The sequence below is a fragment of the Hevea brasiliensis genome, chromosome 8 (genome assembly GCF_030052815.1).
Source record: "Hevea brasiliensis isolate MT/VB/25A 57/8 chromosome 8, ASM3005281v1, whole genome shotgun sequence".
Classification (NCBI taxonomy): domain Eukaryota; kingdom Viridiplantae; phylum Streptophyta; class Magnoliopsida; order Malpighiales; family Euphorbiaceae; genus Hevea; species Hevea brasiliensis.
Genome location: NC_079500.1, coordinates 12,254,897 through 12,399,075, shown reverse-complemented (window position 1 = coordinate 12,399,075; position 144,179 = coordinate 12,254,897). Strand labels below are relative to the sequence as shown.

The window sequence follows — 144,179 nt, the reverse complement described above, 5'->3', positions numbered from 1 at the left end:
CTTTATCCTTTAAAAGAGAAAGTCATTTCTAGATTTTAATAATATTATTAGATATAAAAATATTTAAACATACATGATGTAAATATATATTATTAATTTAACACTGTAATCAAATAATATAAAATATCTTATAAAAATATTTTTTTTAAAAAAAATTTATGAAAAGTATGTTCTATCTAAAATTGAAGGGTAAATGTTTGATTTAGAAAAATAATATTTAGAAAAACATTTTTAAGAAAAATAATGTTTTAAAAAATAATATTTAGAAAAAACATTTTAAAGAGAGAAAAACATTTTTAAAAAAAATAATATTTAGAAAAATAAATTAATAAAAAATATATTTTTAATAAAAGAAATATTTTTGAGAAAAATGTTTTCACTTTTTTAAAAGAGAATTGTCATTTCTAGATTTTGATAATATTATTAGATATAAAAATATTTATATATACATGATATAAATATATATTATTAATTTAATATTATAATAAAATAATATAAAATACCTTATAATTTAAAAAAAAAAAAATTAATTTTCATGAAAAATATGTTCTATATATTAGAGTCTAAAATTGAAGGGTAAATGTTTTTTTTTATATATATATATAGAAAAGACAAAAAGTGTAAAAAAAAAAAAAAAGAAATGGAATTACTTGCAAAGTGGTGAGAGCATAGATGATTAACCAACAAGAATCATTTAATAAAACCATCATTCCCTTTAATATAAGATATTTAATTTTGAGATACCAAAGCAGCATGTAATTTTTCAAGAAAGCAATGTAAAATCAATAATATTTTAATACAAATAATATTGCCTTAAATAGAAATTAGAAACATTAATTTCTACTGTTCTTTATCTTATATTCCACCAAGTGTTCTGATTCTATTCTAATGATTTTGAATTCAAATTCCTTATTTTATTTTCCTCTCTTCACTTTCTAATTAAGTGTCTGTTTCGCATTAGGCTTAAAATATAAAATTAATTTTTTGAATAAAAATATCATTTTAAATACTGTTTTAATTTTTTGAATAAAAATATCATTTTAAATACGATTAAAAAAATAATTTAAAAAAATTATTTTATTAATTTAGTCTTTTTATAATTAAAATTTATCAAATTTAATTTTAAATTATTTTTTAATATTTTCTAATTAATATATTTAAAAAAATAATTTTTTCAACAATAATTTTAACTATAATACTAAATTGATCCTAAATCAGACTATATATATATATATATATATATATATATATATATATATATTAAAATAAAATTTAATGTTTCGTGAGATTTCAAATTCTAATTTCTGTATAAAAAAAAAAAAAAGTTTTGCAAGGAATAATTTGCTTTAGTGAATTGAATGTGTGTAAGGAATAGGTAAGTGGAACTGGATAAGGACAGCAACCCAACGAATCTAGACAGGTGTTTAAACCCCTTTCTGTTTTCAAAGTTGGAAAACTTATTCGAACCTTAACTTACACTATTGCTTTCCACCGCGTTTATCTTTTTTCATACTCTAATCCTCTATTTAAAAAAAAAAAAATTCTCTTTACTCATGGGATTACACCAAGAATTTATTTAATACAATTATTATATATATATATATATATAATAATTATATTCTGATTATTGATTATCATAGGACCGACATAAAATCTATCATAATTAATGATCATAATATAATTTAAAATTTTTTTATAAGTCAATATATTCATGCTGTCTTCCGATTAGAGTATTATTAAGCACATATTAAAATAAAGAATGCATTTAGTAAAATATTAAAAAATTAAGAATTAAATATTGCTACGATAAGTTTTAACACTTAAAAAAGATAATTATTAATCTAACTCTAAGGTTAATATTTAAACTCTAAAGAGAGAATAAATATTAATTAAGTTCAAAATTAGTCTAATCTTTTTAAATATCTGAAAAAAACATCAATAAGAAATTAAAAATTATAAGAGTAATAATTATTTATTATTAAATTTATACCAAACACTCTATATAATTTTTTCTCAAATGATCTTAACACATCTATTTTGTAATTTCAGGATAAATAATCATACTCTTAGACATTGTTGAAAGCTGATCGATAAGAAAATGAAACTCTAGTCCTTATTAATGGGACTAAACTTATTAGATACAATAAGATTCTTCAAATATGTATGTTTAATATATTTACATTATAATAAATCTAGATTTTAATAGCAAATTTAAAATATATTGTTAACAAGCATTGTCAGAAAGAATATAATGATATGCACCCTTAACATAAAATTTTAATAATATTTTCATACTAATTTATAGTGCTATTATATATGATATTATATATATTATTTATTATTATCTATATTACCTTAATGCTATTTATTATTTTAACATCATGTATAAAAATCATGTATATAAATATAAAAAAAAATTATGTACAAAAATAAATATTAAAAATTGTTATTAAAACTTAAATTTATTGTAATATCAATTTTTTTTCACTCGTTTTGTGCATAAATTTTTATCATTAATAGTGAAATGTGAAACCTTTAAGTTTAAATTGCTATAGTTTTAACGGTGATTCACTTTTATAATAATGATTCTCTTTTGTCACTAATCGTATATCTCTACCTACGTAACAAAAAAAAATTACTAAAAAATATCTCTAATTGATCAAAACGAGAAGGTAAAATTTAATACGATCTTATACATAGATGACCGTGTGAATCGAAAAGGACATATATTCTAGTTCATCCAAGTAACACAAAGTTTATATAGTTTATTCTTGACATATGTTTCTGAAGCTTTCACTTCCTTTCTACACAATATATTCCCTCTTAACTTTATATATGCATATATGGTGCCTAAACCCTTAAGTCCCATAGTCAATCAACTCTTTCTGGTGCTGTGTTTTGTTATTTTCCTCAGAATATGAACGATCCCAAGTATGGTTATCCGTATCCTCCTCCAGGTTTATACTTCTTTCTTCGTCATTAATCATAGATCACGCACAGTAATTAGTTTTACCTAATAATGGCTTGTATTATGCTAATTAATAAATACCCTGCAGGTGCTTATCAAGGGCCTCCTCCAGTGATGGCTCCTCCTCAGTATTATGCAGCTCCTCCACCCCAACCACAGAGAGAAGTAGGATTTCTTGAGGGATGGTACGCAGTAATTCTTCAAGATTTTTAGCTCTTCCATGCCTTACTGCATACATAGTGGTCCTGAACAAGATCTAATCTTTTAAAAAAAGATTGTTTAATATTTTTCTTGATGGGTTGCTTGCTTGATATGCAGCCTTGCAGCTTTATGTTGCTGTTGTCTCTTGGACGAGTGTTGCTGTGATCCCTCAGTTGTATTTGTTACCTAATGCATGCCTCTTATCGTTTGATTTACTGCAGAAAGTCTCACATCAGCTGATCACCAGTTTTTATTAGTAATTTTTTTGTTTTTTAAATGAACAAAGTTGTATTTTGTTTGATTCAATAAAATTGTATCTGTTGTTAGAAATCCATTGATGCTTTTTCTTGTTTTAGTGATGAAATTTCCCTCTTTATTGATCAGAATTCAGAACAGCCATTTTGTTCTGTATTTGGATAATATTTCTTATACTGCAATCTGATAGACTTCTGCTGCATCACAATCTGACAGTGAACAAGAGTGCAATTCAAGCAATTTAATATGCTTCTGATAAAAAGTGACTGATGAAATTCTTTTTAAGAGGACCATTGTAATTTATTGCTTCTTCCTTCCCATTTCAATATTTTTTAAGATTTTTATAAAAAATTAAGAAAATAATTGGATAGCATTATTTCAATACAAATAATATTAATAATTGATTAAAATATTCTTATATTATCATTAGAATACAGAAAAGTATTAAAAAATGATAAATGTATTGAGAAAAATAATAGATAAAGGCAAAGTTAAAAAAAATAATAATTAATAATTTTTTAATTTCTAAAATAACAAATAAAATGCGATAATTTTTTTTTTAAATCATCTGCTATAATGAGACAGAAAGAGTAAAAAAAAAAAAACAATGTTATTGATATATAAATATAAGTTTTTTGTTTCTTAATTTTGAAAATAAGAGGCAGTTGGGTTTTTTTTTATATATTTGAAAAAAATTAATTATTATTAAGTTATTTCATTTTTCATAAAAAATATTATATTCATTTGCCTACACACAAATGAAGGGACTTTTCCACTTTAGTTAAAGTTAAAACTTAAATATTTGAGGGGATTTTTTTTTTTGTAATAATTTTGTTTTACTCAAAGACATTCAATAATAAATGTTACACAACTTATCCAGTTGCTGTTTGTATAAATGTGTTGGCAACTATTATAATAAATTCTTAGGGCTTGTTTGGTATCAAAATATTCCACTTATTAATAAGTATATTTTTAAGGAAGTGTACTTTTAAATAAATTATTTCTTAAATAGTATAATATAAATAAATTTAATATATAAATTAATTTCTGTAACACCCCTATATGCATAGTTTGATATATTGTATTGTTCTGGTGATCGGTGTCGGTCCGGACAATTGAGAGGATTAGAACTATATTTAAGACACTTAGAAAAGCCTTGAATGTAAATAAATAGTAAGTACCAGATAGTGAATATAAATAAGAAAAACAAAGTATAAAAAGTTAAATGAGCCGATGGTCACAACGATGAGTGACCTTACCGAGAAGTAACTGCGAGGTCAGTCCCAACTCAAATTTGGAATGGGAAATTGTGACACGGTAATCCTAAGGACCATTGCAAACCTAGTGGAAAAGAGAAAATTACGAAAAAGAGCTGAGAAGCAGATCAAATAATTAGGTCAGGACTTCAAAAGAAATACTGGATTATTTACAAATCGGATCAAACAGGCGAGGGGCAAATTAGTCAATTCACCCTTAGAGGTGACTCCTGACCTAACTGTCCAATAAAATCAGAGAAATTAAAATTTTAGAATATAGAATTAAATTGAAGAAGTTATGGCAAAATAAAAGGAAAAAAATAGAATAAAGGAATTATGACATCACTAAGATGAGGTAAGCATGACTTAATAAATAAAAATCAACTTAATTGGATTTTTGACCAAGTCAAATTTAAGAGATAAATACATAAAATAACAAATAAAAGAAATTAATTTTGGTCTTCTCTTTGCTCAAGTTGCGCCCCATCTCATATCTCTCATCTCTTTCCACCATTAACACCCATCTCAAGCTTTTAAAAGCTTGATTTTATTCTCTAAATTCCCTAAAATTAGTGATTAAACCTTGCTCTTGCAACTTGAGAAGGAGAATTCAAAAAGAAATTTTGAAGAAAAGAGAAAGGATTTGAAGATTTGAAAAGTGCCAAGTGAGGTTAGTTTTTATTCTTCAATTTCTCTTTATCTTATGATTTAAATACTTGAGTGAAGTTGGAATTTGATGAAAAATTGAAATTAAATGACAAAAAAGTGGACCATATGGAATTCGGCCAGCCTTGTGAACTTGAGGAAATTGTGTGTTTCATGTTAATTAATCATGCAATTAAGTTCAATTGAGTATGTATGTGTGAATACCACACTTTGATTGCATGAATTGAGTAATTTAGATAATTAGGGTTCTTGACACTTAGGGTTTGGGGGAAAAATTATAGAAAATAGTCAATTGATGCAAATGACCTTAATTGAGGATAGAAATGGTCAATTGGGACCATTTGTGATGTGTTTGATTTGGTAGAAACTAAATGCAATTCGGATTTGTGAAGGGTCCCAATCTGGCAGTTTGACCTAGGTCCTTTTCAGGGATCAAAACTGAAATTTTACCAACCCAGTTGGTGTGAGGCTAATTGAGAATGACATTAGACACATAAAGACACAGTTTTTATTTAGAGACCATGCCCAAAAAATGACATTTAGATAGTGAACAATTAGGTCAAATCCGGATATTGTGTACTACCACTGTACAAAAATGACCAAATAAATAGTATTTATTCATTTGGCCATAACTTGGTCTAGACAAGTCCAAATGACCTGATTTTTGTGGCATTGGAATTGTATGACATAGCACTACAACTTTCATGAAGAATACCAACCCAAATTCTGCTCATAACCAAGTGAAATTGTCACCCAAAGTTAGTTGTCCAAAACTGCCAGAACCAATAAAGTGCCCAGAAATTCTGGGTAAAATCAATCCGGCCAGCCTTATTCAAATGGCCATATCTTGGCCTACAAAACTTTAAATGGAGTGATTCAAAAAGGGAATTAAAGATAAGACAATAAGGAACAACTTTGATGAAGGACACTTTGTCAAATTTCCATAGAAACTAGACCAATGGAACAGTGCAAAACAGGGCACCAAAATTGAAATTTTGAGTTTTATCTTAAGAGATCTAGAAATTAAAATGACAACTTAACCCAATAAATTAGGCACCCAAAATGTGGTATGTGGTTGTAATGAGAATTGGTATACCTATTTAGTATGGAAAAGTCAACATTTTGACCCAATGGTCAAATAAACAGTAACCACCATAATCAAGAGCACAAAGAACCCCATTTATGGGATTATATAAGTAAAGATTAAATGCAAAATTCAATTGCTAAAATTTTGGTTAAACATAATTTGGATAAATATTAAAATATCTTAATTGTGTGCTTCAGTGGAAAAATGGCCTTCCGAGGAAGGGAATCGACAAGAGTGAAATAAGGAAAGACTTAGCGATAGCTTAATTTTGCCATAAATGGTTTAAGTTGGCAATGAATGGTTTAGGTTTAGCTTTTTAAATTTTATTGTGCATCACTGAGAAAAATTTACTAAGCGATAGCTTAATTTTGCTATCGCAGATAAGAAAAAGGACATAGCAGTAGAGTGAGCTGCTACAGAAATAGAGAAGTACAGTTTGAAGATTTTTGTACGGGTATTTATTTATACCATTATAAATTTGACTTGTTGTAAATAATCTTTTGTTCATATGTATCTAAGTAGTTAGATGAGCAGTTGTACATTAAAATTTGTAATAATATTATTTTTTATTTTCCTTTTGTAAATTAAGACTTGTGTATGTAAATTTAATTTAATGCAATGTTTATGAGTTTGTTGAATTATTTTGAAAAAAATTTTGAGTTGTAAATTTTGAATTGAAATTTGGTTGAATTATATTGATTTGAGAATATATTGGCGGTTGGGGTTGAGAAATGAAATTATTGGGAGTGTTTTCACAGGCTTGAAGAACTGATTTTTCCCAATTATAGACGGCATTCTGCCAAAATTTTTATAAAATTTACGAAAATTTTAAATTGATTGAAAATTTGATATGTGGTTTAACTTTAAATAAAAGTTTTTAATTCCTACAAAAAATGCTCGTCACCTTCAAAAGAGATAAAATTGTTTTAAAATCCCTTGTAGTGTATTTAATGGGTTATCGGTAGGCGAAGTTTGGTAATTCATTAAGTATACTACGGGATCATATTATACTTTACAGAGGGGTAAGGTGTGACATGTTTTAGTGGTATCAAAGCTTGGTTTTGAAATGAATTTTGACTATGCATGTGAATATTTCCTTTAATAAGTACAACTGCTCAAGTGTCCTAAATTGATACATATGACATATTTACATCATGAATATGAACTAACGGAAGTCAACCTCCTTATGTTTGTTATCAGGGAGTAGAAAATTTCTGGAATCGGAATGGAAAATGGAGATCATTCCGCAGAATAGTCTATTGAGGCTGAGGTGCAAAGGGTAACCCCAGCACTCTAGAATGTGAGTGGGTCAACCACTCTAGCTCCTCCTCAAGCACCGCTGTTTCCTGCTCAGTTTGCACAGCAGATGGCTGCGCTGTTTCAACAAATGGCAGAAAACTTGCCAACACAAGCTCAGATGCAAGCCCTAGCAGCACAACCACAGCCCTCAGCTCGACAATATGAAAAATTAATGAAGTTTGGGGCTACTGAGTTTAAAGGAACTGTGGATCCACTAAAAGTAGAGTAGTGGTCAGAGAGAATGGAACGGGTTTTCAGAAAACTGCAATGTGCTGAAGAATTAAAATTTAAATATTTAGTTTCACTTTTGCAAGGGGATGCATATGAATGGTAGAAGACCATCCCCCATAGCCTGGTAGAGCCACCAGTCCTCACATGGGCAGACTTTTTGAGAGAGTTAAGGCAGAAATGGGTCCCCGATACCTGTGTAGATATGAAGCTGCAAGAGTTTTTAAGTCTGAAGCAAGGGGACAAAACTATAGCAGAGTATGAGTGGGATTTCTCCCAACTAAACCACTATGCCTGAAGCTTGGTCACCACCCCCAGAGACCGGTGCAAGAGGTTTGAGGCTGGGTTAAGGCCTACTTTGAGAATGCAAGTGGTTAATTTTTCTGAATTGATTTCACAAGCTTTGGAACTTGAAAGGATTAAGTTGGAAGGGTCAGTTAAAAAGAACACACAAGAGAAAGAGAAAGCAGAAAAAGCTACTGGTCAAGCTACAGAAAATAGTTCTGGGAAGAGGAAACATTTTGGAGGATCTAACTCATGCGAATCGGGTAGAGGTAGATCTTCTGGACAGAAATCACCCTGATCCGATTAACAAACTCAACAGACACCTAGAAATACGCTGTTGGATCGACTTTTTGAAACTTGTGGTAAACCACGTAGTGGGGTATGTTATAGAGCCATAGGAGCATGTTTTAATTATGGAGGGACTGGTCATTTTGCTAAGGATTGTATAAGTCCACGCCGTTCTGAATCATTTACTGCGTCAGAAGGATCAGTCCAAGTTTCTACCACATAGTGAGGTATGTTATAGAGCCATACGAGCATGTTTTAATTATGGAGGGATTGGTCATTTTGCTAAGGATTGTATAAGTCCACACCGTTCTGGATCATTTACTACGTCAGAAGGATCAGCCCAAGTTTTTATCCCAAAGAGTTCACCATCAGTTAGTAGAGGCAAAGGCAGAAGTAGGGGTAGTACACCTAGAAGTCAGAGTACTGTGAATCAGCCAGAACAAGGCGATGCTCCAGCTAGAGTATACACTATGCAGCAGAGGGAAGAGGATGAAACTTCTAACATTGTTGCTGGTACTTTCTTGATTTTTAAAGAAGATATATATATGTATTATTGACTCGGGGTCTACATACTTTTATGTTAGTGCCAGCATTGCTTGCTTTCTTGCTGTCCCTTGTATAAAAATAAATTTTGATATATTAGTGACTAATCTTTTTGTAATTAGTTTTGAAAGAGTTTGTTAGTGAAAGATATCTCCTAAAATATGATAAATTATTAAATATCGATAGATAAAAGAGTTGTGAAAGTAAAAAGTTAAACAGTTGGTTCAGATGTAACAAAGAAATGTTACGAAAATTAGCAAGATTGTTGACTAGAATGGTCAAAGGACCCATGATTAGATAAATAATTCTAATATGACCACAATGGTCATTCTATAAGGAAACATGAATTGAAATATTAGACAAAACGATAGTAAGAGAATATTAATGTTATACAAACAAATTAAACGTTGTATTAGATTGTTAAAAGTCTTACATAAACTTAAAGGAAAGAAGATTATACGATTATATAGAAAGGAGAAAAACTAAGTTCTCACTCCATAGGACCACACAAAGTCCTAGAAAGAGTGGATTCGTTAGCACACAGAATTGCTTACCTCTAAAAAGTGAAATGAATTTAAATTCAATGTATGATGGGGAAACTCATAAAGATCTTAGCACATGAGGTGAAGCAGCTGAGAAATAAATGTGTATATTTAGTTAAGGTGTTATGGACCATTATTCAGATTATGAAGCTACATGAAAATATATGAAAGACATGAGAAAACAAACGTATAACTATTTTAGGATGGATATTGGGAAAAATTTCAGGGACGAAATTTCTTTTTAAGGGGGGGGGGGGGGAGGAGGGGAGAATTGTAACACCCCTATATGCATAGCCTGGTATATTGCACTGTTCCGGTGACCGGTGTCGGTCCAGAAAATTAAAAGGATTAGAACTATATTTAAGACACCTAGAAAAGCCCTAAATAGAAATAAATAGTAAGTACCAGATAGTGAAGTATAAACAAGAAAAACAAAGTATAAAAAGTTAAATGAGCCGATGGTCACAGTGATGGATGACCTTACCAGAAAGTGACTGCGAGGTCAGTCCCAACTCAAATTTTGACTAGAAAATTGTGACACCGCAGTCCTAAGGACCATTATGAACCTAGTAGAAAAAAGAAAATCACGAAAAAGAGCTGAGAAGCATATCAAATAATTAGGTCAGGACTCTGAAAGAAATACAGGATTATTTGCAAACCGGATCAAACCGGCGAGGGACAAATTGTTCAATTCACCCCTAGAGGTGACTCCTGACCTAACTGTTCAATAAAATCAGAGAAATGAAAATTTTGGAATATAGAATTAAATTGAAGAAGTTATGGAAAAATAAAAGGAAAAAAATAGAATAAAGAAATTATGACATCACTAAGATGAGGTAAGCATGACTTAATAAATAAAAATCAGTTTAATTGGATTTTTGACCAAGTCAAATTTAAGAGATAAATACATAAAATAACAAATAAAAGAAATTAATTTTGGTCTTCTCTTTGCTCAAGTTGCCGCCCCATCTCATCTCTCTCATCTCTTTCCACCATTAACACTCATATCAAGCTTTTAAAAGCTTGATTTTATTCTCTAAATTCCCTAAAATTAGTGATTAAACCTTGCTCTTGCAACTTGAGAAGGAGAATTGAAGAAGAAATTTTGAAGAAAAGAGAAAGGATTTGAAGATTTGAAAAGTGCCAAGTGAGGTTAGTATTTATTCTTCAATTTCTCTTTATCTTATGATTTAAATACTTGAGTGAAGTTGGAATTTGATGAAAAGTTGAAATTAAATGACAAGAAAATGGACCATATGGAATTCGGCCAGCCTTGTGAACTTGAGGAAATGGTGTGTTTCATGTTAATTAATCATACAATTAAGTTCAATTGAGTATGTATGTGTGAATACCACACTTTGATTGCATGAATTGAGTAATTTAGATAATTAGGGTTCTTGGCACTTAGAGTTTGGGAGAAAAATTACAGAAAATGGTCAATTGATGCAAATGACCTTAATTGAGGTTAGAAATAGTCAATTGGGACCATTTTTTATGTGTTTGATTTGGTAGAAACTAAATGCAATTCGGATTTGTGAAGGGTCCCAATCTGGCAATTTGACCTAGGTCACTTTCAGGGGCTAAAACTGAAATTTTATCAACCCAATTGGTGTGAGGCCAATTGAAAATGAAATTAGACACATAAAGACACAATTTTCATTTAGAGACCATGCCCAGAAAATGACATTTAGATAGTGAACAATTAGGTCAAATCCTGATATTGTGCATTGCTACTGTACAAAAATGACTAAATAAACAGTGTTTATTCATTTAGCCATAACTTGGACTAGACAAATCCAAATGACCTGATTTTTATGGCATTGGAAATGTATGACATAGCACTACAACTTTCATGAAGAACACCAACCCAAATTCTGCCCATAACCAAGTGAAATTGTCACCCAAAATTAGTTGTCCAAAATTGCCAGAATCAATAAATGCCCAGAAATTCTGGATAACATCAATCCGGCCAGCTTTATTCAAATGGCCATATCTTGGCCTAAAAAACTCTAAATGGAGTGATTCAAAAAGGGAATCAAAGATAAGACAATAAGGAACAACTTTGATAAAGGACACTTAGTCAAATTTCCATTGAAACTAGACCAATGGAACAGTGTAAAACAGGGCACCAAAACTGAAAAATTTTGTTTTATCTTAGGAGACCTAGAAATTGAAATGGCAACCTAACCCAACAAATTAGGCACCCAAAATGTGGTATGTGGGTGTAATGAGAATTGGTATACCTATTTAGTGTGGAAAAGTCAATATGTTGACCCAATGGTCAAATGAATAGTAACTACCATAATCAAGAGCACAAAGAACCCCATTTATGGGATTATATAAGTGAAGTTTAAATGCAAATTTCAATTGCTAAAATTTTGGTTAAACATAATTTGGATAAATATTGAAATATCTTAATTGTGTGCTTCAGTAGAAAAAGGGCCTTCCAAGGAAGGGAATCAACAGGAGTGAAATAAGGAAATACTAATTGCGAGGTTTGTGCACAATAAACTTATTTAAGTATTTCTTATTAAAATTTGATTTAGTATGTAATATGAATAGTTTTAAATTGTTTTGGCTTTGAGAATTTTATTTGGAAATTATTGTATTGCCTACTTTGTAAATGAAAATTTTGAGATAAAATATGATTTGTGGTTTGTATGAAATATTTAAATGTTGTGATTTAAAATTGTTTTTGATTCGCACTTGGCATGACAGTCCCTTACTATATTCCTTCTCCACTTGTGGGGTTGAGTTTGATATTTGATTATATTCCTCCCTCTCTGGCTTGCCAGTCTAAGGTGAGTTTGGATGAGTACTCATTAGCTAGCTAGCCACCTCCCTCATTGATTTCGATTAGTAGGGTGAGTTTGCCTTGTCGTGGTGTACAACGCGGCATGTTTGGAAATTTTGTGTCATGGCCTAAGTTGTGTTATTGATTGGCAACACTGTGTTTATTAAATTGTTTGATCAAATTTGTGTTGTATTGAGCTTTGAAAATTATGAAATATTTAAATTATGATTTGTTATAAATGTGATTTGAAAATTGTGAAATATGATTGTGTTATGTTTAAATTATAATTTGGCAATGAATGGTTTAGGTTTAGCTTTTTAAATTTTATTGTGCACCACTGAGTAAAATTTACTCAGAAATAGCTTAATTTTGCTGTCACAGATAAGGAAAAGGATATAGCAGCAGAGTGAGCTGCTATAGAAATAGGGGAGTACAGTTTAAAGATTTTTGTATGAGTATTTATTTATACCATTGTAAATTTGACTTGATGTAAATAATCTTTTGTTCATATGTATCTAAGTAGTTAGATGAGCAGTTGTACATTAAAGTTTGTAATAATATTATTTTTGATTTTCCTTTTGTAAATTAAGACTTGTGTATGTGAATTTAATTTAATGCAATGTTTATGAGTTTGTTGAATTATTTTGAAAAAAAATTTGAATTGTAAATTTTGAATTGAAATTTGGTTGAATTGTATTGATTTGAGAATATATTGGCGGTTGGGGTTGAGAAATGAAATTATTGGGAGTGTTTTCACAGGTTTAAAGAACTGGTTTTTCCCAATTATAGATGACACTCTGCCGAAATTTTTATAAAATTTGTGAAAACTTTAAATTGATTAAAAATTTGATATGTGGTTTAACTTCAAATAAAAGTTTTTAATTCCTACAAAAAATGCTCGCCACCTTCAAAAGAGATAAAATTGTTTTAAAATCTCTTGTAGTGTATTTAATGGGTTATCGGTAGGTGAAGTTCGGTAATTCATTAAGTATACTATGAAATCATGTTATGCCTTACAGAGGGGTAAGATGTGACAACTTCTCAAACAATAATATGCTTTTAAATTGAAAAAGATAATATTATCCATAAAATAATTTAAAGCTAATAAATTAAAAAGATAAATCGATGAATTACATTATATTTAATTAAGAAAATGCAACTTACCAAGTCTCACTTAGGTAAGTTACTTCTCTTATATAAGAGAAATAGAATACCCTACTGCCCAGATGCAAATCAATCAAAACATTTTTTTTCGTGCTTTTTCATGAAGTTGTACTTCCTTAACCTATTTAGCTCAATTAAACAAGTCTAAATGAAAATAGGAGGCCTTTATATGGCTTTATTTGAGCCAGCTATCCATCAAAATAAAACATGGGTACATGTCAATTGGCAAGCAAAACTCCTACATTATATATGCTTTTCCTTTTTTTTTTTTTTAATTTGGGATGATTAAAAAAGAAAAATTATTATTTAGTCCTTATATTTTAATAAAATTAATTATTTTATTTTTATATTTTAAAAAATATACTATTTAGTCTTTATATTTTTATTTCCGTTAAACTAGTTAAACCCTGTTTGGCATTGAATTTCAAAACCTGAAACTACTTTTCTGAATAAAAGCATCATTTTAGATACTGTTAAGAAAAACAGTTTGAAAAAAACTGTTTTGTTATTTTAGTGTTCTTATGACTAAAACTGATCAAATTTAATTTTTAATTATTTTGTAACACTCTCTAACTAGTATATTTAAAAAAGTGATTTTCTCAACAACAGTTTCAATAGTAATGCCAAATAGGCCCTTAGTCTCTCATCAAATTTTTTATTGGTCAAAGGTTTAATGCTAGTTAAAATACTATTTAATTTCTCTATTTTAGTAAAACTAATTAGTTAATCTTTATAATTTGGTTCCATTAACTCTTTAGCCCCTCTTATTATTTTTTTAATACCTAAACTGTCTTGACCCTCTCACTCTTCTCTCTCGTCCTTTCTTATTTCTCTTCCCCATATTTCTTCTCCTTTACACCGCTACCATTTTCTTTTTCATTTTCTCTTTATTTTTTATCTTTTGATAGAAATTGGTACAAGCTATACACGTAAAAAAATTAACCAATTCCCCTACATCTTCGAGTAGTCAAGACAATAATTTAGAAAAATTATTTTCCAATAGATAAAACACAAAAATAAATCTCGAGAAATTAAATGAAAACACTTGAACAATTAAAAAAAATGTAAATTCATGTTTAGTCTTTACACAAATTTTCATTTTCATCTAAGGATATCTTTTTCAAAATGCAATAACTAACAAATTAATTTTACTAAAATAAAAAAATTAAATAGAAATATTTTTCAAAACACAGAATTAACTAATTAGTTTAATTAAAATATAGGGATTAAATAATAGTTTGACATGCATGAAATAATAGAAAACTTGACAGATAGACTTAATTATTGAAAAAAATAAAATATAAAGATAACATAATATATTTTTTAAAATATAAATACTAAATAATTAATTTAATTAAAACGTAAAGATTAAATAATAATTAAAAAAACAAACCCTCAAGAAGTAAGTCAACAAAAGCCAAGGTTTAAGCAAATGATGGTACATATATGCTTTTTTGTTTAAAAAAAAAAGTGAATATTGGTAAAAAAAAAAAAAAATCAAGGAATTCAATAAGCTTAGCTCTATAATACATTTTATCATTTGTAATATATATCAACTTGAGAACTGCTAGTGCTTTAGTAAGTGATTATTAATAATTTTAAATATACATTTTTTAATTTTAATATATAAAAATAATATAATATTTTAAAATTTTAATAATTATTTCAAATTTTATTTTTATTATTCTTACCTCTCAAACTTAAAATTTATCTATATATAATATAGATATAAATATATGTAATTAATTTATATTAATATATTGTTAATACCTTATAATAATAGCTATTTGTTATAGTATTAATAGGATAACTATTTAATAATTTATTTTACACATAATAGATAATACCACATAGTAATACTATAAAAGAGAATATCACATATTAGTTACGTGACAATACTATAAAAGAGAATACTACGTGTTATACTCTTGAAAATACCTATTAATTTATATATTTTATTTTAATTTTAATATATAAAAATAATATAATATTTAATTTTTTTTATTAATTATTTCAATTTTTATTTTTATTACTTTTATCTCTCAAACTTTTTAAGAAGATTTCATAATATAAATAATTAAAATCTATCTATATATATAGATATAAATATATATAATTAATTTATGTTAATATATTGTAGTTATCTTATAATAATAACTACTCATTATGGTATTAATAGGATAATTATTTAATAATTTATAATTATTTAATATCACATGTTAACTCTCTATCTATATGTATATATATAGTATGACTTTATTTAATAGTTAAAAATATATTATTCACTTAGCAAATTTAGATTTGAGTACTTTCTCTTACATTATTGTACTAAAAAAAATATATAGGGATGTAGTCTAATCAAATTTGGATTGGTCTTGGATAGTTTTGATTAGTTCTTATTAAGGTTAATTTTAGTATGGTTTAATGGCAGTTCTAATTAAAGTTTTTAAACAATTTGATTTGGCATTCAAAAGGAAATAAATCACTAAGTTAAACTATCGATTCTAATTCGATTTCAATTTAAGTTTGAAAGGAGTGGAGATCGAAATACCCTGGCTTAGTTTAATTATTAAAATTAAAAAAAAAATAATCATTAAAATTTTAAATAATAAAATAATAATTTTAAAATATTTTTAATATTTAAAATAATATTAAAAAAAAGACCTTCAATCTTAATTCCAAAAATACTCAACATCAATAACTATGCATATTCTCTTAGTATATACTCTTAAATAAAAAATTATTAATATGTACCTAATAATATATATATATATATATATATATATATTATTAGGTACATATTAATAATTTTTTATTTATTAATATATATAAGATTCATAATAATATAGCAAGTATACATCCATGAATATTCAAGAATTAATTGTGCATACAGGGATTGCAACAGGATGGGTTTTTCCAACTCAATCTGATTGAAACTCTAGCAAGATAAATTTGGGTATTATATAATCGAGTTTGGTATGAGTTCGGTTTTGAAGAATAGCATCCATGACGAATTCGGATCGGATTCTAATTTTACTTATTGAGTATCCATTACCTGTTATATAAATACTTAATTAAATATAAAATATATATTATTTATAATATTATTTATAAATTTTTGTATGTTTTATTTTATATATAAAATTTAAATATTTTATGAAATTATTAAAATTTTAAAATATAAATTATTAATAAAAATAATTTTATATAAATTATTAATTAAAATATATAAAATAAAAAAGTTTTAATTTTTTGAGTAAATAATTAAATTTGGGATGAAATCGGATAATTGAGAATAAATTATTGACAAAATGGAGTAAAAGTAGCCCTTTCATAATGGACTAATCAACATCTCTTTGCGTAACATGCCAAAAAAAGCTTCTTTTTTTTTTATTTCTAAAATTAATTTTTAATTACTTTAAATTTTTATAATTTAGAAATTCATAAAAGCAAAATTTTTATATGTAAATGTGTTAAATTTGAAATATTTGTGGTTTATATTTGTAAAAAAATTATTAATAATATTAAATAATGAGTTCCATTTTTTTAAATATAAATAAGTTTTTATATATTTATATTATGAGATTATTGATTTCTCAATTCACTTGTAAATTATAGCAATTATAGAGAATTATAAAAATAATTATGAGAAAAATATTTTTTAGGACTTGTTCACTTATGAAAAACTATAATAGATTTTTCAAAATAAAATAATTTTCTAAAAAATTAAAAAATAAAGTTTCTATCCATGTATGTTAGTTTTCTAAATAAAAAAGCAATTTTTCAAAATTTGAAAAACGTTTTTATATTTTTAATTATTTTTTAAATAAAAACAATGGCTTTTTTATAATTAAAATTGTATTACAATTTTTTATGGTTAAAATTGAATAATTATTTTAAAAAATATTTATTTAGAGTAATAAAAAAATAATTATATTATTATAAAATAAATAAATAATACACATTAAAAATTTAAAAATAAAATGAGTTTGTAAATATATTTTATAATAATTATTTTTAATTATGAAATTATAAAATATTTTTTAATTTTATTTTGAATTATATAATTACTTTTTTATTATTAACAAGTAAATGAGTTTTTTTTTTTATTTTACATAAAAAAATAAAAACAAATAGCTATTTTCCAGAAATGTATCTTCAGCAAGATTTCTGATTTAAGAACTTCTAAGCACCAAATAGCAAGCAATAATGAAGAAAGGCCCATTTAGAGAAGTACTTGGGCTGAACTTAAGAAGCTTCCAGAACCCATTACCAATGGACAATTCACCAATTCATGGAATTTTGAACCTGGTTAATATGTAAAACGCCCCTTGGCATTGTTATTGCATAAATTTGTCAAGTTTTATTTATAAAAATATTAAAATTATATTTTTTTTAATAATATATAAAATTATATTTTTATTTATAAAAATAATTTTAATTTTTCAAACTCAATATTAAATAAATATTAAATAAAATCTTGGCCTTGTAAAATGTTCTATTTAAGGATATTATAGCACCTCAATGGCTATAGGTGTTTTCCTTCTTGTTAAAATTAAAAATTAAATAATTTATTATGATTATTCGAATCAAACCGATTTAAAATAAGAATGAATCGAAATTTTTCTCAATTTAATTATTCATTTTAATTTTGAGAATAAGCTTACTACTTTGATAGAATTAAATAAAAAAGATGGTCTTTAAAAAATTTGGTTTAATTAAATTATTTTATTTAATTTAATAAAATAATCAAATCAAATTGAAAAATTAAAATAATGATAATTGATTAGCTAATGAAATAATTGAAAAAACAAAAAGCATAAAAATGGACAAATCGGCTGAGTTAGGAAAGGACAAATGAAATAGATTTTTTTATTTGCTCATCTTAATTAATATTTTGACCATTTTCATCTCATCTATTCGGTTCTAAATTATTATTATTATTATTATTATTATTATTATTATTATTATACACTTTTAAATGAATAATAATAACTTGAATTGAAATAGCCAACTAAGTTGGCCGTCCGTCTCATTAAAATCAACACTATAAATAAACCTAGTTTCTATCATTATTATTATTATTTTTATTTTTATTTTTATTTTTATTTTCCTATCTATAAAGAAAAATTAAGTTTTTTTTTGGTTTTTTTAAATTATGAAATAAAAGTAAAAATAAATTAAATAAAAGAATACAAAAAAATATTCTATTTTTCATTATGTATATATATTATAATGTATTTTTATTATTATACTTTTAGTATAAGGATATATTCGTAAATTAATGACAAGAGACAATCTTTCTAACTTCATTAAATGCCATAAAATTCATAGATTACTGCGAAATTGCTCTGTTGCTCCTCCTTATTATTTGGCTTTTATTGGCCATATGGTAAAAAAAAAATCTGTAAAATTTGTGATTTTTCTTTCAAATTTATTTATTTATTTATTATTATTATTATTATTATTATTATTATTATTATTATTATTATTATTATTATTATTATACTGATTGAATCAGTAACCTAAAACTAATTTTAGGTAAATTTTATCTGTAAAATCATAAATTTAAATTTTAAAATATCAAAATATTACATAGTCTCTCGAAATTTAATTAATTTTTTTAATTTATTTTCTACATGCAGAAGAAAACTAATAATAATAATAATAATAATAATAATAATAATAATAATAGTCAATTTAGAGGAGTGAGCTAAAATACACGTAAAGCCTGTAATGCAATTTCAATTGCTAAAAATAATTTCATTAAATTTTTTTAAATAATCACTTACTCGTTTAAAATGTTTTACAAAATTTTATTTTATATGATTTACTTTAATTGAGATTAAGTTTAAAATATCATAATTATTAACACGACTCTAATATAATTAAATTAAAATTAATTAATAATTCTTTCTTTATATAGTTGATAACATAAAATATATTTTTAAGAAATTATTTTTCTTTCTTAAACATTACTATTTTTATTGCCCAATGGCTGAATTCATTTTTAAATTGCATTAAAATTATATTTGAAATTTAGTTGGAGATGATTTTTTTTTTTAACACTTTATGAAATGGGCAATAAACTGTATAAATGGAGAAAAAAAAAATAAATATATATAGAACCAACTTAAATGAGAATTTGGATAATAATTTTATTTTTAATTAAAGTAGCTTTTATTTTATTGAATAAATAATTAAAATTGTTTATAAAAAATAAATAATTAAAATTTAATTTAATGTGAAATAAATGAATAAATAAAATAATCATAAAAAACAATTACTAATTTCTAAAAAGAGAAAGTTAAAAAAAAAAAATTGTCAAAAGGAACACAACAAAAATAAAAAATTTAAAAAACAGATTCAAAATAATTCAGGTTTACAGGCGGGAATTTTTCCCACCATTCTCGTGGTTAGAGAACCGTGAAAAGTAGAGTTTTACTGACGTTGCTTATGTGCCATAATCCCATTGGTTTAAACTATGCCAGAGTTGGCTGGCTGACTGTACCTTAGAATTTCTCCTTGTACACTCGCAATCACAAAAGCAAATTTTGGTATTCATATCTGTGAGGGCAAGGGTGATTTTGTAATTTCGACACCTCTGTTCAGCACTCTCCAATCATGTTCTATCTGGGAGTGCAATTACTAGAATACCCTCCATCTTCTACACGCGCTTTCGCAATCACCAATCACATGCGCGTAGCTTCCCGCTCACGCCGGACCAACCAGTTGGCTTTTGTCCACGTCATCGACGCCGTGGACCCCATCTCCACGAAACCCTAAATTCACGACAAATTCAACCCAAATTCGTTCTTGTCCCAAATCACAACCCCAACCCCAGCCCCAACATCACTTCTTTCCCTCCATCCAACGGTTACCAAATCGCCACGTATTTCCAACTCGACATCCTAACCGTCCATGCCAGATCACACGGTCAGCCTCACGGGCTGCAGATGAAGAAATCAAATTAATTTAACGGCTAAGATCTTGCCCGATCTTTCACCGGGCAGATCTCATCGCCTTTAAGAAGCGACCCTCGCCTCCCTATCTTCCTCGCTCTTACCAGTGAAATCTCCAAACCCTAACCCTTAGCGTGTACCTCTCAAATCGTTTTTATTTTTTTTCCTCATTTTTTGATTTCGTGGGTCAATATTTCAGTGGCGCGTGGTTTAAAAGAGGTTGCGCGTGGGACTACGCTCTGTCCGATTCATGATTTCTTGTTCATCTGAATTGCGAAGCCCTCGCCGGAGAACGGCCGGATTTCTACCGGACTATTCATGGCATCCGCAGTCTTAGCGAATCGTAACGAACCGAATTGGACTCAGCCACAGCCTAGAGGCGGTGCTAAATTCATGGGCAAAGTCCCTTTCTCTAACCCTACCCCCAAATTGTCCAAAAAACGACAATTTCAAGCGGCTCTGCCTGTCGTCAACTTCGATGGGCCACCAGCCTTAATGCAACCAGCTGCATCGGACGACGCGTCCTCGATAAACAGGAGGCCGGCGAGCGATTTCAACAGCGGTGGTTATGTGACGTTTAATATAGCGTCGTGTTCGAAGAAGGAACTGGTGGAGCTGAAGAATCGATTGGTTGCAGAGCTGGAACAGATCCGGCAGTTGAAGAATCGAATCGATTCCTCTGAGTTCCAGGTCAGATCTAGCTCCAATTTCCACAAGAAGAAACCAATCGCAACAAGCAACAGCAACAAGAAAATATTGGGGAACAAGCGGCCGTTTCCAGCAACAAATTTTGGATTTGGGGCCAAAGATATGAAGCGATCGGTTCATCCGGAGCATGGTCAATTGATGAAGAAATGTGCCCAGATTTTGACGAAATTGATGAAGCACAAGCATGCATATGTATTTAATGTGCCGGTGGACGTTGAGGGTATGAAACTTCATGATTATTATGATATAATCAAGAATCCTATGGATTTGGGTACCGTCAAATCTAAATTGGGGAAGAATCTGTACGATTTGCCCACGGATTTTGCTGTTGATGTGAGATTGACCTTCAACAATGCCATGAAGTACAATCCTAAAGGGCACGATGTGTATAATCTTGCCGAGCAGTTTCTCTCCAGGTTTGAGGAATGGTACCGACCCATTAGAGATAAAGTTGTTGAGGATGATCAGGATCAGGTGCATGAGCATGAGCATGAGCATGAGCATGAGCATGAGCATGATCAGGTTCAAGAAGTGCAAGCTAGTTCTTGGGATCACGTACCTAATCGAGGTGACATTGATAGGGTAAAGAAAGATCAGGAAAATATAATGCAAATTATGCCTAAATCTGACCCAATTGGGAAATCATTGCAACCAAGTGGGTCTAATCCTCATTCTACATCACAGTTGCCTGTGCGGACTCCTTCCCCAATGCGAGCTCCTCCAGTTAAGCCTGTTAAGCTACCAAAACCCAAGGCCAAAGATCCTAACAAGAGGGAGATGTCTCTTGAGGAGAAGCACAAATTGGGAATTGGGTTGCAGAGTTTGCCTCAAGAGAAGATGGAGCAAGTGGTGCAGATAATAAGGAAGAGAAATGGGCATTTGAGGCAGGAGGGAGATGAGATTGAGCTAGATATTGAAGCGGTTGACACAGAGACGCTATGGGAGCTTGATCGGTTTGTGACTAATTATAAAAAGATGGTTAGTAAGATAAAACGTCAAGCATTAATGGGTATCAACAATATGGCTACTGCTGCTAGCGAAGGCAATAAGGTATACCTTCTCTTGATTTCGGTTATTCTTGTTCATAATGTGGGCGTTACTTGTATTTATAGCATGTTCTAATTTGATATAGGAGGTACTTGGAAATGAGAGGATGGATGTTGGAGCTGAGGCAAAGAAGCCAAAGAAAGGGGATGCTGGTGATGAGGATGTGGACATTGGTGATGAGATGCCAATGAGCAATTTTCCTCCTGTGGAGATAGAGAAGGACAATGGGCATGCGAGTAGCAGTTCTAGCAGCTCTAGTAGTTCGAGTGATGAATCTTCCTCATCCAGCGGTATGATTTTAAATCCATTCTAATCAAATCTTGAAGGGTAATGTTGCGAAATTTTGCTGTCAGATATGCTAAATATGAGTTGGAAAAAAAAAATTGCAGATTCAGATTCAGGAAGCTCTTCAGGGAGTGATTCTGAGGATGCACATTCGTAGGACATTGAGATAGAAGGATGTGGGATTTTGCTTTGGAGCATTGCAGAGTAGGTTCTTGGATTGTCGTTAGACATGGAAATGGAAGAGGTACTGCATTTTGTTGTTGATTTAGGAAAAACCATATCTTGAATTTTGGCAAAATAGCCTGATGAGGCTTGGAAAAATGTTTTGTACAGGGGAGGGTTCTCGATTGTGGTGTTGTTTGTTGGTTGCAGTTTGGAAGAATTGATGGAAAATGGGTGATAGGGGGTTTTACAATGGCTGGAGGCTGCCTGCAACTTGGAAGTATTTTCTTTTTGTGTAAAAAGACTGATCAAATTTGTAGGTTAGAGGTAGGAAATGCAGTAAAAAGTTTAGGAGAACGGTAGGGCTTTAGAGGAAGAGGTAAGGTAGAGATGAATTACTCTGTACACATTACAACTCTTAATACAAGCTTTTTAGCTTCACTCAGCATTGCTTTTTCTTTGGTAGTGATTGGCTGATAAAAAAGTGCTAAAGCAAAGTGTATATATATAAATATAATCCGTACTCTCATTTCCAAATGTCAAGCAGTGCACAAGGACAGCAGAGAGGTGGTGGCCTTAAAAGTAATAAGACAGCACATTCTTGCCTTGGCAGAACAGTTTGGTCTTCGCATATGCATCATCATATTTAAAGGAAAGGACACTTTTCATGAAGTAATTTGTTGCTGGTGGGGAAAGAAGAAATTCCAGCTAGGTAATAGGCTTGAAGGTGAGGAGGAAAGGATAAAAAGACACAATACTGTTAAGCATGTGAAATTGGGGATTTGCCAGGCTTTATTTTGGTTGGTTGGAATGGGAAAGGAACATATTATGCCTCCTTGTGGAAAAAAAAGCCTGATTGCCTCATGTGACTTTTCATATATCTATGGAAAATGTGTAATTAAAGGGGGCTTGATACACATTGCCAGCGTATTATTCTCCATTAGCACAGACCAAGCTAGGTGTAACATTCCATGGCCACGATGACTTTTCTTCAAAGTGATTGTACACGTTGTTATACATGCTTATGCATAGGCACCTTTTATCTTTTAAAAAAGGAGGATTAAATTTGTATTTATTTTGAGGGGCCAAATATTCTTGTAGAGAGTCACTATCATTACAAGTCATCTAACTGGGGATAGTCTTCATGGGTATGAAAGGAAGCCAAAAACCATTTGAACTTTTTAAGGTTTGATACAAAGGGATGATGACTCAGAAATTCTTCAAATTCAAAGGACAAATATATATGTGGCTTGAACGCCATTGAATCAATTAGCGAAAGACATGAGTTGCCATGCCCACCACACCACAGAGTTAGTAAAACAAATCCCAATTCATGTTCACCTACTGGGTCCAAAAATGATTTCAAATGAGTGAGAAAGTTATAGGGAGTTAATTTTGGTAATTTGGTTCCCTAATAAAATTTAGTAATATGATTAGTGTTGGTTCACCTATCTAAATCACTAATTAAACAAAAAGTCTTTGGTGCAGTCGAAATTATTCGTTAGCAATTAAAGTTTTTAAGGGAAACTTGCTCCTATTTACACATTGGTAACTTTTACGGACGTTTCCTTGCATAGAGATGCTGGCGGGTTGCTTTCAAGATGCCCATGATATTTTTCTCATCCCATTTGACCCTCACCAACACAAATATCATCCAAAATACCCTTTAAAATTAATCATAATAATTTTTATCTGTGCAAGGAGCCGGCTAGCCGCATTCCCCAACAACTAATTATTGGATTACTTTGCTTTCTGCCTTGTTAAAAAAATGCACAGAGGCTGGCTCTCTAGAAGCTGTTGAAAAGTTAAATCTTGTGGATAAAACCCACTAATTGACTGTTGCTATCTGTCAAAACTTGCTTAGTGCTGATGTTGAGCGGTGAAGTGTTTCTCATTTCATTAAATTAAGCTTCTACTCATTTCTCTTGTGACTTCAATCTCTCTCTCTCTCTCCCACCTGCCTGCCAAATAAATATTCTTAAAGGCAGGCTCAAGTATCCTGTAGGATTCATAACCTATTCCATTTCTATACCATATCTGCCTGTAAAATTACTACTTTTAGAGGTTTACATGCACGGGCAGTAAATTAGACAAAAATGAATATCAAAATCCACCTGCAAGTTAGCATTATAGATTCTTAGGGTTGTCTGTAGTTTTCTTCAAATTAAGAAATAGCTCACCAAGTTGGGATTTACAGGAAACTTGGTTCTCTGGGGCCAAATCTTTAAGAAAAGAGACCTGATGATCTAGAACAAAAGGAAGAATAAAGAACAAATCAAAGACCCATCCTTGAAAAGAGAACTAATTCTCAAAATATTATTGATCTCATAAAATTATCATAGCAAATCTACCTAATAATAGAAAAACTTTATCCACAGAGTTTACAATGCTAAACAAATTAGGAATAGAAATCCTGATTCAACTCTACAATGCTAAACAAATTAGGAATAGAAATCCTAATTCAACTCTAATTAAGAATACTAAATAAGATATAGACATAATAATAATAATAAAATTCCTAAATAATAAAAAACTCTTTAAGTTTCCTAATTCTATAATAATTAAAATTCTTAAATAAAACTCTAAGCTTCATATACTGCATCACTTGGTAATGCCATGGGTTGACACAATCCGGAAGATCTTACCAGAAAACTTCTGCACTTCAGCTCACCTTGACTTGTTTTCTGGCATATTCATCACCAATTCCTTTACCAGATAACTGAGCTTGTGCAGATGGTTTTTCAAGATCTTTTTTGATGCATTGCGGCTGCTTTCATCGGTACCAGAAGAAACCATTGACTTCAATATTTCCATCACCAAATCAAGTGCATCAACTCGTCGAAACACAGACTTTGCACTACCACATTTCTCCAAAAGGAAGCTAAAGAGATGGTGCCCAATCCATGGCCTTCTTCGAAATATTTCTTTTAAAAATTCAGATTTTATTCGAGACCTTTTACGGTCAAAAAATCCCGTCAGCACCCCTTTAAAAATATCAACAACTCCCTGCAGTTCAGACTCAGAAAAATTTTTGGCATCAATGATTTTCAGAATCCAATGGGTTGAATTTTGGGCAAGGGAAACAATCATTTTATCACGGTTCCAGGAAGTAGACTGCTTCTTTAATGGAACTGCTGATTTCTTCCTGTTGAATGGTTTTGATGCCAACTTTAAGCTCTTTTCCAATAAAGATTCAAGGGTAGATAGTTGCGTAGCTTCACCCTTTGGAAAGTCCTTTGATTTAAATATTTTCTTTTGCAGAATTCCCCATATACGCTGTCCAAGCTGCTCATTGATTTCTGTAGTACGTGACTTAACAAGTGCAGATGTCAAGTCCGAGTACACTGTCAGAACTTGAGGCTTACCTGTAAAATGACCAAAAAAAAAAGCACAAAATCAAGATGTAGCCCAGACGCATTTACTTATTTGGTTGTTTGGCCAATTGGGAGGGTCAGGAAACCCTTCCAGAGGGGGGAAAAATAAAATAAAAATAAAAAATTTGACAATTGGAAAACAATGTACAAACAAAGAAGTCTTGCAACTTTGATTGGAATCTCACAAACACTCAAGGTATAAGGTGGAGGAATTTTCAATATGAATTCTCCGTCATATAAAGAACAATAAAGAGTCATACTAGTGCTTCTAATTCACAAACCATTCTCATTAATCCCCAAAAGACAACTGATCTCACCAAAAACAACAATTTACTTGCCTGGATTTTCGTGAAGGTAAATCTCAAGTAATGAAAGGAAATGAAGTTTGAACAAAACAAGCTGGGATTTGGCAGTTTCAATCCGAGCCTGATTCTTCCTCTCTTTGAAAATTTGGGCAAGGTAAATGTCCATTTGGAACATTGCATCATCATCCATCCCTCCATCAGAATCGTCAGAATCTATAGGTGATTCCTTGACAGTGTCGTCAGCTTCTACTACTCTCTCAAAATCATCTATCTGCTCTTCAATTTCGCCTGTCTCAGATTCATCAATTTCTTCATCTTCTTCAATACAAAGAAAATCTTCATCATCATCATCTTCACTATCTGGTTCCTGATGTCTGGCCGGTTTTAAAATCTTTCTTGATCACACGCAGCATCTGAAGAAGTCCATCATTTGTCACATTATCACAGAAACACTTGAAAACCTGATAGCATAGACAAAGCCAAGTTAAAATCATTAGGTTAATGATAATCACGAGTAAGAAAAATTAGTGACTGCAGAAAATTCTTAAGAAACTTCCATTGCTTCATCTAAATAGTTGACATTACAAATCCAGCAAAATATACAGAAAGCAGCTGACATTTGATCAGTGATTCAACAACTGCCAAAAATGAAATATCGAGTCATCAACACTCCCAAGTAATTATTTCAAACAATAACTTAAAATGCTGAATTTAGCAATAGCACTATAACTAATAAACAATGTATTAACATTGAGGGAAAATATAATTAAACAAGAACTCCACCTAATTAGAGCATTATAAATAACAAAGTACATGACTATGGAAGTACACAAAAATGTAAAGCCAAATTACATATGAGGAAACAACTCTTGTACAAAATACAAACCCAGAAACTAAACTTGCCATTATTGCACACACCTGTTCAATGGCAGATCGCATAGGAGCAGAAGACTGTGGCAACAATGAAAGTAATGTATCCACAAGAACATCCACTACCTCAGGAGTATCATCACTATCCAATTCATTTTCTCCTGAGGAATCAAGCAGATCAGAAACTGCAAAAGCTTTCTTACAACAGATAATAAGCTCAGACACAGCTTCTGATAATTCTCCTGGTCGAAGGAGCACTTGGAGAAGCAACTGAATCAGTAAATACTTCAATGCATGCAATCTATTTGCATCTGTGCTAAGCCCACAATTCCTTTCCTGGCAGCATTACAACAGATGAGCATTCTTCCACAACATTAAATAACATATAAAGTGACAGATGAGAAAATTTGAGAAAAGTAAATGGGTGGCATAACAAAAAAGATGTCACTTTTATGGAGGATTCAAAAACAATGGTTTGAACTCCAACACAAAAGAAACCCGCTTTCAAGCTCCCACAAATTCACAAGTTTAAAGCTATTGGTTTAGGACTCACCAACAAATGCACCCTACTAAGGCAAAGTTCACAAAAATAAACAATTTGTAAACACTGGTTTAGATACATTCTCACAATATATCACACAAATTTGAGTGTATTTAGATTCACCATGCATGTCAACATGAAATCAGACTAAATACATTACCAAATTAAAACAATATGAACTACCATTATGGCCAAAGGCAAGAAAGATCATACAAGAAATACCTCTCTGGACAGCCTTGTTTCCATTTCCTGCAATTTTTCAAATGCCTTTTCATCCTCATTACTCAAAGGCCAAAATAGAGAAACAGAAGGAATGTTGTGTAATGTGCTGAGGAACTGCATGAAGTAAGACCCAAGATCATTGGGCTCAAGGCCAATCGCCAAAGAATGTGAACCTCTATCTTTTGAGCACTTGCCAGCAAAAATTGGATCTGCTGAATACACATCTTGCAAGTGGCATTTGAGGAGGCTACTTTTGGCCACCTAAATTTCTCCTGTAAGTCAAAAGATGTAACTTCAGATCCAAGACATGCAAAGAACAGACCTTGCACAGTTAGAAACTTCAAAATTTCTTTTTGCACCCGAAACTTAGCTTCATGATCAAGCTTCAAATATTTCAAAATACTTGGGAGAGACTCCACAACCCAGATTTTAAAAAAATTCAGAATTTCCCATTGCACAATCCTTATAGTCTACTGAACCTATCTCTGAGTTGTCATCAGCTGTCTGGCTCTGATCCGAAGGTTCCTCTGAAGTGTGATCTTCATCCACAAACATGTTCATTAAATTCTGAATAAACAGCATAGAGCCTGCTTCTGTTTCGAACTCTGCCATTAAAGTTTTAACCATTTTTGTTCTTGTGATATTATCAAATTTTCCATTGCTATGTTTTTGTAAAGCCACTATGACAGCAACCCTTCTGACATCATCATTTCCAACCCAATCCGACAATTCTTTAAGAAAATGCTCTGCAACTTTATACAACCAAGAGTCTTTTGTTGAAAGTATATCCATTAGGCACTGAACAAGTTTGTGAGATAGAACAATTGGAACAAAAGATGCAGGTAGCCTGGGAAGAAGCAGAAGCAGAATATCAAATGCCAAGTGCTTACGATCATGAGATGAAAGAAGAAGTGATCCCTCAATGATAACCTCGCAAAAATTCTGAACATTCTTTAAAGTTCCTTCTTCAGAAGAGCTACGTATGCGACATTTTTTATGCTTCTTAAAAGAATTAGAAGCTGACACCGTCCCTTCAGCTTGCAAAACATCATCAGGCAAAAGAATATTTACCAGGACAGGCCACACAGTGTGAACTCGAGGCCGACAGAAAGTTGATTCTTGCCATTTTCCACAAACAGAAACATTTTAAGTCATACACTTCTATGAATTACTTTAATCAAACAGATGTATGTTTAATTATCACCTTCAAGCAATTAATGAGTGAGGACAAATGGTCTGATGAAAAAAGTCTGCTAGCGCTAAATGGATATGGCAAAATATTGCCGAATACCATGTTATCAACAGAAATTTTATCCCGAATTTTCAAGGCCAAAAGCAGTGCGTCAGGATATCCAACATCTATAGCTCTGTCAAACCACTCACAAAGACCAGGAGTCTCAAGTATGTGATTCAACAAGACATCAGTTGGCAACTGCAACCAAAAGACAACAGTAAAAGGATCAAGAGATAATGAAGCAATCGCCTTATATATCACCAATATGCACAATGCAGACAAAATTGAGAAATAAAGAATAACTTTGAAGCAAAAGAAACTCCAAACAACTTCGAAGAGGTGAATGCATGATAAAGATTAAAGAGTGGAAAGGGGAGAAAAAAAAAAAGTCAAACCTAAAGAACAAAGATCCTTACCATTGTTACTTTCTTGGTCTTTGGATAAAGTTTGGATCTTTATATTAATTGAAATATTATGTTCTTAACTTGAAGAGGAAGAAAAGGAACTTAACAATATAGTGCAGTAAGAAATGCAAGAAAAAGAACTGATTTTCTTTCCTTATTTAGAAAATTAATCTATCTTGTGCTTAGCAACATTAGCATGAATGAAGCCAAGAGCTCTAGCACTGATGTAAGCAGTATACTGACTATACAAACAGATGTTCGATACATAAGCACAGACCCAAATAGGTCAAAATAATAGCATATAGCAAAGTACAAGAAACCCATCTGTTTGAGGGAAAATACATTTCCATAGCTCAACTTCTACAAGATGCCCTTTTATTTCACCGGCCAAAATATTTAATGATGTTCCTTAAAAAAAAATGATCTTTTTTTCATATTTTCTTGAACATGGATAATTCAAGAGTTCCACAATTTTGGTAGGTTTTACTATTTTTAACTTTCTAGAAACCTAAAACAAGATGATCTTCCAATGTATTTTACAATTAAGCTTAAGACATCAGTACATCCTCCCAACATAATTGGAGAACATCAAATGGTCAATGTAATATAAGCTTAAGTGCCACTGCAACAATCGACTACTTTCCGTTTGAAATTAAATGAGACGAGGCATCATGCTTATTTTATATTCAGTGACATCTATTCAGCATATAACCAAATAAGAAACAGTTTTGCATAAATGTAGAATCAGTTTTCCTAATTTATCAGAATAGCATACCTTGTCAACCAAATCTAAAATAATCGCAATGGCAGGCTCCTGCAAATATCGCTTCTTTGATGCAAGGGAGATAAGAGCATTGACGAATTCCTTGATGAATGGAGTCTTTTGATCTGACATCCACTCTTGGTTTATTCTTCCTGATTGGGCAAGAGCACCATATGCAAACAAATGACCTAAAAGGCAGTCCTTTATTTCCTGCAATGTCACAGGGAAGTGGCTCAAGAAACTTCTTGTGGTGCAGATAGCAAACTAACAGGCTAGCATAGACAACATGATTCTTGCTCACCTGACCCTTCATTGATGAAGAAACCTCCAACAAATCAACTATTAGCTTCAGTAATGAGTGCAGTTTGATGCTAGGAATTGTGCTGACCAACACAGTCAAACCTAACGCAAATCCTTGTCTTGCACACTGGAAAAACAAAGCCAGAATATGCATTACATAAAAATTAGCCAATGATCACACTTCATAGATAGCCCATGTAAGTTTACTGCTACTATAAGATAAGAGTAAATTATCCAACTATCATAAATCTGGATAAACCTCGATGTCAGTGGTAGATTACTTATGAATATTCTAAAAAAATATAAAAGTAAGCATTCTGCATACGTGATAGCTAATATCCAGTTAAAGAATTTACAAAAAAGAATAAGTTTTTGATGCCCAGGAAATGAGAATGAGAGAACATGTACCGTATTCAATTTAAGAAGACAGAAGTGATATAAGTTAAATTTACAAGTGTATAGCATGTCTTCCAAGTGCAAATGAACAAGCACTGGTAACTGCACCATCATCACTGAATTCATGAAGACAGTGATAACCACATGCAACTTATGAAATTTTCTATGCAAGACAAAAACCAAAGCCAGCAGACAAGCTTCATTTATATACCAGACATGTGAAGATCAAAATGAACTATACTTGTCCAAGAGTCAATTCCAAAGGTGCATTAACTTGTCTGAACTTCAATAAAGATCTCACCATTCAATTTGAATATTGGCATTGAATTCATTTATATCTCAACCATAGGTAACTGTAACATCATCACTGAATTCATCCCATACAGAATTTCAGGCACATTCAATTTGAATATTGGCATCACATTTCCATTACCATATGTAAAGAAAACTTAATCCTAATTTAAATGATATTATGCATGCATAGCTTTGATTTAAATGAAATAAATAGAGACTATGCAATTCAACTAACCATTAAACCATACCTCCCTTGATGATGAAGCACCACGAATGAGCCTACGCACAGCATATTTCAAAGAAGGTGCACAATTATTCAAACCATCATTTTTTTCAGCTTCCAAAGTCAATCCACCTTCAATCAATTCCTTATTCTCAACCATCTCATATGCCTTCTGAACCGCCTGTAATTCTGTCACCAATCTTTCTACTGCAGCTTCTCTCACAGAAACATCTGCTGATGTCAAGTCTTTGAAAACGCCAATATGGAACTCAGGCAAACCACCAGTGGATGAACCCACCATCTGCCCCGTAGTTTCATTAACTTTTTAATCTACTTGCATTAGTCCAGGTTTTGATTCTTCATTTTCTAAAGCAAGGCGATGCCTTTCTTTTTCCAAGACCTTCCTTTCCTTCCTTTTTTCCATGGGCTTTATTGAACTAGGAACAGCAGAGGTGCCAGAACCAGCAAAAGCACCCCCATGTGCAGTTTCTACAACTTTTTCCTTAGCCTTCTTCAATTTTTTCTCAATAGGATTAGAAGCTACATTTTCAGTATTAGTATCTACCAAATTCTCTACTTCTACACAACCAGAACTCCTTTTCTTGCTTCCCATTTAAGCCATAAATCTCCTCTTTTCTTGCTGAAAATTTGTATGAAGCAACAACACAAGAAAGGGAATCACAACGGAAAAAAGGTGGAGAATGCAATCTTAGAAGGAAAAGCTAAAGTATATAACCTAATACGAAGAATCCGGTCTTGGCAAGCGGCAATCTAAAACCCTAGCAGAATTGACATTAGACAAGGACTGCTTATAGACAGAAGATGGAGAAGAAGCTTTGCCCTTGTTATCTCCTAACGAGTAATGACTACTGATCAGCTTTAAGTTACACATCAGAATAAAGCCCGACTTTTGCCCCGCAAAATTATTTATTATTTTATTTTTGTTATATAAATTGATATTATATTTTTATATTTTATATTTTATAATATAATGATAAAATTTATTATAAAATTTTTAATTAATTATAATTTCATTTTAAAGGATAATAAATAAATAAATTGATTATATAAAATATTTTTTAAATTAATCGAGATATACTAATACAAATGCAAATTTTAAATTTTATAAATAATTATTTATATATATTAATATAATTTTTATAAAATAATTCATAATTTTCTAATTTAATTAAAAAATAATTAATATTAGATATATATAATTAATAAAAGATAATATTTAATATAATTAAATTAATTTTTATATAAAAAATAAAAAAGAAGTGTGATAAATATCAATTTTTTAAATCTTTTCATTAAATGAGGTGACACATTCTTATAAAATTATTTTTAATATATATATATATATATATATATATATATATATATATATATTTTGCATTGTTATTTTATTATGTCGTGTAAAATTTTGTATTTATTAGAATTTTTTTTCCAATAATCATGCTAATGAAAATTATTTTGAATTTAATGAACAATATTTATATTTTAATTATTTATTTTTTTAATTGCACTTCAAAACAATATATTGAAATTTGCATTTTTATAAAAATAATTCAAATCTCATTACTTTTTTTTTTACTAGAGAATTAGGATAAAAAAAATTGAGGTAATAATAATAAAATAACTGAGTTCAATAAGATTAAATTAGGATTAAGTAGATGATCCAGTCAACTTTGACATTCAGTAAAAAATTTATCACATGTAACTCAAAATTAATGTATAAATGATTTTTAAAATTTAAAAAAAAAAGCCTAATGAAAAAACAACTTTATATTTTCCTACTTTTATCAAGGGAAATGAAAACAAACATATAGTCTTTTAAGTTCATTATTTAATTCATTTTAAAAATATATTATTTAATTTCTTATGAACTGGTTAGCCTTATCTATTATTTTAAAATAATTTTCTAATAATTAAATTAATTAAAAGAAAAAATAATTATTTATTTAGATTATAGAAATCATTAATAGATATATAATTGATAAATATAAAATTATGAAGATAATTATATTATTCAAATTATAATCCACCACAGAATAGAAAAGAGCCAAAAATGGAGATGCAGACCTTCAAAGGCACAATCAAACCACCCAAGAGGATTTTAATCTTGTTTTTGTGAAAACAATAAATACTATAATCTCAAGGGACTAAACAATTGAGTTCAGAAAATTTTGGTTACTGACATAACTAAAATGGGGTAACCCTCCTGCAGTTTTTAAATCAGTGACAAACAACGTCCTAGCAAATTCAACCTCCCACATTTAGATACAAAACCGCTAGAAACCTTATACACTAAAAGAGAATAAAATTTGATGTGGTTTTAGACCCCTTTCAAATGAAACTATCAAGGCTTCCAGTTAAACACTCACTTCTTCACCTCCTCATACTCGGCCTCGGAAGCCTGTTCGCCACCCTGAGAACCCCCAGATGCAGAATCCCCACCACTGCCCTTGGACATATGCTCTCCAATCTTTGACACGGCTTTGTTTGCAGAATCAAGTTTGGATTTGATCTCTTCAATATTATCTCCAGCCATTGCCTTCCTCAAGTCTGCAACAGCATCCTCAATCTCCTTTGCAACTTCAGCAGGAATCTTGTCCCTATAATCACCCAAACTTTTCTCTATGCTGTAGATTGTGGTGTCTGCACTATTTTTGATGTCAATCAAAGACTTTCTTTCCTGATCCTTCTGAGCAAATTGCTCAGCCTCCTTGACCATCTTCTCAATTTCATCCTCTGAAAGACCACCAGATGATCGGATGGTGATCTGTTGTTCTTTTCCAGTGGACTTGTCCTTGGCTGAAACAGTGACAATACCATTGGCATCAATATCAAAAGTCACCTCAATCTGAGGCATACCCCTTGGTGCTGGTGGAATACCCATAAGTTCAAACTCTCCCAATAGCTTGTTGTCAGATGCCATTTCACGCTCACCTTGGAGTACCTTGATACCAACCTGGGTCTGGTTATCAGCGGCTGTAGAGAAGACCTGCGATCAAAGAAGCACCAATTAGATACATAAACTACCGTATCACCACGTAGAACAAACTATGACGTCACTGCAATAGAAATAGTTAGTTTATAATTAATATATCCACCTCTAATCATCGACAAATGTACTGCTAGCACAGACAGGGTAAATTTAACGTTTTATCCCCATTTAAATAAAGTATTACATTAAGGTGAACACCTGTCAAATCTCAGCAGAACCAAAACATATAGGGAAAACCATGAGAGATTCTCAATATCTATTTGCACAAAAAGCCTACAGCCTTGAATTGTGTCACGCACCTCATTATGAAAAAGATTAAGTAACAATAAAATTTAGTGCAAAGCCTCACCTGACTCTTCTTAGTAGGAATTGTTGTGTTCCTGTTGATCAACCTTGTGAATATCCCACCAAGAGTCTCAATACCAAGGGATAGAGGAGTAACATCCAGGAGCAGCAACTCTTTGACATCTCCACGAAGAATACCACCTTGAATTGCAGCTCCCATAGCAACTGCTTCATCAGGATTTACTCCTTTGCTCGGGCTCTTTCCAAAGATCTCTGCTACAACTTCTTGAACCTTGGGCACACGAGTCATTCCTCCAACAAGGAGAACCTCATCAACATCTTTGGTGGATATGCCAGCATCCTTCAAACAGTTCTTGCATGGATTCCTGGTCCTTTCAATCAAGTGATTTACCAAACTTTCGAATTTGGATCTGGTTAGAGTAATGTTTAGATGCTTTGCACCAGATGCATCAGCTGTGATAAATGGCAAGTTGATTTCAGTCTGGGCTGTTGATGAGAGCTCTATCTTGGCCTTTTCTGCTGCTTCACGAAGCCTCTGCAGAGCCAGCCTGTCCTTTGTGAGATCAATGCCCTCAGTTCTCTTGAATTCACTCACTAAGAACTCCAGCAGAGCATTGTCAAAGTCCTCTCCTCCCAAGAATGTGTCACCATTTGTTGCTTTCACCTAAATGCAAGCATTCATTAGCTTGAATTCCAAACTAAATAAACTACAAAACATGCTACATAGTGAAACAGCACACACCTCAAAAACACCATTGGAGATCTCTAAAATTGAGACATCAAATGTTCCACCACCAAGGTCAAAAACTGCTATTAGACCCTCCTTGTTGTTCATACCATAAGAGAGCGCAGCAGCAGTAGGCTCATTAATGATTCTTTGCACATCAAGGCCAGAAATTCTCCCAGCATCCTTTGTTGCTTGTCTTTGAGCATCATTGAAATAGGCTGGTACAGTGACAACAGCTTTTGTAACTGTTTTTCCAAGGTAAGCCTCTGCAGTTTCTTTCATCTTGGTCAAAACAAAAGCACCAATTTGACTAGGGGAATACTGCTGCCCATTGGCCTCCACCCATGCATCTCCATTTGGTGCCCTAACTATCTTGTATGGAACCATTTTCATCTCTTTCTGGGTCTGTGGATCATCAAACTTTCTACCAATCAAACGCTTAGTTCCAAAAAGTGTGTTGGTAGGATTGGTCACAGCTTGTCGCTTTGCTGGAGTACCCACAAGTAGCTCTCCCTTCTGATTGAAGGCAACCACTGAAGGGGTGGTCCTAGATCCTTCAGAATTTTCAATGACTTTGGGATTCTGTACATGATATCAGAAACAATCAGAAAACAACACAGTAAAAGAAGAAACACCAAAAACAGAAGGATATTTAGTTCAGATATTATTCTTACCTTCCCCTCCATGACAGCAACACATGAATTAGTGGTACCCAAGTCGATACCAATAACATCATTGCCAGCCGGTTTTGCACTATATGGATGAGGAAATGTTCAGATTTCAGCAGGCACAAGATGTAAATTTCTGCATATACAAATTGAAAACATGTAGTCTACATTACCTGAAAGCTCTTGACAAACTTGCCCAATTATGACCCAGGTTAGAAGGGGACCATGATGGTTTCAAATTGCCAGTCAACTGAAAAATGGACAAAGTAATTGCAATTACTTGGCTGTATAAACGCAAACTTTCAGAATAAAGAACAACAATATACCACATGAAAAAATGTCATCACGTAAAAACTTCTTCCAAAATCGACCAGAGAATCAAAAGCCCTATTCTTCCAGAGCTTACTCAAAAATATATGACAGTAAGTACACCTAGCAAAAACTATAACTTCAGCAATTCAAATTGTCCACTTGTCAAAATATTCAAAGCCATGTTTCAGTTTGATATGGAAATGGATTGCAATTTACGGATTATAATTTTATTATCATGTTTGATGCGCAAGAAATTTAATTTTTTTTTTTTAAAAAATTTTGTTATATTTGTATTCCTCAAATTAAAATTGTAAATAACACTATTTTAAGTATAATATCTAAGACAACGGATAAGCTAGTTAAGCCTAGAAGAAGAAGAATCATCCCAACTTTTACCCCAAAGAGTACCCCAAACATAGATAAAACTTCATTTCAGAAATTGGTGTAGTTTCAATATTACCAATTTTCAATCCTATAGAACATCGATCCATGACGTGCAACTCCAAAGTGACCAAATCAAATCAACTTAACCCCAAATTCATGATACTTTCATAACATGCACCCAAAATAAGAAATAAGATTGCAGAAAATAAAACACTCAATTTAGCTCAACCATACATCAGAATCTTCACAACCTTCACAAACCAATAAGGAAAACAGGAGAATCAGAAAGAAAAATGTGAGAAGAGACGATCTACAGATGAAAGGAAAGAATTTGAAACGTACACATTTGTAAGCAGAAACAGGGGCAGAGGCAACATCACGACGTCGCAACGAACGGATAAGAGCAGCAGTGGCCATTGATGGATCTTAGAAGTGCAAAACGAGGGAGAAGAAGAGAGAAATGCGTTGGATTTTATTGGGGTGTTTTAGGGTTTAGGGTTTTACCGGGTCTGTTTTGTGAGGCGGAAATGAGGCTTTCTAGCTGTAAATAGAACATTCTAGACGACCTGAAACCCTAAATCTAACTTAAATCTTAATGGGTTTCAGAAAGCCCAAGGACCGATGATTCTATGAATGCAAGCTGCGCAGTTTTTAACCTAAAACGACGTAGGTTTTGTTAGTAACCGGTGTCCGATTTGGGAGTTGAACAAGTAGTCCTCTGGTCATGTGCTGCCACGTAGTCTGAAACATGGGGGCCTGCCGTCTGCCTCCCTTCTAGAGGTTGTGCTATTTTTTTTTTCCTTTTTTTAATTTTTTTTTTCTTGGAGAATAAGTTAATAAATACGTAGATGCTTCCAAATTTTTTAAATGGTCAACTTTTTGAAATAAAATTTCGGCTTTTTTTTTAATTCATAATCTGAAATATTTGTAATTTTGTTTATACTGATTTTCTGTTTTTAATTATTATGAACAAAAATAAATCTCTTCCATTATTTTAATGTGCAATTTATTAAGATTAGATCCAATTACAATACCATTATGATAGTCTTGTGATTAATTTAGTAAAATAATCTTATCTCACTCTGATTTGAATTTCTGTATAAATATAATAATTAAATATTATTTTTACTTAAGAGTGTAATAAAAAGTGATCGTGAATTGTCCGATAATTTACCTCATTAGATGTTATCTCGAGTTTAATAATAGATTTCTCCTTATGAGATTAAGTTAAATTAAACACATTAATTGATAACATCAGACTTTAATACTCTGTTTGGATATAGGGAAAAGGGAGAGGAAATAAAATAAACAAAAAAAATAAATTGGGATTGTTACTTTTCATTGTTTGAAAATGAACGGAAAATAAAAAAGGAGGAAGAATAAAAATTATTTTGCTCTTGTTATTTTCTCTCCAAATTAGAGAGAAAATAAAGTAATTAAAAGAAAAAAATTATATTTCAATTAATGAAATTAATATATACTCTTATTTTTTTATTTTAACTTTTTAAATAATTTACAAAACTAGGAGTAGAATAATCATTTAAAAGAAAAAATACTATTTTATTTTCCTTCTTATTTCTTTCTAAATATGAGAAAATAAATTTTATTTTCTTTCTCCTCACTATTTTTTTTTTCCATTTCAGATAAAGAGGGAGAAAATAAAAAATAAAAAATATTTTCCTTTTATTATTTTTCTTCCTCCCCCGTTATATATCCAAACATAGTACAAATTTAAGGAAGTTATAACCGTCATACTCGGAGAGTTTTCAACTAAATTAATGAAAAAATAATTAAATTAAATTTTTATAAATTTTTAGTTTTTAAAAATACTAATAATTAAAAATTAATTTTATTTAAAAAAAAATGGTATCTTTTTCTTAAGATAATAATTGGATAGGTATATATTGAGCGGCTGATTGAAAAGCAAGGTAGGCAAGGTACTACAAACCATTTGCAAAATGCAAGGCTGAGTGACGTTGCTAAGCTACTTTATTTTGAATCTAATTTTTCATTAATTTTAGGTATTATTTTCACACTGCAATAATCATAATAACTAATGAAGAAAAATAAAATTAAAAAAAAAAAAAAGACTTTGAGTGGTTTATACATAAATTAGTTTTTGGCTTGCATAATATGTCAATTTATTTACTTTGTTTCATGAAATAATTTTATAAAATAATATTTGTATTTTTATAAAATATAGTAAGAATATAATTATAATTTTTTTCCAATTTTATATTTACACTTTCATATTCTATGTTTTAATTGGGAAAGTAATATTTGCATTATCTTCTAATATGTTCATTAATTAAAATAGTTTGTTGAAATTAATAGTTTAAAAAATTGGTTAAACTAATAATTCATTTAAAGTTTTAAAACCTATCTATTTAATACATAAATCTTACATATTTATATTTTATATCTATAATAAATCAGTTCTAAGCAAGAATTTCCCGATCACTATGGATTTTTACCAAGATAAGCTTGAGAATGAATCACTACCAATATAAACATTCAAAGCTTAGAAATAGATAAATATAGTATAGATAAGTGATAATAAAATTGTCTCCAAAACTATAAGGTCTTGAATTTCCGAATGGAAGATAATTGTAAAAAATTAAAAAAAAAAAAAAGAATAAACCAATATTAGTTAATTTCCTAAAGCCTCAATCTTGATCCTTTACCATTAGGTTAAGATCTCATTACCAAATGGACAATAGAATTAATACTACCATTTAGATGATGAAATCATGATTAAAAAAGAAAAGAATGTACATTTATATATTCAGAAAGATAGATGTTACAACATGTACATTGTGTTCAATGGTTCCAAAAAAATCTGTAAATTACAACCCAGTTACAATACAAACAGAAGCCATTTAAAAACAGGCTCACCAATAATCTCAACCTCTTATACATACTGAACGTTTGGGTAAAGAATTGGAATTTCTAGGCAGGGGATCAATAATTTTATTGGTAATTGTATATATGTCAGAAGGCATAATTCATTCAAGAACCAGTCAGATCAAATTGGTTCAAGACTCACATGAGAAGTTTCTATAGTAACTTAAGGACAGAAGTTAATTCTGTAACTAGAGATAAATCGGGCAAATCAAACTGAACTGATTCGTGCAGTGTTCTTTTTTTCAAACTATTGTTGATTTACTTACTCAAATGCGAAGGTAACCGCTTCTTTCTTCACCGCCTCCATGGGTTTTGTAGAGAAATGACTTCCTGTTGAAGGACCAGCTTCTTTTTGTAGCCCACCTCCTCCTCCAAGAAGCTAATCGACCGTAAAGTAAAGGGAAAAGGAAACACATAAGCACGAGAATTAGCATTACCAGACAGAGCAACATGACATTACGGAAACCATCTTGCAATTCTGGGTCCTTTTGTCCTGTCCATGGAACTCCCCCAACATTCATGCCAAACACTGTCAAGAGAGTGCAGAGAGAGTGATTGATATTAGATGCTACTTGAAATCAACTTTTGAAGATTTTAACCAAACCAAAGATTATATAGATAAGAAGCATTTACCTCCAGTAATTATAGACAATGGAAGGAATACAATTGAAAGGAATGAAAGATAATACAGTTTCTTATTTATTTGCTCCGACTGCCAGCTATCCAGACCTGCCTGAATTGCTGTGACACGATTTGCAATAAACCCCACATTCTCTTTTAGCCTCCTCAGCCGTCCCATTAACTCATCTAGGGAGTTAATGTCTTTATTGGCAAACCATCTCTTTGAAGAGCATTTTTCTTTTACTCGAGGAAATACTTGCTCCCCTTGTGCAATCACCTAATTTCAGTTAAAATACAAGGTTTAAACACAACTATTTTAGTTTTATATTTGTTAGAGCCAAACATAATGACAAAACTTCCATCCACGTACATTCCTTAAAATGATAAAAGATCATTAAGGAGAAGAAAACGTCCAATATAAATAGGCAAAATGTTGTTGGCGAAGTTAAAGCGGGCTGATATGAAAACTGAAGTGCTTTAACTCAATGATGTAGAGACTCCTAAAAGAATTCGACATAATTGGTCAAAGGCTTCATGCTTTCTGCTGTTCTGTTTCTGGTCTTGAATTTGCATACTCACTAACCAACTCTTAATTATGGTTGATTACCAAGCAACTAAATTGAATAAATTTCTCTTCCAATATTTCTGTTCCAAATCAGGAATTAGATAAATTGGGTTGGAGAACCTACCTGCAGCAGACGCTGCAGATTAAGATGCATTTTGGGGAATCTTCTATCATCTAGCATTTGTTTCTTCAAAGCAAAACTACCTGCAACATATCACAAAAACAGTGCTTAGCTTCATTCCAAGAGTTAAAACAAAGCATGAAACTCCAAGCAGTGAGCAATGAACCAGTGAGAAAGAAGCAACCCTCTACAATTGCTAAAAGCATAAAACTGGCTCTGATCAAACTTTCTTGACAGTACCAAAAGGTTTACTTAATTCAGATATCAATCGGTATCCAGATGCTTACCTTAAAAGCATCAAACTGCCAACCTAAATATCCTTTAATTTAAATTTGTGTGTCATGATAGCTTAATAAGAATGTCTTCAGTTCAGATGCCATACTTATATTTTTAATAATTTGATACCAATTATAGTTCAAATAATCCCTCATCCGAAAATATATTTCAATCTACTACGCTGAGCTTAATATTACTCAGTGTTACAAGTATTTTGATGGAACACATTGCATCAGAATCAGACAACATAAAGTTGTGTATTATACTTGGAGACAAGAAACAATCATTCTGATTTGATTACCATTTGCAATATTTACACATCACAATGAATACATCAACAGAAGCTCAAAGAGCTTAACAATGGATATAATCCACATAGAAGCTTCATATGGGAACAACCATAGCCATATGTAACCATCCGAGAATAAACAAAACCAATTGCTCTTACAAAAAAAAAATACAGGTTTTCATTTCCCTGGTTGTGTAAATTAATGAAGTTCAAGAGATCAACAATTGCAGAGATTTAAATTTAAAAAAAAAAATGTCCCAATGATGAAGAGTTTCCACAATGCTGGACTTTTTTACACAAAGAGCTTATCGCTTTCTCAGTAGATTTTGCATTTGGAAAAGAATAATATGTTGTCCTACTAGATTCGTCTTTGAAATTAGACAGTGTCCATAAATATTTATCATTTTTCTTAATAAAAATTATCAGAAGAACCTGTTAAACTAAAGGATAACTTTTAATTGTAACATTTATCAAATTACCAACTGCAATATCTCAGATGATTCTTTATTTCAAGCGAGAAGATATGAAGCATAAAAGAACAATAAAAAAAATAAAAAATAAAATAAATTAACAATCCTTCAAGATCAATAAAATAATTACCAGTTTATTGTTCTTAGAAAATGAATGAATAATATGAGCATAAAAGAACCATGAACCCTACGGTTTTAACTAAAAACCACAAACCGTACACAGTTTAACTATCTTCATAACCACTAGTCCTCTAATCAGTAGCATAAGAAAGATAGAGCATAATACAGTACGAAAACTCGATTTTACCTTTGTCAAGTTCGATCTCCACAGCATCTAGCTCTATCTCAAGTTTAGTCACAACATCCTGAAGTTGATCTACATGTGTGTCAATAATGTGAACAACAAGGTTTGAGACAGCTCTTGGAACAGGATTATCAGCCTCCTCAGAGTGGTTCATTGTTAGTAAGAACTCAAGAACATGCTCCTTAATCACAATTCCACCCCCCTTCTTTTGCTCCCCTTCGTGGTGAGGGGGAGTCTCCACGCTAGGAATCTCCGAGAGTAGAGATTGACCCATTGGTGAGAAACCCAATCTTGGAACACGGCCTAATGACACAGTAATTACTGAATTCTCAGTAACTCTAGCAGCTAATCTAAATGTAAAATCGCTAGAAGGAGGACCAGCAGAATTAACTCTAAACACAAGTGCCCCATCAACATAATTACAAGAGGGTCCATTGCTAACTAGTGACAAGATGTCTTGGAGTTTCAAAGGAGGGCAAAGAACATCAATTAGGCATTGTGCAGATAGTGAAAGTTTCTGATTACTTTTTGGAAGTTCTACATGGTACCAACAGAATTCATTCCCCCTGCCTTCAGCAAGATCCCATTCTTTGTTGTAAAATTTTCCGAAACCATCAAATATATAGGCTCTTTGTCTCACCATGCCTGGAAAGCGGGATCGTCGAAAGGGGTTACGCATAAGAGGAATGTCCCCAGAGGGTTCTCTGTCCATCTCCTCAGCATCCCCACCTCCCATTGAAGATTCCCTAGCTAGATCCATTACTTTTACAGCCCAATCAACATGCAATCCTAAAAAAAACACATTCGCCAACCAACTCAGAAGGAGGAGTATAATACAACCAAATAAAACAGATGGTTTACCTCGTTGAAAAGGTTAAAAATTGGCAAGACAACGCCTGAAATAAGAAAACCCAGATCAAGAAATTAGCCAAAACCAGAAAAGATCATCCACAGAGACAAGATAATAAATACCCAGAATTCCTCTAATGGCATGCGTTGATAATAAAGACTGGCGGGTTAACGACCAGACAGGATTGAACTCTTGAAAGAAAATAAAAAATTGGCAAGGTTTGTTCAGAATATTTTAAAAAACAGAAATTGTCCGGAGGAAACGAAGATACAACGTGTTGGTCAATTTCTGAGAAACCTCCAAGAAAACATTTCCCCCACAAAAAATAATCTGCCAAAGGTTTTACTTACCCATAAGGGTGTAAAACAATGACATGTGCTTGAAGGTGTATGACAATAGGTAATATAATAAGATATCTTTAGATTCTGCCATGAAATTTGGAGGTGCAGGTGATAAGAGTTACAGCAGGCTACAGGATTGGTGTTTGTTTGCTGCAACAATTTAGGACTGCAGCTTAAAATAGGCACCTTTTTCTGATGGCGGATGCAATGAGAAGTCTTTTTTTGATTAGTAGTCAGGGGAATGCGAACGCTGTTTTTCTTCAAGTTTTCCCTCTATGATTTGAAATTTTATCCATAATTACTAAATTTCTATATAAAAATTTACGGTTTTCATGAAGAATATATATTTGGGATGTATAATTATAATCAATACAATATGATACTGTTCCAAAATTAACTTTTTAATTTTTATATTATCATTATTGATAAATATAAGATTTTAAAAAATTAAAATATTTTATAAAATAATATTACATAATATTTCAATGCATCAAACATATTTCACCTTCTCAATATAATAGACTAATTTCTATTGACGCTCATAAGAATATAATGAATTTAATTATTCTACCTAATGAAATTTGAGTTTCACATTAAGAATATGAATATTTTAAGACTAGAGATGGAAAATTTCTGCATATAATTGAAATGTTTCAATGAAACATCAACAATTATTTCTTAGTTAACAAAGAAAATTATTCTTGCCCCACATAGGACAAATCTCAAACCTTAAAAATGGTAGTACAAAATATAAAAATACAAAACAAAATTATATATTTATAGCTCAAATTATAAAATTATAGAACAATTACATTATTAAGATTTTAATATATGTCTTACATCACAACATTTTCTATTTTTCACATTAGAGAAAAAAATAATTTTTTTATTGCAGTACAAAATCTGATAATACAAAAAAAAAAATTAATGGGTATAAAAATATAAAATTATTATATAAATTAAAAACAAAAGTATTATGAACATTGAAAGTGTCTGATTATCCTTTTAAAAATTATCATAAGCTTCTTTTTTTTTTTTCAGAAATAGAAATTGGTTTTATTGATTAATATGGGCTTGTATAGCCCAATACAAAAAGAGCCCATGGCCCAAAAGCGAACCTAACTAACTAGTATGTTTATTTTATTTCAGCCCAATAAGAAAGCCTAAGGCTCGTTACAAACAAACCCTAACAGAGATGAATTTTCGTTCAAAACCAGAGACCCAAATGGCAAAATAAGGTAGCATTGTAAATCTCCAATCAACCTGAAGCACCGAACACGGCTGAGGTGTTTGAAACAAAGGGTTCCCGAGGAAAAACACCCTAAGGGAAATAGAGGGCCAAGTTAGGCATCCGAGTAGAGATCGAAATTCAAGGCCATGCATGGCAAAAATAAAGGATAGGGTAGTGCTCTGTCCATCTCACCCTCATTTTAGGTTTTGAGGGACCAGAAAGCTATTAAGGCAGTGCTATAAACATCCCCAAGGTACACTTCTCTATTAGAGAGCCAATAACATTAAAGGTGGAACTTCAACACCATAGCTCAATAAGCAAACACACACACACCAAACATACAATCAAAGAGAACCAAGAAGATCTTCCAAATACCGTCTCTAAAACAGCACTAGATTTGCAGCAATAAAATCCAAAACCTGACTTTTACAACACACCCTGAAAAGCGGGGAGGGAAGAATCCACTTCCAAGCGAAGGAGAAGTCCCATCTGCCTGTAAAGAGTTGACAGAGAAAGGGACAGTAAACCCTAAATATGAAAAAGAAACAAGAGAGAAACTCTATGTCTAAAATCCAGAGAGGAGGAGATTCTGACCACTGCGACCACAATTTGATATGGGTTGAATTTCAAATTTTCATCTCTCGTCATTAGATGTTGGAATTTACAAATAGGTGTTTGTGGGTGATAGGATTGGTGCCGCAGTATTAAATTCAAAGCTTATTGGAGTGAGCTATCATGTTCCTATATTTTTCAAATTTTATGTTCTGAAACATCTGGGGAGCAATGAAGAGGAAATTTTCCAGCTAGCAAAGCAAGGTTTTCTAAATAATTTTATGATAAAATGTCAAAAATTCTTGCAGTCATGATGCACCTCCTTATTGACTGGTTATAGTTAATATGAAATATTGTTTTCCCAGAAGCAAGTTGATTTTAAATAACTAACATGAATACGGGGAATTTTTTTTTTTTTTTTAATTTATGCGTTATCAAATAAAAACTTAACCTAAAAACTCATTAAATCATTAATTAATAAGTGGGAACAATTTTTTTTTTTAATATTTAAATCCTTTTAATTAGATGGCCAATTGATGCCTGCCTTGGCATTTCAATCCTTTTAAACAAAAACTTGACATTTTAATCCTTGTTGGGATATATAAAATGAAGATATTTTAATTAAGCCTTATCATCTCTGAAGCAATGGCTTCAGAATTTTAGAATATGTTTAGGGGTGTGCAAACGGTCGGTTCGGTTCCGAACTGAACCGAATCAATAAAACTGAAAATCTAATATCAAAAATTTTAAAATCCGAATCGAACTGATTGATAAGAGAAAATCGAACCGAATCGAACCGATAAATATCGGTTCGGTTAGATTTTAAACCGATCAAATCGAAATTTATAAAATTTCATATTTTTAATATTAAATCTAAATAATAAAAACATAAAAACAAAAAAAAATTAGAAATCAAAACTCAAAAATCTTAAGGTTCGGTTCAGTTTTCTTTGATTTCGGTTCGGTTCGATTCGGTTCGGTTCGGTTTTTTTATTTTTTTTATGAAAATAACCTAACCGAACCGATTATCTGAAATTATCAAAATTATAAACCGAACCAAACCGATCAAATTTTAAAACAGAACCGATTGAACCGAATTAATCGATTCGGTTTGATTTTTCAATTTAAACCGAAAATTACTCTCTCCTAAATATGTTTGCTACTACTGGTGAAATTACTATTAAAAGAATTTATTTTTTTTTAAATATATTAATTATGAAGTTTAAAAAATAATTTAAATTTAAATTTAATAAATTTCAATAATAATAATACAAAAATAATAAAATATTTTTTTAAATTATTTGTTAATGATATTTAAAATGATATTATCATTAAAATAATAATTTAACTCTCTAAAAATTATTTTATAATTTTAATATTTTTATAATTAAAATTTATTAAATTTAATTTTAAATTACACTTTTAATATTTTATAATTAATATATTTTAAAAAGTGATATTCTCTGCAGCTATTTCAGCAGTTAGGTTTTGGCAGAATAAAAAAACCCGGAAATCTTCGTGGAAGAAACAGAGCAACCCAATGCAAGAACCCAGCAGTAGTATAACTAGCATAAATTTAATAAAATTTATTTTTTTTTATATTTACTTAAATTCTAATATTTTGATTTTATTAAATTTATAATTTTTTTGAGCAATTAAATTAATAATTGATAACTATAATATTTTTATTTAATTATTTATTTTTAATATTTACATATCCAATTTAATTTTTTAATAAAATTACATTTTTATCACTTTCATAAATTAATAGTCATAAATTACAAATCAATAATCATTTTATGTAATTTATTTTTTAAAATTTGATCATTGAAATTCATAACATATAATCACAATACTCTCATTTAATACTTTATTTTTAATATTTAAATATCTAATTTAACTTTCTAATATAATTATAATTTTTTTATCACTTTTATAAAATAATAGCCATAAATTACAAATTAATATTCATTTAATGTACTTTATTATTTTATTTTTTAAAATTATAAATTTTACATAATTGATTAAAGAAAAAAGAATTAAAAAGCTTTGTTGTGATTAAAAAAAAAAAGTAAAGATTATTTATGAGATTTAGGTCATGTTCGACAATATTAACAATCCTAATAGTTATTAACTGTTTTAATAACCGTTAATAGTTAATTATTTATATAGTTATTAAAGTAAAAGTATTTAGTAAAAATAGTTGTTAGATTAACCATTTAATATAAAAATAGTTAAAATGCTCCCTCAACTTCTAAAAGTTATGAGGAATAATTTAAGTAAAAAAAATTATTTTTAAAGAAAAATAACTTTATTTTTTTTAAAAAAATCATTTTATTAACTTTAACAATATTATTAAAATGTGAAAATAGTTATATATATATAATATAAACACATATTATTAGTTTAACTTACAACAAACCAATAGAAAATACTTTAAAGAAAAATATTATTTAAAAAAATAATTTTAATAAAAAATATTTGTTAATATATAAATTATTTTCTCCTAAATAAATAAAATTTTAATAATTATTTATCATATTACCTGCAATTCATGAATTATTGTTTTTATAGTGCAATAAGGATGGTTTGGGCTAAGCTTAAAATAAGATCTAAGGCCTCAGATGCAAGACTCTAGCCCCAATACTTAAGTCCAAGTTGACTCAAAATTTAATTAGGTTAAAAAATTAACACTTGGCTGGTCCAATCCCTAAATAGGACCAAGTATAGGCAAGCCACAAAATGTCTGCTTTACATTATTGATTGAGCTGTTGTTTGTTTTATTATTTTTTTTAAATAATAATTTCATTAACCCTCATTATTTTCAATGATTTTCAAAAATATATAATATGAATTATTGCATACGTGCTTTTTCATAGAAGAAGCTAAAAGAAAATGGATACCCTATTAAATGGGGAAGAAAATTGCAACTAAAAATGGAAAATACAGCAAATGTTGACCATTTAGGTTTCACATGACTAGGGGAGAGCAGTTTTCAGTTTAAATCGAAAAATTAAATCGAACCGATTAATTCGGTTTAATCGATTTGGTTTTAAAATTTAATCAGTTCGATTCGATTTATAATTTTGATAATTTCAGTTAATCGATTCGGTTCGGTTATTTTCATAAAAAAAATCAAAAAAACAGAACCGAACCAAAATTATTAATATATATAGGAAATCAAAAAAAATCGAATCAAATTGAATCGAACCGAACCGAAATTAAAGAAAACCAAACCGAACCTTTAGATTTTTGAGTTTTGATTTCTAATTTTTTTGGTTTTTATGTTTTTATTATTTAGATTTAATGTTAAAAATATTAAATTTTATAAATTTTGGTTTGATCAGTTTAAAATCGAATCGAACCGATATTTATCGATTCGATTTAGTTCGATTTTCTCCTATTAATCGGTTCGATTTAATTTTTAAAATTTTTAATTTTTGATTTTCAATTTTATCAGTTCAGTTCGGTTCGGTTCAAACCGAACCGACCGTTTGCACACCCTACACATGATCCCTAGTTTAATGTAGGTCCCATGTCATTGGAGCGCGGCTGTTGACATTAATGAATCATGTCATTATGGGACGGTGGTCCAAACATCAGTTGGTGGTCATGACTGTAGGAAATACATGCCTTATTTTGTTGGGGCATACACTAATTACGACGAACAATGGGGCAGTTCAGAGGCAGAAAATGCTCATTCACCTCACAAGAATTCAGAGTTGGAGTGGAGACTTCTCCCCAAATGCAAGGCAGGACAAATTTTTCCGAAGGCTTATCTTTTTATTTTTTATTTTAATTTATTATCATATAATACAAATTTATTTATTAAAAATTAAATTATAAATTAAAAATATAAATTTTAAACATAATTTTAATATATATATATATATATATTAAAAAATTATAATTTTTAAATACATAAATATATAAAATAAATTACTTTTTAATAAAAACTAATAATATATTACTGTTCCATACAAGTTACGGAGATTGGAGACAGAGAGGCCTTCTCCAATATATTGTATATTGTATAAACACTAGTATATTAAAATTTTTTATTAATAATTTTATTTATTTTTCACTTTTTCTCTAAAATAGAGAAAAATAAACTGTAACACTTTTTATTATTTTTTATTCTTATTTTTTCATTTCTCGCAATTTTTTCTCACTCCAAAATAAAAGAAAAAAAAATTATTTTCTTTTACAACTTTTCTTTCTTTCCCATTCTCTTCCAATCCAAACATAGCATAAAGATGGAAGCCAGTGGAAAAAAGATGGGATGTAAAAAGGGACAAGATCACGTGATGATGATGATGGATGGAGACATAAATTAGAATCTTTTAGCGGTGGATTGGAATCTTCAAGAGCCATTGAATCTTATGCATTTTCTGTGTCTTCCGACTTCCGCCAACCACGTTCATCAAAGCAAATGAACATCCAACTCACTTCACAATTCGCATTAAATAATTTCTTTTTTTTTAATATTTTTTTGATATATAATATTATTCATCTAAAATTGAGTTACATAATTAATCTTCAATTAAAATATTTAATATATAAGTTAAAATATCAGTGCTCAATCGAAAGATCAAAAGGGGTGTGGTCGAGCGGTAGGGGCTCGTTCTCCCTTAAGCAACGTCCCGGGTTCGAACTCAGGGGTTGTGTATGTAGCGCTTTAAAATCTGAGGCCAGCCATCCTGCCCTTCGAGGCACCTGTAGTGAGAGATTAGTCTAGTGACGAAAATGTGTAAAGCGCGAGATCATCGCGAGAATGCATCTAAAAAAAAATAAAAAATAAATTGTGATCAAGACCTAAATCGAATAAAGTAAGATTTAGACTATTCAAATATAATAAATAAAGGTTTGAATAACTAAGACTAGGAAAAAAAAAAATAAAAAACTTGGACTAGTGGGACTGAACAAACACCAATGAATTATCAAAACTGGTATGGATGCTTGCTTGATGGACTGACCATCAACCCCATCAGGTATTAGCTGTACCAATTAATAATCAGAATAGATTCTTAGTTGGAAATCTTAAAATACCAGTTGAGTATCCAAAATTCTCATAAATAATTGAAGCAATTGTTTGGCCCTTAGTATATAAATATGAGAATTATATATTAATTAAGTATATTTATTTTGTTAAAATTACTATTAAATTTTTTTATTATCTAACATCCTTACTTCCAATCAAATTTCTAATTTAAGCGCTAGAGTGATGAACTAATAAGCCACCAACCTCACCTTTTTTTTTATTTTTCGGACTGAATTGGAATTATGATTGGACATCAGAGACTCATAGCAGCATTAATATAATTAATTTTAATTAAAATTTAAAATATTTAATTATTATAATATATAGTTAATAATTGATATTTATTTGTCAATAAATATAAAAGTAGAGATAAGTATTGATTTTAATACAGTGTTGATGAAATGGAGAGAGCCTAATTCCATTTTAAAACACATATCATGGGGATGTATTGTCAAAGCTATATATGACCATAACCTCTCAATGTTTGTTAGAAAAAAAAAAAAAAAATCCAGTCTATAATTCCTCCTTGAAAGTTATAGCAATCAGAAATTATAACCAAATTCCCAGGCTTGATAGCGAATGACTTTGCAAGTCAATAACATAGACTTTTTGGGTCTTTTCTTTATAATTTGGTTCACATTCTAATATGAGCTTATCAAAACCAAATCATTGAAGTTTATTAAGAAATAAAGTCACTGGTTTGCTGCTTTTCCACATTGTTTTAAGCCACTTGTTTTTAATCAAACTCACTTTTCTTCTTTATTTTATTATTATTATTATTTTTAGAGAATAGGAAGAAAGAGCAACGCAAGTTGTATCTTAGGTGTGAGGTACTAATTTGACCATTAGTTCAATAGTATTAAAATTAATTTTTTTAATTATTAATTATTATTAATTTAGTTGATAATATTTATCAATATTTTTAATAATCTTAAAATTCGTGTCTTACTATCCGTTACTCTCGGAATCTATTTAAATAGAGTGAGAAAATAATAAGTAAAGAAAGAGAATGATAAAGAGGAATATAATAAAATAAAATTTCTTATTTGAGAAAGTAAATTAATGAAAAAGGTCATTTAAGTCTGAAGCATAAAAAATTAAAATTTAAAAGGTAAAATAGAGTAAGGTTTAATCTCTTTTATCCTTATTCAAACAAATTTTTAGTAACAAATGATAAATTTTACTATAAATTTTAAAAAAATTAATGGTATGCACAGCTTCCCCCTCTAATTTTCTATGATAAAAATTGATCATCATTAAAATTATGATAATTTTAATAAAATTTTTATTTTTATATAAATTATATACACATTTAATTTACAATTAATATGAGATATCGATATCAAAATATCCCCTGTATTAATTAAGATAGAAGAAAATAAGGCTTCATAGAGTAGACTTGACGTGAATAAAATATTAATTAATTGCCTACCACATATATTGCAGGTCTTCGGCCAATTCTGACGGAGTTTACCCTTATCATGTTGCAATAACATGCAAGGGATGGCCCAGTCAATTCCCATTTTAATTAGAGATTATTTAATTACTTTTTTTTAAAGTTAATTTTGAGATGCATTAAAAATATTTTCAAATTGCTTCAAAATAAATGTAAAATAATTAAATAATCAAGTGTAATATTTATTTATTTTTTCTTATCGTGATTGGGAGTGTTAAATGTATACGATATTATTCTCTTCATCCACTTATATTAAGTTTTTCTAATTTTAATTTTTTATCTACTAAACACAGCAAGGGCCTATTCATTTGGGTAAAATTAGAGTAGTTTTCTAGATTTTTCTAAAAGAATTTAAAAAAAAAAAGTTTTGTATTTTTATGTGTTCATTTTTCAAATGTGAAATTAAAAAAACTATTTTTTTTCATTTTTTCAAAATTTAAGTAAAATTTTAAAAATAATTTTAATTGTTATTTTAAAACATATTTATTTACAGTGATAAAAAAATTAATTGTATTATTATAAAGTAAACAAATAATACTTATTAAAGAAGTTTAAAAATAAAATAAGTTTTTAATATATTTTACAATAATTTATTTTTTAATTATAACAAAGATATGTTCTTTTTTTTTATCTTAATAAATTAGAAAATCATTTTTTATTATTTGCAGTGAAAACTTTTATCATATTTTTTTCTTTTGTTTTACATAAAAAACGAAAAATGAAATTTTTTAGAAAATAAAAAAATAAAAACAGAAAATTATTTTTCATAAGTAAACAGGCCATAACTATTTTTACAATTTTTTGAAATAAATTTTATCACCTCCCCTTTTCCTCTTAATTAAGTGATCATGAAGAGTAATTTAGTTAAATTAAGTAATATTTTATTATAATTTAGGTGAATGAATGAAGAAAATTTCATTTCTTTAATTCAATAAAATAATAAAAGCATCCGTGAAAAACTATTGAATTTAAAGTACTTTTTTGGCATATAACATATTTTATATACCTTTGTTTAAATAATATTATCAAATTTCAATATTTAATTAAATAATATAATCAATTCAGCTCCTAAAAACACAAGTTCTCACAATAAAATGGAAAAAAAATATTATATAAAATGAAATAAATGAGAAAAAAATGAAAAGTCCATAAAAATGAGAAAATTAAATAAATTGAGTAAAATATTGTACTTTATACAACATGGTAGGTGATAGTTCTAATAGGATTTTCTTTTTCTTAAGATTGAAGAAATTTGAGAAGAGAAAAAGGTGGAGAAAAAAGACTAGAGTTTTACAAAATCTAATTCAAAGTACTGAGAAAATTCACTTACTAATTTAGGTAATATTTAGAATTAATATTTACATTAATTATCAAATAATATAAGAGTTTATATTTTATTGACCTCTTTATTTAATGAATAATTTGTAAATTTTACTGTAATTTTTTAATAAGATTAGTGATGTATTTGACTTTAGAATAAAGAACCTATTTTCATCTAAATTTTTTGTTAAAAAAAAATTAGAATATGAAACACATTTAATTAAATATGCAATTATATCTTATTCCAGGAAAAAAAAATATTAAAGTATAAATATTAATAGATTCATTGATTCATTATTTCTTTTTTTAATAAACAGAACACATGCACATATAATTTAGTGATAAAAAATATTATTATTAAAATCATGACAATTTAATGATATATTATAACGATTCATCATTGCATAGACATATTCTTCTAATACAATTATGAAGAACTTATTCTACATATAAAATAAATATTTTTTTTCCTTTTTTTTATCCCTCAGCGAAAAAGATCAGAGTACACTCACTTACACTTTGAACAGTTAAAATAGTTCTCATTCTATATTGATAAGAGATCAAATATTTTTGATAAGAGAAGATTTCATACAAAAATAGTCAAAAATCAAAAGATTAAAATCTCATTTTGATGTATATTAACAAGTATAGAAACTTCAGATTTTACCAATTGGGGTAAAATATAAAAAGTTTTTTAAATCTTTTACCATAAATATAGTCTTATTTATATTAAACAATTCAAACAACTGATAAAAAATTAACACGAATTTCTATTAGTTTTTGCTATACAGAATCTACTAAAAGTGATAAATATAAAACATACTTATGATAATATAGGCCTTACAGAGAAATAAAAGAGGTAATATTTTCTTAAAATGAAGTGCTTTTCCTTAACAATGTTTAATACCTCATAATTAAAATATTGGCTATAATCAATTATTGTAAAGTAAATAAATAAAATTGTCCATTTTTACCCTTTTTCTTAAAAATAATGAGAAATCATCGACTATTTTCTTCTCTTTCTCTTACCTGTTTTTATGATTAAATTAATTAATAATAATTTATTATAAAATTATTTCATTTTATTTATTAAGTTTATTAGTAAAATTATTATATATTTATTTATTTATTATTATTTTATTAATATATTAATTATATAATTAGTTTTTATTTTAATTAGTATATATATTATATTATTATTTTTAATAACAAAATTAAGATACCCATCTGCCCCCCTCCCCAAAGTTCTCTCTCTCTCATCCTCACCGGAAATGGCCATGAAACAGGACTTCGTGGGTCGCAAAAGAGAGCTGGAGTCGAAAGGAGCTAGTGACTGCCAGACTAACGCCTGTCCGGCGTCGGAAATGACTGGAACGAACCTCCAAGGTTTTGGTCACTTTTCTTCTCTCTCCCTGTGAAGATGTTGCTGCTGCCACCGCCGCCCGTTCTGCACCTCGTCCACCTCCGTTTGCATCGCCGAAACTTGCTGTATCTTTGGTCAGCGATGAACTGCCTTCGCCAAAATAATGGAGGGGAGAGGGAAAGCAACGGGAGAAGGGAAAAAGGGGAGAGGACCATGAGGAAAATGATCGAACCTGGAAGTATACACGTCTAGGTTCATTCACTTACTATTATTATTAGTTATAAATTAAATATTTAAAATAATTTTAAAAATTAAAATATAAATAATAATATAATCATATTAAAAATTTATTAGAACTCAAAATTATTTATTTTTAAAATTTCAAATTGTTGCACTCACTAATTATTTGAAATGTAACTGTCTTATATAAGCATAAATGAATAAATAATTTTGTTAATAAATTTAATTGAAAAATTATATAAAAAATAAAATAATTCATTAATTAATTGTCATAAGTTGAGAAAAAGAAAAAAAAAATAAACAAAATTATTTATTTAAGAGAATATTTTTAAATAAAATTAAAATTAAAATTTTTTATTTATATATTATTCAATTAATTATTAAATATATTTAAAATATTAAAAAATAGGGAGGTGAGGCTTATACTTTTAGAATACTAATCTCTTAGTATTATCTAAATCGAAGATTGAGAGTGACACAAAGATTCAGATTCTCTCAACGGTAACTAATTTGAATCCCTGATCTACTGGTAATTTATGATATTTTACAGAGTTGAGGGAGGGCAGTAAACGTTAACATGTAACTTTCTTAGTTGACTAGTAACAGTACTTCCGGATTCTCATCCTGGATTCCCACTAGAAAGTTGGAAGCCAAACTCCCCAAAAGCATGCAATAAAGGGACAAGCTATAGGCCTCCACCTCCTACCCTTCCTCCTCCTACTTCTCTCTCACCATGGGGACTCTAGAGGCACAAACAACATACCCCTCCACCACCACCACCACCACCACCGCTGTTAACAGCAACGGCACTAAACAATCAGACCCAGAAAAACCCATCAACGACGTTGAAGATGACGACGTTTCCCCCATTGAGGAGGTCAGGCTAACCGTTACCAACACGGACGACCCGACCCTTCCTGTATGGACCTTCAGGATGTGGTTCTTGGGTTTGCTATCATGTGGACTTCTCTCTTTCCTTAACCAATTCTTTTCTTACAGAACAGAGCCTCTTGTTATCACCCAAATCACCGTACAAGTTGCCACACTTCCTGTCGGCCGTTTCTTGGCTGCTGTGCTACCTACTACCAAGTTTCGGATACCTGGTTTCGGGTCAAGAACGGTTTCTTTGAACCCGGGGCCATTTAACATGAAAGAGCACGTACTCATCTCCATCTTTGCAAATGCTGGAAGTGCATTTGGAAATGGATCTGCTTATGCTGTTGCTATTGTTACTATAATCAAAGCATTTTACAAGAGGAAAATTTCAATCTTGGCTAGTTGGATTCTCATAGTTACAACACAGGTAAGTCTTTATTGTGGATTTATTATTAATGGTTGGTAGTTGCCCAATGAAAAAATTCTAGTTTTTCTTGATCCATTTCATAGCTGTAAGATGATATATCTATAAAGAGAATATGTGAAGCGAGTAATGTGAGGTTGGTGGATGGAAATGGCAGGTATTAGGATATGGGTGGGCGGGGCTGCTGAGGAAGTATGTGGTGGAGCCTGCTGAAATGTGGTGGCCTAGCACTCTGGTTCAGGTCTCCCTCTTCAGGTCTGCTCATTGCCTACTCAAACTATTAAAATTTTAAGTTTTTATAAATTCTTTTAGAGGATATAAAATTATTAGAGTTTAATTCTTCATGCTAATTATACATATATCACACATCATGATAATAAGAGTTTATTTCGAAACAATAGCTCTTTAAATATAGATATTAAAATTTTATTTAAAGTTAAAATTTCCTTATATTTTAATTATAAAGATTTCAAAATAATTATTTTTCTAATAATAGTTATTTATTTATTTTTAATTTCCCAACTATTGTGTGAAAGGTAGCCAAATAAAAATGGATATGACCAAGAATTATTGAAATATACATACAAGATATGCATGTAATAATGGCCATTTTCTTCCTTTTCTCATTTAAAGTTGTTTTTTTTTTTTTTTTTTATAACTTTATTTCCTCCACTTGAAGCCAGCCAGAATCTTTTTAATAATTAACCACCAATTCATTAACAACCAATAAAACAACTTATCACTATCTTTCCACCGCCATTCCTAAATCAAATTGTATTATTTTTTTTTATTTGATTTAATTTTATATTATGATTTGGATTTTTCGTTGGACTTAATATAACAGCTCAATCGGAATCCACTTTCTAGTTCCATGGAGGTGAAGCACTGTAACAAGCAATAAAAATAATGGCTAAAATCATGTGACATTTGCAGAAAGAACTTTCCAAAGTTATTAACTTTTGCTACTTTAACAGCTCATTAACACAAAGCTATATTCGTACTTTTAGTTGGTTGTTCTTGTTATGGACGAAAGGAAATTATTATTATTATTATTATTATTTAATAAAAAAAGGAAAAGAAAAACTGTTTAACTATAAGTCAATTTCAAATGTTCCTTTAAGTGAGGTAATTGGCTTTGTTGAAATCAAAATTCTTGGTAGATAAATTGTCTGCTTAGCTGACCTCATATGATGTGAAGATGATGGTAAATGGAAGATCAAGTCAATTTGGGCTATCTACTAATTTAATATATATATATAAAGGAAGTCACAATATTTTGCTGTGCACTGGGAGACTTGACTAATAATAGTGGCATACGTAGATAATTATACAAAAGTCGCTGATGAGGCCAGTCTAATTAGTATTCCTTCATCTTTAAAGTGTGGAGAGTGAAGAGATTTTAAATTTAAGTATCTTCATTTACTTATTTTAACATGATTCATCTTTATGTGAGAAAAGAAGATAGTTATTCCTATTGTGCTGTCCACTAATTATTACATGATAAAAAGAAAATTAAGAAGTCATTTTTGAGATTATAAAATCTTGAATTCAAATAGAGTCCAATCTAATTAACAGTGTAAGATCTAAAATTCCAGTCCTTCTAGATCAAAAAGAAAGAAACAAAGTCAATATTTTTGTATTCATATTCCAATTCCTTTGTCATGATTTTTGAAATTTTGGCCTTTATGAGGATATTCTACTGATTATAGGTTGAAATTTAGGAGCTCTCAGACTATAGAACTAAAAGAGTTCATGGCTTTAGCAAGAGAAAGATCAGAAAGTTGATGATTTCTTAACTTTTGGTGTGGGATAATCCTTATGTACTAAGCACTCAAGAAGTAGGCCAGAAAATAATAATATGATAATAAGGATTATGATGGTGATAGCCATCTGATTATCACAATAATCTTGCTGTGTTAAACACTTACTCCAGAAATTGGGAAGGTGCAGGCTGTTGAAATACCCTCATCAGGAGGTGGAGGAAGAAGAGTGGGGTTACGGTTCCTTCAATAACCTTTTTAATTTAATTTGGTATTATAATATGTCAGGCTAGTGCTTAGCACAAATTCTGGATAAAATTAAGTCAGATTATGAATACTAAACAATTACAAGTTTCTTTTCCCAAATATGCAATCTAATTTGCAGTATTTTGGAACAACTGATGTAGTCAGAAAATGGAAATGAGCTAATGTCATCATAAATTCTCTGGTATAATTCTGCAGGGCTCTGCATGAGAAAGATGAAAAAGATCAACGCATGACAAGGGCTAAGTTCTTCCTAATTGCACTAATTTGCAGCTTTTCCTGGTATGTAGTTCCAGGATACCTATTCACAACACTTACAAGCATCTCATGGCTCTGCTGGGTGTTTTCAAAGTCAGTAACAGCCCAGCAACTTGGCTCAGGCATGAGAGGCCTTGGACTTGGAGCTTTTAGTCTTGATTGGTCTGCTGTGGCATCTTTCTTGTTCAGCCCCCTCATTAGCCCTTTCTTTGCCATTGTCAATGTTTTCCTGGGTTATGTATTGATAATCTACATTGCCATTCCCATTGCTTACTGGGGACTAGACCTGTACAATGCACACAGATTTCCCATATTCTCTTCCCACTTGTTTACAGCCCAAGGCAAGAAGTATGATATAACAGCTATTGTTAATGACAAGTTTGAGCTAGATCTGCCAAAGTATGAGGAGCAAGGAAGAATTTATTTGAGCATGTTTTTTGCTCTTACTTATGGGTTTGGTTTTGCAACCATTGCGTCGACACTTACGCATGTGGCTTTGTTCTATGGAAGGTAATCTTTCACTCAAAGAAAGCTCTTAGACACCTTTTAGCTTCCTTCTATATTTTTAGTCAGCTGCATGATAGAGTCCTCTGTTACTATGAAATGCTAAAAGCAGAATATAAACTATACTCTACAGGGAGATATATGAGAGATATCGAGCTTCTTACAAGGGCAATGAGGATATCCATACCAGATTGATGAAAAGATACAAGGAAATACCTTCCTGGTGGTTTCACCTGTTGCTGGCTGTTACACTTGCAATTTCGCTTGTTCTCTGCATAGTCTTGAATGATGAGGTTCAGATGCCATGGTGGGGACTCATCTTTGCCAGCGCTATGGCTTTCTTCTTCACCCTTCCAATCAGCATCATAACTGCCACAACAAACCAGGTGAGTTCATTGAACTTTGCTTGCATTTACATATCTAAATCTGAAAAAAGATAAAATTCTCAACCGTTTAGCCACACTAATACGTCCCACCTCAAGAGAAGATGCTTTATAAAAGGTCAAATGGTAGTAAAGAAAATCATATTGAAAGCTTTGGTTCCATTATATAGTAGCCATGCTTTTCCCTGTTTCATCTTCTATGCAAATACGTTTTTTTTTCCCTTTCTTGCTAATGACCTTACACTTCATGTACAGACACCAGGGCTAAACATAATCACAGAGTATGTCATGGGTATCATATATCCAGGAAGACCAATAGCCAATGTCTGCTTCAAAACCTATGGTTATATGAGTATGGCTCAGGCTGTCTCTTTCCTTAATGATTTCAAGCTTGGACACTACATGAAGATCCCTCCAAGATCAATGTTCTTGGTTCAGGTATACTTTTTCTTCTAACCAATCTGCTACCTAAAGCACCTAGAAAATAAAAGAACAAAATATGAAGCACCCAGTTGAGGTTATGATTGCATAAAGTAATTCATAGAATGATCTATATTCCAAAATGCCATTCCATAATCATAGAATGACTGAACTTCAACATAGAATAACTATGGTGACAAAAGTGTGATTTTTACTGGATTGTAAAGACAAACCCTTGACTTCATCTTCTTTTGAATTTGTTCTTTTCTATTATTATCTGGGTACTTAAAACATTAATGTGGATATTTCATGCAAATTCAGCCATTCTGTTCTTAATTCCTATATTCTGAAACACTATGCCATAATCATAAACACTTTTCCCTTGCATCCACTCAACTTAGCACCTTAGAATTTGTAAGAACCCAAAGCTTTAACCAAATTTGCTTCACCACCACCACCCCCCACCCCGCCCCCCCACCTCCAACCCAAAAAAAAAAAAAATGTTGGCAAGGAAAATCATCTAACCTTTTGGGCATTCCAAATCATTTGGAGACGAGAATTTTATCATATGTTAAACAATTGTAAATTCTTTGTATCGTTTGGTTTTACACTACATTGCTTTGGTTCACAATAGCTGATCTTTTCTATTTCTATTTTTCTTTTCCATATGGGAATGCCTAGTTCATTGGAACAATGCTTGCTGGAACCATCAACCTTGCAGTGGCATGGTGGCTGCTAAACTCCATTAATAACATATGCCAGGACGATCTGCTTCCCCCTGACAGTCCTTGGACATGCCCAGGTGACAGAGTCTTCTTTGATGCATCTGTCATATGGGGTTTGGTTGGACCTAGACGGATTTTTGGAAGTCTTGGAAATTATCAAGCCATGAATTGGTTCTTCCTTGGAGGTGCAGTAGGACCAGTTATAGTTTGGCTATTACACAAGACATTCCCAAAGCAATCTTGGATTCCCCTAATCAACCTTCCAGTTCTTCTAGGATCAACTGGAATGATGCCTCCAGCAACAGCAGTAAACTACAATTCCTGGATCATAGTTGGAACAATATTTAATTTCTTCATCTTCCGCTACCGGAAGCAGTGGTGGCAAAGGTACAATTACATCCTTTCAGCGGCACTGGATGCAGGGGTGGCTTTCATGGCAGTGCTATTGTACTTTTCAGTGGGCATGGAAAACAGAACTTTAACTTGGTGGGGTACAGATGGCGAACATTGTGATTTAGCAACCTGTCCAACAGCCAAAGGCATAGAGGTTGATGGTTGTCCAGTGAACTAATCATATTGTTTCTTCTGTTGCATGTTTCTGTTATAAGTGTTGCATAGGATAGATTTCGCAGATAATACAAGAGTAGGATCAACAATGAACTACAAGGATGGAAAGATTATGGCAACTGGAGGCTTCATATGTAATATAATTTTTCCATAAATTCTGCTTCATATATGACTTCACTTCAAAGTAGTGAACAAAGTACGATCTACAGTGACTTCATATCTACAAAGCTTGTTAGAGAAATATGCAACACTAGAGCTACTCTTCTCAAGATCAACATGACATGTGACTTTCTCTGCGCACTCTAGGGAATTCTTGAAAGTGCTAATTTTCGGTGATCAAAGCCTGTTACCCTATAAATAAAAGACCATGATACCAAAGAGAACGTAACAACAATTGCATCATCATGGGAAAATTAGCATAGCAAACTTGCTCGCACAATGATTCTGTCATAATTAAAATCTTAATAACTTCTTACCCAATACGTGTTCTAATAGATTGCCGTGAAAAGCAAAGCGCGGACAAATCCCGGCAGACCAAGAAAATGAGGAAGGTAACTTCTCTCAAGTCTTTCAAAGGCCGAATCAAACTCACCAAATTGGTGGGTTGCAGAGCGACAAATGGTAGATAACTTCCCAGGCTTTTCTGATGAAGTCCAAATCAGTGCCAAATTCTATTGTCATCCCCAATAGATTAAACCCGATTATGTTTTCACAATCATTATCTATTAAGATAAATACCCTTCTCTCACTCTCTCTCTCTCTCTCTCTCTCTCTCTTTTTCTAAATAGAAAGAAACTGAAAATTTTCTTACATTGGTGTAAATTAAGGTGAAAATCATATCAGCAGCCTTAATTTTGATGGTAGAACCAATTTACAAGAAGAGACTAAAGGCAGTGAAAATGGATAATGTGCTTTGTGATATGGAGATCAATAGTGCATAAATGCAAGACATTGTCAGTGTTAGAAGAAAGAATACAAGTAATGAAGGAAAGAATTATGTATTTGTCTGTGTCTTATTTACAGAGATATTACATTTATTTATACATGAGAATGTGAGCTAATTTAGACAAGAATAATAACTATTGTAATTATGCTACACAAATCTCCTATACTCATGCTAATTACTGTAATTATGCTAACACCCCCCCTCAAACTCAAGGTGGTAGCACAGGTGCCAACTTGAGTTTGCTTAAGAGATCCTGAAAGCAAGCGGGAGAATGCGTTTTGGTGAATATATCAGCGGTTTGGCTGACAGAGGAGACAGAAATCAAACATATCGTGCCATGAGTAACATGATAACGTACAAAATGACAATCAATTTCGATGTATTTGGTACGCTCATGAAATACATCATTATGAGAAATCTGTATGACACTTCTATTATCGCAATGAAGCATTGTGGTAGAAGAATGAGTGACACCCAATTCAGTTAATAACCACCGTAACCAAAGTAATTCAGATGTAGCATCAGCAAGAACACGATATTCAGATTCTGTGCTAGAACGTGCGACAACAGTTTGCTTTTTGCTATGCCAAGAGATAAGAGAATTGCCCAAGAAGAAACAATAACTAGTTGTAGAGTGACGATTTGTCAGATCACCAGCCCAATCAGCATCAGAGTAGCCAGATAATACTAGGGAGGAGGTAGCAGAAAAGTGAAAACCATGAAAAAGAGTGTTTTTGATACAACGAAGGATTCGAAGTACTGCAGAGAAATGAGTTGAGCAAGGAGTAGACATAAACTGGCTGACCAGATGAACAACATATGAAATATCAGGTTGAGTAACTGTGAGATAAATAAGACTCCCAACAAGCTGTAGATATAAAGTAGGATCATCAAGAGGAGTGCCATCAAAAGGTGTAAGTTTGCAATTGAGCTCCAATGGGGTTGATACTGTTTTGCTATCAGTGATGCCTGCTCGAGAAAGTAAGTCGGATGCATACTTGGCTTGAGATAGATAATAGCCATCAGAATTTTGAGAAACTTCAAGACCCAAAAAATAGTTGAGAGAATCTAGGTCTTTCATTTCAAAATACTAATTGAGATAATATTGTAACTCTGAAATACCAGATGAATCTTCTCCTGTTATTATCATATCATCAACATAAACCAACAGAAGAACAATACCACTGTCAGTTTGGCGAGTGAATAATGCAGAATCATGTGGACTAGAGAGAAAACCAAGTTGAGCAAGAGTAGAACTAAATTTGGCAAACCAGGCCCTGGAAGCTTGTTTTAATCCATATAAGGCTCGCCAAAGTTTGCAAACCTTATGAGGAGAATGATAACCAGGAGGAGGATGCATATAAACCTCTTCTGTTAAATCACCATGAAGAAAAGCATTTTTGACATCCATCTGGAAAAGTTTCCATTTACGAACTGCAGCAATAGCTAAGAGACTGCGAATAGATGTTAATCGAGCCACTGGAGCAAAAGTTTCTTCATAGTCGATACCATACTCTTGAGTGTACCCTTTGGCTACTAAGCGAGCTTTGCAGCGTTCAATAGTTCCATCAGAATGGGTCTTGATTTTGTAAATCCATTTGCAACCAATAGGGGTCTTGTTTGGTGGAAGATCAACTAAATCCCAAGTATGAGTTTTCTCTAAAGCCTGAAGTTCGTCAGTCATAGCTTGCTGTCAAAGAGGGTCAGTACTTGCCTCACGATAAGAACGAGGCTCATGAAGGGTTACAATAGTAGAGTAACAGTGAAAATCAGAAAGGTAATGAGGGGTTTCTCTTACACGGGTAGAACGACGAAGAGTAGTGCTGGGAGGAGATGCAGGCGCAGGTACTGGATCAACAATTGGTGCAGATTCAACAGGGGCAGGTGTAGTTGGGCTAATATTGAGCACATCACAATCACCTGGATCAGGACTTGGAAACAGCTCTTTGGAGGAGTCAGTGAAAAATAGAGAGTCAGTATTAACAGAGTGATAAAATTTGAAAAGAGAAGAGAACATAGTATTATCCCAAAAGGTAACATGATGAGAGATGCGTAACTTATTAGAAACAGGATCCCAACAACGATACCCTTTGTGTTCATTGCCATAACCAAGAAAACAACATAGACGAGCACGGGGTTCTAATTTGATATGTTCATGAAGTTGTAAAAGAATAAAAGAAACACATCCAAAAGGTTTAAGGATGAAATAGTCAGGAGGTTCTCCAAACAACTTTTCAAAAGGAGATAAATTATGAAGAACCAAGGTAGGAAGACGGTTAATAATATAAACAGCATGAAGAGCTGCTTCTCCACAAAATTTTTCTGAACATGAGGCAGAAAGAAGAAGAGTGCGTACAGAATCAAGAATATGGCGATGCTTGCGTTCGGCTCGCCCATTCTGTTGAGAGGTGTGAGGACAAGAACGTTGAACAATGGTGCCTTGTGGACTAAGAAACTGAAGTAAAGAAGAATCTCGATATTCCATGGCATTGTTTGTTCGGAGAATTTTAATGTCACATGAGAACTGAGTTTTAATCATTTTTGCAAATGTGATATAAATTTGTAATAACTCAGATCGATGTTTCAAAAAATATATTCAAGTAAACCGAGAATAATTATCAATAAATATCACAAAATAACGAAAACCATTTATTGAAGAAATAGGAGAAGGACCCCAAATGTCAGAATGAATTAAACTAAAAGTTGTGTCTGAAGTAGCATTATTATGAGAAAAAGATAATGCAGGTTGTTTTACAAGCTGACAATTTAAACAATTAAATGACTCAAACTTAGTAGATCCTAATAATCCACGAGAAATTAAAGGTTGAATTTTACTGGCAGAAGCATGACCAAGACGAAGATGCCATTGATGAATGGAGGAATTAGGGATTGTAGCTGCAGATACAAATCTCTGAGGAAGATGTAAAGATGCAAGCTCAAATAATCGACCCACACTGCAACCCTTCCCAAGAATCTGTCCCGTTTGTGGATCCTGTACCTGGACATCATGGGAGAAAAAATAACATTTAGTCCTTTTTCACACAACTGACCAACAGAAATAAGATTGAGCGCTAAATTAGGGATATAATACGTGTCAGGGAGATGAAGATTTGAGGTAGACACATGACCAGTATGTGTGATGTTCATTTTAGTACCATTTGCAGTATGGATTGGTGGTAAAGAAGATACAGGTTTTGCAGAAGACAAGAATTTAAAATTAGTGGTCATATGATTACAACATACAGAGTCAAAAAGCCAATAAGAATTATCCAGAATGGCAGACATGGCAGCAGGAGAATTAGAAGAGATATCCTGTTTGAATAGTGCCTCAAGATCACTCATGGTGATGGCAGTAGAACCCTCAGTAGCAGCAACAACAATGACAGAGGAAGATCCAGGCTTTGAGACATTCTTGAATTTAGAATGCCCTCCTTTTGGTCTTGGAGGACGTGTAGGACAATGTTCAAGAATATGACCGTAACCATGACAATATCTGCATTCTATAGTAGGACAATATGCAAAATCATGACCAATTTGATTACAATTCTTACAGAGTTGATTGCCAGATTTCTGATGTGAGGATCGAGTAGTTGCAAGAGCAGTTTCAAATTGAGAAGTTTTATCCAAACTGAGACGAGTCTCTTAAAAAATAATCTCTTGAATAGCAGTATCCAATGATGGGAGTGGATTTCGATGTAGCAGGGACACTCGAACGGCCTCATATTTTGATCGAAGAGCCATTAGAACTTGAATGAGATGAAGATGATCTTCACTGATTTTGGCTTGAGATATTTGATTCCAAATGGGTTGGACCTGGGCAAGAAAATCATTCACAGATTGACCTGCTTCTTGTTTCAGATTATGAAGAGTAGTCCACAACTGATAATAATAGGCAAGTCCAGTGGTCTGATATCGATTAGCCAAAAAATCCCAGATTTCTTTTGCAGAGTCATAATTAGCAAATTTGATGTGGATGGACGAGATAGATGTATTGCGAAACCAGGTGATGATATGATGATTTTTACTATCCCAATCCTCAAGACAGTCAGCAAATTTTGCATCAGTTTCATCGTTATCTCTTGTCGGCGTGGTGATATCTCCGGTAACAATACGCCAAAGCTTGCGACCTATCAAAAAACTTTTTATTCCTTGAACCCAAAGATTATAGTTGGAACAAGTTAAAACTGTTGCAATATGTTTTGAAATATCAGATTTCTCCATTGATAACAAGATGAGGAGAAAAAAAAATATTATAATAACAGGAATGAAAGAATGAACCAGAACAGGTTGCAAGAGAGAAGAGAGACCCTATAAACTAGAAATAAAAGCTTTACGGCTCTGATATTATGTTAGAAGAAAGAATACAAGTAACGAAGGAAATCATTGTGTATTTGTCTGTGTCTTATTTACAGAGATATTACATTTATTTATACATGAGAATATGAGCTAATTTAGACAAGAATAATAATTGCTGTAATTATGCTACATAAATATCCTATAATCATGCGAATTACTATAATTATGCTATACAAATATCTTATAATCATGCTGATCACTGTAATTATGCTAACAGTCAATAATCGGGAAACCAATAAAGATGATTTCTTGAGAGACTATTATAGCTAATTCAGGCAGAAAATAGAGCACCTACTTTGGTCTTTGTGTTTTCAGGTCCACGGAATCCCATTCTAGCAATATCTTTACAATACAGAGGATATATGGCCAAGAATAGCTGATACTTGCCATCAAACATTAAGATTTTTTCTTTCTCATGTCCCTTCAAGAATTATAGGCACAGCTTCTTGGGTGGTTAGAGGGTGATTTTTAAAGAAGAAACTACACGTTAACAGAGTCAGCTGTCTCCTGGAACGACGTTTTTTCAAGTCATTTATCGTCAAAAGTCATCAAAGCAGAATCATCGTATAGAAGACGTTCTGACATTTCTCATCTTATCATTCTGGACAGCTTTCTGTCGATCCCACAACCAAATTAGCTACCAGTCCACACGCCAAGTTTACTTTCAGAGGTAGACTGCCAGACCTTCGAAGTCTTCTGTCTTCAAATGTTTGATCTAGCTACCTGAAAACAAACTGCCTACTGAATGGTCACAACTAAGCGGCAGAGTCTTTTGTTTATCAAATGCTTATATACCATTGTTTCATTTAGTTAGCTCATAGCTTGCAGCAATCATGTTTCTTGTTGTTTTGTTCTTTTTCTGCTGCACAGTACCCCTCTCTGCTGATGAGCTACCTTACTACGTGCCTTCGGATAACTTCGCAATGGATTGTTCTCCATCATATTCATCTTCTGATTTCAAATCAACTTCTGCCAGCGAAAAAAAATTCAATTTTTCATCTGTGACAAGAGTATATGCCTTAGATCCTCACTACCGTGACGTGAAACCAAAAGTTTCTGCTTGCATTTTTAGAAAACAGTTCACTTACCCATTTTTTGTCTCCATTGGCCCCAAGTTTGTTCGCCTTTACTTTAAACCAATCACATATTCAGGACTGAATTTATCAAAGGCATTGTTCTCTGTCAATATTGATCGGTACAGAGTTCTTACCACTTCTGAATCCTCCTATTCCAAACTCCCCTCAGATGTTAGTTATTTTGTAAGAGAATTCTGTATCAACACATATAGCCAAATATTAAATGTGACTTTCACTCCATCTTCGAAGATTTCTGGTGCATATGCTTTTTTCAACAAGATTGAAATCGTCTCCATGCCTTCGAATCTTTACATCCAAGAAAATGTTCCACTGCCCCTCATTGGACAGCCTTCTGGTTATTCTATGGGGAACTCTACAGCCCTTGAGATGATGTACCGGCTGAACGTAGGAGGGGATTTGATCCCTCAACCAGAAGATACTGGAATGTTTCGCCTCTGGACAAGGGACGCCGATTACTTTGTAAGTAATGAAGCTGGGACAAGTACTATTGAATCAGAAGTTGAAATTAAGTCAAGCTTATTGGCACCTACATACGCTGCTCCAGTTCAAGTTTACGCATCTGCCCGTGCAGTTGAGGATGTGTCTGCAAGCAAATATAGTGCTAGATGGTCATTTCCTGTTGATTTTGGCTTCTACTACCTAGTCAGGCTTCATTTCTGTGAGATTTCAAGGAAGATTCAGAAAGAAGGTCGAAGAGTGTTTCATGTTTATATCAACAATCAAACTGCTGAAGATCATGCTGATATTTTTCATTGGAGTCAGGGGGTTGGAATTCCCATTTCCAGGGACTATGTCGTCAACTTTTCAAGACCAGGAGAAGGCAAAAAGATTCTATCAATAGCGATAGCAAGTGACAATGGATCATCCGCAATACACGCAGGTCCGATTTTAAATGGGTTGGAAATTTTCAAGTTGTCTGACTATTTTAACAATCTGGCAGGAAATCATCCATTTGGATTTGGAGTAAGAAATTCAGACTTCAAAGATTATGCTGAAGATCACTGTGTTTTGATAGGTGCAGCCCGTGTTCTTGGATGGAGTGTTTTGGCCACCAATTTTCTCTTCTGCTTTTCTTCACTAGTCTCAAATTTTAAGCAGCGCAGAGAAAAACCTAGGGAAGGAAAATCATCAGACTATTGTCGGATCTTCTCACTTGCTGAGATAAAGTCAGCAACCAACAATTTTGCAGATACTTTACTCATTGGCACTGGCGGATTTGGGATGGTCTACAAAGGGACCATCGATGGTGGCTGCACCAATGTTGCTATAAAACGTGCCAATCCAAGTTCACACCAAGGTTTAAAAGAGTTTCAAACTGAAATCTCCATGCTTTCAGAGTTAAGGCACACCCACCTAGTTTCTCTGATTGGTTATTCAATGGAGAACAAAGAAATGATTCTTGTTTATGATTACATGGCTCGAGGTACGCTACGTGATCACCTTTACAAGAGCCAGAAGCCTCCACTTCCATGGAAGCAGAGGCTCAAGATTTGTATAGGAGCAGCACGAGGACTACACTACTTGCACACAGGAGCAAAGAGCATTATCATCCATCGAGACATCAAGAGCACCAACATATTGTTAGATGAAAAATGGGTTGCCAAGGTTTCAGATTTCGGGTTATCGAAAACAGGCCCGAGCGCAAAGACAGAGTCTAAGACTAAGACACATGTTTCAACCATGGTGAAGGGTACTTTTGGTTACCTGGATCCTGAATATTATCGACGACAAAAACTGACAGAAAAATCTGATGTATACTCATTTGGAGTGGTACTGTTTGAGACTTTATGTTCTAGGCCTGCTGTGATGCCTATGGTAGGAATAGAAGAGGAAGAAGAGTATGATGAGAAAGCAAATTTGGCAGAATGGGCATTGCATTGCTGCCAAATGGGGACTATTGATCAGATAATTGATCCATATCTGAAGGGAAAGATTGACCATGAATGCTTCAGGACTTTCACTGATATAGCAAAGAAATGTTTGGCAGAAAAGGGAATTGAAAGGCCGTCCATGGGAGATGTGTTATGCAATTTAGAGCTGGCAATGCAGCAGCAGAATGCTGCTGATTTGCAGGAGGAGAGGGATACAAAAGAGGCTTATGGAGGGATGAATGGTGATGTTTGTATGATGATTGATGGTAGACAATGCATTTGCTCTAATAATTCAGATAAAACTCCAGGAGTGGAATTCTCTGAGATCATGTTTCCCATTGGACGTTGAAGAGAATTTTAAACTCAACTGAGATTCCTAAACCTTTCCCATTTATGATTTTGTTATAATTCCATGAATGTAGAAGTCAAAAAGTAAATCCTGTTGTTTACTATTTTTCTAAAGGAAAAGTATGATATCAAGTAGAGCACTGAGGTTTGATTTTCTACAAACAGATAGCTGTAATTTCTATTGAAATGAACAAAATATATATATATATATATATATATATATATATATATATATATATATATATATATATATATATATATATATTTTAATTACATATGAGGGTCTCTCTTGAAATAATTTTTTTTTTTTAAATTTAAGTTGATCTCAACCATAATTTTATTTAGTACGTATTTTATGAAAATTACATATAAGTATTTAATACTTTTTTATTAATTTGATTTTATAAATATTTAAAATTTAAGTGATTGTATTTAAGTAACTGATAAGCCATTCGGAAGGAATAATATTTAATTAGTCATTTTATTTACATATTGCGTAGATTATTTTTTTATTTTATTTTAATAATGTAATTTAATATTTTTTTATATTTTATAATTTTAAAATTATATTATCTTGTTAAATATAGTAAATGTAATTTAAATATTATTAAATTTTAAATATTTATATATCTGTTTAACTTAAATTAAATTTTTATTTTTGAATAATTATTAATTATTATTTCTCAAAATATTAATTAATGTTACAATATAATATATTTAGAGTATAAATACAATTAAAAGAAGGTTATATGATTTAGAAAAATTATTTTCATAACAGTAAATATAATAAAAAGTATGTTCAAATAATTAATAGTTAATATTTTAGCCCCTAAAAAATTGAATTATCATAGGAATCGGAATATATAAAAGTTGTAATTGTTATTTAGTAGAAGAATTTTCAAGGGACTACTCATATAATTAGATCTAAAAATTATCAGAAGAGAAAATTATTAATATTTATGATAAAAAAAAAATGAATGAAAGAAGTGGGGAGAGTGCCAATTGGACATTAAAATAAAAACTCATAAATTATTAAAATAAATACCATAAGTCTCACATTTTAAATTTTTTAAATGCCTAAAATTAAAATACATAAAATATTTAACATTATAAAATTTTAATGACTGGAATGCCGAGCAAATGGAGAAGAGCATTACACCAAAAATGGAGAAGGAGCATTGCATCAGGATATGGCAGCGAAGGATGATGAAACTCTAGAAAACACTGTAAGGAAGGTCTACTCATCAAAACCAAGGAAATGACTTGAATCAGACCTATCACTTGCAACAAAACTTCCGATTAGGCCAATTGCAAGCTGAAAACAAAGCCAACACTATAGGGTCTTCGAGCGGTGGATAACAGTTCCTTTAGCCTCTCATGGCCATTTTAAGGGACTAGATGTTGACAGAGGACATTGGTAGCATCTTTAATAGTTACCATATAGAACCCATATAGAAAGAAACACCCAAATAGCCAAACCATCACTAAGAGAAACAAAACCTCAACCTTTCAATAAAGCTTTGATTGTTGGGTGAGATTGAAGAAGCAGAGACAAGAACTGTTGAGGCAGTGGGTGTAGAATAGGCTTTGAGGCGTGATGAATCACTATCTTTAAGGTATTAATTGCCCCCACTAGATTGCTGCAAGGTTATGACAATATACCTCCAGGATACAACAAAGCCTGAAATCTGCAGACAGCAACTCCTGAAGATTTCCCTTAAGAACTCTTTATATGAACTGAATTTAGAGAGATTAGAAGAAAAGAAGAAGAAGTAGAAGTAGTATATCTGGATTGAAAAAACTCATCCATATTTATAAAGAATGAAAAGTCATGGCACCTTTACTAAATAGACACATCTGTCTATCTCCAATAGATACAACTGTTTATGTAATAGACATGTCTATTTATTAACAGATACTTATACAAACAGTTGTGACTGTTTGTATAGAATTGATATGTCTGTCTATTAACAGACACATCTACTTGTTAAGTGCCATAATAGAATAATATATATTGAATTATATATATATAATTCTATACATATTTCACTCTTGCCATTCCTTCACTTTCTTATATTTTAACAATATAGAAATTTTTTCTCTCTATACTATCTAACATACAAGCTATTTATAACAATCTATCACTTAGCTTTTATTGTTAGATCCCATTGTTTCATGCATAATGAAAAGTATCTTTCGATTTAAACTTTTCCTTAGTGTAAGTATTTCAAAGTTCTAAAGAAATCATGGTGGCCTTAGCTTAAACCTAGATTCCTATTAAATAGAACCGGAAATACTACACACACGAATCAATTAGTTCGACTTAAAAAGTTCACCAAAATTTTAGCACGAATATGGCCTTGTGCTACCTCCTGTTTTCATGAACATTTACAAAGTTATTCTCACTTTTGTTGAAGCGGCACCACTTCCTATGTTCATATAGGTGAAGTTTCCTTTGTAATAATTTTAAACTTCATTAAGAGTATAAATACTCATCCTCATTCCATTAACTTAATACACTAAGTACTTAATTACAACATTTACTAATGACTTGTTGTTACCCTTTAAACTTTATTTAGTAATAATACTATAAAGTAGGGTTCCCATCATTAGTAAATTTAATGGAATATTTTTAATCCTAATCCAGCACATGTATTTTTTATCATATCTCTCGAGAGCCCTTTTGTAAACGGATCTGCCAGATTATTACAAGATTTGACATAAGTAATAGTAATAATTCCATCAGAGATTAATTGTCTCACATACTCATGTCTTAAGCTAATATGTCTAGACTTTCCATTATAAATTTTATTATAAGCTCTAGACATTGTTGCTTGACTATCACAATGTAAGGAAACAGCAGGCATCGGTTGTGGCCACAACTTGATATCTAATAAAAAATTTCTCAGCCATTCTGCCTCCTTACCAGCTGCTGCTAGAGCTATAAATTCTGATTCCATTGTAGAATGGGTTATACAAGTTTGTTTCTTTGATGCCCAAGAAATAGCACATCCTCCTAAGGTAAAAACCCAACCGGAAGTTGATTGATTATCATTAATACTAGTTATCCAGCTAGCATCTGTATAACCTTCTAACACAATTGGAAATTTATTATAAAATAAACCAAAGTTTATAGTTCTTTTTAAATAACCAAGAACTCTTGAAATTGCTTTCCAATGTTCAATACTAGGCTTACTAGTGTATCTTGATAATTTACATACTGCAAAAGCAATATCAGGTCTAGTGCAATGCATAGCATACATTAAGCTACCAATTGCACTAGCATACTCAATTTGAGCAACTGCCCTGCCAGAATTTTCAGTTAATTTGGAAGAAACATCATATGGAGTTTTTGCTTCTTTGACTTTTAAATGATTAAATTTATTTAATATTTTCTCAATATAATGAGATTGGCAAAGAGCAAAACCCCCACTATGTTTTTTTACTTTGATACCTAAGATTGTATCTACCTCTTTTAAATCTTTCATTTTAAATTTTGAGGTTAGATACTTCTTTGTATCATTCACACCTTCCATATTTGTTCCAATTATAAGCATGTCATCAATATAAAGACAAATTATCACACTAAAATGATCTGTAAATTTGGAATAAATACATTTATCAGCACTATTATGTTTAAAGCCATATTCCAAAATTGCAGAATCAAATTTCTCATGCCATTGTTTCGGTGCTTGTTTTAAACCATATAAAGATTTAATTAATTTACAAACTTTTCTTTCATTCCCTGGTAAAACAAATCCTTCTGGTTGCTCTATATAAACTTCTTCTTCTAAGTCACCATTTAGAAAGACTGTCTTAACATCCATTTGATGTACATATAAATTATATATTGATGCTAAAGATAAAAGTACTCTAATAGATGTTATTCTAGCCACTGGTGCATATGTATCAAAGTAGTCAATTCCCTCTTTTTGTTTAAAACCCTTTGCAACCAATCTAGCTTTAAAAGTTTGAATCGATCCATCTGTGTTATATTTTCTTCTGAAAACCCATTTACATCCTATTGGTTTAGAACTAGGTGGCAAATCAACTAGAACCCATGTATTATTAAATAATAATGAATCCATTTCATCATTGATTGGCTCTTTCCAAAAGGCCACATCCCTTGTAGTCATTGCCTCTTGAAACGTTTTAGGATCATCTTCTACATTTAACAAAATTGGTATTTTGTTAAGTACAACTGACCTATTGCCTTCTACCAGAAAAATAATAGCCTGAGAAGATATAAAATCTGGATGTAAATTATTTTCTTTTCTAATACGTTGACTTCTTCTAATTTTATTAGAAGAATCTAACTTTCTTTTGTTGCTAGACGTCGATTCAAAATTAATATCAATACTAGAACCATTGCTTTGACTTGAACTATTCATGGGCTCATGTATAGGGTCATTATGAAATTTATTTTCAATAAATTCAACATCCCTAGATTCTACAATTACATTTAAGTCTAAATTTAAAATTCTATAAGCTTTGGAATTTTCGGCATAACCAACGAAAACTCCTTTCAAAGCTCTAGGACCTAATTTAGTCCTTTTAGGATCTGAAACTCTATAATATGCTAAACAGCCCCACACTCTTAAATAGTTCAAGTTAGGTTTTCTATTTTTCCATAATTCAGATGGAGAAATCTTAAATTTTCTAGAAGGAATTCTATTATGTAAGTGACAAGCAGTAAGTAAAGCTTCTCCCCATAAGTTTGTTGGCAAATTAGATTTCACAAGCATAGAATTAAGCATATCCACTAAGGTTCTATTCTTTCTTTCTGCCAACCCATTTTGTTGTGGTGTATAAGGTGCACTTATTTGATGTATAATTCCATTTTCTTCACAAAATGAAGAAAATTCATTGGAAAAATACTCACCACCTCTGTCACTTCTCAAAATTTTTATTTTTTTTCCTTTTTGATTCTCAACTTCAGATTTATAAATCTGAAACATTTGGAATGCTTGATCTTTATTTTTCATTAAATAAACATAAGTATATTTGGAGAAATCATCTATGAAAGTTATAAAATATCTATTTCCTCCTTTAGTCAATATTCCATTTAATTCACAAATATCAGAATGCACAAGTTCTAATAACTTAGAAGATCTTTCAACTTTTGGAAAAGATTTCTTAATCATTTTTGCTTGAATACAGATTTCACAAGATTTTTTTATTATCATCTATATATGAAATTAAACCATGTTTAGCCATAAATTTTAAAGATTTAAAACTAATATGTGCTAAACGATCATGCCATAAAGATAAAAATGACTCAACAAAGATAAATGTAAATATTCATAATATTATTAATAACGAGTTTAAACATTCCATCACATGAGTAACCTTTTCCCACAAATAGTCCATTTATGGACACAATTATTTTATCGGACTCGAACGACCTTATAACCTTTCTTACACAACAGACTAGCAGACATAAGATTTTTCCTTATTTCTGGCACATACAACACATTTACTAATAATAGCTTCTTTCCAGAAGTGAAGTTTAATTCAACACTTCCTTTTCCCACCACTTTAGCGGAATCATGATTGCCCATTAGAACTTTCTGCCCATTTACAACTTCTTCATAATTTTTAAATTGAGTCTTATCGTTGCAAACATGAGCAAGAGCTCTAATCATACCACCAATCATTGAATTTGGTTGTTGTAGCCATATTGAGTTATGTTACCATTCCAATATGCAAATCTGATATCATTGCAATCAATTCAGTAGTTTGTTCAACTATATTTGCTTTATTGGAATTCTGAGCACTATTATTCGTATCTTCTTTCTTATGTTTCTTTAGAAACCTGCATTCACGCTTGTAGTGCCCTTTCTTGCCACAATTGTAACAAGTTCTTCCTTTCTTTGATTTCTTTATTCTTGCCATAACTAGTATCTTGTTCGCTTCGTAAAAATTTCTCTTACTTCCAGAATTTTTCTTTTGAAAATTCTGACTTCCTTGCACAAAATTAACTTTTGTAGTAGATTCAGAAACAAATTTCTTATCACGATTTCTTGTCTCTTCTTCAATGCGCAAGTGTTTCGAACTGCTCAAGAGAAAATCTTATGTGTTATGCAGTAATTTCTTCCTATAATCATTCCAACTAGGAGGAAGTTTTGCTATTATTCCTCCTACTTGCAATGATTCAGGAACTATCACTTTCAAATCTTTAAGTTTTGAAACCAGGACATGTAACTCATGGACTTGATCCATAAGTATATATTATCAACCATTTGGAATTCAAAATATTTCATGATGATAAATTTATCCACACCTTGTTTTTCTGATGTGTATTTGAACGCCAGTGATTTCCAGATTTCCATTGGAGACTTGAAGTAAATAGATCATACAGCCTATCTGACAAGTTGTTAAGAATATGACCTCTGCATAGCAATTCATCTTCTTCACGCTTGTCTCGACCGCTTTCACTTGTTCGAATCTTCTGGAGTTGGTGGTGAAATGGCAGGCAGACTTCGATCAAGTATATAAGAAATCTTCAATGTGGTGAGTAAGAATAGCATCTTGTCTTTCCAGCAAACATAGTTTGTCCCATCAAAATGATCAAGTTTCACGAACTCTTGATTCATCACGGAAGCTTGATCTTGGACTCCATTGCGATTAATACCTTAAAATTGTTGAGCGATGGGTGTAGAATAGGCTTTGAGGCATGATGAATCACTATCTTTAAGGTATTAATTGCCCCACTAGATTCTGCAAGGTTATGGCAATATACCTCCAGGATACAACAAAGCACGAAATCTGCAGACAAGAACTCTGAAGATTTCTCCTAAGATCTCTTTATATGAATCGAATTTAGAGAGATTAGAAGTAAAGAAGAAGAAGTAGAAGTAGTATGTATCTGTATTGAAAAACTCATCCATATTTATAAAGAATGAAAAGTCATGGCACCTTTACTAGATAGACACATCTCTATCTCCAATAGATACAATGTTTATGTAATAGACATGTCTGTTATTAACAGATACCTATACAAACGATTGTATTTGTTTGTATAGAATTGATATGTCTGTCTATTAACAGACACATCTACTTGTTAAGTGCCATAATAGAATAATATATATTGAATTATATATATATAATTCTATACATATTTCACTCTTGCCATTCCTTCACTTTCTTATATTTTAACAATATAGAAATTTTTTCTCTCTATACTGTCTAACATACAAGCTATTTATAACATTGTTATAAATAGCTTGTATGTTAGACAGTATAGAGAGAAAGAATTCCTATATTATTAAAATATAAGAGAATGACAAGAGTGAAATATGTATAGAATTATATATATATAATTCAATATATATAATTCTATTATAGCACTTGATACGTATATGTGTAAAATAAAATAATTATCATATTGTAATTTTCGTAAATAAATTATGAACAGATGTGTTTATTAACAAGTAGATGTGTCTGTTAATAGGCAGACATGTCAATTCTATACAAACAGTCACAACTATTTATATAGGTGTCTGTTAATAAACAGACATGTCTGTTCTATACAAAAGTCATAACTGTTTGTATAGGTATCTGTTAATAAATAGATATGTCTATATAAATAGTCACAACTATTTGTATAGGTATCTTTTAATAAACAGACATGTCTATTACACAAATAGTTGTATCTATTGGAGATAGACAAATGTGTCTATCTAGTAAAGGTGCCATGGCTTTTCATTCATTATAAATATGGATGAGTTTTTTCAATCTAGAGATATACTTCTTCTTCTTCTTTTCTTCTAATCTCTCTAAATTCAGTTCATATAAAGAGTTCTTAAGGGAAATCTTCAGGAGTTGCTGTCTGCAGATTTCAGGCTTTGTTGTATCCTGGAGGTATATTGCCATAACCTTGCAGCAATCTAGTGGGGGCAATTAATACCTTAAAGATAGTGATTCATCACGCCTCAAAGCCTATTATACACCCACTGCCACAACAATTTTAAGGTATTAATTACAATGGAGTTTAAGGCTGTTTCCGTGATGAATCAAGGGTTCGTGAAACTTGATCATATTAAGGAACAAATTATGTTCACTGAGAAGGTGAAAGCAGATCAGGAAAAGAAGATGAATTGCCATGCAGAGGTCATATTCTCAATAACTCATCAGATATACTATAAGATTTGTTTACCTCTGTCAAATCTCCAAAGGAAATCTGGAATTCGTTAGAATTCTAAATACTTAATAATATGCCTGTTATGGATAAGTCCATGAGTTGCATATTTTTGTTTCAAAGTTTAAAGATTTGAAATTGGTAGTTCCTAAATCATTGCAATTATGAGGAATAAGAGCACATCATACTTCTAGTTTGAATGATTATAGGAAAAAATTATTGTATGCTACATACGACTTTTCTTTTAAATAGATTCAGAAATATATACACATTAAAAGTTTTTTATGTGATAATTTATTTTATGTTGATGACATGCTTATAATTAGAAGAAATATAAGGTTATATTATGATGCTAAAGCTCATGGTGAATGTGTTAAAGAAGATAATAAGATTTATGTGCAAAAGTCAAAAAAACACTTTTTATATGCATAAATCCTAATTCATAATAATTGTGTCTATCATTAACTAGGTAGGGATATTGTTAAAATATTAGTGATAGAAAAATTTGTCTCATTTCAAAAGAGTTATATCTGTTCATTAAAAGATATCAAAATGAACTATTTATTACCGATAATTATATTTGTTTTAAAAGATGTAAATGAACAAATGTAATTATTCTAAGAGATACAAAGTGAACGGTTGTATCTATTATAAAAGGTATAAGTAAACAAATATAATTGTTCTAAGAGATACAAAGTGAATGGTTGTATTTGTTCTAAAAGGTATAAGTGAATGGTTGTATCTGTTCTAAGAGGTATAAGTGAACGGTTGTATATGTTCTAAGAGGTATAAGTGAACAGATGTAATTATACTAAGAGATACAAAGTAAACAGTTGTATCTGTTGTAAAAGTTATAAGTGAACAGATGTAATTATTCTAAGAAATACAAAGTGAATGATTGTATCTGTTGTAAAAGGTGCAAGAGAATAGATGTAATTGTTATAAGAGATACGAAGTGAACTGTTGTGTCTATTCTAAAAGGTGTAAGTGAACAGATATAATTATTCTAATAGATACAAAGTGAACTATTGTATATGTTTGAAGAGATGCAAATGCTTTATAAATAGCAGTTTGGAATAAAAAATCTATTAACTTTTTTTTTTGTCTCTTCTCTTCATTTTTACCTACAATCAATATTATTATTCTTTAATATATTCTTGGGAGAATTTTAAAATTACTGTCTAGATTTATATTTTGGTTATTATCCTTGAGGGATCTGTCTAAACTACCTAGCGGTAACATAGTGGGGGTTTTACTCTTTGTCAATTTCATTATATTGAGGGAAGCAAATACTCCATATGATATTTGTTGCAAATTGACTGGAAATTTTGGTAGAATAATTACTCAAATTGAGTACACTAATGCTATTGATAGCTTAATATATGCTATGTATTACATTAGACCTGATATTGCTTTCGCAGTATTTAAATTATCAAGTTATACTAGTAATATTAGTATGAAATACTGGAAAGAAATTTCAAGGTTTGGATATTAAAAAAAAAAAGAATTATAAACTATAGATTATTCTGTGATAAATTTCCAAATGTGTTAAAACCATATAAAGTGTTGTATTCATGCAAAAAGTTGTCTCTTGGCCAAAAGATGTAACTAAATAAAAAGATGCAATTCTTTTTAATAGTTACATGTATGAAGAGATGAATTTATTGGCCAAAAGGTTGATACATTTTGAGTAGTAAATATAAGAGCCTTACAAGTCATTTGTAAGAAGTGACAAAAAGACAAATGAGTATGCATTTGTGTGTGTGTGCAAGTTTAGCTTGGTTCTTTATTGTTGGATACTCTCATTTTAAATAAGTTATGGAGCAATTTATTTCTGCAAATAAGGTACAAATCTAGACTGTGAATTATTTATGCAGTTCATGTTATAAACATGTGATTATATGGTTGACTAGTGAAACAAATATGGTTGGAGATCCTAAAGTGTTATAAATGCCAATTGGATGTGTAGTACTAAGGATAATAAGTCAACCTTTGGTTGGGTGTCCACTTTAGGTGGAGGTTTTGTTTCTTGGGCATCAAAGAAACAAACTTGTATAACTTATTCTACAGTAGAATCTGAATTTATATCTTTGGCAAATGTTGGTAAAGAAGTTGAATGGCTGAGAAACTTATTATCGGATATTAAGTTGTGGCCACAACCTGTGCTATCTATTTCTTTATATTGTGATAATCAAATCACGATGGTTAAAGCTTATAGTAAAATATACAATTGAAAATATATATATATAAGCTTAAGACATGAAAAATGTAAGACAATTAGTCTCTAATGGTGTTATTACCATGTTTATGTTAAATCCTATAATAATCTAGCAAATCTTTTAATAAAAGGGCTCTCGAGAGTTATGATCATAAGTACATGTGCTGATTAGGATTTAGAATATTCCATTAAATTTACTAATGATGGGAACCCTACTTTATAGTATTATTACTAAATAAAGTTTAAAGGGTAACAACAAGTCATTAGTAAATGTTATAATTAAATACTTAGTGTATTAAGTTAATGGAATGAGGATGAGTATTTATACTCTTAATGAAGTTTAAAATTATTACAAAGGAAACTTCACCTATATGAACATAGGAAGTGGTGCCGCTTCAACAAAAGTGAGAATAACTTTTGTAAATGTTCATGAAAACAGGAGGTAGCACAAGGCCATATTCGTGCTAAAATTTTGGTGAACTTTTTAAGTCGAACTAATTGATTCGTGTGTGTAGTATTTCCGGTTCTATTTAATAGGAATCTAGGTTTAAGCTAAGGCCACCATGATTTCTTTAGAACTTTGAAATACTTACACTAAGGAAAAGTTTAAATCGAAAGATACTTTTCATTATGCATGAAACAATGGAATCTAACAATACAAGCTAAGTGGGGGATTGTTATAAATAGCTTGTATGTTAGACAGTATAGAGAGAAAGAATTCCTATATTATTAAAATATAAGGGAATGACAAGAGTGAAATATGTATAGAATTATATATATATAATTCAATATATATAATTCTATTATAGCACTTGATACGTATATGTGTAAAATAAAATAATTATCATATTGTAATTTTCGTAAATAAATTACGAACAGATGTGTTTATTAACAAGTAGATGTGTCTGTTAATAGGCAGACATGTCAATTCTATACAAACAGTCTGGCTTGTTTATATAGGTGTCTGTTAATAAGCAGACATGTCATTCTATACAAAAGTCATAACTGTTTGTATAGGTATCTGTTAATAAATAGATATGTCTATATAAATAGTCACAACTATTTGTATAGGTATCTTTTAATAAACAGACATGTCTATTACACAAATAGTTGTATCTATTGGAGATAGACAAATGTGTCTATCTAGTAAAGGTGCCATGACTTTTCATTCATTATAAATATGGATGAGTTTTTTCAATCTAGAGATATACTTCTTCTTCTTCTTTTCTTCTAATCTCTCTAAATTCAGTTCATATAAAGAGTTCTTAAGGAAAATCTTCAGGAGTTGCTGGCTGCAGATTTCAGGCTTTGTTGTATCCTGGAGGTATATTGCCATAACCTTGCAGCAATCTAGGGGGGGCAATTAATACCTTAAAAATAGTGATTCATCACGCTTCATTGTCTACGAGACAAAGACCTAAACCTATTTACACACGTCTAAAGGTGAAGAAGGCAAATGCTCCGAGCAAAGGGAGAAAGCTTTCCTCTCCTCAAATGGGATAGGGGAAAGCCCCCTTGTCCATTGTTTGATATCACTGTTTAAATTATTATTGAAAAAATTATTTTTTAAATATATTAATTAAAAAATATTAAAAAATAATTAAAAATTAAATTTATTAATTTTAATCATAAAAAAATTAAAATAATAAAATAACATTTAAAATAATATTTTTATTAAAAAAACAATTTTAATCTTTAAAATTCAATTCCAAATAAATTGTCAGAAGGAGAACTTTCTCCTTAAAAAAAAAAAGAGATGAGGGAGAATTTTTCTCTCTCTAATATTTAGAGAGAGACTCACATTGACTTCTTTTCAAAAGACATAGTAAGCAACTCTCCTAACTCCCTAAACGGAATAAAACAATTGCAATCTAATAAAATTCTTTAACCTTATTTAAAAAATGTAAATAAAAAACAAAAAATTTATATAAAATTATAAAATGATGAGTTATTATAATGTTTTCTCAAAACTTTTAAATGCCATGATAAAATTTTTAATTGACAGATGCATCATTTGTGAGTAATATAATTTCTTACGAATTAATTCACTTTGATAGCATATAATATTATATTCTATTCATGTGTTGTTCACATTTTAATTATGGACAATTTTTTAAAATAAAATCTTATAATAGAAATAATAATATATAAAACTTGAAGTACAAATTTATTTTATGCAGTAAATCTTGTATTTAATAGATAATATTATATATAAATTTTTTTCGTAAGAAAGATTTTAGGTGAGTGGAGGTTTTTAAAGATTATTATATAATATAGTATGAAATTAAAATGATAGTACTTTCTTAAAAATTTAAGTGTTTGATATAATAATAAACGCTCGATTTTATGATTGATATTAGAATATTAATTTTATTTTGAAAACTCAATTAAAAAAAAGTTAGAATAAAATGATTTTTTCTTTTTTAACCCGACAAGAGAAGAATTTCTATCATAACTTAGTATCTTCAACTGAATTTATAAAATTTAATCTAATAATTAAAAAAAATAAAATACAAATAAAATAAATTAAAAACAAAATAATTATAGAAAACATTTTAAACGGAGAAAGTCAGACAGCACTAAACAGGTGTATGGAGAACTTTAGAATCCAGCTACATTGGATTCCCACCCCAACTCTATTTAAACATGGATTCCATTAAAGTTGGATTAGATATTTTCTTCTCTCTCTTCACGTCGTACATTTTTCTACGCCAATACTCTTTCTCCTTTCCGTCCTTTCAAGAATCAAACCTCTCTCCATCTCTCTTCTGGTCCTTCTCCGATCCACAGTACGTTCCTTCGCTTCTTTTACCTCTTCTATTGATCCTTCTTTGCTTTGCATCATTACCTTCCATGTTTTTGGGTTGCTGGTAAATGGGGGTTTTAACTGCACTCCTATCTATCTTCTTCTCTTTGGCTCTCACAAGACGATCCTATTTTGTGTTTTTTCTTTTTTCTTTCCTTTGCAGGTTTGCTTGGTAGACGGTTTCTTGTTTTTCTCTGATGTATGTTAGACTTTTATGTGCAGAAGGTTTAGGCTATGGATTTTCTCTCCCCTTCAAGGTGAAGATAAAGAAATATATTTCATGTTTTCGTTTTTGATGATTGTACGGAGTTTTTAGTTTTTGGGTTTGGTGATATTATATCGGTTCCTTGTTTCTGTTCTTTGTTTCGAAATTTTTTTGTGGGGATGGTGCATGATTTTTGCCAGTACTTGCATTAACTAAATTATGCAGCAAATGGAATTAGGTGTTCTGATGAAGGTAGAAATTGGAGAAATGGTTTAATTTGTTTAAACTATTTTTATTTTCTTTTTCTTTCTCAGAACTTAAGTACATTGGCGTGGCTAGGGGTGTGCATGGTTCCTTTGGTCCCTAGCTAAACCTAAAAATTGTACCAAACTAATCAGAATCGAATTGAGCATATTTTATTGTTAGGTTTGATTTTGATTCTTCACTAGGAACCAAATTAGAATAGTAGCAAGCCTGTATCAATCAGAATTGAACTGCGAACTTATTTATACATCTATTTGTTATGATGTATTATATATATTACACACTTTCAATATAATTATGTATTTATAGGAAATTAATATTAATATCTATGCATATTACAATTATTACGTTATATATATTATAATTATGAATTATATACAACCTAATCTTATCTTTCATTCCTCTATCTTTTCGTAATAATTTTAGTTATAAATACATTAAATCAGCTCTTAATTCTAATTATAAATGTATTACTATAATATATTATATAATGTGCTTAATTTTTAATTATATATGTACCTTATAATTGAAGATTTTATAATTAAGATGTAGCTAAAAAATATTATATGATATACTTGTATTACTACATTATAAAATATGTTTAATTCTAAATTATATATATATATATATATATATATATATATATATATATTTTAAGATTATATAATTAATAGATATCTAAAAGGTATATTATATGATATATTGCATATTAACAACTAACTTTAAAACTTAAATAGTAATTTAGGTAGACTTTCCATAGAAACAATTGTATGAAATTATTGAAACCCGAACCATACTGAATCAAACCAAAATTGAATTCGTGAAAACCGAAATCAAAGCTTCAAAGAATCAAATTGGAACCATACCTCAATTTCAGTTCATTTCCAGTTCCTAGGCAGAACCAAAGCCACACACCCCTAGCTGTAGCGCATTCTTGGTTGTAGGCTTACTTAAAGCAACCAAAGGAGAGAATAAGCCTCTACTTAATCCAGTTTGATTTATTTTCTATGAAATCATAAGAAAAAGATAAATAGTTTCATTTATCTATCAATTTTATCTTATACTTGATTACAATTATACCTAGATAGAAGTTACGGCATAAGACGTGTTTATATATAGCAAGTGTTGAATCGGCATGCTAAATTGGTTGGGCTATTTCCATCTTGATTGCAAGCAGTGACTAATACACACTTGAAACTTTTTGACCCTTGGAAACTTCTCTCTCCGAATTTGTAGAAATAGAGAAATACAACATTTTTGTGGGGTAGATACTTGTTGCTGCCAATTCTATCTTGTCGTGACTTTGGAAGTGTATAATTTACAAAGCAAATAAACAAATAATAAAACAAAAATATTGATATTGTTCGCCCAACATAGAGTTATGCCCATGGACATGCCATTTTCCACTATCTATAATCTTATAAATACATTATTAAACTTAAAGCTTTATGCAATAACCGTTAACTCAATTACACTAAAAAAATACCACACTCCTAATTTATAATAAATATATTAGTTTGTTCTCTCATTATCCTTTAAACATAACTAAAATGTTTATTACTTTAACTTCACATTGACAATGACCCTCACCCTCCATGGGCTGCAATAGACAAGATTCACTTTCTTTGGACACTACCCTTTTTCCTTTCATGTGCTAAATTGAAATAACCTCTCATACAATGCTTCTATTTATATTGTTAGTACCCTCAATTATAATCTCAATAGGAGTCCTACTAAAATACAAATAATACTTAAATAGAAATCCTAAATTATATAGGAAATAATCTTCTATTCAATTGAAGAAATTAGAAAAATATATAATTCCAAATCACAATAGGATTTTAGTATATCCTTACAACAATTTTGGATTGAATTTAGGAAATAATTTAAATTTTAAGCCTATTTAGCATGTTCATTCATGGTAGCATTTGTTGAATGCGAAATTAGATTGGCATAAATATATGCTCCATGATAATCCTACTTCTGGATAGAATTGCTGCAACTTATTAATTTGTGACATAGGGACTTTTCTTCCTACTTATATCTGTAGGATTGATTTAATATTATCATGTGATTTTACTTTTCTTACTAATTTAAGTTTTATTTCCTTAATTTTCAGGCATTCCTATAGTATGTGGGATTTTTAGTCCAAGTTCAATTAGGGTTTTCTAGGCCTTATAAATAGGAATCTTATGCATTATGTCGAGGTAATATTGTCCATTATTTTTGGATCTTTCTAATTTCCTTGTAAATTCAAGGATCTTTAAGCTGTATATGTGATCTGGCCTTGTTAACACTCTTCTATGTTGCATCAAGTGGCATTAGAGCTAAGTTTCTCTAGGCTTTCTTATGGCATATTATGGAGTGCAAAGTAATCTCTTCAAGCATAAAGATCCTAAGAGAAGATTATTTTTAGAGTTAGGGTTCTTTCTTATTTTGATGGTGACTTTTACAAGAATTAATTCATCAAGTGGCCATTTGATCTTGAAGCTTATTTTTATTTTCATGAGATTGTGGTGAGAAAAGGTTACATTGGCTTCTTTAAAATTGGATGATGTAGCTGATTAGTGTCGGTGGGATGAATTTTAGTAAAGATATGGTCAAGAATGAAAAGATATATTTAGTCAGTGAATTAATTCTGAGGATTTTTTTTTTTAAGTAATAACTGAGGAGATATTATGAGAGATTTATTTGGAATTTAAAACTGGTGATAAAAACTATCCTAAGGTTTGAGACGATATGCAGCTTGAAGATAGGGGGTTAGAAAACTTGTCACAGGCTTATCTTCATAAAATTTTCAATCAATAACGTGTGGTAATATTGGCATGGTGCAAAGGACAAAGCCAAGGGCCAAAACCTTAAATTTGAAGGTTGGTTTGTGAACTTCAAGGATTAGATGGAGACAATTGAGGCCAAAGATTTGTAACAGGTTGTCTCTATACAAATGAGGAGTTAAACAAAGATGATGGAAGTTTTCAAGAAGTTCAAGAGACATCCATGGAATTTAGAGATTTGTGTTTACTGTTTATAAAGATTGTCAAAAGCAAAATGTACATGTTATTGATAACATCGAAGTTGAAGTTTCATTGAAAGAAGAAAGTAATTTGATTCAATCTAAAGATGGACCCATAACACATAGGTTCCATGATCCTATTTTTGGTGAGCTATAACATGTTAATTTTATTGGGGTAACAAATACTAATTTCTCTACAATTTCTTTTTGGGTGTGTGTGTTTGTTGAAAATTCAAGGAATACTGTTTTTAGCAAGTTACTTGAAGAGATTGAGGCACTGTGATTTCAAGCTACTTTTTTCTTTGGCATGGGAGAATAAAGTTTCAAGCTTTAAACTCGAGGAAGACTTCTTTTCAAGTGGAGGAGTTTAACTTAAGGGGTTTTATTCCTACATATACTTGGACCGGAAATTCTAAATATCCATTCAAAAGATATACATGTTTATAATCAATTGGCCTTTCAAGAATTTGAGTCGGACGTCTAAAATTTCTGCCAATGTCAATGTGAAAGGTTGTTGGTAGAATTTGTAAAAGTAAGGGAACAAGTTCTAAATGTGTGATAAGATTTATTTATTTTTTAAAATAGTCAGCTTTTCAAGAATCTTCGGTTCACCATGAATTGTATGGTTCATACAGTTTTCTGTAAAACTACAAGGTTGAAGAAAGTCTTTAGGAGAACTGAACCAAAATTTTTTCACTGTTTCAATCAGCAGTTTGATTTGGCTTTGATATATTTTGATTTATCGACTGAAATTTTGACTCTCATTGATTCTGTTGCTGTGATTTCTATTCTTCTTGCTGTCACTGGGATTGATATTTATTTTTCTGTTTCTTCCTTTTTCCATTTTGTTAGTATGCCTAATAGTTGGAATTTCAATTGGGAACTGGGGAATATATTTTTGGTTGGTCATGATACATCGATAAATACTTCTCAATGTAAGTCAATGTCTTCATTAATGGTTGGTTTGGTTGATCCTTGGATGGCCTATCTTCTTATGATGCTATTCTGCTTTCTGCCTTCGGATGGCCAAGTATGCTACTATCGAGTTGCTGAATAAATCAATTAAAGTTTGTTCATTTCCTACCTCAGAATCATATTTTGGGGCTAAGTGTAACCAATGAATTTGGTTTTGAGCAATTATAGCAGTGAATTTGGGTAATAGATATGGCAAGGATGCTGGAGGTAGTTGTTTTGTCCTTGGTTTGCTGTTCATATGGACTTCCTAATATGAAAAAGTATAGTGGTTATATAAAGAATCTTGAAAGGATGCCAAAGCTTCAGGTTTGGGCCTTTGCCCACGGCATATCCTGAGGAGTTGCATTAAGTATACGTGTCTAGTTCTTTCCTAGACCTGGCTAAAGGGGTTGGGTATGGCACTGATTGGGAAATTCTACAAATTATTGTTTACTTCATAGCTTTTGCACCTATATATTCTTGGGATGCTGATTTTTCTCCTTCTGCAGGATATTCCTGCATGACTATGATAAATTTATGATATTTCCTCTCTTTGTTTTTTATGTGCATTTCTAATTGACTGGACGAACAAACTGGATTTCTTTCTTTTAGATTTCTTTGGTTTGGTTTTTATGGAATAACTGATAGATGATGAAAATTCATGATTGTGTTGAATACTTTGTTTGCTTTACACAAAGGCACAAAGGTTCTGGTTATATATTCTCTCTATTGCACGAGGCTTCAGTTTTTTTTACAATGTTGACAAATTGTGATTTATGTTTGCAGCATCATGAAGAAAGAACGCCCATTTGATTAACTAGGTTTTCTAATGATTGAATTCGATAATCTGTAAAACAGACACTATTTGGGTTCTGCAGACTTCACATGTGTTTATTTTAGTTTTATTTATTCATCCATTTTTTCCTTTGGAATGAACTTCTCGTCAACAAAATGAAAGAATGTAATCCACTAGGAAGACACTGATAATTAAACTGGGATGTTTAAAATGCTGAAAATTTTCAATTAATATGTATAAGTTTCACATTTCAACCAAGCAGTTCATTTTCATCGATCACAATAAATTTTTAAGACAGCTAGGGTAACACCTGGCTCATACCAAGCTTTTTCATTATTGCATGATTTTCGTTGATAGGAGGTCTGGCCAATAATTTTACAACAATTTCTAAAGTCTATTTTACATAGTGTATCATGCTGAATTTGATTGTCCTGCTGCTGAAAGATACTTCTAATAATTAACGTACATGATCTCATCATGTAGAAGTTTGGCTTTTTCAACAGTGAAGCAAGTTACTGGGGCGATGATCAGTATATGTTCACAGCTGGCAACTGCTTTGTTATTGCAGTTGTAGTCTGTTGAAAATTTTTAAAAGAACTTGGTCAGTTGCTAGAGTTCCTATTTTCTCAATAATATGTAGTGTGAAGAGCACTTACCCAAGTTTCATTGACTTTGGTGGTGGTTCATTGCTATGAGGCTGTGGCTGGCTCAGCTGGAGATGGATTGGGCCATGCAAGTCGTATCCATTGCTTAAAGTGTATGGTGGGTGGGAACTTTTGTTTGCTTCACTTGCATCCCTTTCTTCCCAAGCCTGGAATCAAAAAATTATGTTTAAGCTACTAGACAGACAGTAACTGTTCACTTTATCAAATTCCTAGGTAGATATGGCAGTGCTGTTTTTTCAATAGGTTTATGCTTAAGATTGGTGTGTTGAATACGCTAGGTTGGACTCCAAGTGTTGGAGATTTTTTTTTTTTTGGGTGCATCATAATATTGCATTCAGTACCGAACAGGAGGTGAAGATATTCATATTGACACATGATTCAAGATGAATACCTTCTTACGTAATTCTGCATTTTCTTGACAGAGAAGGTCAACTTTCTTGTGCAATTTTAGATTTTCTTGATAAGTGAGATTTCCCTGCAATAAAGTTGATGAAAGAAAGTTAAAATTAAAAATCCCTGACAAAAGATCTAGGAAATGTTTTAGTCAATATTTCAGAAGAACCTTTCTGTTCAGTTCCTTGATTTCATCAGTTAAAATTTGGTCCTGCGGAAGGAAAAAAAATGAGCTGCATTTACAAATATGCATGTAATATGTTTGTACATAAAGTGACATCGAACATAATAGGTTAAGTATTGGAAAAAAAAAGTAAGAGTGACATTGAAAATAATAGGTTAGGTATTGGAAAAAAGTAAGGCTTTCATACCTTTTTCATCCGAACACCTTTCAGGCTCATCTCCAGTTGGTTTTCTAAATTTTGTAGATCTTTGACACTCAGACCAGAAAGTTCTTCTCCCATCAATTGCCTATATATGTCACAATGGAGTGGTCAAGTGTGCTATCAAAGTTTTTTTTTGTCCTTTAATATTTTACATTGGAAAGATCATATTTACTGGTGAAGTGTATGGTATAATTTTCTTCTTGTTATGTTTTGTTGAGGGTATTTTGATATATCCAAAAATAATTGGTATGTGTAATTTTAGAATATAGGTTTAGTCATTGATTCTCAGAGTGAATCCATTTTGGGAAGCTGGTTTTCGCTTAAATGAGTTTGCTTTTATCATGTGAAGTGCTGTTCTAGGCTAGAATAAGAAGTGTCGGCTAGTAACATCACAAGTAATCATGAATAAGCCTAGCAAATGGATTCTGGTTTGTGGGATGCATATATGTTTTATAAGCTGATCAAAATTTGCAAATTTGCAAATCTGCTTTTCTATATAAGCTTTGGAAGTATCCTGTATGCCCTGTATTTTATTAGGCAAGGCTTTTTCAATTTTACATTTACAATGTAGCCTAACATAAATTATGATGATTGCTTTAAAAACATTATGGGAGCATGGCACAAACAATAAAGGAACTGCATGTGGGAATTAGTTCAATTAATGATTTGGCAGGCTCTGTTCACAGTAAAATACTACAATAGTTCGGTAATTATTATTTAATCGTGGGGATTTTACTAATTTTACAATTTTCGAATGGGCTGGGTTGTACAGTTTGGGTCTTAATTCAAGCCTACTTAATTTTGAATCATAACAAGTCTAGTAGTTAGTTTTAGTTTTGTATATGGAGATCAAGTCCTATAAGGATTAGGATTGAGGAGTTTAATTATTTGTAGGCTTAAGTCTATAAATGCCTAAGTTTGTAATATTTTTTTGGTTAGCTGTAAAGTGAATAATTCCATATATTTATCTTTCTTTTAGATTTGTGTGATGCAATTATACCTAGTAAGTGCAATTATTTCTTCATTGGAGTGTCTTGGAACTTATTGTTTGTTTTTTTCCCCCTAAACAAAATCAAAGTTGGCTGGTTATTTTAAGCCCTAATTCGTGAGTTTTACAATCCCTAATTTCTGCTATCAAACTTTGAGTTTTTGGCCTTTCTAGAGCTAATTAAATTAGAAAGTCCTCAAATCCTTGAATATATTCATTTCCAAATATTGAAAAATATAAGGCATGCTTAGCCTATCAACCATCAACTATTTCCCCGGCATCCAAGATCATGAACTTTTTGTGAAGAGAAAATTCATGCAAGGATTTCTTATTATGATCAAACACAAACGAGAAAATGACATGCCCATATGGTTTGTGGACGTGGGATTTGATCAAGTTTCTAGCATCACCAAATATGCTATTTGGTATCTTCAATGTGTGGCAATCATAGATGTGGGTAGAGTAATTGGAGCATTTCGCATTTTTTCGAACCTTCTTTAATAAAGCATTCATAACTTTTTAACTTCATTTTTTAATTTGTGGCCATACTTTTCTTGTAATTCTTTTGCTCTAAGCTAATGGAGGAAAAATGCATGTCTTTATCAACCATCTAGATTATGAAAATTAAAAGGTTGTCTTTAATCATTGTTCCTCCCTTATATTTCTTAATCTAATCAATAGATTGCAACTCATTTTAGATTGAGAAAGGATTAACTCTTATTCAATATCCTAATTGCTATACTTTTGAACTTGCTAACTTTTAGTCCACTCACATGTATGCAAACTTATGCAAAGTGTATTTGTGATATTAAGTAATATGATCTCACCACGTTAAGGAAATTTTGTTGTTTGTTGGAAGGCTTTTCCTTTGTTATGTTTAATTAATTAACACAATTACTAGTATTGTGTTAGTGAATTCCTAATATAACGAGTGCGTTGAATAATTTAAAGAAAATCCCAACTATGTATGCATATCTCATGTCTTATATCCTTATTTGGATGTTATGTAGTCCATACTTCATATATATGTGATGTTGGTCATATTTGAATGCCTTTTTTATTATTTTATTTATTTATTTATTTATTTATTTATGGTTCTTTGAATGGTGTATGGTCAGGCTTCACTGGTTCCTTCAGAAGTTATTTTCTAAAGTTGTATTTGTTGGAAAATTATTTACTTGAGAGTTGCACTATTTAGGATTTGGTTCACTTACTGTGCTAGGGAAGTGCACTAATTTCCATAATCTATCATGTTTGATTTATTCATTAACTTCTTGCAAAATATATTGTAAAGTATAATTTTCTTGGAAAGTTGTTTTATTGAAGGTTGTTTAGTCAAGCATTCTTGCCTTATATACAGAAGTTATCATATTGTCTCTGGTAGTGTTCTAGTTCTTGAGAATTAATAAGTTGAGTGGTCCAAGGTAGAATATCTATTCATTAACATTATAGTTCTTTAAGAACAAGAAAAGCCATTAGGCTGGCTTTGTAGGAATTCTAACTTCTTGATCTCATGTATAGTGAAACTAAACAAATTATGTCTAAGTTAATTAACTAAAATTCAATTATAAAAATTGAAGAGATGCTAATTATGCCATGAGAGTGTTATGACTTGGATCCATCATATACATAAGGGCGTGGTTGAGTTTTTGCTATGCAACATGAATGATGGTATGGTTGAACTAAGGAAATAGCCTTGACAAGGGAAAATGGATAAGAATTACTACAATGTTGGATTTTTTAAGGGATGGGGGATGAAACCAGAGTCTATTAAAAATGTACAAGTCTTGTTGGTTTTACACCAATGTACTTAATTCCACTTAATGAGCATGATTATCATAGTTTTTAATATATGTATTCTTGCACCGTACTTATATTATCAAGTAATGGTGTGAATGCTCCATAAATTAAACATAATATTTATTACTAAGTGTTTACTGACTCTACCTATGGTATTCTTGTAAGTATTGCAACTCCTTCCTCAAGCTTGCAGCCTCCCTTTGCCAAAACTAGTGAGAACAAAGTGAAAAAATTATTTAAAAGAAAGCAGTTATATATATAGAATTTAATTAAAAAGATTGGAAATAAGAAACGATTGCTGAAGAAATGGGGCATTGATGCAAAAGTATGTTAGGTACTTGATAGAATGATAAAAATAATTGTGTTTGAATTGGTTTTTTATATACATTTTTATGCTCATCATTGCATGAAAATATATTGTGGGGTGAGACATCAAAGTTTTAAATAAGGGCATTACATGAAAATATATCTTGTAATCACTTGGAATTCCTTGAACCAAAGCATCCATATCTTCCCAAATTTTGCTTTTAGCTTCCTCATCCAGGCCTACTTGAGGTGCATACGTACTGATGATGATAATAGTCTATTTTCCCAATGCTACTTTCAAGAAGATAATCCTATTACCAATTCTTTTCATTTCCACCTCATTGTTTCTGTGTTGTGGTTTTACTATGGTTCCTATCCCATTTCGATTCTTTTCAACCCTAGAGTACCATAACTTATAACTCGTGTTACCAATCTCTCTTGCCTTTTTCCCTGTTCACTTAGTTTCTTGAAGACAAGCTATGTCTGCCCTCCTTCTCTTCATAGCATTCACAACCTCCATTAGCTTTCCATCCAATGATTCTATGTTTCAACTACCTAGGCGAACCCTACTTTCCTATACTAGCCTTTTTGCTCGCACTTGTCCATCAATGTGTGGAAACCCTGGCCTATTATGCACCACATCTGAGAGCTAATGTGTTAGGACTAGTTTATTTACCCACAATCGTCCATAGTGTGGGAACCCTTGCCTATAATCTGACACACTTAGGGAGTGATGTGCCAAAACCCATTACTCATTTAACACTAAACCCAAGTGCCAATGTAGCACGTGCCTAAGTGGGCATGTCCCTATGTTTATATCAAATGGATCGTTACTCATGAGAATTGATCGAGTTTTATGTTGGTCTTCACTCTAATAAAAAAAAGAATAAGGAGAATTGAGGCAATAGAAGAAGGTGAAGGGGGGAGATAAGTGTACAATGTAATTCATATAATGGGTACATCACTATGTAGTTAATCTTTGAACCATTTGTAACTGCTAAAGCCATCACTTTGTGAGGTTCCTTGTTATTACCTTGTCTTTTATATGATTTGTATTTATATTAGCCAACTACTCCTACAATCCTGCGTTGCCAACATCTTTTGCCTTTTTCCTTTTTTTTTTTTTTGAATTTTTGTGAAGAGTTTCCTTGTATTTTTATTTTATTGGAGTATTGCTCTAGGCTGCCTTCTGAGTAATTGTTAAAGTTTTAATTGGTTCATGGTGCACTGTGGCACCCATTGATTCTCATTTCTCAATTGAATATTGCAATTAAATGGAGGGTTTCTTTCCATCGTATGAAAGTAAAAAGCAAGCTTGTAATTCATATTTCAAAGAATATATTGCACACCAAAAGTTCTAGGCAAAAGTGGGTTTTGCTGAGGGGTGAACCCCTCGTCCTGTGGTATGGTTTAGTTTGTAGTTGTACATTTTTCCTAATCTTACGAGTAATTCTAACAACTCTGTAGATGGCATGAGTGAAAAAATGGTGACGACTTTTATCGGAGATAGGAATGTGGCCCTTTGTTGTGTTATGTCTTCTTTGTGATCATTATTCTATTATACTAGTGTCCGTGTGTAATCATCAACAAAAGACATATTGGTTTAATAAAGTGTTCAAATCTAAGGGTGGTAGGCTAGCCAAGTTGTATCAAAATTAGGAGGCGGTAGAGTCAAGCATCATTAGTAGGATTTAGACGCCATTTTGTTGATAACATCTCCAATGTACAATTAATGAGGATTTAACACCAACATTATGGAGACATTGGAAAAATTGTAAATGGTTGTGTTAGCGAAGTCGGAAAAATCATTATGGTCAAGTGCTTGGCCAAAAATATTGCATCAAAATTGGTAATTAATTGTCTAATGATGTAAAAGGTGCAAATCTAATTATACACAGATAGGTTCATTAGAAATCTATATTAGTTGAATAAAGCTAATGAATATTAAGGTGCTTCACTTTGTGGTACTTTTGATCATGGGAATAATTTATTGCATGATGAAGATATCATAAGTTTAGCACACGTGTTGTCTCATGATAGAAAATACCCTATATCAACAAGGAATGGAATTTTCCATCGACTATTTTAGATGGGATTTATGAAGGTAGGTTAAAAATAAAGATAGAGAACGTGGTTTTCAATGTTCAAAGTGTAGATAATATAGCTATATGGAATAAGATTCTCTTTAGTGAAAGAACAAGGATAGAAAAAAGCACTGTTATCAAAGGCATGCCTCAGGCACTAGGCGCAGCCTCTAGTGCCCCAAGGGTGGAAAGGTGCACCAAGGCGCGAGGTGCACCGAGGCATGCCCCAAGGAGGCAAGGCGAAGCAGAAAATAAGTGGCTAGGGTTTTTATTAAAACTGCTCCAGCAGGCAGAAAAAAAAAAAAAAAAAGTGTCCAGCAGCCAGCGAGGAAAAGAAGAAGAAGAAGAAGAAGAAGAAGAAGAAGAAGAAGAAAAGGGAAGGGAGAGATCAAACCTGTGATTTCCAGTAGGTATGTTTTGATTTTTTCTTGTTTCTTCTTCTTCTTCTTCTCTCTCTCTCTCTCTCTCTCTCTCTCTTTCTCTCTCTCTCCTCTGTCTCTGTTTCGTCCATGTGCTGCACCTTTTTTTTTTTTTTTTTTTGCTGTTGCCATGCTCTCTTCATACTCATATGCACCTCTCTCTCTCTCTCATTGCTTTTTATTTTTTTTTCTTTATTTGCCATGCTTTGTCCTTACCTTGTGCCATATGCTGTTTTTCTTTCTTTTTTCTTTTTTTTTCTAGTCCAAATATGTGATTTTGTTTATTGTGAATGTGTGAAAGTATGAAGAGGACTTGATATTTCTATTGATGTGAATTGAACATTTAGTAGTTTACTAGTTTATTAAACTTTTAACTTTCAGTAGTTTTTTCTTGTCTTTAACTTTTATTAGTTTATTTTTACCTCCTTTGGATTGCAAAATTATTATTACTTGAATGCTAGTTGGTTATTATTATGTAGTTTTATGTTACTTGAGGTGTGATAGCATATTTAAAATTTTTTTAATTTATAATTTTTTTATTTTTATTTTTGCGCCTTAGCTCGCTCAGGTGCACTCTTGCGCCTTGCACCTAGGCTCTAGGCTACCTTGGCGCCGTGGTGCGCCTGAGCCTTTGATAACTATGGTAAAAAGTGTTGTTGGAGATTCCTAGCTATAATAGGGTGCTATAGTAAAATATATTGATATATTGTGAGAAAAGAAGCTTGGATGGTTGCCTTAGGCAAATCATTTAGGTTAGTAATGTGTTAAGCAAGCAAATGCATGCCTGAGCTTATTCAACCTTGTTACAAATCATTTAGGTTGTATTTTCCTAGCTTGTTACCAATATAATCAATCCTAGGCCCTCAAAGATATTTTGTAAGGATGTTTGTTAATTGGCCATTTGAATTGACAAAACTAGTATAAATACATACCAACTCAATCTTTTGTCAATAAAGTGACAATCTATTTATATGTGCTTTATTCTTTCACAACACATAAGATTTGGAGCAATATATAGTGTGGCTTGATTGTTACAAATCAATTTCATCTATTCATCTCCTTCACATTTTAACTCTTGAAGAAGCTGATTTAACCATATAAGCTCACATGTGGCTAAAGCCATGGCTCAGTACTTTGCATCTACACTTCATTTCGCCATCACATTTTGCTTTTTACTTTTCCAAGGTATTAGATCACCTATTATTAGAATGCAATATCTAGACTGTCTATTTGAAGGAGATCTTGTCCAGTCTGCATCAAGACACCCAACAATCTGCACCCCTTGTCTTCATACAACAACCCTTGTCTTAAATTACTACATTCCAATGACTGTCACAAGGAGCTTAGAGGAATTGGCTAACCAACACTAATAGCAAAGGAGATGATGAGTCGTGTGATTGTGAGATAATTGAACTTGCCACCTCAGGATTAGTGTTGATTGTGCCAATCCCTTTATGGTCTTAAGCAATCTCTTGGGCTATAGTTTGAGAAAGAGGATACCATTCAAGTATGTTTCTTTTTGATACAGAGAAGGGAAAAAATAGAAATTAGGGCAGAAAATTTTCAATTTCAATTTTCGAAGGAGGGACTTAATACCCAGGTTCTAATACCATGAAGAAAAAGAAGAAAAGAAGTTTTGGAGAATATTTTTGCTTGATTGTTCCCTTGAGCTTTGGGGATTAAATAGAGTTTAAATACCCTAAATTGGAAAACATACATAATTACAGGTATAAAATCTTTGTAATTAGTGTGAATAATTTCTTCCTAATCTATGGCATAATTACAGGTATTCCTAAAATATTTATGGATTCTTAACAAAGGTGATTATAACTTGTGTTCTTTGCTTTAAGAGGCTTTAGGGAAGGGATTCTGATGAACTGTAATTTTCAAGATAGAGGGAGTCTAGTTGTGATTAAGCCTCTGTTATGGATGCATTTGCAGGCAAGACATATTCAAGATGTCACTCACAAGAGATTCCAATCAATGGTGATAAGAATGACAACAAATAAATTAGCATCAAAGGTGGATTTAGCAGGTATAACAACTAATTATTAGTAGAAATAAATATCCCAAATAAGATATTACTCTAATTGTCATTATCTTAAATTATAGCCTTAAATGTTAGTTTCCTATAGTAGAAAATTTCCTATGAAATCATGTAATAATATCTTTGTAAGGAGATCAAATTATGAATAAAATATCAAGTAGAATTATTTTTAACTAAATTGAGATTTGTACTCTCTCTTCTCCAACGAGTCTAAGTTAGAGCTCTCTTTCAACGAGCTTACGTTTTCAGCAACAACAGGTCGAGGAAAGGATTGAGGTAAAACAAAAGGTTCAGCTTTTGAATCAAATTTTACTATTAATAGGTCCGTGACTTGATTCTAGGTGAGAGATCATAATAACTTTTCACTCCCCTTCTTGGAGAAAGAGCTTGTCCTCAAGCTCAATAGTAGGATAAGACTAAGAATCACACATAGTCCCTTTGCCCCGTTGCTTCCTCTAAATCATCTATCTCCAACCAAAATAACTTCTTACATTGATGCCCAAAGGAATATAGTTCATCACAATTATAGCAAAGCCCTTTTGCTTTTCGCTTATCCATCTCTAGACAGTTCAATCTTTTAATAAAGGGAGACGAAACACTTCCTAAGCTGGAATTCTATAATGTGCTAATGGCCTAGTTGGTAGTAGCCTTGGTTACGTGCAGAATTGATGAAATAGGTGCTGTTCTTGTATTGGACCATAAAGTTGTCCAATTTTCTGCTAGCTGCTGTTTCCTATCGAAGGCTATTGCCAGGTTCATAGTTGTCACTAAATTTGGGGGGTTTTGCATCTCTACATCAATTTGGATTGAATCTGTCAATCCTACAGTAAATAAATCAACTTGTTGATCTATTTGAACTGTTGTTGCAGGAGCTAGAAGGCTTTGGAACTGACATTGGTACTCTTCCACCATCTCTTTCTGCTTCAGATTAGCCAATTTGCCCAAAAGATTGCTACTGAGTGGAGGTCCGAATCTCAAAGTGCAATATTCTTTGAATGAATTTTTTTTATATAGGGTTCTTCTTCTTTCTTTTTTTTTTTGAAAGTTGTGTGCCTCTCCTGTCATATGGAATACTGCGAGGTTCACCTTAACTGTTTCTAGCATCTATTGGTTTGAAAAAAAATTATTCACAAATGGTAAAACCAAATTTTGGATTCATCATTGATCAAAAAAAAAAAAAAAAAATACTACTACTACTGCCTACCCTTCCTCAAATCTCTTTTTTCCCATCAATCCTATTATATTTACCTTTATAGTAGTTTTACGCTTACTTGAGCCACCCCCTGCTTCCCTTGCCTCTTCTCTGTAAAGTTTCTAAAATGAACTCTTGTAATTGATGGGACAACTTTTGCAATTGGGATTCCAGTTTTGACTTTAATTACTTGATCCGATCTTTCATCCTTGATTCAGCCAGTGCTACTCTTACTTCAGTCAATGCTTGTGCTTCTTGGAATAGTGCCCTCAGTTCCTTACTCGGATCTGTATCATCTGTGACAGTCGGCTTTGATACCAAGTTGTTATGATCTCTCGCCAATGATCGAGTCACGGGCCTATTAATAGTAAAATCTGATTCAAAAGTTGAACCTTTTGCTTGACCTTGATTTTTACTCAACCTATTGTTGTTGAAAAAAAGAAAGCTCTAACCTTGGACTCATTAGAGAAGAGAGTCCAAATCTCAACTCAACTCAACTCAACTAAACTTTCTCAAAAAAAAAAAATGGGGGCTATATATATATTTTTTTTTCTCCCGAACGATTTTTTTGTAAATCCTCCGAAATGTGTAATGCTTCTAGGTCATGTTGTACTACTCTCCTCCAAAGCAATTTAGGTCTTTTTTTTTTTTTTTTCTATCCTCTAACTATGTGCTCTACTTGTCTTGTCTGAGAGCATCATCATGTCTACGCTTCACATGACCAAACCACCTCAATCTCCCTTCTCTCAACTTATCTTCAATTGACACCACTTCTACCTTTTCTCTAATACGACTTCTCATTACGGACTTTATCTAGTCTAGTATGGCCACTCATCCCTTAACATTCTCATCTCTCGCAACTCTATCTTAGATGCATACGACTTTTTCAAAGTGCCCAACACTCACTACCATATAACATAGCGCCGTCGTATGGTCAGTGCGGTAAAATTTTCCTTTCAATTTATTGGGAATCTTATGATAACATAAAACTCGTGGCACGCCTCCACTTCAACCATCCGGCTTTAATCCTATGACTAACATCCTTCTCACATCCCCATCTACTTGAAGGATCGAGCCTAGATATTTAAAGTGATTACTTTGCAAAGATTACTCCATTCAAACTAACTCCTTCCCTATCACCCTTGGCCTTCATTGAACTTGCAATGCATGTATTCGCCTTCGTTCTACTTAACTTAAAACCCTTTGACCCTAGAGTACTTCTCCAAAGTTCTAGCTTTCTATTGACTCCTTCTCGTGTCTCATCTATCACAATATAACAATATCATCCGGCAAACATCATGCACCAAGGAATACTCTCTTGTATATGTTTCGTCAGTTCATTTAAAACTAATGTAAAAAGGTAAGGGCTTATGGCTGATCCTTGGTGCAATCCAATTGAGATCGGAAAATCTCTTGTATCCCCTCCCACTGTGCGCACAATAGTAGTTGCTCCTTCATACATATCTTTCAATACTTGTATGTACCTAATAGATACCATTTTTTGTTCTAACACATTCCATAAGACCTCTCTTGGAACACTATCATAAGCCTTCTCTAAATCAATAAAAACCATGTGTAGATCTTTCTTCACATCTCTATATTTCTCCATCAAGCTTCTAATGAGAAAGATCGCTTCCATAGTTGAGCAATAGGGCACGATCGGCATGAAACCAAATTGATTGAGAGAAATAGAAGTATCATGACGTAGTCGATGCTCCACAACTCTCTCTCACAACTTCATAGTATGGCTCATGAGTTTAATTCCCCTATAGTTTGAGCAATTCTGTATGTCTCCCTTATTTTTAAAAATAGGTACTAAAATACTCTTCCTCCATTCATCAGGCATTTTCTTTGAGTTTAGAATCTTATTAAATAATTTAGTTAACCATGCCACTCTCATATCTCCTAAATACTTCCACACTTCAATTGGTATTTCATCGGATCCACAGGCTTTACCCACTTTCATTCTCTTAAGTGCTTCCTTTACTTCTAAAGATCTAATCCTTCTAGTATAATTCACATTCTTTTCTATTGTTCTATAATCTATATTCACGCTATTATCATTTTGACTATTATTAAAGAGATCATTAAAATAATTTCTCCATCTTTTTTTAATGTCCTCATCTTTTAACAACACTTTTCCTTCTTTATCCTTAATGCACCTAACTTGATTGAGATCTTGACATTTCCTTTCTCTCCTCCTTGCTCATCTATAAATATCTTTTTCCCCTTCTTTAGTTCCAAGTTTCTCATATAACTTTTCAAAGGTCTGTGCTCTTGCTTGACTAACTGCCTTTTTTGCCTCTTTCTTTGCTATCTTGTATTGTTCATATGCCTCATTATTATCACATTTAGGTAATTTCTTATACCATTCCCTTTTTCTCTTCACTGCCTTTTGTACTTCCTCATTCCACCACTATCTCTCTTTTGAGGGTGGTCCATGTCCTTTAGACTCTCCAAGTACTTTTCTAGCTACTTCTCTAATCTTTGATGCCATCTGTATCCACATATCATTGGCCTCCATATCCAGCTTCCATATTTCGGACTCGAGAAGCTCATTTTTGAACTTCACTTGCTTTACTCCTTTGAACTCCCACTACTTTGTTTGAGCTACACTATTTCTTCTGACCTTACTTGAATTGTTTCTAAACTTGACATCCAAGACCACCAACCGATGTTGACTTGTTAAAGTCTCTCCTGGAATGATTTTGCAAATCTCAATTTAGGTGAAAATAATTTTGCTTTATGTTTTATTCATCATCTGATCTCGCTATAAAGAGATTATTATATGAATTCATATGGAATTTTCTACTATTGGAAACCAACATTTAAGGCTATAATTTAAGATAATGATAATCAGAATAATATTTTATTTGGAATATTTATTTTTGCTAATAATCAATTGTTGCTGTTGCTAAATCCACCTTTGATGCTAATTTATTGTTGTCATTCTTATTACCATTGACTTGACTGGAATCTCTTGTGGATCATGTCTTGCGTAAGTCTTGCTCGTAAATGCATCCATAACAGCCTCAATCTTTAGCTAGTTGCAATTGGTTAAATGGATTTTCTCTTACTTTATTTGTTTACCATAGGTTTATAGCTGCCAGCCAAACCCTTTTCTCTCTAATTCACTACAACACATTATTTGAAATCTTTTTCATGTCTTTCGCCCGTTTGCAACTTCAGTATGCTCAACATTCTATAGTAGTACATAGGCTTCTCTCTTCTCTTTTTCTTTCTCTTGCTTTCTCTCTATAATTTAACACTAGATAGAGAAATAATAAGTATCACACTTTTATTTCAAAAATAGTTACAATAATGACAACTAAGCCTTAATCCCAAACTACAATTATAATTTGTACTTGTTAGATTATCAAAATTCTATAATAGAAAGCATATATTAATTATCTTTTAAAAGTACTTTAATAACAATAAATCAGAAGTAAGCTTTTTTTGCTTTAAATACTGATGATCAAAATTCATGGGAAGGATTAAGTGATGTAGCGATTTAGTCAAATTCATGCAAATATGTGGATTAGATGCAATTTACTAGTAATGGTTGAAAATAAATCCTATTCACATTATTGCAAATGTTACATAATTTCTGTGATAGCAAGGTTTTTTGTTTATGGCACTGCAACTGAGGAAGATAAAAAACTGTTTTATTAAAGTATGAATGCCCCTATAATGCTAGATTGGACAATTGATATGCTTAGATTGGTAAGCAGGAAGTCACAAGTGCCTTAGTATTTACATACTGACCTAGATGTAGTATTGGATGGTGGATTTGGATGTAACACAAATGTTGAGTTAGATCTGAGATCTTGTGCACTATGTGATTGAAGGAAATGGCATTGCAGAGATTTCCATGGGCTTGATGAAAGAGAACCTGCAGAGCGTTGTTAGAAACAATTGTCAGTGAACTTGGGCACTATTGGGAGGACCTTTATGCATGAACTAGTCACACATTCACCATGGATTTTGATCGTCTAACATCGTTTTCTGACAAAGGATATTGTGCTTGCAAATCTGTGCAAAGTATTGTCACAGATGTTGAGCACTCAGCTTTGTCATTGGTAATAGTTTCAAGGTGGAAGCTTAGTGTCTGGTCATTTGCAGTGACCTGATGGGTACAAATTATCGAGCAAGTATTGGGAGGTCTGTAATGCTCCAACAAATCTAATTTTGATCTACAATTAGAACGGAGTAGAACTCTATTTTAGGCGTCACTAAATAAGTGACAATGTTTAGCTTTTAGCAAAATGATGGCAGTCTGGCTAACAATTGCAGTTCATCTATAATGATTGAGGATGTGTCTTAGCAATGTATTGATTGTCTTTTATATCTTCTCTTCGGGGTGTGGTTTTTAGTGACATGATTTGGGCCAACAATCTCAATGTGTACTAGAGCTTGAATTTAGAGAACCTATTGATATAGTCGTGTCTTGGAAGTTTCTGTAAAGGAACCAAATACTTGTACATCAGAGATATCTTGAAACACCTGTTGTATGGTTTTGTTGCTTCAATTCCTCTTACTTTGATGAGCTTTTGTTAGACACATATTGAACACTTGCAAAGGGCATGGCTAGAGCCTAGAGGATCTGCTAAGTATGAGGAATGAAAAAATTGAACGTACCCATACTGGACATGGGTGTGTATCCAGCACCCATACCTGAGTCTTGAGTAACATGTATTGCAGAAGCAAATAATTGTGGAGTTTGAACTGTTCCTTGTTTCCATGTGATTGACAGGCCTTAGGGTCGCAATCCTTTTTTGTTGCAAGAAAATTTTAAGGAAGTTTTGTTCTGATGGAAGAATTATTGTAAGAGTAATAATTATCTGTTGTATGCTTGTCATGCAGTCACTTATGCCTCAACTTTGTTCTTCTGTTCTTGAAATGGCTACCACTACCACTTGAAATGCGATTTTATTAGATCTGCAAGGTGGAAGTAAATATGTGACAATCTTTAACTGAGCCCATTTGACTCCTTTTTCAACAACGGTGAGCCCATTTACAACTTGAGTTGCCTATCAACACAAATACAACTTGAATTGCCTATCGACACAAATGAGGTATAGTCTTGTGGAGCAGATTTTTAATAGTCATTAACCTGTTTGTCTAATTTTCTTGTGTTTTTCCGACTCTTGACTTGTATCAGTTATCCGGTGATGATGGCTTGAACTTCAGATGTAGAAACTCGTTGAAATCTGTCCTACATGCGTACAAGAAGTTAAAGGCCTGCTATTCTCTTCTTTCCTCCCTTAAGTAACCCTATCTTTTCTTTTCTGCTATGGCTATCCTATTTTTCTGATATCCAGCTGGGTCAGTGAGATGCTTCTGTTTAATTATAGTTCTGCGCTGTTAGTATAACATGAGCAGAACTGGAATATCTAGATAACTGATTGCTGACGAAGAATATGGCTTGGTATTACAAAGTATAGTTCTGATGTTTCTTCAAAGCTTTCAAGCCTTTATCATTCAAGTACAGAGAGGTAAGAGATCCCAGAAGGCTTCCTTTTCAGTTTTAAAGAATTTGTTAGGTTGGGTGAAGAAAATTACACCCAGAAAAAAAGGCTGGGGAAAGAAAAGGAGAGAAAAAGGAAAGAGGGAGGAGGGGTGGCACAAGTAGCAATCAGTGACATCACATTGTCAATCATCAGTGTTGGAGTCCATTTTTTCTTATTTAGTGCAGTGTTTTATCGTTGTAATTTTGGTGAGATGTGCCTTGCGTGGTGCAAAAACACCTGAAGGGAGGAGTCCCTTCCAGAATCTCAAGACATGGGATTAAGCAATTTCTGACCAAATGTGTGCTGTGATTTGTTTCCACAGATCTTCAAGCCTGGGTGAACTCGAGGCACAGAATCCTCAATCCCCGAAGAATCTATGGGCACTAGGACTTTACTACACTTTCCCCATGTCGTAATTTTTGAAAGAGTCGCCTCGGGCGGCCTTTGTCCTTGATGGTCCTGAACTGTGATATTATCTAGGACCTAGCCTGTATCTATTAAGAATTAAACCAAGACCGATAATTAAATTCTACCTCTTATGTTTTCCATTTGCTGGGTTCCTTTGTATATCCATTAAAGCTAACCATATACCTCTTAAGAATTTTGTGGGGAAGCCTTGCAGTTCTGCATGAGCAATCTGCCTTTCATGTGTTAAGTTCCTCTCAGCTATGCTTGTTTCTTAGAACTAGCTCGTGAAAATTTTCCTTTGTTCCCTTTACCTTATAACCCATAGTTTTTCATGAGAATGTGATGCTTTTTATTGTTTAAGCCTACTTTTTCATAGAGTATGGAAAGTTAGCTCATATGCAATAATGATTAATGACAGTTGATGATATATGAGCTGAATGATTAGGTTTTAGTAACCTGAGACTGGCTCGGAAATGAAGAAACCCAGTAGCTGTCTTACTAACTCAAGGATACATATCTTTCTGTAATTTCATACGAAGTTGGATTTCTATCTCATGGTAAGAAAACAGGGTCTATCAACAGAAGCTAATAGAGGAAAAATAAAACAACATTCTCTTTACTAAGTTCAGCTTTGAACGTAGCATGCATACCCTTGTAACAACCTATAAAATGAAATTACTTCTGACAGAAACAGCTTGAAATACTATTTCAGTAGCTCAGATTGATGCTACCAGTTAGAGAGCTACTATTTAGATTTATGTATATTCCCCCTACAATGATCGTGGGTTCATACGGAACAGGATCCAAAAACCAAATCCATAGGAGAGGACCCAAAATTTCAAGCAGTTTGTATATGATCGTCTGACTAGTTTTCCTGTTCTAAATTTTCCCTAGCCTATCCAACTGACTCGGACCAAGAATGTAGGATGATTCTCGTGTACGATTATGTTCCCAATGTTTCAGATCTCAGGGAATCAACTGAAGCCTCTGAGCTAAACATCATGGATGATGTGTTGTAGTGGGTTTGGTCTCGACATGAACTCGAGATTTCATAACTTGATAGACGACTCTAATGCTACTAAGTTGAAACTAGGCAAGTTTCAAGTTCAATACCGGGCAAAAGCTCATTAGCCTGGAAGAATATTTCTTGTTCATTGCATATTGGAAGTTTTCTGGCATTTGATTTTTGCTTTCAAGCAAAATGCAAGAAATATCAGATGCAAATGCCTACATGGATGATTTAAAAAAAATAATAATAAATAAAAATAGGGCAAAGCAAATGGGAGCAGTGTTTGATGAATGATTACCTTGATTTCTGAAGCAGGATTCATCAGCTGATTTTGTTCCTCTTTCAGCTTGTTGTAGCGTTCAATAACTGAGTTCATACTGAAAATGGCAACAGGAGCATGAATGGATAAATGAATAATCAAATGAAGTCCTTGTTTAATTTATAAAAATTAGTTTAAAATTTTAAGTATTTGATTAAAGTGCTTAAGAATGAATATAGTAAAATATTTGATTTAACAGTTTTCAGCTTATTTTAAATATTTTTAAAAAATAATTTAAAAATTAGTTAATTATTTGAAAATTTTTATGATATATTAAATTTAACTTAATTTTTAGTAACTCCAATTAAATATTAAAAATGTAATTTTTCTACGGTATTTTCAACAGAATTATTGAACATATATTAAATATATCTGCTTTAATTCATTAATTGAAATTGATCTCTAATTTTCACTGTAACTGATAAACGCACAAATTTTTTTTTTCTTTGTATAACTTATATATGCTTTGATGAAACATTTATCAGTTCTATTTCGTCTGAAAGAAAAATAAATATAATAAATTATACAAAAGGAAAATATAAAAGAGATTGCGAGCATTGCAAGTCCAAACACCTTCATGATTACATTAAGGGTGTTATATAATTTATTTTTTGAGTTATGATAAAAATTATAATTTAATTTTTTTTAATGAAAAATAAGTTAGTTTATAAGTTATATTTTGTTAAAATAATTTTTTTGTTCAAATGTACTATTAATTATAAGGAATTAGATTGTGAAAATTAAATTATATGAATTAAACTGTTATTGTTTTTAGTTCATTAACAATAAATTTTAATAGGATAATTATTTTATTAATAAAAACATATTTTGAGGATTAACTTGTTTTAAAGTAAGCTTAAATGGTAATTTTATCATAATTTTACAAGGGAAAGCTCTAAGAATAGTCTTATATCTCTGATAGGAAGCACCTTTCCTATTATCCATCCTCTTAACAATGCCAGCCACCCAATCCCAAAGATATAACACTCCTCTTGGGATTACTTCTTAGAAAGAATCTTTAACAAAGGAGAGGGAGAGAGAGATTGAATTTTTGGATCTCTGTTCAAGTTGAGGGGTGTATCTAATATCAGAGTAAGAGAATGGGACGATAGTCCAAATTAAATAAGTTCATTGAAATCCAAAATTTGCACATAATAAGTAAAGGACAAGATGGGGATGAAACTCGAGAAAAAGCATCTTAATTATTGAGGGATGATATATAATATAGATACCAATGTTACTACAAAAAATTTCCAATGAAGGGTTTGAAATAGAATTTCATCATCATTCATTTGTTTGGTGTATGAAGCAATGGATTAAAATTGATAACTTCATTAGCATGGAAAAGTTAAGCATTTAATTCGAAAAAGACATAATTAACACAATTATGTGGTTTAATTATTTACTACATCAATAAAGACACTCTAATTAGTAAAATAAATATAATAATAAAATTGTAGCTGCCTATTTGTCACTTAAGTCTTATTCGGTAATAATTTTTAAGGTAGCATTTAATATTTTGATCCTAATCAAAATACTATTTCTTTTATTTACACTGTTGGATACATAGTGTTTATATTAGTACTATCTCTTTTATTTACACTATTCGGTGCATAGTATTTATATTGACTTTTAGAGATTTAGAGAGTGAATTATAAAATATTACCTTTCCAAGCTTTCTGGTTAAAAGAGTGCTTTGATTAGGGTAAAAAAAATGATATCACCATTTTTACATTAAACAACTAGCCACTAACAATTACCAGAACAATTAATATTGCCAAAGTATCATTTCTAAAGCCTCTTGCTTATTATCTCTTTCGTAAGGCATTGGAACAAAGCTAATGAATTTTTAGAATATGCAATGTTAATTATTGTAAAGAAAGGATGTATATTTGTTCACCAAGTGAAAAACTAAATAGAAAGTCTATAATTTAGGAATCATAAACCAAAATAAATTTAAAAAAAAATTAAACAAAATCTAACAAATGATAATTTTAAATTTCTTATTTATCCAGTTTCCTTTTATTAGTTTTAGAAGCTTTTGGGTTATAATTATTTAAAAATGTGTATATTTTAGTAATTTTATTAATCTCGTAGAATTGTTATAACTTTGGATTTTGAGGTAATAGTTTTTTTTTTTAATGAATTTTTTATCATGTATTACTTAACAATATGAACTACAATCGGTGTCTAAGTTCATCCCTTTAATATGGTTAAGGACAAACCATATATATATGTAGAATTAGAAAATTTATAGGAAAGAAAATTACTTTTTATTGGATCTAATTCTAAAGATTATTTAGAAATATGATCAATACAGAAAGTAAGCTTGCCTATTTTACTAATTTCATTAACCATTAGAGGTTTTAGAGAAGTTTCTTTAGTTGATATTCAATAGAATTGAAAGTGCGCCTTTGTCGCAGTCATTTTTCTCTGGTTTCAATGCAGCTTTTTTAATTTTTTCCCTAATCAATAAACTAAAATAAATTTGTTCTTTTCCTTTGCATCAGCATCATCTGAACTCTCATGCTTGATTATCTACACATTGACTTCAGTACCTTTGATTATTCACAATTCATTCAGGATTGTGATATCATTGAAGGAGAGAGGGTGAAAGGAAAGTAACTGAGACTGTTGGTCATGACTGTGAAAGCACTAAGCTCATAAAGAAATAAAGCAAACACAGAATAAATAATATTTATGTGGATTATATTTAAAGATGCCATCTTTTACTATTATCAAATTGTACTAATAAGTTGAAAAATTCAATTTATCTATTAACCCATTGCACTCAAGAAACACCACACTATACCAACTATTCATGATAAATATATTAGTTTGCTACTCTCAACTTCCTCTAGACATTACTACTAAATTTATTACTTTAATTTCAACTTCATGACACACCATGTAGTGCCTTCACCATATAGTACATGCACCAAGATCTATCCGTTGGCTACAACACATCACTGAATAAGCAACAGCCCTCTCCCTCCATAGGCTCGAATATACAAGAATCATTTCCTCAAACTTTATACTCGTTCGCTACACACAGGCTAAAGCTAGATAGCATCTCTAACAATATTCTTATTTATGGTGTTAGTTTTCTCAATACTAATATCAATAAGAATTTCACTCAATTAGAATTATAACACTAAATTAAGAGTTGTACTTGCAAAGTAATCTTCCATTCGATTGAGAAATATTTATTACTACTAGAAAAATGTTTTTCAAATCCTACAAGAATTTTGAATCATACCCTAAAAAAGAATTTGCCTAAGTTTAGAGATAAAATACTTACTATAGAACCAACCTTAAAAAATTACTACGTCGTTTGTTGCTGTTATGTGGGGCTGCAAAACTATTACTTCGGTTTGTATTATATTTTGGTGTATCCTTCTTGAATTTCCATGTTCAAACATTTAGGGCATTAATGGGTGTTGCTGATATCATCTCCTCTTATCACAGCTGGAAATTGTTTTTGCTTAAAAATCTTGAGGCATTGTATTAAGAATTGCAACTTTCATGTGCGTTGCGTTTTGGCCCCTTTACGGGCTCTTATTCGGACTCTTCGTTGGCTGCAGCTGGTCCAAATTTGCGATGCAGCTTCCTCTTTGTTTTGATAAGTTTCTGTTTCAGCTAACCCCACCTAGTAATTGAGATATCTTGCTTTGTAGTTATGTTTTCATTTTGTATCCATGAGATTTTCTAGGTTTTTTTCTTAAAATTTTAAGTTGAAGTTGGGTTTTTGAGTTTAACTTATATAGGTTTTAGAATGCCTTGATTGGTTAAGTTTATTATTATTATTATTATTATTATTATTAAGTAAAATTTTCATTTATAAAAAGAAAAAAAAGCTTGCTGGTACAAATGCGATATCAAAAGGTTAATTATATCCATATATAGCTTCTAAAACATTTTTCCCTCTGTCAAATTAATATATCTATATCAATGTATCAAAAGTTGATTGCAGTCTAATATGCTTAAAAACAGGAGTTCCAATGAACTATTCAAACAACCACCTTCCCTATTACTACGTACATTGTTCTTTCCATTAAGATTCTTGGATGAAGAAAATGACACATCATGAGGAAATCAACTCTCATCCCTATCATGGTTTAGCAAATCTATACTATCATTGACTAGCGTCCTAACCAAGAAAACGAGAAAGATCAAGAAAACTAAGAATCAGAAAGATTATATATGGTGCAATGAAAAAAGGATTTAACTAGATGGGATGGAAGAGCTAGCACCAAGATTTGGCGAAAGGCAAGCACTAGTCGACAACTCAATGGACTTTCAGCTCTCACGATACCAAGCTTCTTTTCTAATGGACGAATCTTGCAACTTGCTGTCCAAACACAGCTTCAGATTCTTCTGACCATGGAAATGTTGGTGAAACCACACATATATAAACAAAGCTACATTATCCATATCTCATGATCTACACTAAGTCTTTCTTAAACCTAAAATTATTTTCTTACAATAATAACTCAATTAAACAAGTCACGAACCCTTAATCTCTAGGAACTGTATATTAATGTGATACCTTTAATCTAATTTATGCACTAATTAACCATAATTCTACACTTCAATTCGTCAGATAATTGAACAAAGAGGGCAATAACTGTACAGCAAAAAAAAAAAAAAAAAAGGATAAATGTTTCCATAGTAATTTTCAAACTCTTACTTGGAAATCATAAGCTAGAACAGCTAGCTATAGCATATATGAGTATAATGGTCCACCAGAAAGTTAAAGAGAGGGAGAAAGAATCTGACCTAGTGCTTGCATAATCATAGAGCTTGCCAGTGCTGGAGAAGATAATTACTCCAACTTCTGCATCACAAAGGATTGAGAGCTCCCTAGCCTTCTTAAGCAACCCACTTCTCCTTTTCGAGAAAGTCACTTGCCTGCTCGTCGAATTGTCGATTCTGCGAATCACAATCTTTCCCCTTCCCATCTTCCTTTCCTCTCAATCTTGAAGGTACCTCAACTAATTTCTCTGCCAGATCCAAGAATCGAAGTCACATATAACATATTAATAGATTATCATAGAGCAAGAAATCACCTAAAAAGATGAAAAGAAGGGTAGAAATTATCACATACTGTAAAGGATTCAGCAATGAAATAATAATAAATAAAAAAAGACTGATGAATAGGAGAATAATAAGAACAAAAACAAGGTCAAACCACCATAAATTCAGGACAGAAAAAGAAAAGAAGAAAACAAATTCAGAAAAAGAAAAGGGTTAGGACAGAAATAGAAATTTTCAGGAAATAGATAGAAACTTACTTGTTTGAAGCCAAGTTGGAGTAGAAACAAAGTCTGGGAAGTTCTTCTTTTGGAGAAGAAGGCTATAATCTTATGCTTCATATGGAATCCTAAAAGTGGTTTTCTTAGAGAAGCAAAAACCACTCAGTTGTTTCTTGAGCAAAGTTTAAGGCTCACTCGCTTCGGTACACAAATAATCTATCCTCGCTCTCTGATAGAGACAAATGCAATGGTGAATCAAACTAGGGGGTGAAAGAGCTGCTATGGACAAATGTCGACAGAATAAAGCGAGTACATGAAAATGGGACTCGATCAGGTGTAGAAAAAGCTATCCTCGTACCACGATTCCTGGATGGTGTGGTAATAGCAAAATCAACAGCGCTGTCCGTCTTATAGATTATTGACACGTGCTCGTTCCAAATCCGATGGGCGATGTTGCGCTTTAATTTATGCATTTATTTATTTATCTTGCTATTATATATTATTTTATTTTTTTATTGGCTAAATATTTTTCTCATACTTAAGCTTGGTTTTTTTGTGGGGATATTATTTTAAAAAATATTTTTCATATTTTTATTATTTAAAATTATAAAAAAAATTAAATAAAAAAATGCTTTTGAATTTGACAATGAGAAGTATTTTTCCGCTGTTTTATATTTTTTTCTCTTATTTTAATATATAATATTTTCCTTGAATGGCTGGTATTTTATTAATTTAATTTAATAATAATATTTGCTTTTTTATTATTATTTGCATAATTATTTTATATGATATTTTTTCTTGTAATATTATTTTTCAAGCTTTTACTATTAATTTAAATATATTTATAATTTTTTATTATCTCTTTATGGATGAATGATGGTTTAATTTAATTTTAAACATAAATTTTATATATTTGTTGATTTATAGGTATTATATTACCTTTTTTTAGATCAAATTAATATGTAGAAAATTTATCATTATAAATATACACCAAACACATAAAATATTTTCTATCTAATTTTCAAGGACAAATTTCAAGAGTCATTCCTGAACTTTAGAAGTTATAATAAAATTGTCCCTAAACTAAAAATTGTGACATAAAACTCTTTGAACTTTAAAATTTTGCATGATAAAATCCTTTTGATTTTTAATAGCTAGTTTATGCAATCTACAATGACAATGATGTGAATAATTCTCCCTCATCTATACGATAATTGTAAAACTAGTTATAATTTTCTTTACAGATTAAGCATAAAAAAATTTCAGCCATATGAAATAATTTATATATAAAATATATTTTTTATGAAAATTTTTTTCTAAGAAAATATTTTTCATGTAAAGATAAAGTCATTTTATTTAAAAATAATTTAATTTTTGTTTTAAAGAAGAAAATTGTTTTCCTTAAAAGTAACTTATTTTTTTATTAGAAAAATATTTTTCATTAGCTCAAATGCTAGAAAATATAAAAAATATTTTACAGAAGAATATATTTTTCTCAAAATAAATAAAGCTTTATTTTCTTTTAACGACATATAATTATTAAATTTTATATAGATAATATCTATAAATACATAAATATTAATTAAAGATACATATTAAAAAACCAATTAGAGGTAGTGTGATTGGTCTAAGGTGAAAAAGAGTAAAGAGATATCAAGTTCAAATTTCTTCATCTGCTTATTATAAGATTATTCATATGGTGAGAAAAAAAATTGTTATATCTTATCATATAGCTGCTTATATCTCCATTAAATAAACAAATATATATTAAAAAAATTGGGAAATTATTTAATATTATATTAATTGATTGCATAGTACTTAACCTACTACACCAATTACACCACTCAGAGGTTGAATAGAAAGCACCAATAATAAAATTTCAGAATTTTCTTAATGAATATCACCATCGATTTTCGCTGCCAACTTTATCTAAATTGAAAAGGATTTATTGAATATCGTAGAAATAAGACTCGTGATAAGCAAGTTGACTATATATTATTACTTCTTTGAGAGAAATTTTCCAATCGTACTATGAATAATTAATTAATTAATGAATAATTTCAAATTTTCCCATTACCAAAATTGAGAAATGAGCGCCCAAGAAGCAAATCTTATGCATTTTAATTATAGTAAGGTTTCCAAAATAGGAAAAATTAGTTTATCTAAAAAACAGAGTCTAAGGACAGAGAGAATAAAAGCCATATCATGCTGTTTCTTGTTTCTGTGTTGTTGGTTGGAAGTTGCAACTGTCAACCATCAATCCATTGTAAAATTCCATAGGGGAAAAGAAGGAACAAAAAGAAAAGGAGAGAGAGAGAAAACTATTGCTAGTGTTAGTATTATTTTCTTCACATAAATAAAGTTAAATTAAAAGAAAAAAATCCCATTGTTAATTTATCAAAAAAAAAGCTAAATATATAAATTTGTCCCTAAATGTTACTAAAAAAATTCTTATAAAATGTTTTATGACACACTTTAACTTTCTTTAACGTCTCATAATTCATCTCAACTCTTATAAAAGTGAAATTAAGATATTTTTCAAATACTAGTAAATAAATTATTATATCAAAGTGATTGGAGTTTACATTTGGTTTTAAAGATATATTGATTTCACTTTATATTAGTTGAGTTATATCACGTAACGTTTAAAAGTTCAGAGTGTCACGATATTATAAATTTTAAAATAATGTATTTAAAAAAATCCCATTAGTTTTATTGATTAATTTTTTTATTAGAGTAGTTAAGCAGTGATTCAACAACTTTTTTTTTTTTTTTTCAAAGGATTGAACAACCTTTTCGAGAGAAAGGAAAGACAGTTGAACATGTTCCGCACGCATATGTTTTTCCGTGTCTTCAAAATTTCCTGAACATTTTCGATATTATATTTGTAAAATATTATTTTTAAGAAGAAAGAAATAATTTAATTCTTCACTGTCAGTTCTGTTGCAAAGTACCATTAAAATTTATTATCTTTTGAGAAACATTTTTGCAGTTTGTGGTTAATTTTAAACTAATATCGACATTATATAATGTGTGTTCACACTGTGAATGAATGTACAATTAATAAGTAAAAATTTATGAATTAAAGGATTTAAATTAAAAAAAAAATAATTATTCATAGATGATTAGAGAGTAAATTCTCATATCTGTTCTTGTAAGTAAATATTGAGTTTTTATAGTGTTTTCTCTCTTTTAATTAGAGTTACAAGAATGCTATGTGAAGTTTAGATTTTTCATTTAATAGAAAATTTAAATTTAGAGATTATCTGATGAAACTATTATGAAGTTGAAGAGTGGAGCGTGCAATTTGCTTAGTGACCATTAAACTATTACGAAGTTGAAGAGTGTCGGACAATTCACTTAATGACCATTAAAATTTATTATCTTTTGAGAAACTCTTTTGTGAAGTTTGTGGTTAAATTATAATTATTTAATGAGTGTTCATACAATGTGAATGAATGTAAAATTAATTAATTAATTAAAAATTTATAAATTAAAGGATTTGAATTAAAATAAAAAAAAATATATTTTGCAGTGGAATCACTGATCATCTATTATATAAAAAATTAATTTTTAAATATATATACATATATATACACAGCATGTGTTCACACATCATAAATAAATATATGATACTAATGAGTTTTAGTTTAGTAGTATTAGAGTCGTCTCCAAAATTGTAAGGTCTTGAATTCAAATATCAATTAAAATTAATTATATTAAAAAATATAAATGTATAATTATTAAATAAAAATTTAAAAATTAAAGAATTTTTATTGCAAAGTTGCAAGTGATGCGAATGCATGATTTTCTTTTTTATTTATTTTTCTGTAATGTAGATTTTATAGAGTGATATTTACAATAAGCATCGGAGTCTTTCTCTATTTTTATAAGTACTAGGAATGGAATCCTGAATTAAGTCTTTCCATTCAAATTAAGGTAGTATTTGGTATAAATAAATTTTATAAAATTTTGTGAAATTCATTTGTAAATATAAAATTTTAGTGTTTGGTTTAAATAAAAATTAATTTAAAATTCTTAATAATCAATTCAATGAAATTTATTATAACTAAACCAAATTTCATCAAAATTGATAGAATTTGCAAATGAATTCCAAACTTAAAACCATATATATTTCAAGTGACAAAATTATTCTGTTATTATATATCATTTTATTTTATTTTATTTATTCAAGACATAAAATTCATTTTACTTAAAATGAATTCTATATTTAATATAAAATATACCAAACAAAGAAATTTATTTGTAAATAAATTTCATTATGTAATTCATTTACAAATGAAATCAATTTTATCAATGAATTGAACCAAACAGGGTCTTAGTGTTAATCTAATATACATGTATAAACATTTACTATTAATTTAATATTACAATTAAATAATAAAAAAATATTTTAATAAAAGTAAAATATTTTTTTAAAAAATAATTTTCATAAAAAATAATATTTTCTTTAAAAATAATTTTCATAAAAAATATTTATATATATATAATTTATTTTCTGTGAAACCCACGAAACAAAGCCTCAATATAAAATTTTCAATATATTGTTTAACATGTATATGGTATATTGTACTCCAAACAGGATTTTAATTTGGTTAAAGGTAGGTAATAAATTAATAATTAATTTTTTTTTTTTGTAGTTTGTTGGCCTATTATATATAGTCAAACTATAAATCATCCAAACTAAGTGTTAATCTTTATTTTATTTTAAGTTTTGGATGATTTATACTATGACTTTATATAAGAGGTATAAATTTATTCTATTATATATAAATTTACTCTTACCTTTTAATAGGTTTAGGCATTAAAAATTCTATTAGGCTTGTTTTAGAATAAATGGTTTCCAAGAAAATAATTTAATTGAATTTTTATATTTTTTAATGATTTTAAAAATTAAAAAAAAATTAATTCTTTTATTCTAAATATGAGATTTGACAACAAAATCAACTTAATTAAATTCTTCTAAACTTGTAATTTTCAAACTAGAAGCTAAGATGTGTTTGGAAAGATTAAAAATGAAATAATTCAATTCTTTTTTTTTTTTTTTTTTATCAATTCTTATATTTGAAAAGTTAAGGTAGTGTTTGGTATAAATGAATTTCATGAAATTTTGTAAAATTCATTTGTAAATATAAAATTTTAGTGTTTAATTTAAATGAAAATTAATTTGAAATTCTTAATAATCAATTCAATGGAATTTATTATAACTAAACCAAATTTCATCAAAATTGATAAAATTTGCAAATGAAATTCAAACTTAAAATCATATATATTTCAAGTGACAAAATTATTCAGTGATTATATATCATTTTATTTTATTTATTCCAAACACAAAATTCATTTTACTTAAAATGAATTCTATATTTAATATAAAATATACCAAAAAAAAATTCATTTGTAAATGAATTCTATTATAGAATTTATTTACAAATGAAATGAATTTTATCAATTGAATTAAACCAAACAAGGTTTAAAACTTTGCTAGAATTCACTTCTTTTACCCCCCTTATTTAGAAACTAAAAGTTTACAAGAATTGAATTTAATCAAATTTTTATGTCAATTTTTATGTTTGAAAACCTAACCTCCTAAGTTGAAAATTAGAATTTTACAAGAATTCAATTCAATTGATTTTTTTGGAGTCAATTTTCATGTTCCGAAACCTAATAGATGAAATATAAAGTATTCAATTCTTTTTAACTTAAAACAAATTCATTTTAAAAGAAATAAAAATCAAGTACAAAAAATATAATTATGTGAAAAGTTTTCAAGAATTCAATTCAATTCATTAATAAAGTTTACAAGAATTCAATTCATTAATAAAGTTTTCAATTAAATACTCTTAGGGATCGATTGACCTCTCATTTATTTTGAATTTACTATATGAATATGTATGTTATTATAAATCGGCCCCTCTTAAATTTAAACATTGAATTTTTTTTTTATGAAGAATATATTTTTATGACTGAACTAATTATTGAACCTTATCTTTGTTTAAAAATTTAATATTTATATATCTAAATTGGCACTTAATAAATTTAATTATCATATTTTTTACATAAAAATAAAATTAATGTATATATAATATATATTTTATTCCTCATCTCACAAGGCAATTAATAAAAAAAAATGAATGGATTTCAATTTCATCACTTCACATTATGACCAATTAAAAAAAATTAATGAGTTAATAAAAAGTCATTATTAATATCTTTCTATGTTGACTCTAGATTTTTTTTTTTATTCACCACTGGCTCCATACTTAAATTATGTTTATTTCTTTATAAATAAAGATAAAATATGAAAATAAATATTCATTACACTTAGCGATTAATTCAAACAACAAAATTTAAATATATTCTATCGTTTTAAGAAGTATTACATAAATTTTCTTACGAATTCATTTGAATTCAATTTTTATGATAAAATTAAATTAATTCTATAGTAAAAATCGTTTGATTAAATCGCACGTTTTGGCTAATTTTTTTATTTTTTCGAAAACGTTTTAGCTAACTCTTTTATTTTTGCAATATATACATAAACATTTGGGATTTGCCTTGGAAAAATGGCACTATTTTAATAAGTGTAGATCCATTAAGATTTAAAATAATGCTCCTCTAGGTTATTGGAGTTTTAATTGTATTAATAATGCAGTTTTAATTTGTTCAAGCGTTATGCATATTATTTTTTTTTATTTTAATAATATAATTTAATATTTATTTCTTATATTATAAAATTTTATTAACAATATTTTTTAATTAATTATGTTAAATATAATTTAAATTTATATTAAAATTCAGAATAGTTATGCAATATCAAAATTAAATTAAATTTTAATTTCTTATTATTAATTATTTTTCTTTAAATAATTTTTATAAGAATGTATAATATAATATCTTATATTTTTATATATTGCATTAGTATCCCAGCCCAATGCCCAATGGATTAGGACGAATCACATTCATGCTAGATCGGCCTACTAAGGAGTAAAGCGCTCTCAATTGCTTTAAATAGCAATTGATATAATTAATTTGAATTTGATAAAAGTTATAAAAATATATACCATTTAATTTTAAATTTTAAAGTAAATTAATTAATAATTTAAAAAAAAAATTATATTTAATTTAATCTTTTAATGTGGCACGTGTCAATTTATTATTAAGTCAAGTGGCTTATTTTTAAAAACTATTTTCTAAAATTTAACTTGCTTGAAATTTAAATTTTGATAGTACTTTTTAAACAAAAACAGAAAATGAGGTCATTAGGATTTAATTTTTTTTTTTTTAACATTTTTGACTCATGATATGACAAGTTAAGTATTTAATTATATTTCTTTTGAAAGTAAAAAACTTTTATTTTAAGTAAAAATAATAAAATTTAAAAATGCAGGACTTTCTTGCAAAATTGACCTTTTCTATTAGAAAATTTTAATATAAAATTTAAAAATCAAATATATCATGAATAATTACATATTTTAATTTGAAGACAATTAAGAGCCACACGTTACACTCAATAACAATTTTTAGTATTTTTTCAACTCTACATTTTTCTACAAGTCTCTTTTGATAATCGTCTTGTCAATTTCTTTGCACTAGTAATCAAACAACAAAGTAAGAAAACACACAAAACCCAATAAAATTAATTATAAATCCTTTGAAATTGAGACAATAAATACATATTTGTCCTTAAAGAAAATAGATTTAACTACTATTAACATAAAATAAAAAAAAAATGGGAAGGGTTATCATGTTGAGAAAAGTCTCACTGCTAGTGTTTGACTAATCTGAAATAAAATAATAAACATTAGTATTAAATAATGTGCAATTCAATTAATTCACCAATGTAGATTTAATGTGTATGCAATTCTTTGAGACTAAGCAATTAATAGAGCTAAAAGTTATTTAATATTAGATTAGAATAAGTTTAGTAGAAGGTTAAAAAATTAAGGATTAAATGTTATTTTTATAAATTTTAATTTTTAAAGAAGGTTATTATTAATATAGTATCTCAAGGTTAATATTCTCTTTTTAAGTATTGCAAACAATATCGACGAGGGGTTAAAAGTCATAAAGAATCACTTAAAAAATTAAATTTATAGGTGAAAAAACAATTTTTAAAAAAATACATAATTTAAAAAGTCAAATTTATGGATGAAGATCTTAATAATAATTATTAATGATTTTCTCTCTATATTTATCTGTATTTTAAGTTAATTAAAAAAATGTTCTTAATATTATATATTAAGAACACCTTAATTGTTCTCCCTAATATTATATATTGTAATTACAAATGTTGAAAGAATATTTTTTTACAATGAAAATGGTGTAAGACTTGACTGTTGAATTGAATAGAGATCGATTATTTAATGATTATTTAATTATATATATTAAAAAATAATATTTGTGATAGTATTGATAATGAAACGATCATTCAAGATTTTCAAAAAAATGAAAATTTGTTAAGAAGAATTATAAATTCAAGATTATTGTAAGAATTTATTGTTTTGTAAAATTAATTTTCTTTAATTTTTATTTTATTCTTATTACACATAAAAATTTACATGTATTATTATGTTTTTTTGTCCTCTTTCAATAATATATTGTTTCATCTAAATTAATTAAAATAATTTTTGAATCTACTAACTCAATTTCTTAGCTCCATCTATGGAGTTAGCGCTCAGCATTCTTGATCATAAAAGTAAATAATTTTAGAAGAGAGATGGAGAGATTTGAACTTAAATCTCTTGACATATCGTACTTTTAAAGTGTGAGAAGATTAAGTAGACTGTCGGTGGTGATAAATAATATTTATAAATAAGATTTTTAATATTAATAAATTATTAATAATAAAAACACTTATATTTAAGATTTTTCACTTTTACGCTACGAAATAAACGAATCATGATAAGCCTAATTTGGGAATTTTTCTTCTAACCTAAAGTGGGAGAACAAATAAATATATAAATAATAATAAAAATAATAATAAAAAGAAGCAACTCATCACCAGTCGCTTTAATGAGAACTTAATGATGTACCCAATACACCTAAAAGCCATTTAATATTAAATTAAGTAGTTGGATTAATTTTATGAAGAAAAATTTTGATTGGTGAAGGGCCACGTGAGCCAGATTTCTTTGTCCAAAGGAGATACGATGTTTCCTTAATCACCAATTGGGTTCTCGGACTAAACACCATTATACATTTTCTTTAAGTGAAAAATTCCAATTTTCATTGATTTAAGCAAAGAGCTTGGCCAGGTGTTCAATCATCATAACTTCCCATTACTCTCAAAAATAGAAATTATATTTTAATTACCTAAGATATCAAATACTCTAGATAATACTTAAGATATATATATATATATATATATATATATATATATATATATATATATATATTATAACAAATAAATTGAAGGTATATACACAAATTATATAATTATACAATATTAAAAAAAAAAATTACAGGATTTAACGTGGTTCAACCGTAAGATTTACGTCCACGAGCAAGACAAGAGAAAAAAGTTCAACTATAATGAAAAGAGCAAGATACAATCAATAAGAACTCTCAAACCTTAATCCCAGTGTGTTTTCTGAATATCTCACAACTCTACCGCAAATGATAAAATATTATAATATTTATACTGGTCCATAGCGCAGGGGCGTTGTCCCCGCACCCCTAAAGAGATTAGTGGTGAGCTTCGTGCTCGGGCTTATCGACCCGTACCATCCGTAATCATCACATATCTCACTTTTTATCCCAATCGGGTCACAGCGAGAAAAACGATCGGGTCGGGTCACAGTTCGGATCATGAAAAACATATCCAAATTTCAAGCTACAAAAATAACAAAAAATATATATATATACATAATATGCATGCAAATGCCCCAGTGGATCTCTCCATTTAATTTTATGGTAAAATGTAGAGAAAGAAACCATCAATCAATTGCTAATTCATTGGTGAAAGCTTTCACATTTTGGATTAATGGGTGTATGGTATTGATTGCTCTTAGAAATTTTAATTGTCAAAATAATGAGATATATTAATTTAATTAAGTGCATTCACGTGATGATGTATGCATATATTATGACTGTAAATCGATAAACTAAAATATTTCACATCTCAAAAAAAGGGTTCGATAATTAATAAGCAATCAATTAAGTGCATTCACGTGATGATGTATGCATATATAATGACTGTAAATCGATAAACTAAAATATTTCACATCTCAAAAAAAGGGTTTGATAATTAATAAGTGATTGCTTCAGCGTGATAAAAGAACTTAATTAAATATTCGAAATAGATAGAAATAAGTTGAACATTAAGTAAAATTGTTTGTAAATCACTTTTAAGAGGGGGTTGTTGTTTCTCTTTTCCTTCTTTTAGCTAAAAGGAACTCCTATCCTTTACCATCCAAGGAAAAGATCCAAAGCCATTGTTACCTAAAACAAGTAGTCTAGCAAATACCCATATGGATGTCCATTAATTGTTGTAAAGCTTGTTGGGTATAAATTATTTAAATCTTTATAAATAAATATTGTCTAATATGACAGTTTTGGGTACTATGGTGAGAGTTAGAAATTAGTTTAACTTTGCAGGCATTTAAAATATAGAAGGGTTCCCACTTGGAGCTGCAATTTAAATAAAAGAGAGGAGATACGAGGAGGATCTTCATGAAGAGGTTTTTATAATTGAAATTGCTTAGCTGTAAAGAGCAGCTTTGCATTATCGAGCCAAAACAAGAAGCCACTGCCGTGCTCAGTGCTCACTTCACCTACCTGCATCTGCATGCGCTTTAAATCATTTTAGTTTTAACCTGCAGCCTGTACGAGCTCCCTTATATATATATTCTATTTAATATATAGTCCAAAAGCCAAAGCAATTAATAATAAAATATGTATATTCTCATCTTGTAATATTAAAATTTTATATTAAAATCCTGTTGATTCCTTAGTTTTTGGCCTGCGCAAGTGATTTGGAAATATGGACGAGCCATCTCTAGTTTTTCTCTATATGGAATAACCCATGTTTTCATCTCAAGATTTACGCATTTTTGTTATCATTACTAGACCAAGCCAAGGGTCAGTTTCGTCCCTGAATTGGACCGTGATTGGTTCAAATCAAATCCAAAATTATGCTGATCAACAGTTTATTAGGGCCTTAAATCGAGATCTGGGGATCAGTTAAGGACTTTTTTCCTGAAATAAACCGGTTTATATTGACAATTCTAAATCAGATTTGGCCCAGTTTAAAATTTAATTTTTTTTATTGTTTTTCTAAAATTTATATTGAGTTTATATTTGAGTCATTTTAATTTTTTATATTAACACCTAAATTATTTAGTTTATAAGTAATATTTTAAAATTTAGGGTAATTTACTATTTAATCTTATATTTTAGTGAAATTAATTATTTAGTCCCTCTATTTTAAAAATTATACTGTTTAATCTCTATATTTTGCTTCTGTTAAACTGTTTAGTCACTTTGTCAATTTCTTCGTTAGTCAATATTAGTCACATTACTATTTAGTCCATCTATTTTAGTGAAACTAATTAGTTAGTCCTTATATTTTGAAAAAGAACATATTAGTTAGTCCCTCTAATTTGACTTTGCTAATTATTTAGTTCTATAATTATTTTTTATACCTAAATTACCCTAATCATCCTCCTTATTTCTCTCTTATGTTCCCTTATTTCTCCATTTTTCTATATTTCTTCTTCTCTATTTTGCACCATTCTCCCATTTATTCTCTATTTGTTTTCTTCTGTTGATAAAAACGAAATAAGCTGTTTACGCAAAAAATTAATAAATTTCTTTAAATTTCTTAGTAATCAAAGAAAATTATTTTCCATTAGATAAACACAAAAATGATGTCTAATGAATTGAAAATTAAAAAAAAATGTAAATTTAGATTTAATCTCCATATAGTAAAATTTCTATTTTTATCCAATAATATATTTTTCAAAATATATGAAGCAATTAATTAGTTTCACTAAAATAGAGAGACTAAATAATAATATTTTTTAAAATATAGGAATCAACTAATTAGCTTTCTTAAAATAGAGAGACTAAATAGTATTTTGAATAACATGAATAATAGAAAATTTGATAGAGTGACTAAATAGTATATTTTTTAAAATTCAAGGATCAAATAGTTAATTTCTTTAAAAGACAGAGATTAAATATTAATTTTCTCTAAAATTTATTACTGTTTGATACCTAAGGCTGAACCAAAATAGTCTCAAACTGAAACTAATTTAAAACAAAACTAGGTTGAACTGCAAAGTCAACTAAATCAGCGATTCCAATTTAGAAGCAGACAGAAACTGATCCTTGAACAAGTCTAATTAAGGCCTTCAAGTGAAATTGTTTGCTAGTTAAGGTGCCTGTAAATTTTTTGATTTGCTACCAACTCGAAAAATGGTTAAGTTGGTAAAATAATTTGCAAAAAAATAGTGACTTTTTCTTATAAATTTTATTTTTTAAAAATTTATTATTGTGATATCAAAGCTAATTTCAACTTTAATATTGTCCACAACAAATGTTCAGCCTTAAAAACTTTAAGTTATAAATGTCCAATTCTAGGCACTACTGAGTGTGTTAAGTTTCACATCAATAAAATATATATAAAAAAAATGCTTTATATATGCCCCTTTAAGTGAAGTTAGACTTAATCCACATTATTAAAAAAATATTGACGCATGCACCTTTATATTTTATAGCAATTATATAAAATTTTTCATTTTTAAAATATATAATTTAATTATTTTTCTATAAAAAATATAATGCAACTTAACAAATGGAATAAGCAATAGTAAAATAATGAATTGGTTACCAATGAGTTGATATGAGTGGTAAAGAATTTTCTTAACAAATTTGCTGTTCAATCCTTATGAATGGGAAAAATTTTTGTTGAGAGCACTTTACTTCCATAATGAACTTCTTCAATGCGAGTAGACCTAACTCAATGAGTTAAAAAATACTTGTAATTTACTAAAAAAAATAATGAATTACTTAATTAAATATTCACAATAAATACAATCTTGTGAGTACATGTGAAGGATAAAAATTAAGATTGGAAAGAAGTGATGTTGAAATGAAAGAGGATTTAAATTTAAAATTTTATAATTATAAAGATAATTTTAATAACTAATATATAATAAAACAGATATATACGTTACATATTTTAATTTTCTATTTAAGAATATATATATATATATATATATATATATTGTAAAGCACAAGCAAAAAAACTTTTGACAGCTAGGTGGATCACTTGCCCACAACAATGATTATATCATGAAAATCAGGACTCTAGGCAGTCACAACATTATTATTATTATTATTATTATTATTATGAAATGAGAGAAGTATATAAATAGAATACACATAACATCTTTCTAACTTCACATCAAAAGCCAATTGCCAATTTAATAGAGGAGATTTAATCTAATCTTATATTAGATATAAAATTCTTATCCTAAATTAATATAGGATAACATATTCTTTTTATATCTAATTATAAATATTTAAAGCGTAAAATTTATAGACAAACATATCTGTAATGACCCAATATTAAAATAAGGTAAATTTTGATACTATATAGAAAAAATAAATCAGACTAAACTTTATCCCAAAATTAACTCAAGGGAAAGAAATTTACTCTAATCTTATATTTTGTATAAAATTCTTATCCTAAATGAATGTAAAATAACGTCTACATCAAAATATAAAATACTTTCATCATAACTCAGGCTTTTATTTATTATACAAAATAGAGCAAAAGTAAAATAACGTCTACATCAAAATATGAAGTACTTCCATCATAAGTCAGGCTTTCATTTATTATATGAAATAGAGTGAAAGTGAAATAACTATTTCATGATAAATACCTATTCTTTCTATTTTTTATTCAATTGAAAAAAAATATTGTTTCATATAATAACTATTTCAATTATAATTTTAATATTTTTATTACATTTTAAAATGGGAGATAATTACTTTTTGAGAATTGATAGGAAAACTCTCATCTTTCTCCACTTTTCTCTCTCTCTCTCAATGTATATATATATATATATATATATATATATATATGGATGATGCCTGTCTAGATACTTGAGGAACTATATATTCACTGTTCTTTTCTGATTATATTATAAAGGATGCATTGTCCTTTCTTAGCTAGCAAATGGATTCCATATTGAGAGAAATTAAATAATTCTTTTGCTTTGCTTTGTAATTGCATTCTTGTAATAATTAAGTGTTAATTAACCACTAAGGGAAATTCTACTTCTATTCAAACTTTGTCCTGTTTTCGTAACTAGAATTTTATTAACGGCTATATATATTTGTAATAATTAACTAGAATTTTATTTTTTTTATTTACTTCATCAATATTTGATAGTGTAGATAATTGAAATAACCATAATTTGTTCATTAACACGATTCTGGTGAGAATGATATCAACACGATTCCCTGCACTTGCAGATTTTGCATAAAAATTAATTTTGTTAACCAGAATAAAATTCATTGACTATAAATTGATTTTTTTTTTAAACTTTTTTTGGTTATCAATAATGAACCTCCTTAACATGAGTAGGCCTAATTTAGTGGGTTAAAATATACCTGTAATTTACTAAAAAATAAAAAAAATAATCAATTACTTAATTAAATATTCACAACAAATACAAACTTGTTAGTATATGCGAGACAAAGGATAAAAATTAAGATTGGGAAGAAGTGATGCTGAAATGAAAGAGGATTTAAATTGAAAATTATATACTTATAAAGATAGTTTTAATAACCAATACATAATAAAAACAGACATATTCGTTACATAGTTTAATTTTCTCTTTAAGAATGAATATATATATATATATATATATATATATATATATATATATATATATATATATATATATATATATATATATATATAAAACTTTTGATAGCTGGGTGGATCACTTGCCTACAACAATGATTATATAATGAAATTCAGGACTCTAGGCAGTCACAACATTATTATTATTATTATTATTATGAAATGAGAGAAGTATATAAATAGAATATACATTTCATATTCCTAATTTCAAGTCAAAAGTTATCTTAAGGAGAAGGGATTTGTCCTAATCTTATATTTGACGTGAAGTTTTTATTTCAAATTGAAAAAGGATAACATGCCCCTCTTATATGTAATTATGAATATTTAAAGCGTGAAATTTACAGGTGAACATATTTGCAATGGCTCGACATTAAAATAAGATAAGTTCTGATGCTATGTAAGGAAAATGAATCAGACTTAATTTTACCCCAAAACTAACTCAAGGGGAAGAGATTTGCTCTAGTATTATATTTAATACAAAATTCTTATCTCAGATCAATGTAAAATAACGTCTACATCAAAATGTGAAATACTTCCATTATAACTCAGAATTTTATTTATTTTATGAAATAAAGTGAAACTGAAATAACTAATTCATGTTAAATACCTATTCTTTCTATTTTTTATTCAATTTAAAAAAAATATTGTTTCATATAATAACTATTTCAATTATAATTTTAATATTTTTATTACATTTTAAAATGCGAGATAATTAGTTTTTGAGAATTGATAGGCAAACTCTCATCTTCCTCCACTTCTCTCTCTCTCTCTCTCTCTCTCTCTCTCTCTCTCTCTCTCTCTCTATATATATATATATATATATATATAGATATAGATGATGCCTGTCTAGACACTTGAGGAACTATATATTCACTGTTCTTTTCTGATTATATTATAAATTAAGCATGCATAGTCCTTTCTTAGCTAGCAAATGGACTCCATATTGGGAGAAATAAAATAATTCTTTTGCTTTATAATTGCATTCTTGTAATAATTAAGTGTTAATTAACCCTTAAGGGAAATTCTACTCCTATTCAAACTTTGTCCTTTCTTCCTGACTAGAATTTTTTTAACGGCTATATATATACGGGCTAATGATAGTCCTATGATTTCATTAGAAAATAAACAGCAAATTTAATAAACTTTTAATTTAAAAAATTAAAAAAAGTAGAAATATAATATCCTAGCAAAAGGTTGATAACATTCTTAATATATAAATCATGGAATTGATTGAAAGAGTTTATTGGTTTTCCATTAAAAAAGAAGGTGTTCACACATAGAGATCCATTTTAAAAATTTCAAAGGAGTAAGTAAAGATTTGTTCAACATCAATATATTATATTAAAATGAAGGAGAATCCTCGAAAAAAGGCTTCATTAATGCAATTTCCAAGCTGTATACATTTCTGTGATATTGTCCTCAAATGGGAACCCAATATATAGTTTTATTTTTTTTGTCCTTTTTTTTAATTGAATTAAAAAAAATCTAAACATTTTCGTTAATTATTAACTATATCTAAACATTCTAATTTTAATCACATATTCCAATTTTTAAAATGGGGAGCAACTGTATCCAAACCTTATAATCTTAGATTTGATGTTGCATTCATATTTTATAAGCATTTAGGATTCATTTTATATCATTTTGCCCTCGTAAATAATTATTTTATACTCTTTTAATTATGTTTTTACTTAATTTTCTATATTTTTACAATCTGCATTTGATTTGTATTTTTTTAAGGTTAATTTCAAGTATAATTTTTTTTTTTTCATTTAACATTTCAAGAGAAATATGTTGATTTGAAGTCCATGGAGTTGTGAAGAAAAGTTACATGAGGGCAAATACTTTGTGTTCCAGCTTATATAATCGTGAGCTTGACAAAAGCACCAACACAAATTCTTGCAGTCTAATTGAAGCATGCAATTACATAACATTGTGCAATCGAAGCATGCAATTATAAAAGGTCGTGCAAATTAAAAATCAGTCCAACTTAGCATTTTAGCGTGATTCTTTTTCAGACCTGCTCTGCATTTTAACATATTAGGGCTTCTATTTTGGCAGTATAAAAACATATCTTTTTTGAGTTTTTGGAGGAGAGCAAAGAGGAAAAATCTTAGGATTTTGGAAGGAGAAAAGGACGGTAAAAAGAAGAACATGAGATTTTCTCCATTCCAAGCAGGTTCCCACTGAGATTTCTTCACCATCAAAGCTGCAAATATTCTTGAGTTCCTCTATTCCTTCATCTTTTTAAGTTTTCTTTGATTTATTTCATAATTTTCTTTGTATTATTGAACAGAGTAGTTTCTTTAATTTCAAAGTTGGCTATTATAATACTTTGATTTAATTAATGGATTTGGCTTTAAACCCAACTTTGGAATATCTTTTAATTAATTGATATATATTTGTTTAGATTAAATTAGCTTTAATAAGTACTTTTTGTATCTGCTTCATTTTTTTCTTATTTACTTAGTCAATATTTGATAGGCTACATAATTGAAATAACCATAATTTGTTCATCAACACGATTTTCGTGAGAATGATATCAACACGATTCCATGCATTTGCAGATTTTGTATAACAATTGATTTTGTTAGCCACAATAAAATACATTGACTATAAATTGATTTTTTTTTTCTTTTTTGGTTATCAATAACTACTCTAGATTAACAAAATCCAAAAACTTCCGAATTGATTTTGATATTTTGATTATAATTATTTTCAATCTTAAAAATTTAAATATATGATAATTTTGGAATATAATTACTTTGACATTTCCTGCACAATAGGCATCTTTTTTTTTTTCCTTTGAATCTTAAATTTACAATATTTTTTTATTGAATTAATTAGACAACAAAACATAACTCTCTTTCATTTTATAAATTTTAAAATCTTTTTTTTTTTATAGAAAAATGTAACAAATATATATATGTGATTTGGATTGTTTTTAAGCATCACTTACAATTTGAAGTAATTATTAATCACTTTTAATAACTGAATATTAAAATATAACAATCAAAATTATGGAATTTTAAATGAAAATAATTCAAATCACTGAATTTTTTTTTATACTTCAATTTAGTTAGTTTTTTTTTTTTTTTTTTGTTTTTTTTGTTTTTTGTTTTAAATGACAATAGATTCTCATTGAACTTGAAATCTCACGAAATTTGAAGTTGAAATTGGACCCAATTGGACCAATTTTATAATTTGAGTTTGAAGTAGGCCCGTTATGAAAGTATTGGACGGGCTATTTCAATCATGAGCAAAACTTTCAAATTTGAGCCACACTTTTTTTTTTTCACCTTATTTTTAATATTTTTTTATACATGTATTAGGCTCTTTTACTTAAAATTTTTTATATTTTATTAAATTATTTTTTATTTAAATTTATTACATCTTGATTTAATATTAATTTTATTTTAATTATAAATTAAATTTTGAGTGAACTAAATGAAAAATTTGTAGTATAATCTATAATGTTTATAAAATAATTTATTTAAAAGGTATTTTTTTTTTAAATTTTGATTTTAAAGTAAAATTTTTTAAGAGAATTAAAAGTTCTATTGTCCCTTATACTAAATGTTACTTTAATATAAATATTTTTAAATTTTAATTGCTAAAATCTTATCTCATATATAATAAAATAATTATCTAAAATTCTATTTACTTTTAAGAAGTTTAAAATTTTTAAGTTTACAATTCCATACATTATTATGCTTATTATATTATAATATATTTTTAAAAATAATTTTTTATTAAGAAAAAGGTAAATTATTTTTTTAAAAATATATTAAAATAATTATTCACTAAAAATTATTTATAAAATTTAAACATTTTTTTAAAACATATCTTATATTTAAAATATTAAAATTTTAATAATGATATTTTAAAAATCATCATATGGCATATGATTTTTTTTATTAATTTTTTTAATATATATTAAACAAGTTTAAGAAATAACAAAAAATCTATTAATCAATTTATTTATTTATTAACACTTAAAATAAAATTATAATTAATTAAAAATTTTATAAATAATAAAATTTTATATAATTATAAAATGTAAAATATAGGAATTACATATTAAATTATATTATTAAAATAAAATAATAAATAATTTATGTAATGCGCAAGTAAAATAAATTCTCGCTGCATCAATATATATATATATATATATGAAACATTAATAAAATTCAAAATCATATGTATGTTACTGAAGAATAAAAAACTTTTTTAATAATTAAAAAAAATATTATTTTAATATCACAAAATCAAATTATTTTCCTTTGTTTTTTTATTATAGTTGTTAAATTAGAATTAATATTTTATAGACAACTCATCAATATTATAATTTTTTTAAATAGCCAATAATTTTTGCAAATAGATATTATTATTTAACATATTTTATAACATACTTATTTTTAATATATTCATACCGTTAGATAAATTTTCAGTAAAATTGATTTATGTTTCAATATAGACCTATGATTTAATTTTAAATATAGATAGAAAATATAATATCTTAAATTCTACATTTAAACTTAGAAAAAAAAAATGATATATATATATATATATATATATATATATATGAAGCCGAATGCTGCAAATGGAACAAAGAGCTAAACACCAAAAGCAGAAATTGTCAGGGCCAGCTGGTTGCAGATTAGAGTGGCAAACAGCGAAAATAATTGAAGACCTTTGATTCAGTCCAAGGTTACACAAGGCAAACAGAAGAAATCACCAATTGCCATGCTAGCTATTTTGTCTTAACTAATATTAAGACAAAGACAAAAATTTAAGACCTTAATAGTAATGGGGTGTCCTAATACGTAAAATAAAGAACTGGGGATATATATTATTATTATTATTATTATTATTATTATTATTATTATTATTATTATTATTTATGACTGATGACTGATTAGTAAGTTGATGCAAAAGAACAAGCCTTTTGAACACCATCTATCCCTCCCTTACTAGCTAGACCTAAGCTAACTCCTAACTATGACATCTCTCAAGTTCCAGAATTCTCGTCTCTCATTGCTAAAGATTCATATTCTCAATCTCTACATAATAATTTTGTCACTTCCTATCAGTCCAAATGCCTCTGCCTCCTCATTGAATTTCAAATTTACCAGCTTTAGTTCAAGTGATCCTCAAATATTCACAGAAGAAGATGCGAATGTGACCAATGGAGAGATTGAGCTCATCTCAATGCAGCTTGGCAAGGAAACAGGTGCGAAATTTGGTCGAGCCACATATGCAGAACCATTGCATCTTTTTGACAAAGCCTCAGGAAGTCTTACCAACTTCACTACCTATTTCTCCTTTGTCATCGATTCAAGAGGCTTCCCCAAATATGGTGATGGGATAACATTTTTCCTGGCTCCGAATGGCTCACGAATGCCTCCTAACGTGACAGGTGGTGGCGGTATTGGTCTGGTCAGAAGTAATAGTCGAGCAATAAACCCTAAAGTAAATAAATTCGTTGCAGTGGAGTTCGATACCTACCATAATGATTGGGATCCGCCATATGATCACATTGGTTTCAACGTCAACTCCATGATATCTATAGTGAACAGGACTTGGCGCAGTGGAGCAACAACAGGGAGTAAAACAGTTGTTCGGATTACATATGATTCAAGCCAGAAAGTGTTAAAAGTCAAGTTCAGCTTTATTGATCGCGACAATAAGACAATTAAGAATGGCTACATTTCAGCTGAAATTGATTTGGCCGTGTATTTGCCTGAATGGGTGACTTTCGGCTTCTCTTCCAGCACAGGAAATCCTGGTCAAGGAAATAGAATCACCTCATGGGAGTTCATTTCAAGTTCAAGAATTGTTGAAAATGGTGATCGTTCCCCTCCTCCATGGGCTGATGTGGGCTTCCCGAATGCTGAAGGTCCATCAGATCCTCTTGTTCAGAAACAAAGAAGAGATAAAATTGGACCGGTGACTGGCTTGATTGTTGGAGCATGTGCTTCGATTGTACTCGTAGGTTTTATTTCATTTCGTTTGAAGATAAAGAAGGGGAAGGAGAAAGTAACAGATGATCCTCTTATCAATGTGTCCTTCGGTGATGATTTCAGAAACGGAGCATGGCCTAGGAACTTTTCATATCAGGAATTGGCTTATGCGACGAGTAATTTTTCAGAGACGGTGAAGCTTGGAGAAGGAGGCTTTGGTGCTGTTTATAAAGGTTTTCTTAAGGACCTGAACTACTTTATAGCTGTTAAGAGGGTATCAAAGGTGTCTCAGCAAGGTATTAAGGAGTACGGGTCAGAAGTGAAGGTAATTAGCCAGTTGAGACACAGAAATTTGGTGAAGCTTGTTGGTTGGTGCCATGAAAAAGAGCTTTTACTTGCATATGAGTTCATGCCTAATGGTAGCCTAGAATCCCACTTGTTCAAAGGGAAAAGCTTGTTGACATGGGATTTGAGGTACAAAATTGCTCAAGGGTTGGCCTCCGCGTTACTTTATCTGCATCAAGAAGGTGATCAATGTGTGCTGCATAGAGATATCAAATCAAGCAACATCTTGTTAGATTCTAGCTTCAATGCTAAACTTGGGGATTTTGGGTTAGCTAGGCTTGTCGACCATGGAAAAGGATCTCAAATCACAATTCCAGCAGGAACCGTAGGCTACATGGCTATGGAATGTTTTACATCAGGGAAGGCTAGCAAAGAATCTGATATATACAGTTTTGGTGTTGTTGCTTTGGAAATAGCCTGTGGAAGAAGAGCTCTGGAATCAAAACTCGAAGAAGGCCAAATGAAAATAGTTGAATGGGTTTGGAAACTTTATGGAATGGGAAAACTACTCGAAGCAGCTGACCCAAAATTGTGCAGAGATTTTGATGAACAGCAAATGGAGCGATTGATGATTATTGGTCTCTGGTGTGCTCATCCTGACCCTGTATTTCGACCTTCAATATGGGAAGTTGCTAATGTTCTACTTAATTTTGAGGCTCTCCTGCCTAACCTTCCGTCAGAAATGCCTCCGCTAGCCTATCTTGCTTCTCCGAAACTATCAGCCACATTTTCTCACACTTCACCTGATGTTTCTGCTACCGGCAATGGACAGCAAACAACATGATTCAAGCTAATTAGCTCAGATTGTATGCTTTTTGTTTATTTAGGCTTTAACAAAGGAATAATAATCTTATTTAAAAAAGGAAAAAAGAAACTACGTTTCAGATTGTATGCGATGCTGATAAGTCTCTCTTTCATTTTCCTGTTAATTTCAATTTCGTTTGTGAGGTTCATTTTCATTTTTCTGGTCAAAGAAGAGCTTTGCTGCTGTCATAAAAATTAAGGAAAGCAGAAAGGAAGAGAGGAAAAACAGAGCTTACAATTGCTGGAAAAGGTTCACTACATTTTTCATTCATAATTGATAATTTATACAAGCTTTGACAAGTACATGATTAGACAAAAGAGAGTATTACCTACTACATCTTAACTTTAACAAGTAATAAACTTACTTGTAGACTGAAATTAACTTATCAAAAAAGAAATAAAAACATCATTACATTTTGAGTCTTCTAGAGAAATCTCAGCAGCTAACACTCCTTGAGATTTCTCTTTGAGACTCTAAGTTTCAGCCTCAAATCTTCAAATTTAGTTTTCATTAAAGCCTTAGTCATTACATCAGCAAGTTGTTCATCTGAATTGCAATGTTTCAAATTTACTTGACCATTCCTTTCAGCTTCTCTGATTGCATGAAACTTCACATTGATATGTTTTGTTCTCCCAAGTTGGACAGGATTCTTTATGATAGCAATAGCAGACTTGTTATCCGCCAAAATAACAGCAACTTCTCTTTAGATTTGTCCCGAATCTGATAAAATTTTCCTCAACTAAATTGCTTGATTGGCTGCACCAGCAGTTGAAATGTACTCTGCCTCAGCAGATGATTGAGTAACAACATCTTGTTTTTTAGAATTCCAAGAGAACACACCACTTCCAAAAGAAAAAACAAACCCTGAAGTGCTTTTAGAGTCATCAATGCTTCCTGCCAAATCACCATCTGCATAGCCAATTAATTCTTCACTTTCATTCTTCAGATACCAAATACCATAATCTTTTGTGCCTCTAATGTATCAAAGGACTCTCTTAGCTGCACCAAGATGTGGCTTGCTAGGTTATTGCATAAATCTTGAAAGGAGGCTAGCAGAATGCATGACATCTGGCCTTGTTGTAGATAAATAGAGAAGACTTCTAATTATGCTTCTATATGTAGAAGCATCACATTTGCTTTTGTAATACCCTCATATTAAGTAGTCCATATATTCTACTATTCTGGTAACTAGTGTCTGTTCGGATGGCTAGAATGTCTAGGACTATACTTAATTCACATAGAAGAGCCATAAATAAAATTAATAAAGATTGAATGAGGATGGATTAAAATAAGAGAAATGAAGCATAAATAGGTTAAATGAGTCTAGAGTGTTGATGATGGGTGACCGACCCGGGAAGCGACTACTAGCTCAGTTGCGACCCTAAATTCGTGTGGGATACCATGACATCTTTAGTTGAGGGTTAATTGTGAAATTATTGAGAACTAGAAATTCATGGAAATAAAAAGGGAACAAGCACAAATAAGGGAATCATAACTTAAAGATTCATCGGACATTATTAAAAAGATGGACTATAACCCGATGAGGGTCATTTTGATCAATTCACTCCTAGATGTGACTTTTGACCTAAATGTTGATTATATTGTGTGAGATTAAAATATTGAAAAAGGAATTAAAAATGAATAAGTGTAGGGAAAGAAAAGAAAAAGAAATGAAAATTTATAATTTTAAATTGCTTTATGACATAAGCATGACACATTGGTGGTACAATTAAAAATTATAATTTTTTTCATTTACTAAATTTTGGGGATAATTATCTAATTAAAAGACCAAAAACAATAAAATAGAAAACTCACCTTTTCTTCCTAACTTGGCCGGCTTCATCCCTCTCTCTCTCCCTTATCATTTTCCTCCATTAATGACCAATCTAAGCTTCTAAAACCCTAGTTTTATTCCATAAATTTCATAGCCACCTCAACAAAAACTTGATATTTTACCTTGGGTGGAAGATTGCAAGTAAAGGAAATTGAAGATTGAAAAGCTCAACTAGAGGTAAGTCATCTCTCTAGCTAATTAATTATGTGAGCATGGAATTGAGTTTGAATATGGGGAAATTACATGAGAAAGTATGAAAATCATGCATGTATGGGGAATGATGAATTTTGGACAGCTTGAGGGATGCTAGGGTTTTATGTGTTTTGATTGAATTGATGATGAATTCTTGCTTAAGTGATGTTGTATATATGATTGGAAAAGTGAGCTTTCATGAAATTGCATGAATTAGTAAGATGGAAAAAATTAGGTTTTATGGAAATTAGGGCTTAGGTGGTATGTTATGCAGTTGATTTTATAAGGTATAATGGTCATTTAATATGTTTTGATTGAGAATAGATGTGAATTGATGAAAGGAATGAATGGATCGGTAGTGTGTTGAGTTGTTGGAATTCTGTACACTTGAGTTTAGTGTACATAATTGCTCATAAGTTGAGTTACACAATGCAAATTGGTGTGAAACCAATTGGAAAAAAAACGTGAGACATAATGCTAAATTTTTCATGAAGACATCCTGCCCAGAAAATGACCATAAATTACCCTAAATGAGCCTTGAATCTGGAATTGCAATTCTGGACTTGATAAAAAATAACTAAATAAATAGTACTTAGTAAATTGGGCATAACTCACTTTAAAAAACTCCAATTTAGGTGATTCTTGAACCAATAGAAACTTGAAACATAGTATAACACTTCTTATGAAGACCATAAAGTCAAATTATGACTTTAAGTTGATCAAATTGCTGGGCAAAATTAGTCCATTAAACCTGCCCTGGACTAAACCTGAACTTGGAAATCCTGAACTTAGAGTATCCAACCAGTTGTGGCAAAAATGTCATAACTTAAGCTACAAAACTGCAAATATAGTGATTCTAAAACCAAAATGCTCATAACACATAGCACTACAAGTTTTGCGTTTTGACCAGAACCCAGATCATAAGGCATCTTGGGGAAATTGTTAGGAGAATTCAGGACTTCCCAACCTAGAATTCTTGCACTGGAACCATTTTGCCATTTGACCCTAGGACAGTAATTAGACTATAACTTCCACTAGAAAATTCCAATTGGGATAAATCAAAATGATCTGAAAACCTAGGAATTAGGGCTACAACTTTGGTTTAGAAACCTTAATCAAATTTTGAGTGTAAGACCCTTAAATAGTAATTTTAAGACTGACCTGAAAACTAAAATCTTGGAGTTGTAGGTTTCATGAGTCCAGGTTGGTTAATTAGCCATAACTTACCCTACACAACTTCAAATTTAGTGATTCTTGAACCTGTATAACCATGAGACATAGGAGAACAACTCATATGAAGAACACCAAGTCAAATTATGACCGTAACTTGTCCAATTAGCTTGACAAATTTGAGTTCTAGAATCTGCCTTGTTCTGGAATAGTATTGATCACTGGACTAGTACTTGGTAAATTGATTATAACTAGAGCTACAAAACTCCAAATTAAGTGATTCAATTTGGAAACTAAACCTAACACACAAAGGAACAACTTTCATTAAGACCACATCACCAAATTAGGACTGGAATTAGGTTGAATTTGGATTCTAAAGTCAAGCTTTAAAATTATCCAGAACCCAGAATCAATTAGAACTTGGGAAATCATTAGAATTTTGTTTAGTTAACTATGAATGGGACTTAGAATGAGTATTAAAGTTTGATAATTGTGTGATTTTTGTGGACAAAGAGACTTTTAAGGAAGGAAAGGCTTAGGACAAATAAAGAGATCCATTTGAGGTTTGTGCACAGCTAAGCTTTTATTTGTATTTAAATTTGTAAATGAGTTGAATGAGCTTATTATGAATGAATTTTGATTTTTCCTTTGCATTTTGAGAAATTGTGTGTTGTCAACCCTACAAGGGAAAATTGATGAAATAAATGTGATTGTTGATTTGCAATGAAATTCTTTGAATGCAATTATTTGGATTTGTTTTGAAACTACAGTTGCCATGACAGTTATATTTGTGTTCTTCCTCCATTTATGGGGTTGAGTTTGATTATGGTTTCTCCCTTTTTGGCTTGCCAGTTGAGGTTGAGTTTTGATGAGTACTCATATAGTTAGCTAGCCACTCCCTTATTAATTTCGATTAGTGAGGTTGTATATTGCTTTGTCGTGGTGTACAACAAGGCATTGATTGAAAATTTTGTCATTACTTAAGCTGTGTGAATTGTTAGTAACACCATTGTTTGAAATTATTTTGATAAAATTTTATTGAAAGGTTGATTTATATGATTGAAAATGTTGATGTTAGTTTTATGATTTATGAAAATGTGAATATTTTAAACTCTTGTTTACCATTTGATAAACTATGTTTAGAGTGAGTTTTAAATAATAAGTTGTGCACCACTAAGTGTTTTGGTCAGCGATAGTTATTTCATGCTGTCACAGGTAAGGAGAAAGAAAGAGCTGCAGAGTGAGCAGTGCGGAGCAGTATTGAATCTGGCTTCGGGTATACATTTTAGGTATACCCTTGTATATTCATTTTGCTGTAAACTAGCATGTTTGTACATAAAGACAAACGAGCAGTTGTGTAAACAAAATTATAATAATATTTTAATGTCTTTTGGCTTGTATCTTGTATAAAAATATTTCTTTTGATTTGTATATAAGACAAACTCATTTGCTTGGTATTCTTTGAATGAAATGTGATGTTTTGAGATTGATTGAGTTCAAATTGGATATAATATATTTTTATGAATTGATTTTTATATGTTTAGAAGAACTGTTTTATTGTATTTTTAGCCATCACCAAGCAAAATTTTTGTAAAATTTTAAAAATGCTAAATTAATTCTAAATAAATTTTTATGCCATATACCTACTTAAAGGCACTTTAATAACTATTTTATCATCACTTTAAACTCTAAAATGAAATAGAATTGTTTTAAAATCCCTTGTGGTATATTTAATGAGTTATCAGTAGGAAAAGTTCGGTAATTCATTAGGTATATTATGGGATCATGTTATGCTTTACAGAGGGGTAAAGTGTGATAGCTTTCCCCATCATCTTTGGAAAGCTTCTCATTGATAGCTAATGGAGTAAAAACTGATTTTGCTCTCTCTAAATGAAATTTCTTCAAAATTTCCCAAGCATATTTCTTTTGGGAAATAAAAATACCAACATCATATTTGTGAATCTCCAATCCAAGAAAATATCTCATTTCACCAAGATTAGATATTTTAAACTCTTTCTCCATGCTCTTCTTAAAAATATCAACTGACTTTGAATCACAACCAGCAATCAATAAATCATCAACATATAAGGAGAGAATGGGTTGAACTTCAGTTCCAGCTTTCTTCACATAAAGGGTTGCTTCATTCTCACTTCTAACTAACCCTTCTTGTAGCAAATAGGAATCAATTCTATTGTACTAAGCTCTTAGAGCTTGTTTCAGTCCACAGAGAGCTTTTATAAGCTTATACACCTTGTCTACACTCTTTTCAACTTTAAAACCTTTAGGTTGCTCAATGTAGATGTCTTCACTAAGCATACCATTTGAAAAAACTGATTTCACATCCAAATGATAGATCTTCCATCCCAATTTTGTTGCTAAAGCTAACAACAACCTTATAGTATCATATCTGACAATAGGAGCAAAGGTGTTTGAATAATCCACACCTTCTTATTGAAGATATCCTTTCATAACCAATCTAGCCTTCAATTTTTTCATAAAACCATCTAGATTGAATTTGATTCTATAAACCCACCTTACTCCTATTATCTTCTGGTTTGATGGCTTGTCAACAAGCATCCAAGTTGAATTCTTTTCAATCATATGCATTTCCTTCTGCATAGCTACTCTCCAATCAACATCAGCTGCTGCCTTTGCATAACAAGTTAGCTCTAGTGTTGCTAAGTTGCATCTCTCATATATATCTGCAATAGCTTTAGTGTCTCTAATAGTAACATCATCCACATTAGAATTTTCATCTTCAAGAGGATCAACTGCTATCACATTTCCTTCTTGAGATAACTTTCCTTTAGTTTCAATCTGATTTGCAAGCTCAATCTCCTTTTTGTCCCAATTCCACTTAGAAAGCTCATCAAACTTCACATCTCTACTCACAATTATTTTTTCTTTAAATTAAAGACTCTATAACCTTTTGTGATGCTACTATAACCCAAGAAGATTTCCATATCATCCTTTTTGTCTATTCCTTTGCACTTTTGGTACATGAGTATAGTAAACACAACCAAATATCTTTAAATGCTTAATAGTAAGTTTGACTCCATGCCACACTTCATATGGAATTCTACCTTTTAAAGCTTGAGTAGGCAACAAGTTGAGCAAATAAACTGATTTATTCATAGCCTCAGCCCAAAATTTCTTAGAAAGACCCTTTTCATGCAATAAGCATCTTGCCATTTCCATCACTGATCTATTCTTCCTTTCACTATCCCCATTTTATTGAGGAGTGTAAGGAGTAGTTAGCTAGTGTTGAATGCCTTCTTGCTCACAAAACCTTCTAAAATTAGTAGATATATATTCTGCTCCATTGTCTGATATCAGAGCTTTAATCTTATAACTTGTTTATTTTTCAATAAAAGCTTTAAAGTTTTGAAAGTGAGCCAAAACCTCAGACTTTTGTTTAAGAAAAAACACCCAACACATTCTAGAAAAATGATCAATGAATAATAAAAAATATTTGCTACCATTCAAAGATTGGACACTCATAGGTCCACAAACATCAGAGTGTATCAACTACAATTTTTCATCAGCTCTCCATTTGCTATCTACAAATGGCAACTAGGTTTGCTTTCCAAATTGACAAGTGTCACATACACCAACATTATCATCAATAGCAGACAAGTCACTAACAAGTTCCTTCTCATGCATATGTTTTAAAGTAGAGAAGCTACAGTGACCTAGCCTTCTATGCCAAATAGCTGATTCATCAACTAAACTTGAACAAGCATGCGAAAAGGTTTGCTTCCAATCTACTGGAAAACTCTTATCTTTCATAGCAATGGTCATCAATTCACAACCATAAGGATCAAATATAATGCATGACTTATTTTTGAAATGAAAGTATAATTTTTCTCTAGCATTTGGCCTATACTCAATAGGGTTTTGACTAATAGAAGGCACAAAGAGTACATCAAAAATAAATTTTGTACTTGATGGTGTTTCTGTTGCGACAACACCTTTTCCCTTCACCTCTATATGCTTTCCATTTCCAACTTTGACTCGAGTAGTAGGTTCTATCCAAATGCTTAAAAATTTCAACACTAGATGTCATATGGCTTGTTCAGCCACTATCAACAAGCCAAGAACCCACTGCTAGTAGTATAACATGTAGCCACAAACAACTTCTCTTCTACTTGATCTTGGTTTTCAACCACTTATGCTTGTTTTCCCTGCTGATTACTTTTATTTTTGCACACCTTTTCTATGTGCCCAAGCTGATTACAAGCTTTACACTTCACATTTGGCCTATACCAGCAATAGTTTTCAGTGTGGGAACTATTTTTGCATTGAGGACATGGTGGAAACTTTTCTTTTCTTCTTTTTCTATTGCCATCACCATCTTTTTTATCCTTCTCTTTCCTTTCTCCATATTGCTTCCTTCCTCCATTGCCACTTGTGTTCTTGTTTTTAACTTTTGCTTGAAAGGCTCCCCCATTTGCATTTTCAAGTCTGATGGATCTTCTTTGTTCCACAGCTTGAAATGCATTAATCACTTCTGCTAGAATAATTTGATCGAAATTTTTTTCTTCCAAGATTGAAATCTTGGACTCAAACCTTTCAAGAACACTAACGAGAACCTTTTGCACAATCCTCTTATTAGATAGCTCCTCACCAATCAATCTCAATTGATTTACAACCTTCATGAGTCTGTCAGAGTAATCTTTAACAGTCTCAACATCCTTCATCTTTAAAACTTCAAACTCCCTCCATAAATTCAACACTTGAATGAGCCTTGTTCTGTTAGTGCCTTGATACTCCTCCTTAAGCTTGTCCCAGGCTTATTTTGTAGTCTCACAAGTCATTATTCTTATGAATATTGCATCTATAATAGATGCATGAATAGCTGACAAAGCCTTAAATTTCTTTGCACGTTCTTCACTATGCATCTTGATATGTGCAAGAGAAGGATTCTCAAGTAGAGGTGTTGGGTCTCTACCTGTTTCAACAACCTCCCATAAATCAAATGCTTTCAAGTAAGCCTTCATCTTAACTGCCCAAACAGTTACTGGAAGCCATTCCTTTAATTATTAGGTGTTTGAGGTCTTTTAAGGAGGGGAAGCCTTATTGGTTTTCTCTCTTAAACACTCACAGCCCTTGAAAGATCAATGGTGGTCTGATACCATGTCATTAAAATTAAGGAAAATAGACAGAAAGAGAGGAAAAATAGAGCTTATAATTGCTGGAAAAGCTTTACTACATTTTTCATTCATAATTGATAATTTATACAAGTTTTGACAAGTACACGATTAGATAAAAGAGAGCATTACCTACTGCATCTTAACTTTAACAAGTAATAAGCTTACTTGTGAATTGAAATTAACTTATTAAAAAAGAAACAAAAACATCATTACATCTTGAGTCTTCTAGAGAAATCTCAGCGGCTAATAGCTGCAACAACTCTTTTCAATATTTGTTATCCCATTTCCAATAATAAGTGGCATCAGAGCCATCTTCTTATAAGGAGTTGAGGGCAGTTTAAGGTTTATGGAAAGCGTCAATTTTCTAGTTTTTGAGTTAAAAGAATTTATGCAATACATTATGGCATCAGGAAGCATTTCCACACATAGACCTCTTGTATTCACGAGGGAAAATTGCTGCATATGAGCCATCAAGGTGAAGGCCTATTTGAAAACCCAAAACCTTTAGAAGTTATAGAGCAAGGAGAGGAATTTGCTCCATTTTGGCAAAATGCTACATGGCACAAATAAGAAAGCACGACGAGCTTGTAACAAGGAGGCCAAAAGCCTTGACCTGTATCCATTAAACAGTTTCAGAAAAGATCTTTACAAGGATCATGGCATGTGATACCCTAAAGCTGGCATGAGACAAGCTCAACTCAACAAAGCCTTTATCCCAAAAACTTGGGATCAGCTATATGGATTTTCTTTCTCCACACTAAACGATTTTGGGTTAAATCCTCGGAAATGTGTAATGCTTCTAGGTCATGTTGTACTACTTTCCTCCAAGTCAATTTAGGTTTACCCCTTCTTTTCTTTCTATCCTCTACCCTAATGTGCTCTACTTTTCTAATTGGAGCCTCCATATGTTTATGCTTCACATGACCAAACCACCTCAATCTCCTTTCTCTCAACTTATCCTCAATTGGTACCACTCCTCGCTTTGGTCTGGTAGCCGGACCAGTAACCAGAACGATGGCTGTGCTGGGACGTTCGCTTGGCCCAGTAGCATCGCCTTCTTCCGAGGTTCACGAAATATGAACGGAAGGTAGGCTCGCAGCTCTCTGACCCTCGGTACTACTCATTTTCACAAAATGAAAAGGAAAATTAACCAAGAAAAGATCAAAACCCTTACTGGAGTGTAATCGATGCCTGAAGACTTTAGAAAGCGAGAAGAAGTGTTGAGATTGCTTGGGGAAGTTCTGAGAATGATATAAGGAAACAAATGACTCATCCTTAACCTATTTATACCCATCTGAGCATTAAATGCTCACGAAGTCCCAAATGACGCATCGATTAGCGGAACTGGGCAGCCTCCTCGACACGTTGCAAGAAGGTTCCAAAAACATAGTAAAAAAATCAGATAAATGAGATCGGTCAACTAAGGTCATCGGCTAAAAAAATCTCCAAACCCACAGATCAGCAAATGGCGATTCGTCTAGGGATCAGATCGAGTATACTTATCAGAGATTGGAAAAATAATCAATGCAAGTTAGAGACGAAAGATCAGGAATGAGAGAGATCGGGAAATAAAAGGGGACCCAATGCAAGAGATAGAGATCAGAATAATGACCCTGAAAGGGGATGGTCATAATAGGAAGATCGAAAAAGCAAGGAACGACCCTTGAGATTAGAGAACTCAGGAAAACTACCGATCATAGCCGTTAATTAGCTTCCCCACCATTAGATCCAAGTTAGTTAAAGCATTGCAGGCACGATTAGATCCTCGCCGCACATCTCATTTGCAAGGACGCCCTCCTAGCCGCCAGACGCCAAAACAGATAAAGAAGCCCCGTACATCCCCATCTCTACCATTGATTACAATTGTAAGGATGGATCTGGAGCCCTCGGATCAAAAGCAGATGACAGATTCAGTGCTTTTTATTCCCAGCCTTTGGATCCATTTCGTAAGGTAAGACCCTGGACCGTTGGATTAAGAGGAGAAAGGACGGATATTCTAAATGGAATCCTGACCCTCCATTTTGATTCTCTTTAATTATCAGACACAAATTATGTCCTTTTGGATCTAAGCCCTCCATCTACCCCTGGTGAGATCCTGATCCTTCATTTTGGGCACCCATTCCCTATAAATACCTGCATGCAACACTGTAGAAAAAAAGAAGAAGGTGGTGATTATTATGAAAAGAATCTGGATTTTGATTCAGTCTTGCCATTTTGAGCTCTTGAAGTATTGAGAAACTTTAGAAACCAGTTTTATGAAGTATTTCACTAAAAGGAGCTATGAACCCTGAGATTTTCTTTTTCAGTGCCTATGCACCACCCTCTGAAACCATCTTCATTCTGCCTCATTCCCACCACTCTAAGTATCTATGCATTATCTTCAGAGTTCAACTTCGTTCCGACCTATTCCCATTACTTCGGGTAAGTTCGAGTCCTTCGGCCGTTAGCTTTCACCTCTGCAAGACTTGTGGATACCAGAGTCAGCTCATTTGTCTCCTCAACTTCCCACAGGTAAGCGTCTAGACCGTTATTTTGTCTAATATCCTTGTTTTGTTTTCTCCAGTCTTCTTTTAAAATTTCTTTATCCAGTCACACTAAATCTCAAACTAGATTATTTAGGCCAATAGTTATTTCCTGTGTCTTCTTTTATTTCATTCGTAAATTCCATTCGTCGTCACTTAGTTTTCATTCCCTTCAAGAATAGATGTTCAAGTCCTCAGTGACTCGTAAATACTCTGAAGAATATAGGCAGGAGTATTTTAACATAAGAGTTATTGGTCTGAATAAATAAAAAATGATAAAGGAAGATAGGTGTAGCAAAGGTC

General features: G+C 30.7%; 7 protein-coding genes, 2 long non-coding RNA genes and 1 pseudogene across 19 annotated transcripts; 6 read left to right on the top strand and 4 right to left on the bottom strand.

Moving 5' to 3' along the window:
• The first annotated feature begins 2,793 nt into the window (after positions 1 to 2,793).
• On the top strand, positions 2,794 to 3,501 carry LOC110640393 (uncharacterized). The gene is made up of 3 exons (XR_002492080.2): positions 2,794 to 2,957; positions 3,057 to 3,153; positions 3,287 to 3,501. It is a non-coding gene; the product is annotated as an uncharacterized LOC110640393 (long non-coding RNA).
• Positions 3,502 to 20,414: 16,913 nt separating this feature from the next.
• On the top strand, positions 20,415 to 23,185 carry LOC110650433 (transcription factor GTE7). 2 transcript variants are annotated; one of them, XR_002493946.2, is made up of 4 exons: positions 20,620 to 22,296; positions 22,379 to 22,583; positions 22,683 to 22,822; positions 22,912 to 23,185. XR_002493946.2 is itself a non-coding variant. In XM_021805388.2 (3 exons), the coding sequence occupies exons 1-3, from the start codon at positions 20,857 to 20,859 to the stop codon at positions 22,733 to 22,735; spliced, it is 1,698 nt and encodes a 565-aa protein (XP_021661080.2). In that variant the 5' UTR covers positions 20,415 to 20,856; the 3' UTR covers positions 22,736 to 23,185. The 2 variants fall into 2 exon arrangements, 1 of the variants encoding a protein (XP_021661080.2); XM_021805388.2 differs by having other exon boundaries at positions 20,415 to 22,296; positions 22,683 to 23,185.
• Positions 23,186 to 25,029: 1,844 nt separating this feature from the next.
• LOC110650438 (uncharacterized) lies at positions 25,030 to 32,551 on the bottom strand (annotated as a pseudogene).
• Positions 32,552 to 33,752: 1,201 nt separating this feature from the next.
• LOC110650435 (heat shock 70 kDa protein, mitochondrial) lies at positions 33,753 to 37,620 on the bottom strand. The gene is made up of 6 exons (XM_058151300.1): positions 37,416 to 37,620; positions 36,551 to 36,627; positions 36,384 to 36,462; positions 35,725 to 36,291; positions 35,026 to 35,646; positions 33,753 to 34,673 (listed from the first exon to the last, which is right to left on the bottom strand). The coding sequence occupies exons 1-6, from the start codon at positions 37,488 to 37,490 to the stop codon at positions 34,050 to 34,052; spliced, it is 2,043 nt and encodes a 680-aa protein (XP_058007283.1). The 5' UTR covers positions 37,491 to 37,620; the 3' UTR covers positions 33,753 to 34,049.
• A 2,209-nt stretch (positions 37,621 to 39,829) lies between these two features.
• On the bottom strand, positions 39,830 to 44,107 carry LOC110650436 (uncharacterized). 3 transcript variants are annotated; one of them, XM_021805391.2, is made up of 6 exons: positions 43,824 to 44,107; positions 43,485 to 43,519; positions 42,627 to 43,412; positions 41,288 to 41,367; positions 40,611 to 40,875; positions 39,830 to 40,506 (listed from the first exon to the last, which is right to left on the bottom strand). In XM_021805391.2, the coding sequence occupies exons 3-6, from the start codon at positions 43,381 to 43,383 to the stop codon at positions 40,244 to 40,246; spliced, it is 1,365 nt and encodes a 454-aa protein (XP_021661083.2). In that variant the 5' UTR covers positions 43,384 to 43,412; positions 43,485 to 43,519; positions 43,824 to 44,107; the 3' UTR covers positions 39,830 to 40,243. The 3 variants fall into 3 exon arrangements, with proteins under 3 accessions (XP_021661083.2, XP_021661084.2, XP_058007282.1); XM_021805392.2 differs by lacking the exon at positions 43,824 to 44,107 and adding an exon at positions 43,596 to 43,813; XM_058151299.1 differs by lacking the exon at positions 43,824 to 44,107 and adding an exon at positions 43,596 to 43,813 and having other exon boundaries at positions 42,627 to 43,519.
• An 11,550-nt stretch (positions 44,108 to 55,657) lies between these two features.
• Positions 55,658 to 61,367, top strand: LOC110649373 (oligopeptide transporter 4). The gene is made up of 6 exons (XM_058151298.1): positions 55,658 to 56,320; positions 56,475 to 56,572; positions 58,540 to 59,109; positions 59,237 to 59,489; positions 59,742 to 59,924; positions 60,588 to 61,367. Exons 1-6 carry the CDS (start codon positions 55,751 to 55,753, stop codon positions 61,200 to 61,202), a joined length of 2,289 nt encoding a protein of 762 aa, XP_058007281.1. The 5' UTR covers positions 55,658 to 55,750; the 3' UTR covers positions 61,203 to 61,367.
• Positions 61,368 to 67,006: 5,639 nt separating this feature from the next.
• Positions 67,007 to 69,980, top strand: LOC110649372 (receptor-like protein kinase FERONIA). Its single transcript, XM_058151297.1, has one exon. The coding sequence runs from the start codon at positions 67,334 to 67,336 to the stop codon at positions 69,815 to 69,817; it is 2,484 nt and encodes an 827-aa protein (XP_058007280.1). The 5' UTR covers positions 67,007 to 67,333; the 3' UTR covers positions 69,818 to 69,980.
• A 12,884-nt stretch (positions 69,981 to 82,864) lies between these two features.
• LOC110649375 (uncharacterized) lies at positions 82,865 to 104,550 on the top strand. 3 transcript variants are annotated; one of them, XR_002493752.2, is made up of 4 exons: positions 82,865 to 82,963; positions 83,144 to 83,237; positions 103,356 to 103,567; positions 103,654 to 104,550. It is a non-coding gene; the product is annotated as an uncharacterized LOC110649375 (long non-coding RNA). The 3 variants fall into 3 exon arrangements; XR_009150587.1 differs by having other exon boundaries at positions 103,050 to 103,567; XR_009150586.1 differs by lacking the exons at positions 82,865 to 82,963; positions 83,144 to 83,237 and having other exon boundaries at positions 102,381 to 103,567.
• LOC110649374 (MADS-box transcription factor ANR1) lies at positions 88,424 to 111,417 on the bottom strand. 6 transcript variants are annotated; one of them, XM_021803914.2, is made up of 9 exons: positions 111,033 to 111,406; positions 110,518 to 110,741; positions 105,718 to 105,796; positions 92,592 to 92,653; positions 89,642 to 89,741; positions 89,440 to 89,481; positions 89,269 to 89,352; positions 88,869 to 89,023; positions 88,424 to 88,787 (listed from the first exon to the last, which is right to left on the bottom strand). In XM_021803914.2, exons 2-9 carry the CDS (start codon positions 110,697 to 110,699, stop codon positions 88,772 to 88,774), a joined length of 720 nt encoding a protein of 239 aa, XP_021659606.2. In that variant the 5' UTR covers positions 110,700 to 110,741; positions 111,033 to 111,406; the 3' UTR covers positions 88,424 to 88,771. The 6 variants fall into 6 exon arrangements, 5 of the variants coding, with proteins under 5 accessions (XP_021659606.2, XP_021659607.2, XP_058007279.1 ...); XM_021803915.2 differs by lacking the exon at positions 111,033 to 111,406 and adding an exon at positions 110,846 to 111,020; XM_058151296.1 differs by lacking the exons at positions 89,642 to 89,741; positions 92,592 to 92,653 and having other exon boundaries at positions 111,033 to 111,410.
• A 19,468-nt stretch (positions 111,418 to 130,885) lies between these two features.
• On the top strand, positions 130,886 to 132,994 carry LOC110638683 (L-type lectin-domain containing receptor kinase IX.1-like). Its single transcript, XM_058152042.1, has one exon. The coding sequence runs from the start codon at positions 130,894 to 130,896 to the stop codon at positions 132,982 to 132,984; it is 2,091 nt and encodes a 696-aa protein (XP_058008025.1). The 5' UTR covers positions 130,886 to 130,893; the 3' UTR covers positions 132,985 to 132,994.
• The last annotated feature ends 11,185 nt before the right edge of the window (positions 132,995 to 144,179 follow it).

What these genes read in the sequence shown, in the direction of transcription:
- LOC110650435 (XM_058151300.1), bottom strand. Translation starts at nt 37,490, where the DNA reads ATGGCCACTGCTGCTCTTATCCGTTCGTTGCGACGTCGTGATGTTGCC. An exon ending in AGTTTGTCAAGAGCTTTCAG is followed by an intron (nt 36,463 to 36,550) that starts GTAATGTAGACT and finishes TCATCCATATAG; the next exon opens with TGCAAAACCGGCTGGCAATG. An exon ending in TTGCTGTCATGGAGGGGAAG is followed by an intron (nt 36,292 to 36,383) that starts GTAAGAATAATA and finishes TATCATGTACAG; the next exon opens with AATCCCAAAGTCATTGAAAA.
- LOC110649373 (XM_058151298.1), top strand. Translation starts at nt 55,751, where the DNA reads ATGGGGACTCTAGAGGCACAAACAACATACCCCTCCACCACCACCACC. An exon ending in TTCTCATAGTTACAACACAG is followed by an intron (nt 56,321 to 56,474) that starts GTAAGTCTTTAT and finishes TGGAAATGGCAG; the next exon opens with GTATTAGGATATGGGTGGGC. An exon ending in TAACTGCCACAACAAACCAG is followed by an intron (nt 59,490 to 59,741) that starts GTGAGTTCATTG and finishes CTTCATGTACAG; the next exon opens with ACACCAGGGCTAAACATAAT.
- LOC110650433 (XM_021805388.2), top strand. Translation starts at nt 20,857, where the DNA reads ATGGCATCCGCAGTCTTAGCGAATCGTAACGAACCGAATTGGACTCAG. An exon ending in CTGCTAGCGAAGGCAATAAG is followed by an intron (nt 22,297 to 22,378) that starts GTATACCTTCTC and finishes AATTTGATATAG; the next exon opens with GAGGTACTTGGAAATGAGAG. An exon ending in TGAATCTTCCTCATCCAGCG is followed by an intron (nt 22,584 to 22,682) that starts GTATGATTTTAA and finishes AAAAAATTGCAG; the next exon opens with ATTCAGATTCAGGAAGCTCT.
- LOC110638683 (XM_058152042.1), top strand. Translation starts at nt 130,894, where the DNA reads ATGACATCTCTCAAGTTCCAGAATTCTCGTCTCTCATTGCTAAAGATT.
- LOC110650436 (XM_021805391.2), bottom strand. Translation starts at nt 43,383, where the DNA reads ATGGATCTAGCTAGGGAATCTTCAATGGGAGGTGGGGATGCTGAGGAG. An exon ending in ATCTGCAGCGTCTGCTGCAG is followed by an intron (nt 40,876 to 41,287) that starts GTAGGTTCTCCA and finishes AACTGAAATTAG; the next exon opens with GTGATTGCACAAGGGGAGCA. An exon ending in ATTGTCTATAATTACTGGAG is followed by an intron (nt 40,507 to 40,610) that starts GTAAATGCTTCT and finishes CTCTCTTGACAG; the next exon opens with TGTTTGGCATGAATGTTGGG.
- LOC110649372 (XM_058151297.1), top strand. Translation starts at nt 67,334, where the DNA reads ATGTTTCTTGTTGTTTTGTTCTTTTTCTGCTGCACAGTACCCCTCTCT.
- LOC110649374 (XM_021803914.2), bottom strand. Translation starts at nt 110,699, where the DNA reads ATGGGAAGGGGAAAGATTGTGATTCGCAGAATCGACAATTCGACGAGC. An exon ending in TATGATTATGCAAGCACTAG is followed by an intron (nt 105,797 to 110,517) that starts GTCAGATTCTTT and finishes TGCCATTTTCAG; the next exon opens with TATGAACTCAGTTATTGAAC. An exon ending in TACTTACAAGAATACCATAG is followed by an intron (nt 89,742 to 92,591) that starts GTAGAGTCAGTA and finishes TGACATATATAG; the next exon opens with GCAATTGATGGGAGAAGAAC.